The sequence below is a fragment of the Melospiza melodia genome, chromosome 21, assembly GCF_035770615.1.
Source record: "Melospiza melodia melodia isolate bMelMel2 chromosome 21, bMelMel2.pri, whole genome shotgun sequence".
Taxonomy (NCBI): Eukaryota; Metazoa; Chordata; class Aves; order Passeriformes; family Passerellidae; genus Melospiza; species Melospiza melodia.
In genome coordinates this window covers 1,373,764-1,516,834 of record NC_086214.1, presented here as the reverse complement: position 1 = coordinate 1,516,834, position 143,071 = coordinate 1,373,764, and the positions used below count along the sequence as shown (strand labels likewise).

At 51.2% G+C, this 143,071-nt stretch overlaps 2 protein-coding genes across 2 annotated transcripts; both read right to left on the bottom strand.

Annotated features, from left to right (window-relative positions):
• Window positions 1–13,880: 13,880 nt before the first annotated feature.
• On the bottom strand, window positions 13,881–15,385 carry LOC134427804 (zinc finger protein 70-like). The gene is made up of 2 exons (XM_063173910.1): window positions 15,323–15,385; window positions 13,881–15,169 (listed from the first exon to the last, which is right to left on the bottom strand). Exons 1-2 carry the CDS (start codon window positions 15,342–15,344, stop codon window positions 14,679–14,681), a joined length of 513 nt encoding a protein of 170 aa, XP_063029980.1. The 5' UTR covers window positions 15,345–15,385; the 3' UTR covers window positions 13,881–14,678.
• A 25,891-nt stretch (window positions 15,386–41,276) lies between these two features.
• Window positions 41,277–98,709, bottom strand: LOC134427976 (fructose-bisphosphate aldolase A-like). The gene is made up of 7 exons (XM_063174227.1): window positions 98,689–98,709; window positions 51,480–51,534; window positions 47,739–47,899; window positions 45,872–45,955; window positions 44,773–44,947; window positions 42,801–42,997; window positions 41,277–41,385 (listed from the first exon to the last, which is right to left on the bottom strand). Exons 1-7 carry the CDS (start codon window positions 98,707–98,709, stop codon window positions 41,290–41,292), a joined length of 789 nt encoding a protein of 262 aa, XP_063030297.1. The 3' UTR covers window positions 41,277–41,289.
• Between the last annotated feature and the right edge of the window lie 44,362 nt (window positions 98,710–143,071).

The window sequence follows — 143,071 nt, the reverse complement described above, 5'->3', positions numbered from 1 at the left end:
AGTGCTTCCTTTAATTTTAGGAAGGCTTCTTTCTGTGGTTTGTCCCAGGTGAATGGCTGTGTCTTCTGAGCTTCATACAGGGGTTTCGCAATCAGTCCATAGTCCATGATCCACAGGCGACACCATCCTGCCATCCCGAGGAAGACTCGCAGCTCATGTAAATTCTGGGGCTCTGGAATAGCACAAATAGCTTGGATACGGTTAGTACCTAGTTTTCGTTGCCCTTGTGAAATTTCACATCCCAGGTAAATCACAGTCTGTTGTGCAATTTGTGCCTTTCCTCTGGATACTTTATAGCTTCCCATTCCCAGTGAATTTAAAATCTCAATGGTTACCTTTATACAGGTTGCTCTTTCTTCTGTAGCTATTAGTATATCATCAACATACTGAAACAATAAGTATTGGTCTCTTGGTACTTGCCCATTTTCAGTCCAGATCTCCAGTTCCTTTGCCAGTTGGTTTCCGAATAGGGTGGGACTGTTCTTGTATCCTTGTGGTAATCGTGTCCAGGTGAGCTGGGTCTTTCTTCCGTTCCCTGAGTTTTCCCACTCAAAGGCAAATAGTTTCCTACTTTCTTTGTCAAGGGGGATGCAGAAAAAGGCATCTTTTAAATCAATTACGGTAGACCATTTATGTATCTCCTTTACGGATGTTAGCAATGTATAAGGATTTGTTACCACTGGATAAATGTCCTTTGTTATTTTATTTATTGCTCTCAAATCCTGCACTAATCTATATTCACCATTTAGCTTCTTTACTGGAAATATTGGTGTATTAAATTCTGATTCACATTCTTCTAAAATTTGGTATTTCAAGAATTTCTCAATAATCTACTATTCCTTGCTGTGCTTCTGGTTTTATGGGATATTGTTTGACTTGTACAGCCCTTGCCCCTTCTTTTAACTCTACATGCACTGGTTGTGCCAATTTAGATTTCCCTGTTATATCTGTCTCCCATACAGAGGGAATCACTGCATCTTCTACCTCCCTAGGGATAGAGGGGACAGGTTTTTCTTGGATCATTAATATCTGTCCCGTCTTTGATTCAGGTATTTTCATTATAAGCTCTCCATTTTCAAAGGTTATTACTGCATCAAGTTTAGCTAGCAAATCTCTCCCTAAAAGCGGAATTGGACACTCAGATACATATAAAAATTTGTGTGTTATAATCTTGTTTCCAAAACACAAATCTAGGGGTTGCAGGAAAGGCCGTTTTTCCTCTTTCCCTGTAGCGCCGACTATTGTCGTTTCCTTGTCCCCAATTTGTCCTTCCAAATCATTCAATACAGAAAAACTAGCTCCCGTATCTACTAGAAATCTGACCTCTTTATGCCCTAACTGTATATTTACAACAGGTTCCTTAACTTGTTCTACCGGTTCTACGTCTAGTCAGCTGGTATACTCCCCCAGGACCATCTCCTTGGTAGCCTGCTGGAACTGATTGCCCTGGTCAAACTGGTTATTCAAACTTGGGCAATTTCGCTTCCAATGTCCCACCCCCTTGCAATATGCACATTGATTCGGGCTTAATCCCTGGGTAACTGGTCTCCTACCCCGACCATTCTTGTTACACCCCCTGAAATTTGGGTTCCCTCTCCCCTGTATTACTGCCAAAAGATTCTGCTGCTGCCTTTTACTAGCTTCTTTTTCCCGATTGTTGTATACCTTCCAAGCGACCTCGAGTAACTTATCCAAATTCCTTAATTCTTCCCCTTCTAATTTTTGCAATTTTCTACGAATGTCATCCTTTGATTGGCCCAAGAATATGAGAGTGAGCTGAACCTTTGCTTGCTCTATATCCATTTGGAGGTCTGTATATTTCCTTGCTACCTCCTTAAGCCTCTCCAAAAACGCAATGGGAGATTCCTTCTTTTCCTGTCGAACCTCATATAGTTTGGACCAATTTATAGTTTTGGGCACAGCATTCTGAACTCCTATTTGGATCCACTCTTGGTATTTCCGTAATCTCCTCATATCGCACAATAAATCAGGGTCCTAATTTGGATCCTCAATTGGGAAATTCACATCTAAATTCCCTGTTACCAGCCCATTTCTAATATCTTCTCTTGCCCTCTATTTGGCTGCCTTAAGTACCATTTCTTTTTCAGTAGAATCCATCAGAGTATCTAATATTACTTGTATGTCATCCCAGTCAGGATTTTGCATTTTCATAACCATTTTTACTACACGTGCCACTTTATCAGGATTTTCTCTATAAGTTCCGGCTGACTGTTTCCAAATAACTAAGTCTGCTGGGGAAAAAGGCACTTTTACAAATACTGGCCCTTCCACTCCGACACCTTGTCGCAAGGGGGCAATCACAGTCCGTTTTTGTTTCCTTATGCCATCTCTATGCACAACTGGAGCAAGCTTTGCCCGAGCCCGGGTTCTATGGGCTATTGGGGTCACTGATTCATTACCATTGCTATCTTTTTCACTCGCATACCTCTTTCCCCATTCTATCACAGTTAGGTTTTGCTCATCTTCCGAGGAAGAGGGATCAGGTGATGATGGGAGAGGAGGATAAAGAGGGAAAGGTGTATTAGATGAGACAGGTTCAGGGGTAGGTGGGTGAGGAGCAGGTAGTGGGATAGGGACACATGAAACAGGTGGGATAGGGTTAGGTTCTCTTGTTCCTATTGGAGCTACTTGTAAATCAATATCTGTATAATTTTCCCTGCTCAAGCTTTCTCTTAACGCCAAGTGTTCTAAACAACGTTCCTCACAAACCCCACACTTTGCAGATGTTTTAACCATTAATAATCCACATTCATTCTGCCATTCTGGCTTTCCCTGTAAGTAGAAAAACAGATCAACATATGGGACTTCATCCCATTTTCCTTCTTGTTTACAAAACGACATTAACTGCCAAATAGTGTTATATTGCAGAGTACCGTATTTTGGCCATTTTTCACCGTTCTCCAAGGCATATTCTGGCCACCATGAATTACAATAATCAATCAACTTAGTTTTACGTAATCCTTCCCCAAAGTTACCTTGTTTCCAATGTGCTAATAAACACCCCAAAGGAGAATTTTGCAGGATAGGAGTGTTACTGCCCAAAATCCCTTTTAAGTTTCACCATTTCAAAAATACCACAAATGCCAAACCCGCAACGCTTTCGCGATTGTCTTATGGAACGGTGCCTAGGCTTGCACCAACAGGAATTCCTTTAGCCCAACCAAGCGTAGCTTTCGCTGCATCTTTTTGGCAGGCATCCAAACCAAAGTAAAACCCACCTTACCTTTCTCCCTGGGATGTTTGTGAGCGGCGGAAGCGGTCGCAGCTGATGGGCTCCCCGAGAATCCCTCGGTGCCGGCTGGAGCGTGATCGAGTCGCGAACTCGCTCAGCAGCACTCACAAGGGTCCCTTCTGGGTTCGCCAAAATGTTAGCATTCAAAAACACATAATCACGTGGGATTATATGCGGTGCTTTTTATTAAGAGCTCTGGGAATCGGGGTATATTCAACCCAAATCTGACTCTGACCATACATCCGAAATGATCATGTTTTATACTCTATTGTTACATAACTTTCATGTTAATTATTAAACTTATATTGTTCTATTGTATACATAAATTTAGCCCCTCTCTGAATTTCCAACATAGTTTCTCACTATTCTTCTTATGGTTATATAATAATTACATTTAATTACTAAACAATCATCACATCTAACAATTATATAATTTATCATACTGCTTATGCAGGTGCAGTTGATCTGGGAAAGCACAAAGCCTAACATTTTAGATTCTATCTTTAACTTTTTCCAGGGTTCCGCTATCAGTTTTATTGTTGCTTTGTTTCCTTGCTGTGCCTGAAGTGTCCACTCAGGAGCAAAGTGACTCTTGCCAATGAACTTTGTGGTGCTATCCCTTAATATTAAATCTGGTTTTTGCTGCTCCCTTGCTGGGGATTTTTTCAGTGCTCTCAAGGCCTCGCTGGTAGCAAGGTGAAGGAGCCCTGGCCCAGGCTCTGGCCCTGGGGAATACGGGGATACTGCCGGAGTGTCCCTGTCCCCCTGTGCCACCCCCAGGGCCGTGGCCCCCGTCCCCGTGTCAGGCTCTGGGGTCGATCTCATGGAACATCCTCTGGGGGAGGCTGAGGGGCCAGGGGCAGGGGGACCCAGGAGGACCGGGGACCCCGCTGTGCACGAGCAGGGTTGGACTGCTCTGGGGGGAACTGTGAGGGGGGCTGGGGCAGAGTGACCTCCCCAGTGACCTCACACAGCCCCTGTGATGTCACACTGCCCCTGTGATGTCACACAGTCAGCTGTGATGTCACACAGCCAGCTGTGATGTCACACAGCCATCTCTGGGATGTCACCCAGCCCCTGTGACATCACACAGCCATCTGTGATGTCACACAGCTCCTGTGATATAACACGGGCATCTGTGATGTCACACAGCCCCTGTGACATCACAGCACATGCTGGGATGTCACGAATCCCCCTTGTGATGTCACAGAGCCAATGCTGGCATATCACTCTGTGATGTCATACAGCTGCTTCCTGGGATGTCTCAGAAGACACTGTGATGTCACAAACTCACCCAGTGATGTCACTGCACATTCTCTGATGTCACAGACTGTTCTGTGATGTTACTCAGACACCCAGTGATACCACAACCCACTCTCTGATGCCACAACGCCACCCTCCATGCTGGCAGAGTCTGCTCTATGGCGTCACATCCTACCCTATCATGTCCACGCCACCTCTGTGATGTCACAATCCCCTCAGTGATGTCACACAATCCTCTCTGTGATGTCATTCTGCCACTCTGTAATGTCACCGCACACATTTTGACCGCACAGCCTGCTATATGATGTCATACAGGCATGCCATGATGTCACAGCCTGCTCTGTGATGTCACACAGTCCCCTCTATGATGGTGTAGCTGCTCGGTGACCTCACACAACAAACTCTGTGATGTCATAGCCCAATCTGTGACCTCACACAGCCCCCTCTGTGCTGTCACACAGCCCCTTGCTGACATCCCAGCTGCTCTGTGCCTCTACGACACAGCCTCAGAGGTGCTGCTGTGACACAGCCCCCTCGGGGACATCCCACAGCCCCTGCCAGTGCTGAGCCCCAGTGAGCTCTGTCTGTGCCCTGCTGGTGTCCCTGAGGGGCCCTGGCAGTGCCCCAGCCCTGCTGGGCTGTGCACAGGAGCTGCTCCTGGCCAGAGCTGTCTCTCTGCAGCGCTGCCCTTGCCAGGAGCTGCCTCTGGGCAAGGAGCCCGGCCCAGCTCAGCAGCACAGACACAGCACAGGGACTTTAATCACCCTCTGGGGCTTTGGTGCTCTTTGCATCAGACCCAGTCCCTCAGAGTGTACTCAAAGAACTTCTCAAGAGCTCAAAGTGAGATTGAAACACTGAAGTTTCTTGTACTTTAAAGAGATCCCTGTGAGGGACAGGACTGAGAAAGTGTCCCTGGGTTCCAGGGAGAGCAGAACACTGGAGGCAGTGATGGCAGCTGGGGACAAACAAGGCAAATGTGTTTCTAGTGCTTAGCACACCTGGATATGTTTGAGGAATGCAAAGGGCCCAGGCCTGAGCCCCAGCCCCTGGCCAGGCAGATCCTGTCTTTCCCTCTTTGCTCAGGGCTCTTCACGGGATGGGCACTGGCATGTGGGGATGTGCAATGCCAAGGGCAGGAGCATGGGGCGGCCCCTGCCAGGCTGCTGAGCAGGGACAAGGAGGCAATGAGGCCCCAGGCCTGCAAGGGTCACTTGTCCCCTCGTGGCCTCAGGCCCAGGCCCAGCAGCCATGGCCAAAGTGCTGCCCAAGGTGGCTCTGGCAGGGCTGTCTTGCAGCTGCTGCCCATCCCTGTGCCCTGTGCAGCCCAGACTGTCCCACGGTGTCCCTGCCCTGCGCCTCTGGCCCTGCAGGCTGTCGGCATCCCCCGGCTGCCCCACCTGGCTGGGCCCTTCCTTTGCTGACAGCTCTGCCTCCTGCCTGCCCCTGCCTGCCCACACAGAGCCTGGGGCTGCTCCAGGCTCCTGCTGGGGACGTGCTGCACCACAGCCCTGCCCTGGCAGGGAAATTCCTTTCTCCTGGTGCCAGTCTGAGCCTCCCAAGCTGAACTTGGCATTAATTTTTTCTCTCTCTGGCTGTTTTCCACTATGTCAAAAGAAACCACCATCACTGAAATCGCTCTTTAAACACTCTCCTGGCTCTGCTCCACTGTCCTCAGCCTCCACCCCACTGAGCACAGAGCTCCTTTGTCCCTATACAGTGCTCATGTGCCCAAGGCCTCCAAACCCCTCCTTGGGACACCTCTGGGCCCTCTCCAAGGTGTTTCCAAATGAAAACATTCAGCTCATAGTCTAAGAAAAGCACCAGAGGACAGGGCCAGCCTGACCTGTCTGTCCTGGCTCCTTTTGTCTGGGAGCAATCCTTGGATATACAGAATTTGGGAGGCCAAATTCAAATTTTGGCCATGGTCCGTGGACAAGAAGGCTGGTTCTTTTCCACAGGATAGAAGGAGCAGAGCCCCAGTGTTTCCAGGACAGATGAGAGGTCACCATCAGAGGCCAAGGCCAGCCAGAGCTGGCAGGTTTTATTTTGTGAGATACCCTTGCAAATAGGAATTTTTTAGGGAGAGTACCAATTTTGGCAATAGGCATCTGCAAAGGGGGACAGTTCTTTTCCATAGCAAGGAAAGCATGGAGCCCCAGTGTTCCAGGAGCTGATGAGAGGCAGCCCTTGACATCCCAAGATCAGCCACAGCTGTCAGGTGGCCCCTGGGAGGCCAAGCAAGCCAGAGCTGTTCCATGTTCCCTGGGTTCAATGGGGACCCACAGTGTCCCAATGGTCCCTTGCTTACAGGTGGCCCTGAGGTGCCATACTGCCCCCTTGGTGACACGAGGCCCTGAAGAGTCACAATGGTCTCCAAGGTTCCATCAGGCCCCACAGAGCCATAATGGCCTCTGGGTCCATGAAGCCCCACTGTGTCACCAAGGCCCCTTGGTTCCAAGGGCTCCAGTGGTGCCACAATGATCCCCTTGGTTCCAAGGGCTCCAGTGGTGCCACAATGATCCCCTTGGTTCCAAGGGCTCCAGTGGTGCCACAATGATCCCCTTGGTTCCAAGGGCTCCAGTGGTGCCACAATGATCCCCTTGGTTCCAAGGGCTCCAGTGGTGCCACAATGATCCCCTTGGTTCCATGGGCTCCAGTGATGCCACAATGATCCCCTTGGTTCCATGGGCTCCAGTCGGGCCACAATGATCCCCTTGGTTCCATGGGCTCCAGTGGTGCCACAATGATCCCCTTGGTTCCATGAAGTCCCCACAGTGTCCCAGGGATCTCCATGGAAAGGAAAGAACCCAGCCCCAGTGTTGCAGGGGCAGCCACCAGAGGCCAAGGCCAGCCAGACTTGACGGTACAGGCAGATTTTGCCTGGGAGCAACCCTTGGATATTAAGAACTTTAGAGGTGGAATCTCAATTTCAGCCATTTCTGCATGGATAAGAAGGACGGTTCTTTTCCATAGGAAGGAAAGCACTGAGCCCCAGTGTTTGGACAGCAGGGGAGAGGCACCCTCAGGAGCCCAAGGGCAGCCAGACCTCTCTGTCCTGGCAGCTTTCACTTGGGAGCAATCCTTGGATGTACTGAGCTTTGGAGGTGGAATCCCAATTTTGGCCATGGTCAAGACTGGTGGTTTTTTTCCCCATAGGAAAGTAAAGCATAAAGTCCAAGTGTTTTGGAAGCAGATGAGAGGTGGCCACCCTCAGGCCAAGCCAGCCACACCTGTCTTTCCTGGCACCTTTAGTTTAGGGGCTTTCCTTGGATATTGGGCATTTTGGAGGTGGAATCTCAGTTTTGGCTGTGGGTGCCTGGACAGGAAGAAAAGTTCTTTTCATTAGGAAGGAAAGCACAGAGCCCCAGTGTTTCAGAGGCAGATGAGGGCCAGCCCTCAGGAAGTCAAGGCCAGCCAGACTTGTCAGTCCTGGCAGCTTTTGTCTGGGAGCTATCCTTGGATATAAGGAATTCCAGAGGCAGTTGCCCAATTTTGGCCATGAGTGCCTGGTCGAGATGGATGGTTTTTTCCTATAGGAAAGAAAAGCATATGGTCCCAGGGTTTCAAAGGCAGATGAGAGGTGGCCCCAGGTAGCCAAGGCAGCCAGATCTGTCTCTCCTGGCAGATTTCATCTGGGAACAATCTGTGCATGTAAGGGAATTTGGAGAAGGAATCCCAGTTTTGGCCATAGGGCCAAAGGTCCTGGAGAAGGACCAGGAAAGTTCTCTCCCATAGGAAGGAGAGCCCAGAGCCCCAGTGCTTCAGGGGCAGGTGAGTAGCAGCCCTCGACATGCCAAGGTCAGCCAGACCTGTCCAGCAGCCCCCGGGAGGCCAAACCAGCCACACCTGCTCCCTGTCTCGTTGGTTCCATGGGACCCCACAGTGTCCCAAGGGTCTCCTTGATTCCAGGAGTCCCTGCAGTGTCACAGTGTTCTCCTTTCTTCTGCAGTGTCACAATGGCCTCTTGGCTTCCCTGAGCCCTTCAATGTCCCCATGGCCCCTCGGCTCCCTGTGGCCCCGCTGTGTCACAACGGCTCCTTGGTTCCATGGGCCCCACAGCTTCATCCTTGGCCCTTGGTTCCATAGGGGGCCTGAGTTTCACAATGGTCCCCCTGATTCCGTGAGGCACCAGAGTGTCACAACTGTCTCTTTGCTCCCATGAGGTTCCATAGTGCCGCCATGGTGTCCTTGGATCTGCATGGTCACAATGGCCCCTTGGTTCCATGAGTTTCTGTTCTGTCAGCAATGGTTTCTTTGCTCCAGAGGGGCCTTGATGTGTCACAAGGGTTCCATGGCTGGGGTTTGTGTCTCACCCACACTGAAACCCCAGCAGTTGGTAGCCATGTGCATTTCTTTCTATAGAGCTTCTGTCCTCATGTCTTTCTCCTTATAATGCTCTTGATATGGAACATTTTTTGGTACCTCAACAACTGAAGTGGTTAAACGTTTCCAGGTGCAACGAGCTGAGTTAAGGAAGTTACTGCTATGGTGTTTTATGTTGAATCAGATGTTTTATTAAATCTTTTTCCAAAGTTTCTTGATTTTCTGTACTTTGGCAGTAAAATTTTGTGTCATTTTGACCTCTTGAGAATATATGGTTGGTGTTTCTCCTGTGCACCAAACTCCAGTAAAGGAACCTTTGGTTATTGTGAGAAACGACTGCTGACTTTGAAAATTTTAAAAGGTTTATTCAACCTTAATATAAATGACAAGGACTAAATAAGGAAGAACAGGCATGGGAGCTTCCATCGTGGCTGCCTACCACGCGCCTGGCTCATCCTCAAGATGGACACTCCGCCTTTTATACCCCAAGGATTGCATCAGCCAACCCTGGCCCCTCCCACAGTCTGTCAGTCAACTCTTCTTTGCTGTTTATTGGTGGAGTCTGCTTTCTTGCAGCTTGATTGGAGGGTCAGGTCGTGTCATGCCACGCCCCCTCCCCGAGGAACAAGCTTTTGTATTCGCCGTCTTTCCACTTGTCCTGGATGGCTCAGGCTGTCTGATGGTAACAACAGGGGGGAAAGGGGACTGTGGGGAGAACAGAGGACATCTAAACAACAGCCTGCAATAACGTAATCACACATCAATAAAGCTTCTCTTAATATTGACACAGTATTCATCCCTTAATTGTGAGAGCCAATCATCTCATTAGCCATCTGTAAGACAAAGGGACTAAAATCACCGTTAAAAGGCTTGGTTCAACCTAAAATTACCCAAAGAGGCCTAAAATCCAACCATACAGGCCTAAAATCATCCAAAGTGATCTAAAATCCACCTAAAAATGCCCAGTTTATCCTAAAACCACTCAAACAGACCCAAATCCCACCCAAATTGGTTTATATCATCCAAAGGGATCTAAAATCCACCCTCAACCCTGCAGATTTGGCATAAAATCAGCCAAAGGGGCATAAGATCCACCCCAAAAGGTATGAAATCACTGTAAGGGATCTGAAACCCACCCTAAACCTGCCCAGTTTGGCCTAAAATCACCCAATTGGACCTAAATTCTCCGGGACCAAGACCAAACACAGCAGCAGAACTGGCACCAGCAGCAAGACTGAGACCAACACGGGAACTGGGATTGGCAGCGCTACAGGACCGGCACTGGGACTAGGACCGAGACCCAGACCAGAACCAGCACCAGAACTGCCACTGGGACAAAGCCTGACACTGGGACCGGCAACAGGAGTGCTTTGGAACTGGGACTGGCACTGGCAGCGCTCCAGGACTGGGATCAGGAACAAGACTGGAACCCGGCACCTGCACCGGGACTGCTCTGGGACCAGGACCAGGACCGAGACCGGGAGCCCACCAGGACTGAGACCGAGACTGTCACCAGAACCAGCACCGAGACCGGCAGCGCTCTGGGACCAGGACCGAGACTGAGATTGGCAGTGGGAGCACTCCAGGACCAAGACTGGCACCAGCAGCAGCACTGGGTCCAGAACTGCTCTGAGACCGAGACAGAGACCAGGACCGGCACCACTGTGCGATTGAGATTGACACAAGAACCAGAATCAGCACTGGGAGTGCTCCAGGACTGAGACAGAGACCGAGGCTGGCACCGGGACCAGGATCAGCGCCAGGATGACTCTGAGTTTGGCAAAAGGATTGGAAATGGGATTAGAAATGGGATTGGAATTGGGATCCCTCCTGAAACTTTGCATTTGTTCCAGGGAGCTTTGGCTGCACCCCCAGGCAGGGCGGGACCTCCTTGGTTTACATCGATCTGGTGCAGCATCCTGGTCCATATGGTCCAGTTTGTATGATCCCAGTCTCTGCTCCTAATCCCTATGGTCCCAGCCTGTGAAATCCTGGTCCACGTGATCCCAGTCTGTATGGTCCTGCACAGCACACACTCCAAGGAACTGGAATTCCATTTCCCAGCCAGGAAAAGATATTCCTGCCCGTGAAGGCAAAGCTCTTATGAAGGGGCCAAAAGCCAAGTGGAGCAAGATCCTACAGTGACATTTCACTGCCAGCCTTCAGAACTTCACCAATGGCTGTTGTGGCTCCTGCACTGGGAACTGAATCAGGGCAGGGTCTTTGGTGGCAGCTGCCCTGGCTCAAGGGAGGCACTGAGAGAGAAAAAGAGCAGGCAAAGGGAGGCAGGAGAGAAAGGAGGACACAAACACAATCAGCTGAGAAGGTGGCACTCTGCCAATAGAACTGCAACTGACAAAAATTGAAAGGGACAGAAATCAGTAACTCTGAAAGTTTTATTTGCTATCAAATACATCCCAACCAGCCAGCCCCACACAATCCCCATCCCACCGCTCCAAATTGGGATCCCACTTCTCCCAATCTCCTTCCCACCCCATCTCACCATGCCATCGGTGGAATCAAGTGAGTTTGGCATAGGATTGAGTTTATTTTAAGGTGGGAACAAGCTATTTTGATGTGGGATTGAGCCCATATGAATTAAAATTCAGTTGTTTAACACTACTATAAAAGTGTGTAAGCTGGATCAATAAATCGGAGTTCGATTTATTGATCCAGCTTACACACTTTTATAGTAGTGTTAATTAAGTTCATACATATTGCAAAACCCGAGCTCATTATTGGCTACAGATTACACACCAACCCCTCCTTTTGTTGTCAAGATCTGTGGTTTCTTGTTGAGACTAACATTTGTTTTTCTCATCCTGTTGTTGACTTGTTATTGACTGTTCTCAAGGCCTCCATGTTTTCCATCATGTTTTTTCTCATCACTTTACTCAAGGACGTGGTGTTTATTGTTTAAGGAAAAAGCCTGAGAACTTGCTGCTTACAGCTGCCTTTTACTTTTAAACCAGCTGTATATTTTCATAGCCCCTCTATAAGCCATGTCTGAACAAAATTCTGCAACATATGGTTCCTCAGCCACAGTCCAAGCAGTGGCTTCTACCCCAAAGGGTTAAAACCACCCCCAACTGAGCCACAATGTCCTGCCTTATCAGACATTGCACGGTAGGTGGTAAGAAAGCTGTTAGCTGTTTTTCATTCATGCAAACCCGGAGAGGAGGCGAACGGCTAGGGCTAATAATGCTGGAATCTGCTCTAGTATTGAGCAAGCCCGAAAATGATCCTTTCTGTCCCTGAAATTCCACTTCCACCCTTTTCTTGGGTCTCTCAGAAAGGTTCAGAGTCAGTAAGGTAAGTCCTCCGGTGGATTCAACACCATTTTCCCCCCTCTCTTGTCCTTTCATAGTCTGTAATCCCTTAGTCATTTGGCTCAAGTGGCACCTGCTGAGCAATTCTCAGTCCTTTGTTAATTTGGAGTGGTGGGAAAGGGGTATGCACCATAACATATAGTCCACACCACTGATGCCAGGCAAAACAAATAATCCCAATGCGGATGATCTTCTGAACAGCAGAGCACCCAGCTTGACCCTGTATAACAATGGGTCCATGAATCCCTGTCAGAATTTTTCGTGGGTGCGGGGTCATCAGTGTAACTCCTATGGTGGCTGCCAGTTCCAAACCGAGGCTCCCTGTGGTGTCGGGTTGGAGACAGGAGGGGGTGCTGATGCTGCAGCGATGACTTGTGTCGGTGCGTGGTCACTGCGGTTCGTGCTTCCCGGTGTCCGAATGGCATTTTTGGCCCCAATTAGCTGTCGGAGGCAGTGCTGCTGACATTAGAAGTAGTGCAAGAGCAGCTAACACCTGATTCTGAGAGGTCCCTGCTTGTTCTTGTAAGCCTAGCCCTAATTGTGCTACGCATTCATTTAGAAGCCCTTGCCAATGAGCATTGAATAACAATTGCTGAGGCTGAGTAAAGATCAATTTAGCTATCTCATTACAATCATTCACCAAAAGAAGAAGACTGGTATCAAAAATACAATCTAACATCTGTTTGGCTGGCTCACTTTTCACTCCAAACTGACTAACAGTAGACACCTCAGTTGAGACAGCAATTTCCAATCAAGGGCTGTAATGGTAGCCTGCATGCCTCCTCCCTCCTGCGGATGGAATACAACAGGACAAGCCAGCTCGGTAGCAGCACTGATAACTTCCTTATCCCCTTTTTTCATAGCGTCTCTGGCAAGGTTAGCCCAAGCCAACCTCCGCTCCCTTGCAATAGCCTCCGCTAGGTCGTTTTCCGCCCCAGGGATCGGCTCATTGATTTGCGGGAGATTATTGGGTGGTCTTGGCCATAGTTCATGTTGTTCAGGGGGTGTGGAAGACTCAGAAGCACTCTGTGTAGCCTGGCTTGAAGCGGAAGAGGGTGGCGAAGCAGGTAATAAGACCATCCTCATTGCAGGGGCTAATGGTAATCCCTTGTCCTGATCGTATTGCCTGTCCTGATCGTAATCTTTATTACGCCCATGAGAGGCGTTAGCCTGCTGGGCAGCCTCTTTCTTGGCCTGAAGCTTTAACATCTCATTGTGAACCACCCTCCATAATTTACCTAACTTCTTGGCAGTTTTATCGCCCTCTAAAGTAGCCTCCCATAATAAATCACCGAATTTACGCCACACCGTTAACTCGTGAACCGTATGGGGGTTAATAAAAACTCCCCTATCGTAGCCATAAGCCAAAAGCCCTGGTAAATCCTTTTGCAAATCTACCCCCTTAACCTGCCTTTTTTGTAAAAAGGCAGTAAATAAATCATATGCTGCTTGCCTTTCCATACCTAAATCGTCAGCGCTGTTGCAGCCTCTTCAAGGTCCGTGCATCACGTATCAGTCGGGCTCGCCTGTACGACACCCGAGGCACGACGTGTCTCAGCTTCTTTTTTATCCCTTTTTTTTCTTTTCTCCACATTTTCTACCATCCCGGCTGCTTCTCAGGACCCAAGCCGTATCTTCACTCCTCCGTGGTGTGTTGCCATATCACAATCGGGTGTCACCATTTGAGGAAGCGAAGGGAGTCGACCACATCCTTATTGATCAGCATCGAAATCCGATTTATTGATCCAGCTTACACACTTTTATAGTAGTGTTAAATAAGTTCATACATATTGCAAAACCCGAGCTCATTGTTGGCTACAGATTACACACCAACCCCTCTTTTTGTTGTCAAGATCTGTGGTTTCTTGTTGAGACTAACATTTGTTTTTCTCATCCTGTTGTTGATTTGTTATTGACTGTTCTCAAGGCCTCCATGTTTTCCATCATGTTTTTTCTCATCACTTTACTCAAGGACATGGTGTTTATTGTTTAAGGAAAAAGCCTGAGAACTTGCTGCTTACAGCTGCCTTTTACTTTTAAACTAGCTGTATATTTTCATGGTCCCTCTATAAGCCATGTCTGAACAAAATTATGCAACAGTTGTTTTCAGAGGGATTCAGTTGTTTTGAGGTAACCCTCTTGGCTTTTGGAGCGCAAAGAGATGGAAAACACTGCCCAAAATCCCCCCGGAGAACCCACAAATCCTCCAAAATATTGTCCCTAAACCATCAATTCTCCCTTAAAAACCTCTGAAATTGTGGAACTTTAGACATCTTTGATCAATTTATTTCATTTAATAGCAGCCTGTTTTGGCTGTTTTTAAGGGATGAAGATGAAGGAAAAGAAAATTGAGGCCAAACCAAAAGGAGAGAAGCAGCCAGGTGTGTTCCCAGCATGGATCACAAGGAACGTAAGTGACATGGGCGGTGCCCAAAGTGCCTCCTCCAGTGCGGGGTGAAGCAGAAGCAGCGCACGAAGCTCTCGCACTCGGGGCACTCACAGGGCTTCCCTTAGCGGTGCCTCCGTTGGTGTTGGGGCAAGTGAGAGCTGCTGGAGAAGCTCTTCCCACACTGGGGACACCCGTAGGGCCTCTCCCCTGTGTGACTCTGATAGTGTCGGAGGAGATGGGAGCTGGTCTGAAACCCCTTCCCACACTCGGAACACTCGTAGGGCCTCTCCCCAGTGTGGATCCTCTGGTGCTGGATCAGCTCAGAGCTCCACCTGAAGCTCTTCCCGCACTTCATGCACGTGTGGGGCTTCTCCCCATCATGGAGCACCAGCTCCGAGCTCTGGCTCCATCTCCAGCCGCCTTCCCGGCCCAGGCTGGCTCTTTCCCCCTCAGATCCCCGCCAGCTGCATTTGCAGCCCCTCCTTGTGCAGCATCTCCAGGGCTTTTCCTCCCCGTTGGCTTCCTGCACCATGGAGCCGCTCAAAACAGCCTCTGCCACCAGGTTCTGCCGCGGGCATTTGTCCTCCCTGCTCTCCATGCTCAGCTCCTGCTCTGGGGGAGGAAGGACAAGGACAGGATGGGATTTGCCTCCGTGCCACAGGCAAGGGCAAGGAGATTCCCCCAGGGCTGAGCTGCAGCCGGGTCCGCGCTGGGCTGGGAGATGGAGCAGCACAGAAGGGAAAGGGGCACTGACTTCCTCCTCACCTGCCTCAGTGTCTGTGGGCATCTTCCTCTTCCTCTCACCCTGCCAAGGGTTGGCAATGGGAAATCCTGGTTTGGGGAAAACAAGGGATGAGCAAAGTGAGTTTGAAGGTCCCTCTGCACCAGTCCATCTCTGCAAGTAACATCTGGACATCTGGGCTCCAGAAAACCTCCCAAACACCAAGATTCAGCCCTGAAAAAGTCTCCCAGGTCCCTCACCTCTGGTGTTACAGTGGTCCCCCCTGTCCCAGCTGCTGGGATCACGCTTGGATTGGGGGTCCCCCGTCTCCTCGGTGCCCGCCCTGCCCAGGCTGCTGGCAGTCCCGCAATGCCAAAAGCTCCCCCCCCTTGGCTCTCCCCATTTCGGGATGCTGGGGCTGTTTGGGCTCCCGGGCTCCCTTCTCCCCTCGTTCTCTGCTCGGGGCTGCAGCGGCTCCAAGGAGCCCCCCCTGCCCCTCTCCAGGCTCTTGAGGCTCCCGCCAATGGCGCCACTCCCCCGCTCTGGGCTCCCCACTTTGGGCTCCTGGGGCACACAGGGCTCTGCTCCTCCAGGCTGCCTCTGCTGGCAGCCGCCACCGGCACCCCCCGATGTCCCCCCGAGGGGCCTTTTCCGCTCAGCCTTGGACTGCTTCATTCTCCAAACATCCCCCCAAAAACCCAACCCAGGGACCCCCTGGGATATCTGGGCTGCGTCCCCCTCCCCACTAACCGGCACGACGGGGGGGGGGGGGGGGGGGGGGCGCGATGATCCCAGGGGTGGGGGCTGCGAATTCAGGCAGGGCTGCAACGCGGCTCCATCTGCTCAGCCTTGATCAGCCTTTGTCCCACCTCTTCCTCCCGCTCCTCCTCTGTCTTATCCCCACCTCCTTCTCCTCCTCCATCCCTCCTCCCTCTCCTCCTCCCCTGTAACCCCGCCTCCTTCCCTCCTCTTTCTCCTCCCTCTTCTCCTCTTCCATCCCTCCTCGAGCTCCTCTGTGTTATACCCACCTCCTTCTCTTCCATTCTGCCCCTTCCATTCCTTCTCCTCCTCCTCCTCCCTTACCCCTCCTCCTCCTCCCCCTTCATCCCTGCCTTTCCCTCCCTCCTCCTCCTCCCCCAGCAGCAGCCACACCCTCAGTGCCCCGTTCCCGCAGCCCTCACAGCCCGTGGCAGGAGCGGGGATGGAGCTGGGATAGGTCGGGATGGGCAGCGCGGGGCTCTCGGCTGCTCCCAGCCGCTGCGGGCGGGGGGAGCCCGGCCCGGGCCAAAGGAGAGGCAAACTGGGCAAACTGGGGGCTGCACATCCCAACTGGGCCTTGCTGGGGACCCTGCCTGGCCACTGCCAGCCCTTGGGGCTCCTCTCGGCACATCCGCCGGGGGGCAACGCACACAGGGCCGGGGGATCCCAGCAGTGGCAGCACTGCCAGGGACTGGGCTGCACTGGGATCGTACTGGGAGTGACTGGGGCTGTACTGGCTTTGTACTGACATCATACTGGGATCGTACTGGGAGTGACTGGGACTGTACTGGCTTTGTACTGACATCATGCTGGGATCATAGTGCCATGTCAGGCCAGACTGTGATCGCACTGATGGAGACTGGGATCATACTGGGAGTGAGTAGGAGCCTGCAGGGAGCAATTGTGACCCTGTTAGGGAGAAATGGGATAAACTGGGAGTGACAGGGATGGTGCTGAGTGTGACTGGGAATAGCTGTGAGTAACTGGGAACACACTAGGAGCAACTGGGAGGAACTGGGAGTGACTGGGTGCATGCTGGTGGTGACTGGAAACTGCTGGACTTCAACTGGGATGAACTGGGATCATGCTGGATGTGACTGGGATAATACTGGCAGTGAGTGCCACTACACTGAGGCTGACTGGGAGTGCTGGTGAGCAAATGGGATCATACTGGAAGGAACTGGAAAGAGGGTGGAGGAAACTGGGGTACACTGGGAGATACTGGGAGTGACTGGAACAAAAGTGAGGGTGAAAGAGAGGAACTGGAACCATGTGGAGCACAACTGGTTCATACTGGCAGGGACTGGGAGCACACTGGGCTCATCTTTGGATCATACTGGGAGGGACTGGACTAATACTGGGAGTGTCTGAGAGCGACTGGGAACACACCCTGCACATCATCCCCCATGCTGGGCCTGACTGGGAGCAACTGGGAGCACACTGGGAGCAAATGGCATCATACTGGGAATGACTGGGCTGATCTAGGAAGCAACTGGAACCATGCTGGAGGCAGCTGGGACCATACTGGGAGAGACTGGAAGCAACTGGGATTATACTGGGACCACACTGGGAGAGCAGGCATGTGACTGGATGAAACTGGAGCTTACTGGGATCATATTGGGGTTGAAAGGGAGTGACTGGGATCACACTTTGGGCTACTGGGAGCAAGTGAGGGAAACTGGGATGATGCTGCAAGCAAACTGGAGGAACTGGGAAGGACTGGATGCATGCTGGAGGCAACTGGGATATACTGGGCATGACTGGGGGATCATACTGGGAGAACTGACACCTTACTGGGGCCACTGGCAGTGTCTGGAAATGACTACAGACATGCTGGGGGCAACTGGGATATACTGGGAGTGACTGTCACCATACTGGGGGGACTGGAACCACACTGGGAACAACTGGGACCATGCTGGGGAGAACGGGGCCCACACTGGGGGCAACTGGGAGTGAGTGGGTATAGTAGGAGTCCTAGTAAAATCTATGTATTGTATAAGTGGCCGTGCCCCGATCCTAATTGTAAATGGGCTGCAGCTGTGATGTCCTTAATTGGGTGGCTGCAGTGGCTAATGAAGATAACTGGGATAAAAGGGAGTGGAGTGGCCGTGCAGGGAGAGTCTTGGAGGAGCCCTGACCAAGAAGTAGGAGCAACACTGCTGTGCAGAGCTGTGTGTGAGAAGAGCACCCTGAAGGTATGGGACTCTAGAAATATAACAACAGCAATAGAAGATAGGACGGCCAAGAGCTGTGGCAGCCTGAGAGCTGGGACTCCAGAAATATAATAACAACAACTGGGACCATGCTGGGAGGGACTGGGATCATCTCGGGAGGGACTGGGACTAGAGCAGGGACAACTGGGTTCAACTGGGACCATACTGGGAATGTCTGTAACCACAGTGGAGTGATGGCACCACACTGGGAACAGCTGGGCACATGCAGGGAGCAACTGGGATCACAGTGGGGGCACTGGCATCAGACTGGCAGTGACTGGGAGCAACTGGGATTAGACTGCAAGTGACTGGGATCATACTGGGAGTAGACGGCAATCATACTGGGATTACACTGGGAGTGAATGGAACCTGACTGGGGGTAACTGGGAGCTACTGGGCCCATGTTGGGAGGAAAATGTGACACACTGGGAGCAACTGGGATCGGCTGGAAGGTTATGGAACGATGCTGAGAGGACTGAGACTATAACTGGGGCAACTGGGATCATACTGGGAGCAACTGGGGCCACCCTTTGAGCAACAGATGGAAACTGGGATTGTGCTAGAGGAAACTGGGAGCAACTGGGAAAGACTGGGATCATTCTGAGGTACCTAAAACCCACTGGGAGTGTCTCTAACCATACTGGGGGGACTGGAACCACACTGGGAACAGCTGGCATCATGCTGGGAGCAACTGGGACGATGCTGGAGGAAACTGAATCTACCCTGGAGGCAACTGGGCACCACTGGGACCCTGCTGGGAGGGACTGGGACTGTTATTGGGGCAACTGGGATCATAATGGGAGGAACTTGGCACATCTGGAATTATGCTGGGAGCAACTGGGATCACACTGGGATCACAGTGAGAGCAGCTGAGTCCATACTGTGTTACACTGGGACCGCATTGAGAGCGACTGGAATCATACTGGGAGTGACTGGGAGTGGCTGGTTTTGTGGATTTTGGCGGGGTTTGGATTTTGGGGATTTTACTGGCATGTTGAGGGGGAATTTTTCTGGGGGTGTTTGGGGGTTTATTGAATTTTTTGTGGCTTCTTTTGAATTTTGTTTGTTTTACTGAGATTTTGTTGGCATTTTTTGGGATTCTCAATGATTCTGGGGGTTTTATTGGGATTTTTAGGAGATTTTGGGGCATTTTATTGGCATTGTGGAGCCATTTAGTGGGGTTCATTGGGGTTTTGGGTTTTTTTGGGATTTTTGGTGGGATTTCAGGGGTTTTGTGGGGTTTTTTTTGTGTGTCGCCAGAATTTCTTTGGATCTTGGGGGAGATTTTGTGGGACTTTTTATGGTTTTGTGGACATTTTTGGGGGACTTGAGGAGTTTAGTCAGGATTATTGGGATTTCAAAGGATTTTGTGGGCTTTTATTGGGATTCTAGGGTGTTCTAATGAGATTCTGAGAGATTTAATTGGGATTTAGTGGGTTTTATTTGGACTTTTGGAGTTTTAAGGACATTTTGGTGCCTCTCAGCTCTTCTCCACACCAAGGAATGCCCCAAAAGCCCCCCAAAATTCCATGAAAATCCCACAAAATCCCCCCTAATTACAAGAAAACCCTCGAAAACCCCAGAGAATCTCTGAAAATCCCAGTGGAACTCACCAAGATTAAAAAATACTCCAAATAATTTCAATAAATCCTTTCTCAAGAAACCCCTCACAACCCCAATAAAATCCCCCAAAATACAAAAGCCTGAAAATCATGCAATTCTTGCCCAGTAATTACATCCCAAAACCTCCAATAATTCCTTCGAAACTGACAATAAAATCCCCCAAAGCCCAAAAAAGTCACCCCGAAATCCCCAAAACCCTCGCAAAATCCCCACAAATCCCCCCAGACTCAGTGGGCCCGTCCTGGATCAGGGGGGTGAGAGGCAAAGCTGTGTTTCGTGTCAGGCACAAACAGGTGACGTGTGTACTTGTGAATGCGAAATGTGTGGACACCGACAATGGGATAGTTGTGAATTCTAAAAATAACTGAGGAAAATAAAGCATGGAAAAAGGCCTTTGAACCTATCTTTTGTTTGCAATTAACCCTAGTTGATTTAGGAGCATTGGAATTAAGGTGTTAAGGATGTTCTTTTTTGCTTGCATTTAATCCATAAAGAGCTCTGCAATAATAAGCTTCTGAAGTATAATTTTAGAATATTACTTGTATCCTTGAGCCTATAGCTTTGGAATATATATAAAGACAATATGCTTATCTCACGACTTATTGAAGCAGAGAAAAGCAGCTTGAGAAAAGAAGATGAACATCACCTCAAGGATTTATGGTTTCGACCAAAGGGAAGCTGGATATCACTGTTATGAGATTTTTAGTCTCTGCAATTAAAAGGTGGACACACATCTGGGGAGCTGGACCCCACCAGATGGGATTCGTCTTTCTTCTTTTGGAAACTGGACCATCACCATCTGGGGATACTCCTTTGAGATACATCCTGAGAAATTAAAATCACAATAGTGTATAGAATTGTGATCCAATAATTTGGAATAAAAATTGCTGATGAGTAAAAGATTAGAAAGAGAAACTACTGAAAAAAGCTGATGACTACCCCTATAAATACCTGTAACCATCAATTATGGGCGTACAGTTAGAGAGAAAACTTCCTCCTCTGTACCCAGTGCTGTATTGCTCGTACTTTACCATATTAAATAATAAATTGATTGCTGCTTGAATATTGGCCTAGTCAAGCTACTTATTCATAACAGGGGGCACCGGCCGGTGGAACAGGAGCCACTTCAGGGGGCCCTCGGAGCTTTTTGGGGAGGGGGCACCATGGGAGACCCCAAAAACCGGGGGGGGGGAATCCCTGCTGTGCCCCCTCCCCCCGAAACCCCCAGACCCCGGTTCAGGGTGGGCCTGGGACCCCCGGGACCCCCAAATCTCCCCCGGGACGCCTCCAGGAACCCCAAACCGCCCAGAGGCCCCCCAGGGTTGGCCCAGGATCACCCTGGACACCAAAACCTCCCCAGGACTCTCAGACCCCCCCCATTTCCCCCCAAAATTCACCCCAGACCCATCTGAGACCCCCCCGCAAATCCATCAGACTGCCCCAAATCCCCCTCAGACTCCTCAATTCCCCCCAAAACCCTATGAAATCCCCTCAGACTCCCCCAAATTTCTCCCCGGACCAACCTCGCAACCTCCCAGTTCCTCTCACAATCCCCCAAAATCCCCTCAGACCCTCCCACTTCCCCTCAGATCCCCCTAAACCCACCTGAGCACAATCCAGACTCGCTCAAGCTTCACCCCGCCTCCGCCACGTGTGCCGGCTCCCCCAGCGTCCCGCCGAACTAATCAATCACCGCGCTGCACGTCCCTGAACCAACGAATCACGGCGCAGCTTCCCTCAGCAAGGCCCGCCTCCTCGGCGCCGCCCCAGCCAATCCGAGGCGAGCCGGGAGCGGCGCCCCGTTCCCCGCCGCCGCCGGGACCCGCCGGGCTCGGGACAGGAGCGGGAGGGGCCTGAGAGGGGATCGGGGGGGCGGGGAAGGGTCCGGAGGGGCTTTGGGGAGGGGCTCTGGGGCATTGTGGGGAGACCTGGGGGGTCCTAAGAGGAATCACGAAGCGGGGTGGGTCCTAAGAGGTCTGGGAGGGTTTTGGGGAGGGGTCGTAGGAAGGTCTTGGGAGGGTCTGGGGGTGTTGGGATGGTCCTGCGGGAGTTTGGGGGGGGTCTCTGGGGGGTGCTGAGGGTGTCCTAGGAGGGTTTTGGAGGTTTTGGGGAGGGGCTCTGGGGGCTCTGGCAGTGTGATAAACAGGGCCATTGCAGCAGCTCCTTTCAAAAGGCCTTTATTAAAGACAGCTCTGGGTGCGGAACCTGAGGGGTCGCGCACAGCGCCGCTGCTCCCACAGGACCGCGCTGAGCAGGAGGAGGAGGAGGAGCAGCAGCAGCAGCAGCGCAGCTTTGTCTCTCGGCACAGCCAGGGCTTCCGTCCTCACCAGAGTCCTTAGGAAGGCAACGTTGGCTCGGAGCATAGGGGGATCCTCCAAGCTGAGCACTATTAAAATTATGATGGCAGGACGGAATCCGGCTCTGGTCAAGGGTGGGTGATTTAGTGCGGTTCTGCTGGGTTAAAGTCATTGTTTATGTGCTGGTTTGTTGTTCTGAGAGGGTTCATGGAGTTCCCACGGCCTCTCATTTAAATTCAGTCTGGGACGGGAAGGGATACAAATCTGGGCTGAGGCGGAAAGGGGCACAAATACAGAGTATGCCGGGGAGAGATACAAATACAGGGTAAAATGGTAACACTGGATAGCGGCAACTAAAGGCAAGTCCTAGAACTGTAACGTTCAATGTTTAACAACAGACCAACACTTCAAATTCAGACCCTATCAACTTCATTAACATCAACTAGCAATTACTGCTCTGAAAAAGAGCTCTCATCCCCAGGGTTTCATTTCTCAAATCTATTGGAGCAAAAATGAGCAATGTGCCCTGCTGGTGTTTAGATGTTCTGAATCCCTCAGCTGAGTGTTGGGTTCCTGTGCTGTCCTGCCTGGTGCTTGCTGGATGTGCTGCAACAAAGAGCTTGGGCCCTTGATGAAAACGACCACAAATGAGTTCATTGGGATTTACTGGGCTCAGAGTAAAAGGGACGAAGCTCAGGTTTGATCTAGAAAATGCTTCTTCCCTGTCAGGATGGTGAAGTCCTGGCTTCACAGATTGCTCAGAGAAGCCAAGTAAATAAAATTTCAGAATTCTTCATTTCTGTCCCATTCTTATTCCATAAGCCCAGGTTTGGTTTTCAGAGTGCCACCTTGTCAGCTGGTTGCCATTTGTGTCCTGCCTTCTTTCCTGCCTTCCTTGGTCTGCTCCTTTTCCCTTCCAGGGTCTCTCTTTACCTGTGGCAGCTTCCAGCCAAAGACTCTCCCCTGATTTTTTTTTTTCCTTCCCCATCCAGGTGCTCAAACAGCCCTGGATGAAGTTATAGAGGCTGGCAGTGAAATGTCTGTGTAAGATCTTGCTGCACTTGTGTCTTGGCCCCTTCAGAATTTGGCCTTGAAGGGCAGGAGCATCTTTTCCTTGCTGGCAGCTGGAATTGCAGCCCATGGCAGTGTGTGCCAGAGCTGTCAGAGGGCGATTGCTGAGGCTGCCGGGGCGCTGCTCCTGCCGTGCCTGCCAGGGGAGCTGTGCAGGGCAGAGTCAGGCTGCAGCAGCTGGCTGGGCTCCCTGAGCAGACAGCAAAGGTGGCTTTGCTGCACATTCTGCAGCTGGGGGCAGAGGGAAGAAGGGCAGGGAGTCCCTGACAGAATGCTGGAATGCCCGTGCCTGGAAGGAACCTGCCCCCAGACCCCAATCGGGCCCAGCCCTGGATGTCCCCTGAGACCCCCCCAGATCCTCTCCCCAAACCCTTCCACAGCCCCCAAAGCCCCTCCCCAAAACCTCCACAACCCTCCCAGGATGTTGCAATGTGTTGTAAACTCCCTTGCCCAGGTGTGCCAATACCTCTCTTCCCCTTCCCCCTCGCCCCCTGCTGTGCTGTCAGTCAGGCTTAACATTCCCGCAAGGCGTCGTGTGGTTGGTCAAGTTCAAAGGATGCCCCTCAGGCCCGGGGGCCCTTGGCCTGTCTGGGTGTCATCCCCCCCTGAGACCCTGCCCCTCTCACCTGGTTGGTGGCTCACCTGTTCCCTCCCCTTCCACTGTCCCTGAGCTTAAAAAGGTGATCAGACGTTTAGGCCGGTATTCTGCTGGAGCAGTTGCCTATGTTCTGACATCTGTAACCTTGCAATATACCTCTGGATATAAACTCTCCAGCAGAATCCATCTCTTTTTCTCTTCACCATCGCCTGAAGCTCTCCTCCTGAGGTAAACTGAGTTCCTAACAAGCCTGGACTTGTTCAGTGCCCAGCTGCAACCACCAGCAAGCCAGGGTATCTCTGGGGTGACACACCACAGTTGCTGCCTTTGGCCCACCAGCAAGGGTCAGACTGGCCCAGGCACTATCTAACTGGTAATATTGGGATTCTTATTCCAATACCAGGACACCCTCAGAAGCCCCCAGAACCCTCCCCAAACTCCCCCCAGGACCATCCCAGCACCCCCAGACCCTCCCAAGACCTTCCTACGACCCCACCCCAAAACCCCCCCAGGCCCTCCAAGAACCCGCCCCCCCCAATCCCCTCTCAGGCCCCTCCCGCTCCTGTCCCGAGCCCGGCGGGTCCCAGGAGCGGCGGGAAGGGGGGGGCCGCTTCCGGCTCGCCTCGGATTGGCTGGGGCGGCGCCGGGCCGGCGGGCCTTGCTGAGGGGACCGGCACCGTGATTGGTTGTTTCGCTGATGTACCGCGCGGTGATTGTTTGGTTCGGCGGGGTGCGCCGCCATTGTTGGGGGCCCGTGCGCGCGGTGGTGGCGGGAGATTGTGAGGGGAGAGCGGAGCTGAGGTGGGGACGGTGGGAGGAAAATGGGGGGGTTTGGGGCGAGTCTGACGGGAAGTCGGGGATTTTTGGGGGCATCGACGGAAAATAGGGGGGTGTACATGGGTTTGGGGAGAATGAGGGGTTCTGAGGGGGCTTTGGGGAGCTTGGGGGAAACTTGAGAGGGTCTGGAGCATTCTCAGGTGGGTTAAGAGGGATCTGAGGGGAATTTGGAGGGTCTGAGGGGATTTTGGGGGATTTCGAGAGAAACTGGGGCGTTGTGAGTGGATCTGGGGGGTTTGAGGTGGCTCTGGAGAAATGTGGGGGATTCTGAGGGGATTTCATAGGGTTTGGTGGGGATTGAGGGGTCTGAGGGGGATTTGGGGCAGTCTGATGGATTCGCGGGGGGGGTCTCAGGTGGGTCTGGGGTAAATTTTCGGAGGAAATGGGGGGGGGGTCTGAGGGTCCTGGGGAGGTTTTGGTGTCCAGGGTGGTCCTGGGCCAACCCTGGGGAGCTCTGGGCAGTTTGGGGTTCCTGGAGGGGTCCCGGGGGAAGATTTGGGGGTCCCGGGGGTCCAGGGCCCACCCTGAACCGAGGTCTGGGGGTTTCGGGGGGGGAGGGGGCACAGCAGGGGTTCCCCCCCCCCCCCGGTTTTTGGGCATCTCCCATGGTGCCCCCTCCCCAAAGAGCTCCGAGGGCCCCCTGAAGTGGCTCCTGTTCCACCGGCCGGTGCCCCCTGATCCAGGATGGCCCCACTGAGTCTGGGGAGTTTGGGGGGATTTGTGGGGATTTTGGGGTTTTGGGAATTTCGGGATGGCTTTTTTGGGCTTTGTGGGAATTTTTGGGGAGAATTATTGGGTTTTGGGAGGGTTACATGATTTTGGGGTGTTTTGTTGATTGGAGGGTTCTGGATTTTAGGTGTTTTGTTTGGGTTGCAGGGGGGTTTTTGAGGGGGGGGATTTATTGAAATTTTTAGCATTTATTTTGAATTTTGGTGAGTTCCACTGGGATTTCTGGAGATTCTCTGGGGGTTTTGAGGACTTTCATGTAATTTTTGGGGTTTTTTTGGGGTTTTTGTGAAATTTTAGGGGGGCTTTGGAGCATTCCTTGGGTGTGGGGAAGAGCTGACAGGCACCAAAATCTCCTTAAAACCCCCAAAAGTCCCAATAAAACCCACAAAATCCCAATTAAATCACTCAAAATCCCATTAGAACTCCCTAGAATCCCAATAACAGCCCACAAAATCCTTTGAAATCCCAATAACACCAAAAATCCTGATTAAAATCTGCAAATCCCCAAAAAATGTCCCCAAAACCATAAAAGGTCCCACAAAATCCCCCAAGATCCAAAGAAATCCTGGCAACACACAAAAAACTCCACAAAACCCCCCAAATCCCAAAAAACCCCAAATTCCTTATGAATCCTACTGAATGTTACCACAATTCCAATAAAATGCCCCAACATCTAAAAATCCCAATAAAACCCCCAGAATTTCTGAGAGTCCCCAAAAAATCGCAACAAAATCTCAGTAAAACAAACAAAATTTAAAAAAAAGACACAGAAAAATTTCAATAAACACCAAACTTCCCCAGAAAAACTCCCCCTCAAAATGCCAATAAAATCCCCCAAAATTCAAACCCCCCAAAATCCACAAAACCAGCCACTCCCAGTCAATCCCAGTATGATTCCAGTCGCTCTCAATGAGATCCCAGTGTAACCCAGTATGGACTCAGCTGCTCTCACTGTGATCCCAGTTGCTCCCAGCATAATTCCAGATGTGCCAAGTTCCTCCCATTATGATCCCAGTTGCCCCAATAACAGTCCCAGTCCCTCCCAGCAGGGTCCCAGTGGTGCCCAGTTGCCTCCAGGGTAGATTCAGTTTCCTCCAGCATCGTCCCAGTTGTTCCCAGCATGATGCCAGCTGTTCCCAGTGTGGTTCCAGTCCCCCCAGTATGGTTAGAGACACTCCCAGTGGGTTTTAGGTACCTCAGAATGATCCCAGTCTTTCCCAGTTGCTCCCAGTTTCCTCTAGCACAATCCCAGTTTCCATCTGTTGCTCAAAGGGTGGCCCCAGTTGCTCCCAGTATGATGCCAGTTGCCCCAGTTATAGTCTCAGTCCTCTCAGCATCGTTCCAGAACCTTCCAGCCGATCCCAGTAGCTCCCGGTAACCCCCAGTCAGGTTCCATTCACACCCAGTGTAATCCCAGTATGAGTGTAGCAACTCCCAGTATGATCCCAGTCACCTGCAGTCTAACCCCAGTTGCTCCCACTCACTCCCAGTCTGATGCCAGTGCCCCCGGTGTGGGCCCAGTTCTCCCCAGCATGGGCCCAGCTGTTCCCAGTGTGGTTCCAGTCCCCCCAGTATGGTGACAGTCACTCCCAGTATATCCCAGTTGCCCCCAGCATGTCTGTAGTCATTTCCAGGCACTGCCAGTGGCCCCAGTAAGGTGTCAGTTCTCCCAGTATGATCCCCCAGTCATGCCCAGTATATCCCAGTTGCCTCCAGCATGCATCCAGTCCTTCCCAGTTTCTCCAGTTTGCTTGCAGCATCATCCCAGTTTCCCTCACTTGCTCCCAGTAGCCCAAAGTGTGATCCCAGTCACTCCCTTTCAACCCCAATATGGTCCCAGTAAGCTCCAGTCCCAGTCACATGCCAGCCCTCCTAGTGTGGTCTCCGCATAATCCCAGTTGCTTCCAGTCTCTCCCAGTATGGTCCCAGCTGCCTCCAGCATGGTTCCAGTTGCTTCCTAGATCAGCCCAGTCATTCCCAGTATGATGCCATTTGCTCCCAGTGTGCTCCCAGTTGCTCCCAGTCAAGCCCAGCATGGGGGATGATGTGCAGGGTGTGTTCCCAGTCGCTCTCAGACACTCCCAGTATTAGTCCAGTCCCTCCCAGTATGATCTAAAGGTGAGCCCAGTGTGCTCCCAGTCCCTGCCAGTATGAACCAGTTGTGCTCCACATGGTTCCAGTTGCTCTCTTTCACCCTCACTTTCCTTCCAGTTACTCCCAGTATCCCTCAGCGTAGCCCAGTTCCCTGCAGCATGTTCCCAGTCACTCCCAGTCACTCCCAGTTGGGTTTTTGGGGGGATGTTTGGAGAATGAAGCAGTCCAAGGCTGAGTGGAAAAGGCCCCTCGGGGGGATATCGGGGGGTGCCGGTGGCGGCTGCCGGCAGAGGCAGCCTGGAGGAGCAGAGCCCTGTGTGCCCCAGGAGCCCAAAGTGGGGAGCCCAGAGAGGGGGGAGCGCCGCCATGGGCGGGAGCCTCAAGAGCCTGGAGAGGGGCAGGGGGGACTCCTTGGAGCCACTGCAGCCCCGAGCAGAGAATGAGGGGAGAAGGGAGCCCGGGAGCCTAAACAGCCCCGGCATCCCGAAATGGGGAGAGCCAAGAGTGGGGGGAGCTTTTGGGATCGCTGGGTCTCCCAGCAGCCTGGGCTGGGCGGGCACCGAGGAGAAGGGGGACCCCCAATCCAAGCGTGACCCCAGCAGCTGGGACAGGGGGCAACCCCCGAACACCAGAGAGGAGGGACCAGGGACAGGGAACTCCTGAGAGGCTTTTCCGGGGCTGAATCTTTTGGTATTTGGGAGGTTTTTATGGAGCCCACGTGGCCAGTGACTTGTAGAGACGGACTCGGGCAGAGGGACCTTCAAAGTCACTGTGCTCATCCCTTGTTTTCCCCAAACCAGGATTTCCCATTGCCAACCCCTGGGATGCTGTGAGGAAGAGGGAGATGCCCCAGGACACTGAGGCAGGTGAGGAGGAAGTCAGTGCCCCTTTCCCCTCTGTGCTGCTCCATCTCCCAGCCCAGCACGGCCCTGGCTGCAGCTCAGCCCTGGGGGGATCTCCTTGCCCTTGCCTGTGGCACGGAGGCAAATCCCATCCTGTCCTTGTCCTTCCCCGCCCAGAGCAGGAGCTGAGCATGGAGAGCAGGGAGGACAAATGCCCGCGGCAGAACCTGGTGGCAGAGGCTGTTTTGAGCGGCTCCACGGCACAGGAAGCCAACGGGGAGGAAATGCCCCGGAGATGCCGCACGAGGAGGGGCTGCAAATGCAGCTGGCGGGGATCTGAGGGGGAAAGAGCCAGCCTGGGCTGGGAAGGTGGCCAGAGATGGAGCCAGAGCTCGGAGCTGGTGCTCCATGAGCAGCTCCATGATGGGGAGAAGCCTCACACATGTGGGGAGTGTGGGAAGAGCTTCAGGCAGAGCTCCAGCCTGATGAAGCACCAGAGGATCCACACTGGAGAACGGCCCTTCGAGTGTGGGGAGTGTGGGAGGAGCTTCAGCCTGAGCTCCAACCTGATCAAGCACCAGAGAACCCACACTGGAGAGAGGCCCTACGAGTGTGGGGAGTGTGGGAAACGCTTCAGGTGGAGGGGCGACCTGATCAAGCACAAGAGGATCCACACTGGGGAGCAGCCCTTCGAGTGTGGGGAGTGTGGGAAGAGCTTCTCACAGAGCTCCCACCTGTCCTCGCACCAGAGGACCCACACTGGGGAGAGGCCCTATGAGTGTTCCAAGTGTGGGAAGGGGTTTCAGATCAGCTCCCGTCTCATCAGGCACTATCAGAGTCACACAGAGGAGAGGCCCTTCCAATGCCCCGAGTGCGGGAAGGGATTCAGGCAGAACTTCCACCTCGTCAGGCACCGGCGCATCCACACTGGGGAGAGGCCCTACGAGTGTTCCCAGTGTGGGAAGAGTTTCTCCAGGAGCTCTCACTTGACCCGACACCAACGGAGGCACCGGTAAGGGAAGCCCTGTGAGTGCCCGAGCGCGGGCAGAGCTTTGTGCGCTGCTCCAGCTCCATCCCCCACTGGAGGAGGCACTTTGGGCACAGCCCTGGTCACTCACATTCCCTGTGATCCATGTTGGCAACACACCTGGCTGCTTCTCCTTTTGGTTTCGCATTAAGTTTTTTTTCTTTTCCCCCTCTCTGCTGTCTAAAAGCCAAGAGGGATGGATCTGTCACCTCAAATCCCAGTGAAAACAGCTCAGCCTTAGACTCAGAGAACTCAGGCCCACATCAAATGGGCTTTTTCCCACCTCAAAAAAGCTCTACCTCTTCACAAACCTACTCGATTCCACAGCCACCAGGGTGAGATGGGGTTTGGAGGTGATTTGGAGTAGTAGGATCTCAGTTAGGTTGGTGGGATGGAGATTCTGTGGGTCAGGGTTTGTGGGATGTATTTGATAGCAAATAAAACTCTCAGACTTACTGATTTCTTTCCCGTTCATTTTCAGTCCATTGCAGTTCCGTTTGCAGTGTGCCTCCCTCTCAGATCATTATGCTTGCATCCTCCTTTCTCTCCTGCCTCTCTTTGCCTGCTCTGTTTCTCTCTCAGTGTCTCCCTTAACCCAGAAACCACCAGAGACCCTCCTTTGATTTAATTGCCCCAGTGACCGCCAAAGACCCTCCCTTGATTTAATTGACCCCTGCCCTGTTTTAATTGACCCCTCTGTCACCCTGGTTTTTTAAGATTTTCTAAGTCTTCTGATGTTGACATTCTTGTAGCGAACTTTCTCACACACTTTCTGTAAATAACTCATTGTTTTGCATTCCTTAATAGAGGAGGAGAAATTGATGGACTGTTGGTTTGTCCAGTGTCGTTGGAGAGGTGGCGCTGTCACCTTCCAATGCGCTGTCACTTTTGGAAAACTGTAAATGTTGGAGTCAGAAAATAAACTTCCCTTTTTTCCTTCACCCTGAGAACAGCAGTGTGCGCTTCTGTTCTTCTGTGTCCTATAGTGTCCTGATCCTCAGCTGTTTTTGATGGCCTGGAAAGGCTCGGGATGGTCTTGGGCAGCCCGCGCTCCAAAGGACAAAAGGAGTCTTCAGGTTTTTCAGTCTTCAGTGTTGTTTATTAATTCTTACCTACAATATTTTCTCCTGGCCCAACAGAGGTCCACACAGCAAGTCAGCCATGAGCACACTGAGAGCCCCCGGGGCGGTCACTTATCTTTATACCCAAAACTACATATAAGATATTTACCTTTTCTCCCCAATACCTTTCACCCTTATTGACAAGTGCACATTCAGTAAGAACTAATCCCAAAGTGCCACCACCACCACAGAAGATGGACGACAAGAAGAAGAAGGACAGGACACGCCCTAATTCCTCCATCTTGTCCCCCTAGAACCCCCCTGTACTGAGATTCTAAAACCTGTGTTTCACACTATAATTAACCTATCCCTTCACCATTTATCCCTGTGTGATCCTCCCATCCTCATACAGGTGTTGTTTCCCGTGCAGGATCGAAGTCCAGCCACCAAACACTTCTGGCAACGTTCCAGGACCTCCGAGCACCCCAAGGGTGGTCTCGGTGACTCTGCACATCAGGACTGCTGTGCTGAGATCCCACACTCTAGTGACATTGGGTGACTGCCAGAGTGTAGGCTGAGACACAGAGTCCGGATTGCTGATGAGGTTGTGTTGTCCCCCCTCTTTGGTGCTTTGCCTGCTCTTCTGGTGGTGATGGCAACCTCTGCGAGTTTCGAGGAGGATTCCCTCATTTTGGACCTCTGGAGGGGGGTCCTGGAGTGGAAACAGGTTTCTGTTTCCTGGGATGATTTTGAGCGATTGTTTCTGTGCGCCCGAGAGCGAGGGCTCTTTTCGGACTCTGCGAAAGCGTTCTCCAGGGGGGCGCGATCTCTCGTGGGGGTCCGCCACATGGACGCCCTCTTTGATGATTGCACCGCAGATGTGGGATCGCTGCTGGTGCAGTGGAAAAAGTGTGAGGAGCTTTGGCGGGGGTCTGGTTCTTGTACCCCCGGGAGTTCCCAGTGGAGCCCTTCTGTCTCCGACGTGGACCAGGGGGAGTTTGAGTTTCTGTGTGATGTGGAGCTCTCTCCCCCGCCCCAGGACGATGTGCTGGGGGACAGATCCAACTGGGGGATTGTGGAGAGTTTTGTCAAAGAGTGGCTTGAGGAGAAAGGACACAGCCGAATTAATTTGGTAAAGATGTCCTAACTAGGGCAGAGGCCTTTTTGCAGGCAGGGTGTCTGTTGGGAATGTAGCTGACTAGAGAATGGAAAAGTACAAGACAGTGGTTAATTCCAAATCTTGCACCTGCAAAGATAACGTGTCCTTGGGCCTAGTGGAGGATGATAAAGAAATGGACAGCGAGGTGTGAGAAGTAGAGAATGTAGGCCCAAAGGAATGAGGAAGAGTTAATGGTGTAGTTTAACCAATAGATTGCTTGGCTTACAGAATATTCATGAGCTTATTATTTGCTGTATAAGTGTTTGATGCTTTCTTTAATAAACTGGACCTGTGATGAACCAGCTGGTGTCCTGGTGTCCTTCCTACGACAGGGGATGGCGATGGTTCCCCCGGGGTGGATTTGGCTGTGCCAGGCTCCCTTGTGCCGCTCTGCAGTGATGCAGCTCCCCGGGCTGCACCTCTCTGGGCATCCCTCCCCTCCTCTGTGTCAGGGATAGGGGCCCCTTGCCGGTCTCGTCCTGTCGCAGACATCTTTTCATTAAAATCCTTTCATGAGGATTTTTCCTGCTGAAGCTGAGAAGTTTCAGCACCAAAGTGTAAACAATGGTTATCTGCTGCTGTGGAATGCAGCAGGTGGATCCTTGATTGGTCTCCTGTGGGTGTTTGGATGTACTGACCACTCACGGCAGAGCTGCTCTTGCTGTCTGCCGGGACACAGATCTTTGTTATTCATTCTTTTCAATTTTATTCTTAGCCTAGCCTTCTGAGAAACCTTTTCCTTTCTATTTCTTTTTAGTATAGTTATAATGTAGTATATATATATATAATAAAATAATAAATCAAGCCTTCTGATCATGGAGTCAACATTCTCATCTCTCTCTCATCCTGAAAGCCCCTGTGACCACGGTCACATCGTCCCAGCCCACACCGGGTTTGCGGGCCGTGCTGGCACCTGTGCCAACCAAGGCTCCCCTGCCGGGGCTGCGGCACGACAGGGTGCTGAGGTATGTCGCAGACATTTTTTCATAGAAATCCTTTCTTTGGGACTTGTGCATCTTCTGGGAAGCTGAGGCCCCAGAAAGAGAATGTAAACAATGATTATCAGCTGCTGTGAATTGCAATAGGATGCACCTGTGATTGGTTCGTGTTCCGTGTGTACAATTAAGGGCCAATCACAGGGCAAGCTCTCTGGAACACAGTGACAGAGAACTCTCTTGTTTTTAGATTCTTTTCTATTCTATTCTTAGCTTAGCAGCCTCTGCAACTTCTCTCCTTATTCTTTTTAGTATAGTTATAATGTATTATATATCATATATCAATAAATCCAGCCTTCTGATCATCAAACAAGATTCTCATCCTTCTCTCACCCTGGAGACCTCATCAGGGTGCTGTAATAGAGGTATTTACCTTTAGCGCGAATGCCGACACGGCCGGCGGGAGGCCGGTGGGCTCCCGGGGCTGTGGTGCTTCCTCGTCGAATTTGTGGACACTTCCCTCGTGCCAGGTGACCGTGTGTCTGAGGAACCCCGTGCGTTTCTGGTGAGAAGCCAAAACCAAGACCAACGAGATGAATGAGCCTGCCTGTTCATGGTATCTGCTGGGTTGCAGAGTGGGCTCCTCTGGCTCTGCCGTGTGGAGAGTTTTGTCAAAGAGTGGCTTGAGGAGAAAGGACACAGCCGAATTAATTTGGTAAAGATGTCCTAACTAGGGCAGAGGCCTTTTTGCAGGCAGGGTGTCTGTTGGGAATGTAGCTGACTAGAGAATGGAAAAGTACAAGACAGTGGTTAATTCCAAATCTTGCACCTGCAAAGATAACGTGTCCTTGGGCCTAGTGGAGGATGATAAAGAAATGGACAGCGAGGTGTGAGAAGTAGAGAATGTAGGCCCAAAGGAATGAGGAAGAGTTAATGGTATAGTTTAACCAATAGATTGCTTGGCTTACAGAATATTCATGAGCTTATTATTTGCTGTATAAGTGTTTGATGCTTTCTTTAATAAACTGGACCTGTGATGAACCAGCTGGTGTCCTGGTCTCCTTCCTTTGACACTGCCGGTGCTGCAGGGGGTGCAGGGGCGAGTGGTGTTGACCTGGCTCCCATCAATCATCTCCTCTTGTCCCTGTGGGGCCCAAGGACCGGGACACAGCAGGTGCGGTGGCTTTGCCAGGGGGTTCCCAGGCTTTCCCTGTGCTCAGGGGTGTCACTCACAACACCCATGAAACCCTTTCATATAAGCTGGAGAGAGAAGTCTGTGATGTGGTTGCTCAGCATTGTTACGAATAAGAAGCTTGACTCAGCCAATATTCAAGCAGCAATCAATTTATTATTTAATATGTAGGCTCATGGACTGCAGGTGGCTCCAGAAAAGGTTCAACAACAACCGCCTTGGAAGAACTTGGGGGTCAAAACTCTGGAATGGATGATCCGTCACCAGGAGGTGCAATTTGTGCATTCTGTGAAGACACTGAATGATGCTCAAAAATTGGTGGGTGTCATCACTTGATTACATCCGTTCTTGGGACTAAGCGACGCACAGCTGTCTCCTCTGTATGATTTGTTGAAAGGAGACTCTGATCTTGATAGTGGGGCCCTGGGAAAAGTTAAAGATAGAATCTAAAATGTTGGGGTTTGACTTTTCCCAGATCAACTGCACTTGCGTAAGCAGAATGATAAATTATATAATTGTTAGATGTGATGATTGTTTAGAAATTAAATATAATTATTATATAACCATAAGAAGAATAATGAGAAATTATGTTGGAAATTCAGAGGGGGGCCAAGCTTACTGAAATCTATGTATACAATAGAACAATATAAGTTTATTAATTAACATGAAAGTTATATAACGATAGAGTATAAAAACATGATCATCTCGGATGTATGGTTGGGATCAGATTTGGGTAATACCCCGATTCCCAGAGCTCTTTAGTAAAAAGCACCGCATATAATCGCTCTGTGATTATGTGTTTCTGAACACTAACAATCTAAAGTCGCCTCGCACACTGACCCCTGAGGCGCGTAAGGCGTTGGAGGTGGCTCAGCAAGCTGTTTCAGCTTGTCAGGTTTATCGCATTGATCCCTCCGTTGATGTCACTCTGTTCATCACCACTCCAGATTCGTATCCCATGGGCATCATTGGCCAAAGGAGTGACAAATGGTCTGATTCCTTGCACGTTCTGGAATGGGTTTTCCTGCCCCATCAGCCACAGAAGACGGCAACTACATTGTTTGAGCTGACTGCTCGCTTGGTAATCAAATGCCAGAAACGGTGTTTGCAATTGATGGGTGTGGATCCCGCAAAGATCACACTCCCGGTGCAACGGGAGGATTTTGACTGGAGCTTTGCAAACAGTGTGTCCCTGCAGAGTGCTCTGGAAAACTTTTCAGGGCAGATCACTTATCATCTGCCCTGCCATAGGCTACTGCAATGACAAAATTCACACAAATCTCTTTGCGGCCCAAGAATAGTCAGGAACCCGTGCAAGGACCCACTGTCTTCACCGACGGTTCAGGGAGAACAGGAAAGGCCATTGTTACCTGGAGGGACGGATCTGGGTGGCAGGTTCTGGAAGCTCATGAGGATGGGTCAGCCCAATTGGTTGAACTGAGGGCTGCTGTCATGGCATTTGAGAAATTTTCCCAGGAACCTTTCAACTTGGTCACGGATTCCGCCTATGTGGCTGATACCGCACAGCGGTTGGGTCATTCGGTTTTGAAGGAGGTCAGCAATCACAGAATCACACACAGAATCACAGAATTTCTAGGTTGGAAGAGACCTTTAAGGTCATCAAGTCCAACCCATGTTCTAATACCTCAAATAGATCATGGCACCAGGTGCCACATCCAGTCTTCCCTTAAACACATTGAGGGATGGTGACTCCACCACCTTCCTGGGTGGATGATTCCAGTATTTGACCACTCTTTCTGTGAAAAACTTCCTCCTTAATTCTAGCCTCTATCTCTCTTGGCGCAACTTGAGACTGTGTCCTCTTGTTGTTGCCTGGAGTAAGAGACCGACCCCCAGCTCACCACAGCCGCCCTTCAGGAAGTTGAAGATCCTGCCTTGTTTCATTTACTGAAGACCTTGTCGTGTGCCATCCAGGCCCGGGTTCATCCATTCTATGTTCTGCATGTGAGGAGTCACACCGATTTGCCAGGTTTTATAGTGGAAGGTAACACAAGGGCTGACAAGTTGGCTAACCCAGCGTGGGTAGCGCCTCAGCCTGATGCACTCACGCAGGCCGAGGCATCGCATGGGTTTTTCCACCAGAACACACAGACTCGGCAGAAGCAGTTTCAGCTGACGCCAACTGAGGCTCGTGACATTGTCGAGTCGTGTGATGACTGCCATGCACTTGCTCCGCCTCTACCAGCAGGGGTAAACCCCAGAGGCCTTAGGGCCTTGGAGCTTTGGCAGAGCGATGTCACCCAGATTGACGAGTTTGGCCGGCTCAAGTATGTGCATGTCACTGTGGACACGTTCTCCTCTGCGATGTGGGCTTCGGCTCGCACTGGGGAGAAGGCCCGTGATGTCCTTGCCCACTGGAGGCAGGCCTTTGCCGTTCTGGGCATACCTTCTGCAGTAGGAGTAGTAGTAAAATCTATGTGTTGTACAAGTGGCCGTGCCCCGATCCTGGTTGTTCTAAATGGGCTGCAGCTGTGATGTCCTTAATTGGGCGGCAGCTGTGGCCAATGAAGATAACTGGGATAAAAGGGGGTGGGTCGGCCCATCAGGGAGAGCCTTGGAGGACCCCTGAAGAAGAAGCAGGAACAACACTGCTGTGAAGAACTGCTTGTGAGAAAACCACTGAGAAGGTATGGGACTCTAGAAATATGAAAACAACAATACGAATACAACTATTGGTGACCCCAATGTGATAGAAGATAGGACAGCTGAGAGCTGTGGCAGCCTGAGAGCTGGGACTCTAGAAATAAGATAACAACCATATGAATACAACAATTGGTGACCCCGACATGATAGAAGATATGACAGCCGAGGGGTGTGGCAGCCTGAGAGCTGGGACTCTAGAAATGTGATAACGACAATTGGTGACCCCAACACGATAGAAGATAGGACAGCTGAGAGCTGTGGCAGCCTGAGAGCTGGGACTCTCAGGGATTTGCGAGCAAACCACCCCAAACCACCCCAAAATCCCCGAATTTTGTTGTCAAATCACCCCCAAGCCACTCTAGAAATGTGATAACAACACCTTCTGCTGTGAAAACCAAAAATGGTCCTGCCTGCACATCGCAGAAGGTGCGGCAGTTGTTGCAGTTGTGGGGTGTCTCGCACAAGTTTGGTGTCCCTCGTTCTCCGACTGTTAGTGTTCAGAAACACAGAATCACGGGGGATTATATGTGGTGCTTTTTATTAAGAGCTCTGGGAATCGGGGTGTATTCAACCCAAATCTGACTCCGACCATACATCCGAAATGATCATGGTATATACTCTATCGTTACATAACTTTCATGTTAATTATTAAACTTATATTGTTCTATTGTATACATAAATTTAGCCCCCCTCTGAATTTCCAACATAGTTTCTCACTATTCTTCCTATGGTTATATAATAATTGCATTTAATGACTGAACAATCATCACATCTAAGAATTATATAATTTATCATACTGCTTACGCAGGTGCAGTTGATCTGGGAAAACACAAAGCCTAACATTTTAGATTCTATCTTTAACTTTTTCCAGGGCTGCACTATCACAACTGGTCAAACTCTTGTAGAACGCGCTCGTGGTGCTCGGAAGCGGCTCCTTCAGAAACCAAAACGGGGAATGCAGGGTGAAACCCCGCACGGCCGGTGGGCAAAGGCTTTGTGCACAGTCAGTCATCTCACTGTGCCGCAGAATAATAAAATAAAAATCATAATATATTCTTTTTGATAAAAATCATCAAAAAATCAAATTTTTTTAGTTTTTGAATTTGTATTTGTTACATTTATATTTATATTTATATTTATATTTATATTTATATTTATATTTATATTTATATTTATATTTATATTTATATTTATATTTATATTTATATTTATATTTATATTTATAATTATATACTTGTATTTGTATTATTATATTGTTATTATAATTATAATAATAATTATTATTTTTTGAATATTTATTTGTATTATTATGTTTTGAAATTTTTGTATTATTTTTTCATAATGATAACTCTCAAATCATCCTGTGATTCTGAATCCCCATCTCTCGTTTCAGGCTGCGGACGAGGCACAAGGTTTCTTTTTCATATTGTTAATTTTCTCTTTTTTTTCTTTTTTAAAGGAAAAGGGTGGGATGTCGCCCTGGTTTTTAAGATATTCTAAGCCTTCTGATGTTGACATTCTTGTGGTGAACTTTCTCACACACTTTCTGTGAATAACTCATTGTTTTGCCTTCCTTTATGGAGGAGGAGAGAGTTGAAGGACTGTTGGTTTGAGCAGGGTCATTGGAGAGGTGGCACTGCCACCTTCCAGTGCACTGTCACTTTTGGAAAACTATAAATTATAAATGTGGGGGTCAGAAAATAAACTTCAAATTTTGTCACTTTTGGAAATCTATAAATTATAAATGTGGGAGTCAGAAAAAAAACTTCACATTTTTTCACTTTTGGAAATCTATAAATGTGGGAGTCAGAAAATAAAGTTCACATTTTTTCACTTTTGGAAATCTATAAATGTGGGAGTCAGAAAATAAAGTTCACATTTTTTCACTTTTGGAAAATTATAAATTATAAATTTTGGAGTCAGAAAATAAGCTTCACATTTTTTCACTTTCGGAAAATTATAAATGTTGGAGTCAGAAAATAAAATTCACATTTTTTCAGTTTTGGATATCTATAAATTATAAATGTTGGATTCAGAAAATAAACTTCACGTTTTTTCACTTTTGGAAAATTATAAACTATAAATGTTGGAGTCAGAAAATAAACTTCACATTTTTTCACTTTTGCAAAATTATAAATTATAAATGTTGGAGTCAGAAAATAAACTTCACATTTTTTCAGTTTTGGATATCTATAAATTATAAATGTTGGATTCAGAAAATAAACTTCACGTTTTTTCACTTTTGCAAAATTATAAATTATAAATGTTGGAGTCAGAAAATAAACTTCACATTTTTTCACTTTCGGAAAATTATAAATGTTGGAGTCAGAAAATAAACTTCACATTTTTTCAGTTTTGGATATCTATAAATTATAAATGTTGAATTCAGAAAATAAACTTCACATTTTGTCGCTTTTGGAAAATTATAAATTATAAATGTTGGATTCAGAAAATAAACTTCACGTTTTTTCACTTTTGGAAAATTATAAACTATAAATGTTGGAGTCAGAAAATAAACTTCACATTTTTTCACTTTTGCAAAATTATAAATTATAAATGTTGGAGTCAGAAAATAAACTTCACATTTTTTCACTTTCGGAAAATTATAAATGTTGGAGTCAGAAAATAAACTTCACATTTTGTCGCTTTTGGAAAATTATAAATTATAAATGTTGAATTCAGAAAATAAACTTCACATTTTGTCGCTTTTGGAAAATTATAAATTATAAATGTTGGATTCAGAAAATAAACTTCACATTTTGTCACTTTTGGAAAATTATAAACTATAAATGTTGGAGTAGAAAATAAACTTTGTCCATGTGAGACCGCGTGGGCCAGGGTCCAGAGCCGGGCCGAGACACTCAGAATTCTTACCCCAAACCAGCCCAAAATCCCCAAATTTGGGGTCAAACCACCCCAAAATCCCCAAATTTGGGGTCAAGCCACCACAAATCCACAAATTTAGGATCAAACCACCCCGAACCACACCAAATCCCCAAATTTTTTGTCAAATCACCCCCATACCACTCCAGAACCCCCAAATTTGGGGTCAGACCGCCCCAAAATCCCCAAATTTGGGGTCAGACCACCTCAAGAGCCCCAAATTTGGCTGAAATCCTGTCCCAAATTACCCCCAAAGCCCCAAATTTGGGGTCACACCACCCTAAACCCCCCAGATTTGGGATTAAACCACCCCAAAACCCCCAAATCCCCAAAATTTTTTGCCAAATCACCCCATAAGCCCCAAATTTGGGGTCAAACCACCCAAAACGCCCAAATTTGGGGCCAAGCCACCCCAAAACCACAAAATTTAGGATCAAACCACCCCTAGAACACCCAAATTTGGGGTTACACCATGCCAAACCCCCAAATTTGCGAGCAAACCACCCCAAAATCCCCAAATTTTGTTGTCAAATCACCCCCAAAAATACCCCCAAACCCCCAAATTTGGGGTCAAACCAACCCAAAATCCCCAAATTTGGGGTCAAGCCACCCCAAAACCCCCAAAATTTGGGGTCAAACCACCCCAAAACCCCCAAAATTTGGGGCCAAGCCACCCCAAAACCCCCAAAATTTGGGGTCAAATCACCCCAAAATCCCCCAAATTTGGGATTAAAACACCCCAAAACCTCCAAATTTTGTTGTTGTCAAACAACCCCCAAATCCCCAAATTTGGGATCAAAGCACCCCAAGGCACCCCAAAACACCAAATTTGGGGTAAAAATTTCCCCCAAAACCTCCAAATGTTTTTGTCAAACCACCCCAAAATCACCCCAAAATCCCAAATCTGGGGTCAAACCAGCCCAAAATCCCAAATTTTGGGGTCCAATAAAAATTCCTGGAGCATTTTGGGTTCATCCGAGACCTTTTATTGCTCTGGGGGAGACAGCGAGGGACAGAGTGACCACTGAGTGACCACAGAGTGACCACAGGGTGACCACAGGGTGACCACTGAGTGACCACAGGGTGACCACAGAGTGACCACAGAGTGACCGCTGAGTGACCAATGAGTGACCACAGGGTGACCACAGAGTGACCACAGGGTGACCACAGGGTGACCACTGAGTGACCACAGAGTGACCACAGGGTGACCACTGAGTGACCACAGGGTGACCACTAAGTGACCACAGAGTGACAAATGAGTGACCACAGTGGCCACAGGGTGGTCAGTGGTCAGCAGATGGTCAGCAGATGGTCAGCAGGAGGTCAGCTTGTGGTCAGCAGTCCATGGGTGGTCAGCAGGAGGTCCATGGGTGGTCAGCAGCTGGTCAGTGGATGGTCAGCAGGTGGTCAGCTTGTGGTCAGTGGTCAGTGGATGGTCAGCAGGAGGTCAGCAGGTGGTCAGCGGTCCATGGGTGGTCAGCAGCAGGTCAGTGGCCAGAAGGTGGTCAGCAGATGGTCAGCAGGAGGTCCATGGACGGTCAGCAGGTGGCCAGAGGGTGGTCAGCAGTGTCCAGCAGATGTCCAGCAGGTGTCCATGGATGGTCAGTGATGTCCATGGATGTCCATGGGTGGTCAGGAGGAGTGGTTGGATGGGGTGTCCAGCAGATGTCCATGATGTCCAGCAGGTGGTCAGTGGGTGTCCAGCAGGTGTCCATGGTGGTCAGCGATGTCCACGGGCGGTCAGTGGGTGTGGTTGGTTGGGGTGTCCAGGGGGTGTCCAGGGGATGGTCAGTGATGTCCATGGGTGTCCATGGACGGTCAGTGATGTCCAGCAGATGTCCATGGATGGTCAGGGATGTCCATGGATGGTCAGTGATGTCCATGGGTGGTCAGTGATGTCCATTGGTGTCCATGGGTGGTCAGGGATGTCCATGGGTGGTCAGGGATGTCCAGCAGATGTCCATGGATGGTCAGCAGAAGGTCAGGGGTGTCCATGGATGGTCAGGAGATGTCCAGATGTCCACCTCTCAGTAGGCGTGGTTGGACACGAACAGGGACTCGCTGGCTGCCGCCCCCGCGGTGCCACTGGGGGTGTACTTACCCTGGCATGCCAGGGAGTTGGCCTGGGGACACAGGGGACACGTTGGGGACATCAGGGACAGCTGGGGACACTGGGAACACTGCGGACATTGGGGACACTGTGGACATTGGGGACACCAAGGGTGTTTAGGACACTGAGAGTGTTGGGGACACTGGGGACATTCAAGATGTTGGGGACATTGGGGGTGTTTATGACATTGGGGACATTGGGGACATGAGGGACAGCAGGGGACAGAAAGGGACACTGGGGACATCAGGGACATTGGGGACATTCAGGATGTTGGGGACATTGGGGATGTTTGGGACATTGGGGACACCAGGAGTGTTGGGGACACTGGGGACATTTGGGGACACTCAGGGTGTTGGGGACATTGGGGACACTGGGGGCGCTGCTGTCCCCCAGTGACCTCCTGGGCCACCCTGTCCCTGTCCCTGTCCCTGTCCCTGTCCCTGTCCCTGTGTCCCCACGAGGTGTCACCCCCAAATCTCCTCCTGCCAGCCCCACCACTCCCACACCCTGAACCCCTCAATGCCCCCAAGGTGTCCCCAAGGTGTCCCCAAGGTGTCCCCAGTGTCCCCAAACATCTCCACCTCACCCTCTGAAGCCACCTCAGATGTGGCTCCTCTGCTCCCACCTCTCCCTGGTTGACCCAACCCCAGGAACACCCAACATCTCAAAATCTTGAAGTCCCAATGGTGACCCCAATGTCCCCAAGGTGTCCCTAAAGCCCTCAAGGTGTCCCCAAAACCCCAAAGTGTCCCCACCTCAGCCTCTGAACCCTCCTTAGATGTGGCTCCCACGTCTCCATGGTCAACCCAACTCAAGGAACACCCAACACCCCTCATGTCCCCTAGACCCCCATGGTGTCCCCAATGTCCCCAAGGTGTCCCCAAGGTGTCCCCAGGTGTCCCCAAGACCCTAAACATCCCCACCTCATTCTCCGAACCCTCCTGAGATGTGGCTCCTCTGCTCCCACCTCTCCATGGTTGACCCAACTCAAAGAACACCCAATGTCCCCAAGACCCCTCAATGTCCCTGAGGTGTCCTCAAGGTTCTCGAGGTGTCCCCAATGTCCTCAAGGTGTCCCCAATGTCCTAAAGACCCCAAATGTCCCTGAATTATCCCCACCTCAATCTCCGAACCCACCTCAGATGTGGCTCCCACCTCTCCACAGCCAACCCAAGGAACACCCAACGTCCCCAAGACTCCTCAATGTCCCCAAGGTCCCCAAGTCCCTGAGGTGTTCTCAAGGTCCCCAAGGTGTCCCCAATGTCCCCGAGACCCCAGACATCCCCACCTCACCCTCTGAACCCACCTCAGATTTGGCTCCTCAGCTCCCGTCTCTCCACGGTCAACCCAACCCAACAAACACCCCCAAGTCCCCAAGACCCCAACGGTGTCTCCAACGCCACCAAGGTGTCCCCGGGTGCCACCTACCAGGGCTCTCTTGACGTACTCCTCCTGGGCCGCCTTGGTGTTGTCCTTCTTGCCGCCCCAGGCCTTGAGGGCCGAGGCCTGCAGGGCGCGGCCGTACGAGGTCAGCGCCCAGGGATGCAGCAGCGGGCAGCGGTTGATGGTGTTGAGGTTGATGGAGGCCTCCTCCACACTCTGACCGCCCGAAAGGAATGTGATCCCTGTGGGGACATCGAGGGGACACTGTGACATCACTGTGACATCACTGTGACATCACTGTGACAGCATGGAAACATTGGGATAAAGCAGGAATGGCACAGAAACACCCCAGGAACACTGGGGACATTGGGGACAGCGGCTGATGGCGTTGAGGTTGATGGAGGCCTCTTCTTCACTCTGCCACCCGACAGGAATGTGATCCCTGGGGGGACATTGGGGACAGCACTGTGACACCAGCCTGGGGACAGTGACACAGCTCAGACACAGCTCAGGGACACTGGGGACATTGGGGACAGCGGTTGGAGCGTTGAGGTTGATGGAGGCTCCTCCTCACTCTGACCCCCCGACAGGAACGTGATCCCTGCGGGGACACCAAAGGGACATAGGGACATCAGCCTGGGGACAGTGACACAGCCTGGGGACACTCAGATAGGCCAGACACAGCTCAAGGACACCATGGGGACATTGGGGACAGCGGTTGGTGGCGTTGAGGTTGAGGCGTTGAGGCCTCTTCTTCACTCTGGCCACCCAACAGGAACGTGATCCCTGCGGGGACATTGAGGGGACACTGTGACATCACTGTGACATCACTGTGACAGCATGGAAACATTGGGATAAAGCAGGAATGGCACAGAAACACCCCAGGAACACTGGGGACATTGGGGAGAGCAGCTGATGGCGTTGAGGTTGATGGAGGCCTCTTCTTCACTCTGGCCACCCAACAGGAACGTGATCCCTGGGGGGACATTGGGGACAGCACTGTGACACCAGCCTGGGGACAGTGACACAGCTCAGACACAGCTCAGGGACATTGGGGACATTGGGGACAGCAGTTGATGGTGTTGAGGTTGATGGAGGCTCCTCTTCACTCTGGCCACCCGACAGGAACGTGATCCCTGGGGGGACATTGAGGGGAAATCATCAGGACAGTCGGGGGACATGGGGATGGCTCAGACACAGCCCGGGGACATTGGGGACATTGGGGACAGCGGTTGGTGGCGGTGAGGTTCAGAGAGGCTCCTCCTCACTCTGACCCTCCAACAGGAATGTGATCCCTGTGGGGACGCTGAGGTGACACTGAGGTGACGCTGACCTGGCATGGCGGGTGGCACCGTCCTCCTCAGGGCGGTGACCGTGGCCATGGCACAGTGACAGTGACACAGTGACAATGGCACAATAACAATGACACAGAGGTGACAATGACACACAGGTGACAGTGACACACAGGTGACAGTGACACTGACCTGGCACGGCGGGTGGCACTGTCCTGTGCAGGGCGGTGGCTGTGGCCATGGCACAGTGACAGTGACACAGTGACAATAACAGTAACAGTAAACAATAACAATGACGCAATGGCAATGACAATCACAATGACAATGACACACAGGTGACACACGGGTGACAGTGACACTGACCTGGCACGGCGGGTGGCAAGGTCCGTCGCAGCGCGGTGACCGTTGCCATGGCACACAGTGACAGTGACAGTGACAATGACAATAACAGTAACAATAACACAATAACAATGACACAATGACAGTGACAATAACAATAACAATGACACAGGTGACACACAGGTGACACAGAGGTGACACTGACCTGGCACGGCGGGTGGCACGGTCCGTCTCAGCGCGGTGACCGTGGCCATGGCACACAGTGACAGTGACAGTGACAATGACAATGACACAATGACAATGACACAATGACACAGAGGTGACAATGACAATGACAATGACAATGACACAGGTGACAATGACACACAGGTGACAGTGACACTGACCTGGCACGGCGGGTGGCACGGTCCATCGCAGCATGGTGACCGTTGCCATGGCGATTTCCTCGGGGCTGTACTTGGTGGCACAGGCGTGTCCCGCTGTCACCATGTTGGGCTTCAGCAGCGTCCCCTCGAGGTACACGTGGTGGTCACTGAGCGCCTTGTACACGGCTGCCAGCACCTGGGGACATTGGGGACATTGGGGACATTGGTCACTGAGCGCCTTGTACATGGCTGCCAGCACCTGGGGACATTGGGGACATTGGGGACATTGGGGACATTGGTCACTGAGCGCCTTGTACACGGCTGCCAGCACCTGGGGACATTGGGGACACATGGTGACACACGCTGACACATGGTGACACATGGTGACATCCCTGGTGTCCCCTCGAGGTACACGTGGTGGTCACTGAGCGCCTTGTACATGGCTGCCAGCACCTGGGGACATCACAGGGACATGGTGACACTGGAGACATTGGGGACATTGGGGACATTGGTCACTGAGAGCCTTGTACACGGCTGCCAGCACCTGGGGACATCACAGGGACATGGTGACACTGGGGACATTGGGGACATTGGGGACATTGGGGACATTGGGGACATCGGTCACTGAGCGCCTTGTACACGGCTGCCAGCACCTGGGGACATTGGGGACATTGGGGACATTGGGGACATTGGGGACATCACTGGGGACATCGGTCACTGAGGGCCCTGTACACGGCTGCCAGCACCTGGGGGTGACACTGGGGACATCACTGGGGACAATCCAGGGACATTGGGGACAGCACTGGGGACACAGCAGGTGCCACCAAACCCCCTCAGGTGTCACCAAACCCCCCAGGTGCCACCATCCCCTGTCCAGGTGCCACCTCCTGGTGTCACCAACCACCACAGGACACCAGGAGGTGACACCGGGACAGTTTGGGGACACCTGGAGGGGACTCAAAGCCACCCAGGTGCCACCAAACCCCCTCAGATGTCACCTCCAGATGCCACCAAACCCTCTGGAGACGCCACCAAACTCCCTCAGATGCCACCTCCCGGTGTCACCCCGCCCCTGGGGACACTTGGGGACACTTGGGGACACTCTGGGGGTGGCACTGACCTTCTTGGTGACATACTGGCACGTCTTGAGGTCGTGGTCACCGTCCGGGAGGATCTCGGGCTCCACGATGGGGACAATGCCGTTCTGGGGACACCGAGGGGAGAATGGGGATATGTGAGACAGGGGGGACATTGGGGGCAATGGGGACACTGGGGACATGATGGGGACACTGGGGACACAATGGGGACACGATGGGAACACGATGGGGACACTGGGGACATTGGGGACACGATGGGGACAATGGTCTTCTGGGGACATCAAGGGGACATTGGGGACATTGGGGACACAATGGGGACACGGTGGGGACAACAGGAGGGGAGCCCAGGGCACTGAGGTGCCACCAAACCCTGTCTAGATGCCACCAAAGCCTCTCCAGATGAACCAAACCCAGCCTAGATGTCACCAAACCCGTCTAGATGTCACCAAACCATCCCTAAGTGTCACCAAACCCTCTCCAGGTGTCACCAATCCCTCTCTAGATCCATTAAAACCTCTCTAGATGCCACCAAACCCTCTCTAGATGCCACCAAACCTGGTCCAAATGCCACCAAACCCCCTCTAGATGCCACCAAACCTGGTCCAGATGCCACCAAACCCCTCTAAATGGACCAAACCCAGCCTGGATGTCAGCAAACCCTCTCCAAGTGCCACCAAACCCTCTCTAGATGCCACCAAACCAAGCTTAGATGCCACTAAATGCTGTCCAGGTATCAACAAACCTGGTCTAGATGCCATCAACCCCTGCCCAGGTGCCACCAAATCTTCTCTAAATGAACCAAACCCTGTCTAGATGCCACCAAACCCATTCCAGGTGCCACCAAACCAAGCCTAGATGCCACTAAATGCTGTCCAGGTGCCACCAAACCCTCTCTGGTGCCACCAAACCGGGTCTAGATGCCACCAAACCATCCCTAAGTGTCACCAAACCCTCTCCAGATGCATTAAGCCCCCTCTAGATGCCACCAAACCTGGTCTAGATGCCACCAAACCTGGTCGAGATGCCACCAAACCCTGTCTAGATGCCACCAAACCCCCTCTAGATGCCACCAAACCTGGTCTAGATGCCACCAAACCCCCTCTAGATGCCACCAAACCCCCTCTAGATGCCAGCCACCATCCTTCGATGCCCCCATTCCCAAGCCCAGGCCCCTTGGGGACCCTTGGGGACAGTTGGGGACAGTGTGTGACCTGCTGGCACATGCTGGCATAGCGCGCCAGCATGTTGGCGTTCTCCATGGACCTGAGTCACCTCCTTGTGTCCCCAAACCCAGCCTAGATGGCACTAAACTCTCTCCAGAAGCCACCAAACCTGGTCTAGATGCCACCAAACCATCCTTAAGTGACGCCAAACCTCCTCCAAGTGCCACCAAACCCTTCCTAGATGCCACCAAACCCCCTCCAGATGGACCAAACTCTCCAGATGCCACCAAACCCCCACTAGATCCATTAAAACCTCTCTAGATGCCACCAAACCCTCTCCAAGTGCCACCAAACCCTCTCTAGATGTCACCAAACCTTCTCCAGATGCCACCAAACCCTCTACAAGTGACACCAAACCCAGCCTAGATGCCACCAAACCCCCTCCAGATGGACCAAACTCTCCAGATGCCACCAAACCCCCTCTAGATCCATTAAAACCTCTCTAGATGCCACCAAACCCTCTCCAATTGCCACCAAACCCTCTCTAGATGTCACCAAACCTTCTCCAGATGCCACCAAACCCTCTACAAGTGACACCAAACCCAGCCTAGATGTCACCAAACCCCCTCTAGATGCCACCAAACCCCCTCCAGATGCCACCTCTTCGTGTCACCTGCCCTGCAGCTCCCTCCCCGCCCCCTGGGGACAGTTGGGGACAGGGTGTGACCTGCTGGCAGATGCTGGCGTAGCGCGCCAGCACGTTGGTGTTCTCCATGACGGCGAGGCGCGTGGGCGTGTGCGCCGTGATCTTGAGCACGCAGCGCCACTTGGCAAAGCCAGCGCCGTCCTTCTTGTACTGGGCACAGTGCTCCATGAGGCCATCGAGACCTGGGGACAGACAGGGGACATCATCGGGGACATTGGGGACATTGGGGACATTGAGAAAAAATTTGGAAAAAAATCAGAGAAAAAACAGTGAAAAAGCGAGAAAAAATGATGAAAAAATGAGGAAAATCTTTGGAAATTTGAGAAAACAATGGGATTGGGGATATTGGGGACATTGAGAACATCGTGGAAAAACGAGGAAAAACAGTGAAAAACTGAGGAAAATTGGTGGAAAATTGGGAAAAAATGGGATTGGGGACATTGGGGACACTGGGGTCATTGGGGACGTTGGGGACATTGAGGATGTTGGGGACATTGAGAAAAAATTTGGAAAAAAATTGGAGAAAATTTGAGAAAAATCGGTGAAAAAATGAGAAAAAACGGTGAAAAAATAAGGAAAATCGGTGGAAATTTGAGAAAAAATGATGGAAAATTGGGAAATAAATGGGATTGGGGACATTGGGGACATTGAGGACACTGGGGACATTGGGGACATTGAGAAAAAATTGGAGAAAATTTGAGAAAAATGGTGAAAAAATGAGAAAAATTGGCAGAAATTTGGGGAAAAAATGGTGGAAAATTGGGAAAAATGGGATTGGGGACATTGGGGACATTGGGGACATTGGGGTGAATGGGGACACAGGGGATATTGGGGACATTGGGGCCAATGGAGTCAATGAGGACATTGAGGTCATGGAGGACCTGGAGAGCGTTGGGGACACTGGGGACACTGGGGACATTGGAGGTGTTGGGGGCACTGGGGACATTGGGGACACTGGGGACACTGGGGACACTGGGGGCATTGGGGACATTGGGGACACTGGGGACACTGAGGACGTTGGGGACGTCGGGGATATTGAGAAAAAATTTGGAAAAAAATTGGAGAAAAATCTGAGAAAAAACGGTGAAAAAAGAGGAAAATTGGTGGAAAATTGGGAAAAAATGGGATTGGGGACATTGGGGACACTGGGGGCATTGGGACATTGGGGACCTTGGGGACACTGGGGACACAGGGCACTGAGGGAGCTCCAAGAGCCTGTCCAGCCTTGGGGACATCGGGGACATCATCAGGGGTTGGGGACATTGGGGACATTGAGAAAAAATGGGGGAAAATTTGAGAAAAAACGGTGAAAAAATGAGGAAAATCGGTGGAAAATTGGGGAAAAATGGATTGGGGACATTGGTATAAAATGGGTGGGGAAAGGGAAAAGTTGGAACTGGGGACATTGGGGACATTGGGGACACGGGACACTGGGGACATTCTGGGACATTTTGGGACATTGGGGACATTTGGGGACATTGGGGGCATCGTTGGGGACATCGTTGGGGACATCATTGGGGACATTGGGGGACATTGGGGACACTGGGGACACTGGGGACATTGGGACATTGGGGACACTGGGGACATTGGGGACACTGGGGACACTGGGGACATTGGGGCATTGGGGACACTGGGGACATTGGGGACACTGGGGACATTGGGGGTGTTGGTGACATTGGGGACATTGGGGACATTGGGGACACTGGGGACACTGGGGACATTGGGGACATCGGGGACATCAGGGACATTGGGGACACTGGGGACACTGGGGACACTTGGGACATTGGGGACATCAGCGACACGGGACCCTGTGGTGGCACGGGCTGGGCTGGGAGAGTGACACAGCAATGGGGACACCGGGGTGGCACTGGGGACACAGCTGTGACACAGCAATGGGGACACCGGGGTGCCATTGGGGACACAGCTGTGACAGGGACGGGGACACAGCGGTGGCATTGGGGACAGGGCTGTGACAGGGATGGGGACACAGCTGTGACAGGGATGGGGACACAGTGGTGGCATAGGAGACACAGCTGTGACAGGGACAGGGACACAGTGGTGACACGGGGATGGGGACACCATGGTGGCACTGGGGACACAGCTGTGACAGGGACAGGGACACAGCGGTGACACAGGGATGGGGACACCATGGTGGCACTGGGGACACAGCTGTGACAGGGACGGGGACACAGCGGTGACACGGGGATGGGGACACGATAGTGGCACTGGGGACGCCATGGTGGCATTGGGGACACAGCTGTGGCAGGGACAGGGACACTGTGGTGGCATCAGGGACACGACAGTGACACGGGGATGGGGACACAGTGGTGGCATCAGGAATACATTGGGGACACCGGGGTGACAAAGGAACAGGGACACTGTGGTGGCCTTGGGGACACAGGTGTGACACAGGGATGGGGACACAGTGGTGGCACTGGGGACACAGGTATGACACAGGAATAGGGACACTGTGGTGGCCTTGGGGACACATCGGGGACATTGCTGTGACAGGGACAGGGACACTGTGGTGGCATCAGGGACAGGGCTGTGACAGGGACACAGTGGTGGCACTGAGGACACGGTGGTGACATGGGGATGGGGACACCATGGTGACACAGGGATGGGGACACTGGGGTGACACAGTGGTGGCACTCAGGACACAGCAGTGACAGGGACACAGCGGTGACAGGGACATGGTGGTGGCACTGGGGACACCTTGGTGGCCTTGGGGACAGGGCTGGGACTGGGACAGGGACAGGAACAGGGACACCACAATGGCACTGGGGACACAGCTGGGACAGGGACACAGCGGTGACAGAGACACGGCAATGGCATTGGGGACACCATGGTGGCCTTGGGGACACAGCAGTGACAGGGATGGGGACAGGGCTGGGACAGGGACAGAACGGTGGCATTAGGGACACAGCTGTGACAGGGATGGGGACACGGTGGTGATAGGGACAGGGACACGATGGTGGCACTGGAGACACCATGGTGGCCTTGGGGACAGGGCTGTGACAGGGACAGAATCGTGGCAATGGGGACACAGTGGTGGCACTCAGGACAGAACGGTGACAGGGACACAGCGGTGATGGGGACACAGCGGTGGCATTGGGGACACCATGGTGGCCTTGGGAACACGGCTGTGACAGGGATGGGGACAAGGATGGGACAGGGACACAGCGGTGGCCTTGGGGACAGGGCTGGGACAGGGATGGGGACACAGCAGTGACAGGGACACAGTGGTGGCCTTGGGGACACCATGGTGGCCTTGGGGACAGGGCTGGGACAGGGACAAGGACATCACGATGGCCTTGGGGACAGGACTGTGACAGGGATGGGGACACAGTGGTGACAGGGACAGGGACACAGTGGTGGCACTGGGGACACCATGGTGTCCTTGGGGACAGGGACAGGGACAGGGACACCATGATGGCCTTGGGGACAGGACTGTGACAAGGATGGTGGCACTGGGGACAGGGCTGTGACACGGACAAGGACACCATGGTAGCCCTGGGGACACAGTGGTGGCCTTGGGGACAGGACTGTCACAGGGACAGTGACACAGTGGTGGCCTTGGGGACATGGTGGTGGCCTTGGGGACAGGGTGGTGACAGGGACAGTGACACCATGGTGGCCTTGGGGACAGGGCAGTGGCCTTGGGGACATGGCGGTGGCCTTGGGGACACCATGGTGGTCTTGGGGACAGGACGGTGGCCTTGGGGACACCATGGTGGCCTTGGGGACAGGGCTGTCACTCACCCTGAGTCATGGTCTCGCCGTTGGTGCCAGCCAGGGGCACCACGCCCTTGTCCACCTGGGGGACAGTGACAGCATCACAGGGACACCGGGGACACCGGCACGGCGCCGATGGCCCCGAGTGTCCCTGGTGTCCCCAAACTGTCCCTGATGTCCCCAAGTGTCCCTGGTGTCCCCAGAGCATCCTTGATGTCCCCAAATGTCCCTGATGTCCCCAAACTGTCCCTGATGTCCCCAAGTGTCCCTGATGTCCCCTCAATGTCCCTGATGTCCCCAAATGTCCCCTGATGTCCCCAAACTGTCCCTGATGTCCCCTCAATGTCCCTGGTGTCCCCAAGTGTCCCTGATGTCCCCAAAGTGTCCCTGATGTCCCCAAATGTCCCCACATCACTCCCTAAACCCACTTCAGATGTGCTGGTCTTATGTGTGATGATGTGTCGGATAAAAATGCTGGACTTTATTTCAGGAATGTATGGATTGCTGTTATGGCTTTGTACTCAGTTTGTTTGGGGAGAAGAAGGGGAAGGGGCTTTTCAGCCTTTGTCTTCCTTCTTCTCCTCCAAATTGTTGACATCTCTATTAGAAAATACTGAATTTCCCCCGAGTTTAAAAGAAACCATCTTTCTGGCATTTAATTTATTAAGCCTTTTCTATACTGTCTGGAGTGTATATAAAATGAAAGCTGAGATTTTCAGAGGGGTTAGAGAGACTCCTGATTCAGGAGTAAAACAAAGCAGGAAAAATCTTGACTGGAGTGGGAAATGGGAGGATATGGGCCAGACTCTAAAGGAATTTTCTGATCCTATAGACTGGGACTTTCCATCTGATCAAATTCAGAACCCAGTCGAGGTGGCAAAGTATTTGAGGGAGAAGTGCCATGGTAATACTAAGGAGGAAAGGGTTACTGCAGTGAGCTGTGCCTTGGCGTTTGTTTACCGTACTCTGCTAGATACTGTGGAGCAGCAGATAGCAGAAAGGGAACAGGGAGATAAGTTAGTTACTATCCCAGTGACCCAGGCTGCAGCTAACATCCCAGGCTCCAGGCTAGCAGCTGAATCAGACAATAGGCCCCAACCCATGGCTGTTGCAGCTAATACAAGAGGTGGAAAGTGTAAAGGCAAGAACGATCGAAAGGTGGAGGATGATGAGGATGATGCGAATGATCGAAAGGTGGAGGATGATGATGATGATGCAGGAGAAGGACCCTCACCAAAATCAGAGGCCACATCAAGGGGCACAGAATCTGGAGCTAATACTGACTCCTTTTCTCTGAAGGACCTCAGAGGCCTAAGAAAGGATTACAGACGACAACCTAACGAATCTATAATTAGTTGGTTAGTCCGCCTTTGGGATGCTGCAAGGGAGGTTACGATTTTGGATGGTACTGAAGCGAGGCATTTGGGATCCCTGTCACATGATCCTGTCATCGATCAAGGTATGATGAGGGGGGCTAACTCTCACAGCCTCTGGGAACGGGTCCTAAGAAGCGTAGCAGAACGATACCTGTGTAAGGATGATCTCTATATGCAGCAGACACCGTGGAAGACCATAGAACAGGGGATCCAACGCCTGAGAGAGATGGTGGTGGCAGAGCTCATTTTCTCAGATGATGCAACAACTAGGAATCCGGACCTGGTACCATGCACACCTGTAATGTGGAGGAAACTTGTGCGACTTGGGCCACCTGAATACACTTCTGCCCTAGCAATAATGAAGCGGGATGATACATATGAGACTGTGCTCGATATGGCAAAGAAGCTTTGAGCGTATGCAGATGCTGTGCATGGCCCAACTCATGCCAGAATTGCAGCAGTGGAAACCCAACTGCAGAAACTAGAGGACAAAATAGAGGAGAATCATAAGAAACTCCGGGAAGAGATTAAGGAGGACCTTATTCAAATCTCAGCTGTACAAATTAGAGGCCCTGGTGTCCAACGCTGGCGCTCCTTTGATGGGGAGAGAAGGTACATCCCATGGGCTGAGTTATGGGTTTTTCTGCGTGAGTCTGGAGAAGACATGAGGAGATGGAATGGAAAACCCACCGCTGCTTTGGCACAACGGGTGCGTGATTTGAAGAAAAGAGAAAGTATCACCAAAAGGATAGCAGCTCCGGTCGCTCGTAGCCGAGATGTTAAGTATGCTGATGACGATGACATGTCCGATCCCCTTGAAGGAACTTCTAAGGCATATGCCCAAGGAAAGAAGGACAATCGGGCTTAGAGGGGCCCTGCCTCCAGCCAGGAAGAGGCACGGGAGAAGCGGGTTTTTTGGAAGGTGTGGATCAGATGGCCTGGCACATCAGAGCCACAAGACTATGAAGCATTGGTTGACACTGGATCACAGTGTACCTTAATGCCATTGGAACACGTGGGGACAGAACCTGTTTCCATTGCTGGAGTGATGGGGGGATCACAACAGTTGACTTTGTTGGAAGCTGAGGTGAGCTTGACTGGGAAGGAGTGGCAGGAACATCCGATTGTGACTGGTCCAGAGGCTCCGTGTATTTTGGGCATAGACTTCCTCCGGAATGGCTACTACAAAGATCCTAAGGGATTCAGGTGGGCTTTTGGAATAGCTGCAGTGGAGATAGAGGGTATTAAACAATTGAATACCTTGTCTGGACTATCAGAGAACCCATCTGCAGTAGGACTCTTGAAGGTAGAGGAACAACGAGTGCCAATTGCCCCCTCAACAGTGCACCGCAGGCAGTACCGGACGAATCGAGATGCCGTGATCCCCATCCACAAGATGATCCAAGAGCTGGAGAGCCAAGGGGTGGTCAGTAAAACCCACTCACCCTTCAACAGCCCTATCTGGCCTGTGCGAAAATCTGACGGAGAATGGAGACTGACTGTGGACTATCGTGCCTTGAATGAAGTGACTCCACCACTGAGTGCGGCTGTACCGGACATACTGGAACTGCAGTACGAGCTGGAGTCCAAGGCAGCAAAGTGGTACGCGACCATCGATATTGCTAACGCGTTTTTCTCCATCCCTCTGGCAGCAGAATGCAGGCCCCAGTTTGCTTTTACATGGAGGGGAGTGCAGTATACCTGGAACCGACTGCCCCAGGGGTGGAAACACAGTCCTACCATCTGTCATGGACTGATCCAGGCTGCACTAGAAGAGGGTGAGGCTCCAGAACATTTACAATATATTGATGATATCATTGTTTGGGGGAGCACGGCAATAGAAGTGTTCGAGAAAGGAGAGAAGATAATTCATATTCTCTTGGAAGCCGGATTTGCCATTAAGAAGAGCAAAGTCAAGGGACCTGCCCGAGAAATTCAGTTTTTGGGGGTGAAGTGGCAAGATGGACAGCGTCAGATTCCTGCTGATGTTATTAACAAAATCACTGCTATGTCCCCACTAACTGATAAGAAGGAAACACAAGCTTTCTTAGGTGCTATAGGTTTCTGGAGGATGCACATCCCTGAGTATAGTCAGATTGTGCGACCTCTTTATCTGGTTACCCACAAGAAGAACAACTTCCATTGGGGCCCTGAGCAGCAGCAAGCTTTCATCCAGATCAAGCAGGAGATCGCTCATGACAGGACCAGATCTGAAGAACGTGCTCTACTCTGCAGCCGAGAGCCATGGTCTGTCCTGGAGCCTTTGGCAGAAGGTGCCTGGCGAGACCCGAGGCCGACCATTGGGATTTTGGAGTCGGAGCTACAGGGGGTCTGAAGATAACTATACCCCAACAGAAAAGGAAATCTTGGCCACCTATGAAGGAGTCCAAGCCGCCTCGGAGGTGATTGGTACAGAGGCACAACTCCTTCTGGCACCCCGACTACCGGTGCTGGGATGGATGTTCAGAGGAAAGGTTCCCTCTACCCACCATGCCACCAGTGCTACTTGGAGTAAGTGGATTGCCCTCATTACGCAGCGCGCTCGAATTGAGAAGTTAAATCGCCCTGGGATCCTGGAAATAATTACAAATTGGCCCGAAGGTGAAAGCTTTAGTGTCGCGGATGAGGAACAAGAGCCAGTGACCCGGGTTGAGGAAGTTCCGCCATACCATCAGTTACCAGCAGAAGAAACACCTTATGCTCTATTCACCGATGGTTCTTGTCGCGTCATAGGGATGAAACGGAGGTGGAAAGCAGCTGTATGGAGTCCCACTCGACGAGTTGCCGAGGCTACTGAAGGAAAAGGCGAATCCAGTCAATTTGCTGAAATCAAAGCTATTCAACTGGCCTTAGGTATTGCAGAGAGAGAGAAGTGGCCAAGGCTCTATTTGTATACCAATTCTTGGATGGTAGCCAACGCTCTATGGGGATGGCTGAAGAGATGGAAAGAGGCCAACTGGCAGCGAAGAGGAAAACCAATTTGGGCTGCGGAAGAGTGGAAAGATATCGCTACTCGGTTAGAGAAGTTACCTGTGAAGGTTCGCCATGTAGATGCCCATGTCCCCAGAAGTAGAGCTAATGAAGAGCAGCAAAACAACCAGCAAGTACATCAGGATGCAAAGATAGGGGAGTTGAAGATAGATCTCGACTGGGAGCATAAGGGAGAGTTATTCTTAGCACGATGGGCCCATGATGCCTCAGGCCACCAGGGTAGAGATGCCACCTATAAGTGGGCACGAGACCGAGGGGTGGATCTAACCATGGACAGTATCTCTCAGGTTATTCGTGACTATGAGACATGCCCTGCCATTAAGCAGGCCGAGCGGGTGAAGCCCCTCTGGTATGGGGGGCGGTGGTCTAAGTACAAATACGGGGAGGCCTGGCAGATTGACTACATCACACTGCCTCAAACCCGCCAGGGCAAGCGCTATGTACTAACCATGGTAGAAGCCACCACGGGATGGTTGGAAACCTACCCTGTGTCTCATGCTACAGCCCGTAACACTATCTTGGGCCTTGAAAAGCAGGTCCTTTGGAGGCACGGTACTCCCGAGAGAATTGAGTCGGATAATGGGACTCATTTTAAAAACAATCTTATTAATACTTGGGCTAGGGAACATGGCATCAAGTGGATATACCATATCCCCTATCATGCACCAGCTGCAGGGAAAGTGGAAAGGTATAATGGATTGTTAAAAACCACCTTAAAAGCATTGGGTGGGGGGTCTTTAAAAAACTGGGAGCAGCATTTGGCAAAGGCTACCTGGTTAGTTAACACTCGAGGTTCCACCAACCGAGCGGGTCCTGCTCAGTCTGAGCTCCTTAATATAGTAGATGGGGATAAAGCCCTAGTGGTCCATGTCAGAGGTTTGTTGGGAAAGACAGTATGGATCAACCCTGCCTCGAGTACAGACAAACCCATCCGTGGGATTGTCTTTGCTCAAGGACCAGGTTATACATGGTGGATAATGCAGAAAGATGGAACAACACGGTGTGTACCTCAGGGAGACCTGATTGTGGGATGAGACTCATATATGAATGTCATTGTTTGTTGAATGTGAGACAGAAGGAAACTGTAAGTGTCAAAGGTCTGAGCAAGTAAGATGAGAGGAATGTGTAAGTGTCAAAGGTGTGAGTAAGTGAAATGAAAGTTTTTATTGTATATTCACGATACGGGATAAGGGGTGGAGTGTCGTGGGTTGACAGCCTTTATCCCAATATCGTGTGTTGTGTCTGGCAGCTGTGCCTTTTCTCTCTTCCCCCCCCCCCAGCCGTCTTGCTGCGGCGGGGCGGGGAAGAGAGGGGGGGAGTGTTTGACCAGGGCCTTTTTGCTTTGGGCTTTTTGCTGCTTGGCTTGGCTAGCCGCTTTGCTTGCTTGCTTTCTGCTTTTTGCGCTGTTTTTTTCTTTTCTTTTGTTCCCTCTTTCTTACCTTCCCCTGAAGATACTGGACCGGCTCCGGACCTGACCTGAGACGTCCAGGACACCTGGAGCTTGCAAGAGAAGCCTGGCGCCCTCACAACACAGTCCGTTTTCTTTTCTTTTCTTGTGTTGGGGAGTGTTCTTTTGTTACTTGTAAATAAATAGGTTTTGTTTTCCACTTTGCTCCTCCAAGAAATTCCTTCCCGAACCCGGTGTTGGGAGAGGGGGGGTTGGAGGTTTGTTTTGTTTGGGGGGCTCCCTTTTGGAGATTTCCCCTAATTTGTCCTAAACCAGGACAACCCAGACACCCCAGAAGGTCAAATGCTGCTAAAAGTCCAATTTGTTACCAAATCTTGGCCTGATATACGGAGAAAACTGGAAAAGATGGAAGATTGGCAAGAGAAGGACATTAATGAGTTATTAAGAGAGGCATTGAAGGTGTATTTAAGGAGGGAGGAAGAAAAAGCAAAGGCCAAGGCTAGGATCATGGTTGCTGTAGCTAGAGAAAGTGCAGGGTGGGCGGGTCCACCACCAGGAGGAGGCAAGGATAGGTCAGTACTGTCAGGTACAAGAGGGATGGAGAGACCTCAAGGCCCTTTGAGAGAGCGACATTGCTATTAGTGTGGAGAGCGAGGACACGTCAGGAGGTTTTGTAGAAAGCTCAGACTCAATGCGGCAATAGCCAGGGAACAAGATAATTTAGGGAAGATCCTTAAAGGTGACGATTAGAGGGTCAGGTGCTTTACACTATAGGGGACCCAATGTAACATCTAGAAGAGTCCTTGGTAAACTTTGAAGTGGGACCTTTAAATGAAGAATTAGAATAGAGACAGGAGCAGATAAGTCCTGTCTCAACAAAGTACTAAAAAGTATAGTATAGTATAGTATAGTATAGTATAGTATAGTATAGTATAGTATAGTATAGTATAGTGAAAAACATCTGAAGTTAGAAAAAACAGCTAGGTAGAAAGGATATCCAATAGCACCAAAACTGGCCAGTAATACTTAACTTGTAATAAGTGATGTGGAAGTAAAAGGTACCTTTTTGTTGTCTTATTGTGTGTATGAGAGAGTGAGTCACAAAGCCTCAGCTTCCTGGGCAGGTGGGAAGGGGGCTGTGGCCAAAGTGTGTGTGTGACCTGCAAACGAGACTAGTGCTCCTCAGGTGTGTGAGGGAGCTGTAGCTGTAAGAGCGTGAGTGACACGCAGACAGCCTCACAGGTGAATGTGCACCAGAGGCAAGAAGAGTCAGGGCCCTTCCAAGACGCCCAGAGATACTGAGACCTGTGGGCCAACCCCAAGGTGAGGGGAGCCACAGTGATTTTCTAGCAATAATGATCCAGTTTGTGTCTTGAGGGTGTGAAGGAATGTGTGAGGGTGAATATAGACAAAGAATAGAGGTAATGTAGATTGTGCAGTACAAGTTTTACCACATCTCCTTAGAGGGAAGTGTACTGTGTAGAAGAATGGTGTAAAAAAATATTTAAGTGTAAGGGGTTGAAAGAAATATTTAAGCTGTAAGTGAAAGTAAGAAACAGAAGCAAGAGATAAATAGATAACATCTTGAAAAATAGAACAGAAAAACCAGTGAATTAAATACACAGAAAAAATAGGTGAATAAAAATACTTTGGGAGTTAAGTTAGCTGAGAAATACAACTCCTTGCAAAATACAGAGTATGTAGAAGTTGATGAGAGAAACATGCAAGCTATGGAAAAAAGAGAAATTAACCAATAATATTTAACAGAGAAACTGAGTTTTGATAAAATCATTAAATTGCAGACCATTAATGCCTGTGTTTGAAAGTCCATTTCACGTACTCTTCATTACTAACTCGACGGTGCAGACCAAAAGGTAAAGGTTGGACTCACATCACTCTCACCCCCTGGCATTGGACCAGGATTCAACACCAGTTTTTTTTCCCTCTGGCATTCTGGAAATGGACCGGACTGCACCCCATTCTCCCTCTGGCATTGGGCCAGACTCTCAGTTTTTCCCTCTGGCATTGGACCAGAGTCCACATCACTCTCACCCCCCAGCACTCGACAAGATTCATCTGCTTCACAAGTTAATTCACCTGAGTAGACTGTGATTTAAAGTTGACTCTCAGAAGGAAGAGTCAAAAAGACTGAACTGTGTGGGAAAAAAAAATTGGTATCAGAGTTCTAATATTGCTTAAAATGTTTTAGACTGTTCTGTGTAAACTATGTTGGTAAAAAGTTTAAGACTGTAAATAAGTAATTCTGGTTAAGTTCCCCAATTTATTTCTAAAGACTCCAGGTTAATCCTCTACAGAACACTCCCCTGGGGGAAGACAAAATTGGTAGGGAACAGACCAAGAGAGGTTTAACCAGAGAAACGGGTAGAAGGGACTCTAAAGAGCTTGGAAGCTTTTCCTCAGTAAAATTCCCCAAGAGGCAAGGCCGGGTGGGCAGGCTGTGCACGATGACCCATACCGGACTCTTGGGAAGGGTAGTACTGATGGCTCTGATTGCTGGTGGTGCTCAGGGGAGCCCAGCTGAGCCGTGCAATGAATGCTACCAACCCCTCTGTGAGGAGGAAGTGAGCTCCTGTCGAGAGTCCACATCAGTTCTAACCCTGATTGTGTTAACCTCTCCCGTTTGGTCCTTAATCAGAAAAATAAGAGAGTGTATTGGATAGCATACAATACTGCCACTTTTAGACAGCCACTTCTAGGTGCCCTATAGGGAAAGCCTGGTTGTGCTTTGAATGGGATGCTGCTGAAACAAGGTCAGCAGATCTAGTAAAAAGCAAAGAAATTGTGTAAATGGCATGAAAAATTGTTTGTTACAAGTATCTATATGAGTATACTGGAAAAGAGATAAACTCCTTTTGGAACACATTTCAGGGGAACCTTAAACCCCTAGATTTGATCTCGTCTGGCAGCTGCGCCGCTAGAGTGATAAAACCAATTTTCTTATTACCCAAAGAAACTGGATCAAGTTTGGGAGTTCCTATATATAATGATTTGGGAGAAATTAAACAGAACAGGCAAAGTGGAATAGAAATAGAGAAAATCCAAAATTGTAAAAGCCATATTCGGATTCCAATATCTATGTTAAACAAAATTATCCGGCTCCAGGCAGTACTAAAAATAAAGAATTCGATTATTAGGAACATTTCAAACGAAATAAAAAGATTAGCATGTGTAAATAATCAAGATCAAACTCCTACACTTGATCCCAGTGAGTGGGAGAACCTGAAGATTTTCAAAAAGGATGTATGGGAAAAGGTAGTTTTTCTCAGTATGTGTGTATTTGGAAGATTGCTCTTTTTACTATGCTTATTTATCTGTTTTAGTAGAATAGTACTTGCCGTGCAGACCAACCTGAAGAAACCAAGGAAAGTAACAAGGTTAAGTAACCATGATTACCAAAGTGCACAAAAGATTTATAGTAGATTCAAAACAAAAAAATTGTGAGTTGATGCGAGCTAAGAATTTAAGCTCGATCAAAGAAAAAAAGGGGGGACTGTTATGAACAAAAATTCGGTTAATGTTTTTTTTATGAGAAAAAGTTTCAAAAAGGCAGCCAGATCACTGGCCCTGCCCAAGTTCTGTGTGTTTTGTTATTGTAATCACGGGTTGTTGAGGCTAATTGCTCCTTTTGTATCAGCAGAGCCTTGCCCGAGGCTAAGTTGTACCTTTCTCATAGTGAAGACACCTGAGAAGGTGGGGGGTTTATGCAAAGTGACTCCAAGACCACAATGCAGCATGGGTCCCCCACTGTACTGAGAAGACCCCAAAAACAACGAGCCAAATAAGAGTTGAGAGACTGGAGTGATGTCTGGATGTGAGGAGCAGAGCGCTGGGCCTGCAAGAGATGCTGGAAACCTTCATCGTTCCTCACCCTGTCTTCGAGATCCCTCGGGCCAGGTCTGGGAGGGGAGCGAGACTCACACCGAACGAACATCTGAAGGGCTCAGCAGGCCCTAAAGGCTCCCATGAGGTTCTGATCCCCAGCTCTGCCCCTGGTAGACAGAGCTGTGCATTTCCTCCTCTGAGTCACTCTGGGAGAGACGACGGGACGCTGCAGACCTGCCGAGCCGCCCAATCCTGAGCTGATCACTTTTAATAAAGGCAATGAAAAAGGAGAAGAAGTCTCCTGGCCCTGTTTATTTCAATAGATGAGTCATGTGATGATTGACTCTCACAATTAATAGAAAAATATCATGTATATAAGTTAAGAAAAGTTTTATAGATTTATAGTTATGCTGCACCCCATCCCGTGGTTATCAAGGGACAGCTGGGAGGGGTGGCTTGTCACTATGACTCCCAGATGTCCCCAAGGGGTTGGGACATCTGGGAGGGCTGGCTTGGCACTATGGCCACACTTGACCCTCAATCAGGATTTGAGGAAGAGATCTCCACCACTGGACAGCAAAGAGGGGGTTGATGGACAAAACTTTGGGAGGAGTCAAAGGGTTAAAAAGGGAAAGTCTCCAGTGTGAGGGGGCTGAGCACATGGCGAGGAAAATCTTTTGCTCCTGGTGCTGTAACTTTTTTTCTTTATTCAGTCTTCTGTTGTATTTTTGATGAGGTTTAATAAACCTTCCTGAACTATGAAGAGTAGCTATATCTCACACTGTGGTCTGCAACCCTCACTCTTTATTACAATAAAATGCCTCTTTTTATTAGGTTTAAATCAGTTCCATATGAGCTTTTATGAGCTTTTATGCCTTTTTATCAATATATGTTTAATACCACTTTCTGCTTATTGCAACATTCCAGGAATCCCTTTTGACTCTTCTCTCCATATTCCTGCAGAAGGTCAGGTCACTGTGGATTTTACACCAATAAAAATCCAGGTTGTTCAGATCCTAGGTGTGATGGGCAGGCACAATTTCCCTGGTGACACAGGGACTGAAGACAAACCCCTCTGTTGTCACTGAAAACAAAACAAAGGAGGAAGTTTCTGCCCATTGGAAAGTCCCCGTTTGCCCTGAGGGACTCTGCCTCTTCTTTCTCAGCAGCAGCTCAGCAGCTGGACGCCAAGAAGGACAAGAGAGGGAGGGGTGGTTGCTTTGTGTGACAATTTAACAGCCCTTGAAAACAAGAGCTGAGTCTGTCAGTAACATCTCTGCAGAGGCAAGTCCTTGCTGAGGATGCAGAGCTGAGTCACTTGTGTTTAGTTTGCATCGAGTTAGTGGCACGGTGGGTTTTCATGCTGCAGGTGTGGCCCCTGTGACAGCAGCCTGTTTATCCTTCAGGGGGTTTGCACCCACAGGGACAGTGCTGCTCCTGCCAGCACACCACAGCTTGTCCTCATGCCAAAAAGTCTGGGCAGAACTTCTTAAAGGAACATTTTCCTTTTGCTCTCAAACCAAAGATTTAGATGCAATGGTATAATAGAAACAAATCTTTTCCCCTGTTGTCTGTTGGGACAGGAGGAAAATCCTATCACATCCAGATAGCAAGGCACTGATTTCACGTCTGCTCTGGAAATGACTTGCAGGAGCAAGTAAATAAAATTCTCTGCTAGAACAGTGAAGTCCTGCCACTCTAAAACAGTGTGGTGCCTGAAAGGTGTTGTAGCAGGGTTGCACCTAAGTTGATGCTCAAGAAGTTTATAAGGTCCAACACAGATGTAAGGTTTGCACAGCAGAGTTTAGGCTAACAGCTAAGGGAGCATAAATTAAATGGTCTTTCCAACCCAGAAGGCTGATGAGAATTGTTGGTATTTGTGATCTCCTTCCTTGTTTAAAGGATAGCAACATATTTGATGAGACTTTGGAATTGCAGCTAAAAGTCATGGCCAGATTAAGTCACCTAAGTGGTTGTTGTGCATTTCTAATTGTGGAGGTCAATATCAATGTAGCTGCTTCTGGTAATACAAAAAGCTCTTTCAAGACACTTCTTAAGAGAAATGTCTTTTTTCTTTTCACTCTTAACTGCAAAGCACCTCCAGGATGAACAGCAAACAGGTTATCTAAATTGTCCTTTCACAATAACAGAAAACTTCCCCTTTCATCAGCCTGAATTGCACAATTCTCATCTGTATGAAGGAATTTCATTTACTCTCTGCTGTAAACAAGTGATTTCTATGCAACAGGGTTGATAAAGGGAGGACCCAAATTAACAAGAGTGGTATTTTTTAACGCTGCCATTACTCATCACACACTTTAAACAAACCACACCACCCAGCCCAAAGCTAATATGGCTCTGTGTTAAACATTTCTGAGGGATTACACATCCTTGTGTGAAGATGGAATTAGGATTTAAAGCCAGTATTTCTGCATATAAAAGCATTGTGCAAGAACATTTCATCTTCAAAATGGAAACCAAATATCACCTGTACAGGGTAAATGCTGCAATAACATGAATACACTTCTTCCATCAGGTTCACAGGCAGCTTAACCAATTCTGTGCTTGCAGATAATCTGTTCTGGCATCTTTTGGGGCCCTGAACCAGGAAGGTCACACTGAAATACTTTGGGACCATGAAAATTTCTCCAGATCCAAACCAGTCTCCAGGTGACACAAGTGACTGCAGCAACCACCAGCAATGCAGCAGAGGCCAGGTTTGCTCTGTTCTCTTTGTCATTGTGGGTTTGTAATTCAGAATCACAGAGGGGCTTGAGTTGGAAGGGGCCTTAAAGACCCTCTAGATCTGCCGTGGGCAGAGACACCTTCCACTAGACCAGGTGGCTCAGAGCCCCTGCGAGGTTTGGCAAATACCCAAAGACACCTTTTCCTCTGTTTTGCAAGGTCAGATTTCCATGCTCACTTTCACAGATGGCTCCAGTCTCACACAGAGCATTGCTGATTGGTCACTCTTATCTCCACAGCCCAGCAGAGATCCTGTTTTGGATGGCTCTCACTGCTCCTAAGGCCCCAGCGATCAGCCACTGCCTTTCCTCCTTCTGCTTTCCCTTCCAGGATCAGAGATTTCCTGCTGCTTCCTCCACGTCTGAGACAACTGGAGGAGATGAGGGGCTGAGGATGTGGCTTCTGACAGAGTTGATAACGCTCAGCTAAGTATTTTATTCTCCTGCCACTAAGCAATCAGGCTGCTGCTGAAATTCCTCCTGCTCGGAAAGGGCTGGTGTGAGCAGCAGGAATTGTTGCTGGCTGGAACTTTTCCAAGAGCTGGACAAAAGAAGCATTTTGTGGAAGGCCACCAGCTGCCCTTGGTCAGCAGCACAAGGTATGAGGTCCCCTTTGAAGGCCATCCCTGCACAAGGACAGCCTGGCCTTCTCCAGTGCCCAGAGCACCTTCCAGGCTTTTGGGCTGGCCTCGTCCCTCACCCTGGAGAAGCAGGTTGCTGTTGGAACTCTCATATCCACAGTTTCTGGCTGGATTGCCGTGTCTTACCACAGACAGCCCTGAACACACTAGTACAGACTCCATCTGCAATAAAAGGGGACTTTGTTCCAGCTTTTCCCTTGGACCAGCGTGCAGCAAGCCCACCTGGGCCTCATTCAGGTCTTTGTGGGCTGGTAGTCAGCTACTGCTGGGAATTTAAAGCTTTTGCCCTACTTTCCACAGCAAATAGTGGAGCGAACCCAGCTGCACCACCCCCCGAATTTCACTCTAAAAACCACAATTTTTATTTTCCTCTATTCAAACCTTGAAGAAAACAAACTTTTCTTGTGTGAGCTGGAGGCACAGTGTCCTCCAAGATCATTCTTGAATAGGACAATATTGCAGGGGAAGACTGGCAAACCCAGAGTTTACTGGGGCTTAGGAAGCTTTGCTAAACCTTCCCACGTGCGGTGCTCTTGCACCCTCCTGAGCTCCTGGAGCCCTCACTCAGCTCAGGCACAGTTTGGACAGAAGGGGATGGTTCCGTCTGTCACACGTGGAGACAGGAGGTGGGAAGACTTTGCAAACACTGCCACGAGGGCAGGGCTGTTTTCATTGATGGTGCCAAGGTAGTACATCATCATTGATTAAATGTGAGGTGCTGAAGGGCAAAAATTCTTAGTGATAAGGAGAGTGTGTCTCCACTCACACAGCGAGGTAAGTGAAGGGGAAAGAGCAATCTGTATTTTATGGGAGGTGTTCAGTTTTTAACAAAACCTTTTTGCAGAAGACGTGCCTAGGCAGGGGTGATTCAGAGCATTTTATCAGCCTCACAGAGTACCCCCACATCTGCTTTGCCACATTTTCTCTCTTTTTTTCATTGTGAATGATTTTTCCTGCCAGGGTTGCTCCTGCTTGGAGTTCTACTTTCAGTGGAGCCCCGGAGTTTTCTCAGCTGCCTCTGCAGCGAGTTCTGAGCCAACGTGGGGCTCTGCTGCCAGCCCAAATCTGCGCTTCCCCTGCCCAGCCTGAGTGCAGGTGGGGCATGCGCTGGGCATGGCCGGAGACTTGCGTGGCCAAACTCCTCCAGCATTTACACCTGCTCATGGCTTTGGGTAGTACAAATGTCAGAACACCCATCACAGCTAACAAATGGCATTTCTTGCAGATTGCTACAGCCACTCTGCTGATCCACAAATACACGAGAATCAATTTCAGTTGAAAAAATGTCATTTATTACCCACACTGACAATACAGAACTATACTATACAAATCTCAATTTAGGTTAAAAACTGGAATTTATTCGATTATTACAACTTGTGTATGTAATAATATACAAATACCAACCTCAGTTAATTTCTTGCCAACCTCTACAAAAACTCACTATGCACAAAGAAAAATTAGGCGTTTAACAACTTAATTTATTACATATTACTACAAGGATTAAGCCCATCTAGGAATACAAACATACATCCATATATATGAAAATAGAATTACATACATAAACAGATAAATATACCTATACAAATAGACTTATATACCTATACAAATACCAATATTCCTATTTTAAAAGCCATATAACAAAAATCATGTCAAAGGAGATACCTACACCACTGTACCCATAAGAAATAGAAATTAACACAGATATAACAATATCCATGTATACAGAGATAAACTGATACACATATATGTAATTTCAAACATATATATATATATACAAATAGCATGCATTCATAACAAAATAAATATACATAAATACAAGAATATACACATGGAAATAAATCCATACAAATAGCAACCCACATACAGAAATACAGATGTAATAATCCCTGTCTATGTTCAAGTCCATGTATCTGTAAAGAACACTAAAAGCAGAGGGATCCCAGCTGCCCCATCTTCAAAGCCTCTCGCTTGGTCTCCTCCTCCTGTGCAGAGCAGCTCTCCTGGACAGGGACAGGGACAGCAGATGGGACATCTGGGAAGCAAAGGGAACACTGAGTGAGTGTGGGGACGTTTCCCTTGGCAGCAGCTGCACTTCCATTAGGGCAGAGGAAATGTCAGAGCCTCCCCAGGGGGTCAGAAAGAGAAAGTAGCCGGGCGGGCCGGGCTGTGGTGAGCGCAGCCGCGGCGGGACTGTCCCGCAGCCCCGGCAGCCCGGCAGAGCCGGCACAGCTCCCGGGCCCTGCCGGCACAGCTGCCTTGCCCAAGGACAGCCCCTGTGCCAGCCAGGGCAGCTGCGCTGAGCAGCCCCAGCACGGGCAGGGCCCGCTCCTGCCCCGCCAGGCAGTGCCCACAGCCACAGCCCACGGCAGCCTCAGCCCCACCTGCCTCCCCGGGCCTGTGGCCTCAGCCGGGCTCTCTCCAGGCTGGCAGCAGCAGGTCCCCGTTCACTTCTCTCGCTGCTGGCCTTCAGCTCCTCCCTGCTGGCTCCCGTCAGTCTCCAGCTGTCCTCAAGGTCTTCATGGCAGCTGTGGCAAAAGTAGAGGCTCTGGAATTGCTTCCAAGGCCTGGCAGAGCTGCAGTCCCGGAGCCTTCTGTGCTCCCTGCTGGCCCCCTCCATCCCCTCATCCCCGCCATGCTCTCGGTGAAGCCCCAGCCGCCTTCAGTTTCTTCAGCCCCTCACAGTCCTCTCACCCCCCTCAGTCCCTTCTGAGCCATCCCGTCCCCTGAGACCTGCCAGCCTGTGCCACTTCCCTGTCACCTCAGTGCCACCAAGGCCCTCGGCTGCCCCACAGCCCTCAGCCCCAGCAGCAGCTCAGGGTCACCGTCCCTTCAGCGCCACGGCCCCCTCAGCCCCCTCAGTCTCACCGTCCTTCAGCAGCTCCTCAGGGACAGTGCCTGGGGCCAGCGGCAGCTCCCACCGCTCCAGGGACAGCCGGGGCTGGAAGTGCTGCTCCGCCCGGCCCGGCCGCCAGCTCGGACCCAGCACAGGGACAGGGGACACAGCGGGCACCGGGGGAAAAGCAAGAGGTGAAAAAGGCAGCTGAGGGGGGAAAGAGGTACAAATGCAGCCTAGGCCTACACAAACAGCAATCCTTCCATCTGTCTCTCCATCTATACATTCCTCTTACTATATAACTATACACATTCATAAATGTAACTTCATATATATACATAAATATTTTACTCTACACATAGAAAAATCTAACTCTGAAAATCTACAAATGTAAATATATTATAAAATATAATTATATCATATCTATACCTATATACATATCCACATTTAACTACACAGATCTATCAATAAATGTCTATATAAATAGAACACTATCATCTATAAATGGAACTATAACCACTAATAAATAACCATAGAAATCTATAAACATATCTACAAGCAGAGGAGTTCTACCTGTCTGATGGTCACAGGCTCTCCCCTGTCTCTTCCAGCCCTCCTGGAGATGTTGGTCAGATGGCATCTGGGAAGCAAAGGGAACGCTCAGTCAATATTGGCCCTTGTGCACCTTTCCTTTGAGCAGCAATTGTCCTTCTACCAGGGGCTGTCAAAGATGGCCTGAAAGGCAGACGCTCACTTGGCACTTTGAAGCAATGTGCCCTTAAAAGAACAGGGACCATTCCAAGGGTTCAAAAGTGTGCTTCAAAACATTGAAGTATCTCAATGAAGTCTCAGCCCCTGCAGTGCAAAGGGCACCCAGGAGAGCTTGAAACACAGACAGTCCCAGCGGCCACAAGGAAGCCCAGCCTTGTTCTTTCTCTGAGCTGATAGAGAGACCTCAGTCCTCACTGAAATGGCTGAAGCTGAAGGTGCTGGGAGCTGAGTCATGAACCAGCTCCATTACCTGCCATCTACAAACTGCCCTCTGCAGTGAGCAGCAGCTGCTCCAACTAGACCATCAGCTCTGGCAGGAAGGGCTGGGAGGGACAGAGCTCCCTACAAGGCCTGCAGGCTGCACCAGCTGGGCTAAGGAATGGATCCACAGTGCTCCTTCTGTCCTCTTAGGCCTCCCTAATCAGGGGTCATTCAAGCTTTTCCTTCTGATACTGGAGTTACCGTGATTTTTCAATTGGTTGGCCTCTGATGTTGTGCTCCTTGTTTTTCTTGTGGGCCAGGACCAATACCAGCAGACTGGTACTACATTTAGTCAGTGATCTGGACTTCTACCCTGACTTTTTGCTCTTTTTTTCCCCTGCTCCTTCAAGTGTCGCTCAGCCTGGCCTTCCCTGGCGCCCTGCAGTAAATTTATCCACCAACTTCAGCACAAAATTGGGACACACGGCTTGGTGACACAACTCGCACAAGGTCAGGTTTATTCCCTGCTCTCTGCCCCAGCAGAGGACTCCGTGTCAGAGCCTCTGGAGAAGCCTGGAGGGCAGGGCTCAGGGAGGTTGTGCCAGCACAGGATTTGAACTCAAGGCACCAGGAAGCACCAACCCTGCTCAGAGCAGCCATCTCACAGCTCTCTAAACCAGTGGGGGCTCTGTCCTTACCAGGCTCCTCGGGCTCCTGGGAACTGTTCCTGCAGCTCTCAGTGCCAGATGAAGCTTCCTCTGCTGCAGCTCTGTTCACAGGCTCCCCTCCTGAAGAATCAGGGGCAACACCAACATTGTCCTGAGCAGAAAAACAGAAAGAAAGGAACCTTGCAAAGATCACTCACTATTTTGCTGGAATCATATCAGGGATACAATAACTGTCCTTCTCCACTCCCAAAGGACATGGAGCACAGAGGAGGGAACACTGCCCACATAGTTCACATGACAAGCCTTTTAAACTCAGGATTCAGGGGGCCAAGGTGATGCCTGGAGGACACCCATGGGGAAGTAGTAGAAGGCTCCAGGAAGCAGCAGCTGCAGCCCAGCCCTTGCTTTGCCTTGGCCTTCCCACCCAAAAAAGGCACAGCCCACATCTACTGCAGCTGCAACAGAGGCACCTCTGGCATGCCCCTCCCTGCAGGGGACACTTGGCCTTCAGTGCCACTTCTCCAAACACTCTTCTCCTCTTTCCCAGCAAGTAAAACCTCTTCTTCATTTCTTTTTCATCCCCTCTTTTAGAAATCCAAGAAGAATTCAATACCAAGAATAATTCAATAGCTAAATAATAATGAAGTAATTTCAATTAAAGAAGCCTTTGCTTCTCAACCGTGTAACAACATTCAAAAGCTCTCAGTCCAGCCCTTTTATCCCCATCCAATGGAATTACCTGCACAGAGGGAGATCTTTCAGACAGGGACCTCCTGATCTCCCAAATCATTTTCTCTACGGCAAGGCCTAGATCTGCTGGTGGCCATTCCTCCTCCCCAAGTGCGTTCTGTGCTGAGCTGGAGGCCATCCATGCTGCACAGGCTGCACTGCCGAGTGGAGTGCTGGGCCCTGAAGTGCCCGGGGTGGCTGCAAAAATCCAAACACATTGGTCAGGCTCCACAACGTGGCTGTGGGACACAGAGCTCTAGTGCTGCTGTGGACCAAACATCACGGGAAGCACACAGCAAAACCAGGCAGAGAATCTTTTGGCCTCCTAGGTGCCCCTTCCTAGTAGGCTTGACAACTTCTGGCCGAGAATGGCAGAGCCTTGCGGCAAAATACTTCAAACGGTCACTTTTCAGGACCTTTTGGAAAAACAAGGCCACAACACTTTTCCTACCTCGTGCGTCGTCAGCTGGGGGCTGCTGCTCCCTGTGGAGCTGCTGGAAGCTGCAGGGCTGGATGGCGAGCACCTCCCGCTCGGCCGGAGGCAGCTGCTCCCCGTAGAGCTCCTGCGAGCGGCTGCGGGGCCCCTCCCGCCCGAGCGGCTGCGGCTCCCCGTGGAGCCCGAGCAAGTGGCAGGGCGGGATGCCGAGCACCGCCCGCTCGGCGGGCGGCGGCCGCTCCCCGTAGAGCTCCTGGAAGCGGCTCGGCCCCTCCCGCCGGGCCGGCAGCGGCCGCTCCCTGTGCAGCAGGTGGAAGCCGCAGGGCGGGCGCCGGGCGAGCAGCAACCGCTCCCCGGGGTGCTGCTGGAGGCGGCCGGGCCGGGGGCTGCGCAGCTCCCGCCGGGCCGGCAGCGGCCGCTCCCTGTGCAGCAGGAGGAAGCCGCTGGGCGGGCGCCCGGCCGGCAGCGGCGGCCGCTCCCTGGGCAGCGGCGTGAAGCGACCGCGCCCGTGCCGCCTGACCGGCAGCGGCCGCGCTCCGGGGAGCTGCTGGGAGCAGCGGGGCGGGCGCCTGCGGCCATCCCGGCCCCCCGCCGGCCGCTGCCTGTTGGCCGCGCTCTGGCGCTTGATGCGGAGCAGGAGGTCGGGGCGGTCGCGGCGAAAGGAGGGGTTGCTGTAGTGGAGCCAGGCCCCGGCATCGCCCGGCGCAGCCGAGCCGAGCCAGCCCGGCACCTTGTGGAAGCCGTAGCGGTAGAGCTGCCGCACGAAGCTGCGAAACTGCGTGGCCCTGAAGGTGTGCGGGACCGGGGCCGGCCCATGGCCACGGCCCCTGTGGGCGCGGCCCGAGCTGAGCAGCTCTCGCTCCAAGAGGGAGCGGTCGATGAGCAGCCCCTGGGCGCGGCTGTCCCAGCGCACGGAGCGGACGCGGGGGCTGTTCACCAGGCGCCAGAGCTTGGCGGGGAAGGTGCGGGCGCTGAGCCCGGCGGGCAGCGGCAGCTCCGCCATGGCATCGATCGCCGACTGTGGCCACAACGCTCGCAGCGCAACGGCCGCGGCTGCGCCGGCGGCGCGCGGCCTGAGGGGAGCACTGCGCTCGGGCCCGCGGGGCCGCGCGCGGCAGAGCCGGGGCTGCGGGCACAGCGCGGGCGGGGCGGCTCCGGGGCTGGCCGGGCTCGGCTCGGCTCGGCTCGGCTCGGCTCGGCTCGGCTCGGCTCTGCACAGCACAGCACGGCACGGCAGGTTATCCCCACTCTGCATCCCGTGCCTGGGTCACCATCGGTGACAGAGAGGAAGGACATTGCTCTGTTTTGGCTGGGAAAAGGATGAAAAGGGGTGATTAGAAAACATTCATTTGGTCTCCTTTTCCACAGACTAGCTGGTTTTATTTCACTATGTCTGCCTGTCTTTGGCAGAGTTGGCACATTTCTCGTGATTTGGAGTCAGCTACAGCAGCAGGAATGGGAAGCAACTTTGTTAGCATTGATATCAAAGCCAAAGTGCTGCCCCATGGATGGATGTTGCTTTCTTCAAAGGATTTTTGGCCTAGAGCTGTAGCAAACTCACATTGGTGTCTTCCCAAGCAGCGTTGCCTTTGTATTTCCACAGGAATCACCTCTTCCTTTTTTTCCCCCCATTTGGGGAAAGCTCCAATGTAAATGCCTCCTGCAGCCAACTCTTGTCACTGTAGACTGACAAAGGAGATCTGGCATTGGGGAGAGACTCCCTAGAGCTGCTGTGGAGAGCTGAAGGGGGAAGCTTTGTCCCTTAGTCTTGAAGTCTTGTTGGGGAGCTGCTCGTGCTCTGGGGGACGGACACCAGTGATGTTTATCCAAGTCTTGCAAGTTCATTCCTGTAAAGAAAGAAAGTATACGGACGCCAGATAGAGAAACAAGGTGTATGGGAGAGAGACGGGGGAAAGGAGAGGGATAATAGAGAAAGGAGCCCTCCGCAGGCAGAGATCAATCTTCATGGAGGTAATGATCGATGCTCAGTTTATTGCAAATCTCAGGGTACATTTATATGCTAATGCAGGGTTCAGCAACGGGAGAATACTTATAAGTGGTTACAAAGTGTTACGTGTAGGACAAAGAGCTAACATATCTTTGGTCAGGTACATAGATTGGCAAAAGTTTCAGCAGAACATTCTGCCCCATATCTTCTCTTCACATCCCTAGAACATCTTGCTTCACATCTCTTTTCCTGGGGTACATCTTGGCAAACTTCTTTATATTGTTTGCCCAAGGGCAGCATGCTTCTGGTCTAAGGCAACCTATGCAGTGTTGTGCACCTTGCTTTTATCCAGTGTCTGCTCAAAATGCTCTCTACATTCCTGAGCTTCCTGACACACCACAGAGACTTTGGGGTTGGTGTATTGGCAAACAAATTTCAGTCTGGGAACTTTTTGAAGTTCCCCGTTCTTTTTTTTTTTTTTTTCCTCCAGAAATACTGTCATAATCTAATGCTTTCAGAGAATCTTTTCCTACTTTTTGGGGAATTCCTTTTGCTGTCCTCCCAGACCAGGCCAATTCCCAGGGCTCCTTCCCAAAGTGAGGTGCAGCCCATGGCCTCCACTCTCCAGCTGGAACAGAAGGAAGCACAGAGTTTGCTGTTGTGGGAGAGGAGCTTCTCTTTCCTGCCTGCTTTCCCTTTGGGACAGGTTGGTGTGTGCACATTTGATAAAGGCAGGTTTAAACTCTGAAGCAGCTGTGTTTCAAACTGCTCCCTTCTCCAGCTCTTCTGTGGGTATCCTTGGACAAAAGGCCTTTTGGTGGGAGCTCTCTGTGGCAGGTTAAGGAAGGAGGTTGATACTTCAGGGTTGTGACTGCTGAAAGCAGCTGGTTTCTGGAGGTGTCCAGAACTGGGAGTAGCTCCTTTTCTCACCTGCCTGCAGAAAAAGAAGATGCAAAGTGGGTATTTCATTTGTGGAGATGGCCACCAGGGGTGTTTGCCAAGAGATGGGCTGGCAGAGAGGCAGGTCTCGTGTTAAACTGGCTGTGTGTTTGTTTTGATGGTGGAGAGGGTCAGAGATGCAGACACAGACACCAGCTGAAGGAATAATGTGATTTACTGTAATGCAAAAGTGCAAAAAAGAGTCAGGAAAGGATAAGCTAAGCAATGCACCTCAGCATTATTACAATAGGGTCCTTCTGGTGATTAAGGAAGATCCATCACCAGGTAGCCCAATGGTTTCCCCTTCATCCAGAGCTGCACATCAGCTGGGGGAAGCTGTCCCAGCCCAGCCCTGCAGAGCCATGGCTGGGAACCGAGAAATCCTGCGGTGCCTCCACCTTTGGTGGCCACGAGGCTCCCGAGTGCGCTGTGAGAGTAGCTCGGCTCTGACAGTGCTGGACGAGCAATGTGCCAGAGCTTCTGCTGGGGCACAGCTGGTGTCATTCTCCTCTTGGTTTTCTCCCCGAGCCTGCCCAGGGCTCAAGGAGGAACCAAGGCCAGGTGTGGCCTTGTCCATTTTCCTCATGCAGAAAGGTGAAGACGTGTTTCACCAGTGAATGGATGCAACATTCCTTTTGATAATAACACTTGGTTAAGGAGCAGATACATGGAACATTGGTTGTGGAAGGTCACCTAGAGGGCAGCTTTGGCTCAGGTCCTGTTGTTGAGGCTTCAGTCAAGGTCTGTTGTTCAGGCCTTAGTCCTTCAGTATTTTGTGGTGCAAATCACACCTGTGCAGAGCTGGAAACAAACAAGTCTGTCTTAAGCACATTTGAGACAGGGAACAGGATCAGCCCTGCAAGGCCAGGCTGGGGCCAAGAGCAGAAGGCCAGCACCCTGCTTTGCCCCCAGGCAGCCCTGCAGAGCAAGCAGCCCCTCCTGCCCAGGGGCTGAGGTGCCCGAAGCTGCCTCCCCGCTGTGCAGCTCTGCAGAGCCCGCGGGGCGCAGGGTCCTGGGCAGCCAGGGCAGCCCGGCTGCCTTGGGGCACAAGGAGTGGCCCAGAGAGAAGCTGCTGCCCTTTGCTCTGGAACTGTTCCTCAGAGTCTTGTCAATAATCCACAGTGTCTGATGTGTTTTCCTTTCCTCTCCCAAGTTTAACACAGCTTTTTGAGAAAACTGACTGATGTAGCTTCTGGTGGTGGTGGTGGTGCTTTTGTCTGCAGGTGAGGGCAGGTGATTTGGACCAAGGACGGAGTCCATTGTTAACACCCCAGCTTTGCCAAGTCAAGAAAACCATTCACAATTGGGCTACAAGTGCTGAGCAGTTTTCCTAGGTTTTGGAAAGCTACCACCTGAAGAAACCCAACAGATTTTCCTCCAGGAGGACACCAGCAGTAGCATGATGCCAATGTTTTCCACCCCTTTTCTGTGTCTTTTAAGAGTTCCACAGTGGACAGCAGGAATGAAATGACCTGTGATAATGTGATTTGAGAGCTCTGTGTTGTTCATTGCCCCATGAGTGTTCATGACAAGCTGGACACCCCACTCGTGGCTCTGTTGAGTTAAATTCATCCCAATTCTGTGCAAACAGCAGCCCCGAGATGCTGAGAAGAGCAAGCACAGTGGGTGGGTGTGCATGCAACGCACCCGGGGGCTGACTGCTGTGTGTGCAGATGGTTTTGCACTGTTGTAAATCTTCACTCTCCCAAGCTTAAAGACTATTTCAAATATATATGTTAAATGAAAATATATATCAAAAAATAAAATTGTCCAAAAATACATGTGCATTAAATTTCATGCATATTATATAGTATATATTTTGACTAACATAACATAACATAACATAACATAACATAACATAACATAACATAACATAACATAACATAACATAACATAACATAACATAATTAATAATATATAATAATATAATATAATAACATATTATAAATATTATAATATATTGAATATATGAGATCATTTTTGAAGCCATTGCTTGTGGGCGTATTAGACGATCTCCTAGTGTTTGTACATTTTTGCTTTCTGCTACTGCTGATCCTAGCAGCAACTCCCTGTCAGTTCTTCCAGGTCACTTCACACAAAGGGATTCCATCATTTCAGTGCCTGTGAGAGCTTGGCACTGAAATGCCAAGTTGATTCCCAACTCTCCAGCCTCCCTCTGGATTTTGGGGCATCTCAGCACTTGTGTCCATGGCCCTTCCTTCATCCCCAGCCTGCAGCAGTCACAGTCGCTGCTGCCTCCCCCTTGCTGCAGCTCATTTGCCAAAGTGCTGCCAAAGGCAGCAGAGCTGGCTCAGGATCCCTGCTGGCTTCTGGTCTCTGGGATGAGCTTCAGGGGGACACTTGGAGCACTTTCCTAAAGAGCTGCCCGTGGGATGAGGGATTTGTCCTCCCTGGGTGGCTCCTGCTTGGATTCTGTGCTCATGGAGCCCCGGAGTTTTCTCAGCTGCCTCTGCAGCGAGTTCTGAGCCAACGTGGGGCTCTACTGCCAGCCCAAATCTGCGCTTCCCCTGCCCAGCCTGAGTGCAGGTGGGGCATGTGCTGGGCATGGCCGGAGATTGGCGTGGCCAAAATCCTCCAGCATTCACATCCGCCCATGGCTTTGGGTAGCACAAATCTATACTTACTTCACTTGAAACATTGCATTTATTGCAGATAGTTACACCCGCACTACTAATGTACAAATACACAAACTTTAACTTATGTTTAAAAATGAAATTTATTTTAAATTACAACACCTGTGCTACCAATATAGAAACACAGAAATATCAATTTATTATTAAAATCTAATTTACTGTGAGAATCGTGCTATGTAAATATATACAGATATCAACTTCAGTAAAAAAAAAATTACTTCATTGCAACCCTCTGCAACAACTCACTGTACACAAAGATTGAAGTTACTGAATTGAAGTTTCAAAATCAAATTTATTACATATTACTAGAAACGTACAGCCCATATACAAACACAGAAACATCAATATCCCTCTCTAAAGAATCTCAGATCCAGAACTAAATAAATAGAATTTTAGAACTATACAACACCATACATAATAAATAGAAGTTAATACATATATAAGCATAACAATTTAGAGATGTAAACATGCATTACATATTTCATGACATATAACATGACAATATAATACAAACATAACAAACCTCTCTATAAGTACACAAATATCAATGGACCAATAAAAAAATCCATAAAACCCCAGCAATAGAAATGCACAGCTACAGAGCTGTACAAGTATGTAAACAGATGAATATACACGGATCAATATAACAATATACACACATAATATCCCTATACAAATATCAGTCAGTGTATGTAAATATCCCTATACTTGTAACCATCCAAATCCAACTACACATCCATAAACAGCGCTAGATCAGGAGGGATTGCAGCCGCCGATGTTCCCAGGCTCTCGCTCGGCTCCTCCTCCCATGCAGAGCAGCTCTCCTGGACAGCGACAGCAGATGGGACATCTGGCAAGCAAAGGGAACACTGAGTGAGTGTGGGGACGTTTCCCTTGGCAGCAGCTGCGCTTCCATCAGGGAAGAGGAAATGTCAGAGCCTCCCCAGGAGGGTCAGAAGGAAAAGCAGCCGAGCGGGCCAGGCTGTGGTGAGCTGTTCACTTCTTTCTGGCATCCCAGTTGCTCTGAGGGAACTCCCTCATGTCAGGTTATTGAACCACCTCTGCACTTATCAGCACTGTGGCCCCCAAATCAATCAGCATTTATGTCTCCAGCTGCTTGCACCAATGACAGGGATTGTCCTCTAACAGTGCTGGGGCACAAAGTTACCTTGCACAGGTCATCTGACAGGGCCTTGTTCTTTCTGTGCTTCCTGTCTTTCTCCCTACCTTCTACTTGGAATTTCTACAGCATTTCTTTTTCTTTCCCCTTGATCAGTGCTGAAATGCGTGTTTCTCCTCCAGGTTTCAGTTTGTTCAGTGATCCTGTCAAGCCTTTTCTCAGAAGCTTTCACTGTGGAATTGAGAGTTAATTTCAGCAATTTTGGTGATTTTCTGTGAGATTTATGCAAGTGTCCTGTTCATTTGGCACCATTTAGGAAGGTACAAAAGAGAAAAAGGATGTTCTGTATGTCAGTTCACTAGTGGAATATTCATGCATAGAGAGAGTGATTAGCTGAATTTTACATCTACTCCTAACCTGAAAGTGCAACAGGTAATTTGGAGAGAAATTAAAGCCCAATTTCTCCTTCTACCAGCCTGTATTCAAATGTAAAGTAAATAGAGCAGGGTGAGAATGTCAGTGTTCAGTTCCTGAAGTGCCTTATTAAGGCATTCTTAAAGTAAGGGAGATAAAATCTGGGTGGGCATTCCTAATTTCCAGACACTCATTGTCAATTTCATTGACTCTGAAAACACCAGAAATGTGCACATCATACCTTATCAGTCCATTTGGGGATGTTTTAGGTTCAGATTCTCTGAGGCTTTAGATTTTTGGATTTCTAGACAATTGCTTCCAGCAATCTAAACAGCTTTCAGAAATTGAACTTTTTTCCTTTTCTCCTCAGTCTTTGCACTCATGTGCACCAGAGACCTTCAGTGAATGCTCTAATCCATCTCCAAGCTGAATCTCCCAGCTGTGTTCACACTGGTGGTTCGTGTGTCTCTTCTACACAGTGCAATTTTAAAATCTTCGTTCCTTATTATCTCTGCCCTTCTTTTTCTGTTTTAGCTTGCAAATGCATGCAGATGTATCAGAAATTATACACCTAATTTCTGATGCATCAGTTCCTGACTAGCAATTTCATTTTGTCCTGTTCTGTATTGTATATTGAATATCTGTATATAGGCCTTGCCCTGATAAGCCCTGGTTGTTTTTGATGGGCTGCAGCTGCAATGTCCTTAATTGGGCTGCATCTGTAGCTTGTGAAGATAACTGGGATAAAAGGGACTGGGCTTGGCCAGTCAAGCTAAGCTGACAAGGAGCCCTGATGAAGAAGGAGCAACAAGCAGGAGAAGAAGTCAGAGCTGTGAAGAACTGCCCCCAAGAAGTATCACGGAGAAGGTACGAGACTTTAGAAATATGATTGCGACAGTATGGGACTTTAGAAATGCAACAACAAGATAACAACATCCACCTACCTTGCAGCTCTGCAACCTTGGTCATTACTGGATACTTCCATAAACCCAGCTGATTCTGTGCAAAGCCATGGGCTGAAATGAGCTGCTTATAGTTTGTGGACCATAGGATAGAAGAGACCTGCAAAGAGGCAGTAACACAGGTGAGGCGAGGTGCATGTGCTGATGCTCACCACTCAGAGGCGAGCATGGTCCCCCTCCCTCCCTGTGCCTCTGGGCCTGAGGAGCCAGCAGCTCTGTGGAGGTGTGCTGCCAGAAGGTGTTTGTCTCCAAGCTGATGTTCAGCTCTCACCTGGGAACGGGTATCAACAGCACTGAGGCGGGCGCCAGAACACACGTTCCGGATGCGGATATGTCTGTCTCTAGTACCACCTGCAGTGGCTGGAACATTCATCTGCCATGGGCACCATGCCACAGCCTGAGAGAGGAGAGCTCATTTTAAAACATACAAGAGACAACCTGCACCCAGCCAGTGCTGCATGCCTGCCTTGCACACACATATCCGCCCGTGGCAGCTCTGTGCTCACCTTGACAGCACCCTGGTGCTGAGTGAAGGTCTGTAGAGGAGCAAAGTCGCCACCCCCACCCTGGGTGCATGGCCAGATGTTCGCCAGATTGTCATTGCCACCACTGGCCAGGTAGCAGCCATCTAGAGACCATTTGAGTCCGCACACCTCGTGTGTGTGGCCAGCAAGGGTGGCCACGTGATGCTCAGCCACTCAGACATCGTGGTGATGGATGTGCCCAGTCTGTGCACCACTGCAGAGAGAAGAGAAGGCTTGCAGGGTCAGGCTGCACATTTTCACCCAAATCCATTTTTGTTGTTGCAAGACTGCTATACCTGCCACTGGGTTTCAACCAGTGTTACCAGCAACACAGGTCTGTTGGTGTGAGTGAAACACCCACACAAGCTCTTTACAACTTCAGCACAAATTGCAATACAGGAAAGAGGCCTTCTCCTCACAGCCCCAACAGATAAGGCTGAGTAAGGATCCCAAGCCAGGACAAACTTCTCTCTGCCCCCCCTAACCCATGCCACACATAGATTGATGAATAGGAGTTTTCAACCACTGGAAACTGCCCTTGACCCACTGCTTTACCTGGAGAGGAGGCAGCTGTTCCAGCTGAGGGTTCCCACACAGCCACAATGGCTGATCATGGTTCGGAGACGTTTCTGCTGCTCAATGTCCCGTAGCTTATAGGGGCCTGAGTAAATATATGTATTGCAGTAAGAGATCTCTGTATTGTATAAGTGATCCTGCCCTGATTCTAGTTATTGTAAATGGGCTGCAGTTGCAATGTCCTTGATTGGGCAGCAGCTGCAGCCCGTGGAGGTGGCTGGGATAAAAGGGGGTGAGGCATTCAGGGAGAGCTGGAGAGGAGCCCTGGCTGAGAAGCAACAACAACACTGCTGTGAAGAGCTGCTATGAGAAAACCACCCAGAAGGTATGAGACCCTAGAAATATGATATACAACAATATAAATGCAATAATAGCTGGAAAGGCAAAGCAAAAATTTCTTCAGAAGAAACCCAATCCTGTTTCTATGCCCTAGGAACCTCACTGCACAGGCTCTGGCATTCAGATTTCTCAGTAAGGGAACCGAGAAAGTGTGTATCTCATGACTATAGCACAGAAGGTAACGCTGCTTATCAGAAAACCCCCAAACCAAACCCTGCCTTGCACACTGGGCAGTTCCACCCCACACCAGGGAAGACAAGTCAGGTGCATGGCATCCTTCCTCTGCCAACCAAGGTTTTGTCCCCAGGCCCCACAGTTCTGTCAATCCCTTGAAAATGTCTCTAGTTTTACTCCTGCATTCACCTGAACCTCAGCACTACTTGTGCCAACAGCAAGGTAGTCTCCTTCTTTAATCCGTGACACAGAGGAAATATAAACATCTGGATGCTCCATCTGCAGCAGGGGGATAATCTCCCTAGTAGCGTGATTCCACAGATAAACAGTGTCATCCAGAGCCACTGCCAGGAAGTTCTGGGAGCTCCAGTCTATGAGATTCAGATCTACACTTTGAAAGAGAAATGCAGGCCACACCATGCTTGGCTAGAGAGCCCTGCCCTTCACCCGTGCTGCTGCAGCAGGTGTGGGTGCACATGTGCACACACACACGTGCAGGTGAGGGGCAGCCTTCTGAGTGTCACTATGCCCAGCTGCTGGGGCCAGGTACCCTGCTCCAAGGCACCTACACAGTGCCCTAGACCACTGTCCCTGTAAGGCCACACAGGGACACTCCAGAAGTGGTCTGTGCTAGCCTGGGTACACCAAATAATACAGACAGCCCAGTTACACTGTCCTAGGAACAGCAATCCAGTGCAGAATGTTCTGGATGCCCAGCACTCAACCCTGTAGCCTACTTACAGTAGTCGTTGAACATCTCTGGTGCATCCAAGAGCCGTTCTGGCTTTGAGGGAATATTTCTGCTATTCTTCCTGCTGAATCCAGGTGCCATTTTCTGACTGTAGAGCACTTTCAGGTTATTCTGATAGCCTGTGTGCAGGGGAACAGGTTTGTTAACCTGAGTTAGTTTCCTCCCAGCTGAGTGCTGCTCACCCAACTAGGAATCCCTTGGAGTGAAAATGAGGTCCTAAGAGAAACACTCACAAGCCTGCAGTGCACTAAAATCACTGGCAGTATGAACTGCTGAACAGGGGTGAGCTACAATTTCCTCATTCATGGAAACAAATTTGACAAACACTTGGGTTTTTGAATCCCATTATATTTAGTTGCAGTTTAAGCTAGAAAATGCACAGCAGAGAGTTTGATGCTCTTACAGACTTCATGAAGGTTTGGAACCTGCAGTACAGGTGACTGTCACCGACATCTTTTGATAAAATCCTTTCTTTAGGATTTTTCCCCCTTCTGAGAAGCTGTGGCCTCAGCAACAAAATGTAAACAATGGTTATCTGCTGCTGTGGAATGCAACAGGTGGATGTGTGATTGGTCTTGGGTGAATGTTTGGATTTACTGACCACTCATGGCAGAGCTGGGTCTCACCCTCTGCTGAGACACAGCCCTTTGTTTATTCATTCTTTTTCTATTCTTAGCTTAGCTAGCTTCTGAGAACTTTCCTTCTATTTCATTTAGTATAGTAACAATGTAATATATATCATAAAATAATAAATCAAGCCTTCTGAACATGAGGTCAAGATTCTCATCTCTCTCTTCACCCTGAAGACCCTTGCAAGCCCTGTAACAGGTGACCAGCTGGCAGTCATAGCAACTTTCCTAAATAAATTCACTGTAACTGTTATGCCCTCCCTCGACCTCAGGAACCTTAAGAAAGGAGACTCCAGCCTGTACAGCTCTCAGAAACCAGTTGATTTCTCCTGTGACCACACACAGAGCCTCTGTGTTGCTGTTCCCCTGACCTGATCTCTCCTGCTGATTCAGCTCACACAGAGCCTGTATCATACCTTCTGGAGCATTCTCTGATTTTCCACTGAGGTGGAGGATTTTTGCCTCTTCTACATCAAAACCATTCAGATGCACTGCCCAGGCTTTCTGTTGCTCCTACAGAGACAAATCACCCTCAGTACAATGCATTTAAAACAATTCCCACACTGCAATTTAAACAGACACCTAAGCCTCCTTCTCTCAGAATCTGAAGATGTTTGCCTGTGCTGCAAGGGTCAGTCACACAGAGGCAGGTCAAAGCAATTTTTCCTCAGACTTTCATACATCATCCTGCTCACATTTTCACACAATGGCAAATTCAGTGTTATTGCCAGTGGGAAAAGCCACAGCCACAAAGCGACCAAATGCTTCACAAACAGATTTCAGAAGACAGTGTAAAACATTCCAGAAGTGTTCCCGGTGGAGACATTGTCCTAGAATAGCTACCACCAGCAGTTTCACTTCGCATAGGCTTACAGCTTTGTGTTTTTGTTGCCTGCTACATTTTAAAGCCTCATTAGTCAAAAGCTAAATTTTGCTACCAGAAGCAGCATAGGCTTAGAGTGCATGGCAGTCTCTACAGCTTCAATCTCATCCTAAGCTCCTGAAGCCCAGAGCTGCAAGTAGTGACGGCTGGGACTTGTCAGTCCCGTGTGCCCACTTGATAGAACCTATAGTTTACTGCTCTGTAAAGGGGCAGGAAGGAGTAGCGGTTGCTGAAGCAATTGTAACTTAGCAACATGCTCACCTTCTTGGTAGGGGAATCCTCAGCAGGGTCATCCTCTTTAGTTAGGAGGAAATTTGCCATCTCCATCTGCATAGTGCTGCGGTTGGGAATGTAGCGTTCCCCCCCCAGCCTTTGTGGGGGTGCTTTGAATTTTGGATCCAGATTTACCTGCATTCACATATGAAAATATTGTCTTACAGCTATTTAACAGCCTGTATTAGAGCATTCACGGGAGCAAACCAAACACTCTTCCACATCACACCCACCAGACAAGTAGGACTCTGAGGTCTCATGCCACCCAGTCCCAACTAACTTATATTTTCCTCCCTGCCACCAAGTTGGTTAGGGACTGTGTGGAACAACTCCTTGGGTCTAGTGCAACAATTCCAGAGCCCAGAGATAAGGGGAAGATACAAAAACACTCACAGGATGTAAAGCTGTCAGCTGACAGTCCTGCCCCCAGTCGTCCTAGCATACAGCTGTGTGCCAGCAAGGCTCAGCTGGGCGAACAGCAGCTTGCCAGCCCCAGTGCTCAGAGCTCTGCCCCTCATGCTGGCAAGGAGGTGGGTGGCTGTCAGAAGCACAGCCCACCTCCTCCTGCCTGAGCAGCAGCCGGTAGGGCAGCGTGGCAGGGAGCCCAGAGCCCCATGGCTACGGACAGGCAGCCTGGGCCAGGCTCCCGCACTCAACCTCTGCCGCTGGTGGCCGGCGCTCACCGGCTGTCGTGGACGGCGTCTTGCTGGGGCTGTGGGAGCGATTGGCCGGCTTCACGGGCAACACGCCGACGGGGCTGGGCCCGGGGCCGCTCTCCTTGGCCTTGCGCTGCCATTGCGCAGGCGGCACGTTCGGGATCAGCGTGTCCAGCTTCAGCAGCCCCGTTCAGGTCCGCCTCCAACAGGAACTGCGCCGTGGTCCTGCGGGAGGGCGGGTTTAGCCGTGCCCACTGGCCGGGCTGAGCCTACTCCGACAGGCCCCGCCGGCCTCCCCACCACCGGACTGTGCAAGCGCTCCGGCCACTCCTCCCCGCCAACGCACACCCCCACTCTGCCCAGCCGCTCCTCGGGACACTCCGTCAGCCGATACACCCTCCCTCTCCTCCTCGGGGGTCCTTGATCAGCTGGCACCTCTTCCAGCCGCTATTTGGGGCTCTCTCGGATAAGCGACATTCTCCCTTCCCCTGCCTTTCAAGGCCAATCTCGTCCCTGCTCTTTCTCTTCCCCACTGTGCTTTCCTCTGCCCTGTGCCCCAGGGGCTGCTCTTGGCCAGGCAGCCTCAGTGGGAGCCAGCACTGGCTGCAGCCCCAGCAGGCCCCCCAGGACAAGGCTCAGCAATTAGGAGGCCAATGAAAGCTCTGGGCAGCAGCAGAACCCTCAGCAGAGTTCTTCAAACAATCATGGACTGGCCACACATACACTGCAGCCTCACTGGGAATGTTTCCTATGTAGAGTAGACTTTCAAAAGAAGCTGTTTGAGGGAAAGGTGAACAAAACACTCACTGTCTTCTCTTCAAGTAAGTCCAAATTTGGACAGAGCATAAGATGAAGATCAGCTCCAAAACAAGCAGGCCTGCTAGGAAGCCCAGCCAGCAGCCTGTTCCCTTACAGAAACCCCTTCCAAGGCCCTTCTGGGCATCAGGAACATGTGCTGTGGTTCCAGCTGCACCTGTGGGAGCAATGGGGAATGTCAGCCCGTGCTGTGCTGCACTACTGAGCTGGCAGCACGGTGGATGCAGGCAGGACGTTCTCCATTTCCCCCAGAGCTGGGGCCTGCAGGCACCTTGCCACCCCTTGGCACAGGCTGTGCCACCCAACAAAGCCCAGCAGGCCGGGAGGAGAGCCCGGGGCCAGCAGGAAACTGAGAGAAGGCCCTGCTCTAGAACTGAGGGAGTTCCACCAGAAGCAAACAAAGATGGTAAGTTGAAGAGATGCCTACAGTGCTCAAAGTTTGTCTGAGAAAACTAAGACGTGAGCTTGTCAAAAATCCCAGGAAATATCTGGGAAAAGGTTTTATGTATGTTGGTTGTGACTAGGTACAAAGCTCCTGTGGGAAAAGAGCCTCTGCAGCAGTCTGGCTGGCTGAAGGGGTCTTACTTCTTTCTAGAATAAAGATTACTAGTCAAATGAAATTTTATTTTTTATTGTATGAGGGGAAAATATTTTCCAGAACTCTAAAACCAGTTTCAAAAATACAGATGTGTTGTGGAAAAAGGAATGAAACATATGGGGATTTCTCTCTACAAGAGATATTTCTAAATATTTCTAAAAATGAAAAGTGAAGACAAAATGACGTCATTTTTTTGGATTCTAAAGCTACTTAGAAAAATCTTTAACTACTATAGGAATTGGGAAGAAATATTTGGAGGTGTCTCTCTACAGAAAACGATTTTGAAATACTTCTACAAATTTCTAATATCTAAAAGTGAAAAATTAAGAAAATGGGGTTGCTTTTACTCAGGAGCCCCATGCTGCTGCCTGCCCAATGGGCTCCCCCAGCCCTGGGGACCCCGCCTCTGGTCACAGCAGCACCTGCCTGGCTCCTGCCTGCCCACACCGTGGGCATCCACAGCTGCTCCTGGCCATGGAACTCAGCCAGTGCTGCTGCCGGCTGGGCTTTGCTGCTGCTGCCACCCAAACACTGGGATGATGGCACCTTCCCTGTAGTGCAACAAAAGAAAGGGCCGTCACCCAGACTGGCAGAGAGCAGGGATAACTTCAGTGTTGCTTAGAGGGCATGGCCAGGGGGTTCAGGGGCAGAGGAAGGGACATGCTGGGCTCAGGAGAGGCTGGATGGTGCTGGGCTGCTCCTGGGGTCTATAGAAGTAGTCGAGACGGCACAGAGGAGGATCAAAAAAGAAATGAAAGTAGCTTGGGGATATACATGAGGAGAGGAGGTGGCAGTGGGATCTCCAGGAGAATAGGAGATTTCCTTGTCGATGGCTGTTCTGGAGTCTTCTTCTCAGAACTCTTGACAGGGCTGCCCAGGCCCTTCTAACTGCTGGAGGAGCTGCTCCTGCTGTTTGGGTGTGAGGTGCAGCCACCGTCTTACAACTCTTCTCCAGAGGTGGAACTGTGGAAAGAGGAGGTGGCTGAGGCCCCAGCTGCCAGTGGCACACAGGGACCCTCCTGCACAGCTGGCCCAGAGCTGGCAAGGCTCCCCAGCACGGCTGGAGCTGCTGGCTCAGCTTGGCCCAGCTGCACAGCTGTCCCTCAAGGCCCCGGCCAGCAGGGCACGGCTCTGGGCAGGCTCCCTGGCCAGGAGCAGGCCCCAGAGCACCTCTGCCTTTCAAGGGCAATCTCGTCCCTGCTCTTTCTCCTCCCCACTGTGCTTTGCCTCCACCTTGTGCCCCTGGGGCTGCTCTTGGCCAGGCAGCCTCAGTGGGAGCCAGCACTGGCTGCAGCCCCAGCAGGCCCCCCAGGACAAGGCCCAGCAATTAGGAGGCCAATGAAAGCTCTGGGCAGCAGCAGAATCCTCAGCAGAGTTCTTTGGACAATCATGGACTGGCCACACCTACACTGCAGCCTCACTGGCAATGTTTTCTGTCTGAAGTACAATTTCAAAAGAAGCTGTTTGAGGGAAAGGTGAACTAAACACTCACCCTTTTCTCTTCCAGCAAGTCCATATTCGGACACAGCATAAGATGAAGATCAGCTCCAAAACAAGCAGGCCTGCCAGTAACCCTAACCAGAAGCCTGTTCCCTGACAGAAACCCCTTCCAAGGCTCTTCTGGGCATCAGGAACATGTGCTGTGGTTCCAGCTGCACCTGTGGGAGCAATGGGGAGCGTCAGCCCGTGCTGTGCTGCACTGCTGAGCTGGCAGCACGGTGGATGCGGGCAGGATGTTCTCCGTTTCCCCCCAGAGCTGGAGCCTGCAGGCACCTTGCAGCCCCTTGGCACAGGCTGTGCCACCCAACAAAGCCCAGCAGGCTGGGAGGAGAGCCCGGGGGCAGCGCAGCTTCGTGGGCACAAGTCTCCTTTACCCGGGGCTGTGAACAAGCTCCAAAGGCACCTCCAGCTTTGGCTGCTGCTGGGCCATGCAAGGGCAGGCCCCAGTGGAAGAGCTGCAGCCACCCAGCCCTGCCAAGGGCTGAGCCCTTCTGAGCCTGGCACAGCAATTACCTTCTGAGCCTGTGCCTGTGCCTGTGTTTGGCTTGGCCTTCCTTCCTGCAGCAGGGGCTGCCAATCAGCCTATGCTTCTTTGGGGAAACAACTCCTTCTGTCCTGCCTTTTGGCCTATCACTTGAGAAACAAAAAGTACACCTTAAAAGACGGAACTGTTCTCCATTGCTTTGATGGCATGTTCAGGATGTCGTGCTTATGCACAATCTGGTAAAATCAACAAATCATCTAGGCTTTTTCAGCTGGGCCAGGGCCCAACTTCCTCCAAACAGCTGCCAGTGCTGAGCAGAAGTTGTGAGTGGATCGTGCAGGGCGAGGGCACACACGGCCATGGCTCTCTCCTGGCACCTGCAGCAATGCCCCCCTGGCCAAGCTTTGGGCTCTCAGCTGGCAGCTCTCCCAGGGAAAAGGCCTTGACCTACCCTCACCATCTCCCCGAGGCTCAATCCTGAATGTGGGCTGGGAAGACAGATCACCTTTAGCAACAGGCTCAGCTGCAACGAAAGGCAGGACAGAACAGCTCCCATGGCACTGCTGAAGATTCTCCTTCAGGCCCAAGTGGAAGTGAGGGCACCTGGGTGATGGGTGCCCTCCAAGGCACTCCCTTGTCTCTGCGTTCCACTCAGGAGCGGGACCTCGTGCCTGCAGTAGCCCCACACTGGGATGGAAGGAGCCCCTTGCGGGGCAGTCGGGGGCAGAAAGGACTCCCTGGAGCTGCCAGCAGCTCCAAACCCAGCCCCAGGCAGGGCCAGGGCTCAGCAGTGGCCACAGAAGCAGCTCGGGCTCCCTGGGGATGGCAAAGGAGCTGAGAAAGGCTCAGCCCCGGGGCACAGCCCTGGGCCCAGCCCCTTCCCTCTCTGCTCTTCTCTGTGGCTGCACAGAGCACACAGAAGGACACAGTGGCATTGGACACAGGAGGAGGATGGACAGCCAAATGCCCCTTCTTCCCACTGACAGTGATCCTGTGGGATCTCTCAGGGCTCCAGAAGGGAGCAGGGCAAGGTTTCCAGAACTGATCAACCTTCAGAGGAACTTAAGGGAACTGGCTCATGAGTAAGCTCGTGCCACACTGACATGGATTATTCTGTCAGGAAAGGTACATTCATAACATGCCTCCAACATCTGGCAAGGTCTTCAAAGCACCATTCACCACCATTTCCAACTAATCCAAGTCATGATCCCAGTCGAGAAGGGACCACAGATGTTACAGAACAATTTCCATGGTGTGCTGGGATCCCTTTCTGCCTTGGGGAATTGGGCAATGCAAGGGGGTGGGGTAAGGCTGTGGGAGCCTGTGGCTCCTGGTCACTCTCCACGCTCTTTGCCAGTGCTGTGCAACATGCCTGGAGGGGCAGCTGGAGCAGCCCAGGGCCCTGGGGCCCTCTCCCTCCCACACAGGAAACCCTCACTAAATGTTTGGGGAAATCTGCAGTGCCACTGCTGTCGCTCCCAACCTCCCTCCCTCCCTCCTGCTTGCTCACCTGCCCATGGAACAGCTCCCACAGCCCATGGGCACATAGCCAGGCCCTCTCAGGACACACTGGAGCCTTGCTCTCCCCCTCTGCCCGTTCCCCACCATGGGCACCCCGTGCAGCCGCTCCCAGGTTTCGGGACGTGTCTCCCATGGAGGGAGCCAGCAGGACAGCTCAGTACCCGAGTGCCCTGAGCCTGCTCGGGATAATTCCTCTGGGCTGTGCCCGTCTTGTCTGGGCTGTGCCCGCAGTGCCAAGCAGCAGAGAGGGCAGCTCAAGCCTCCGCAGGGCTGAGGCCCAGAGGCACAGCAATTACCTCCTGTGGCTGTGCCTGGCATCGCCTCCCTTCCTGCAGGAAATGCCACCTTCCATAGAGCCCCTCTGTCCATCCCTTGAGAAAGGAGGAGGCACAGCTGGATCAGATGGAATCATTGCACATCCACGAGGTGGCCTCTTCAGGAGGCAATACTTGTCCAAGACATGGGTAAGGATCAGGAAAATCCTGATCCCCCCAGGCCTTTGGGGCTGGCTATGACCCTCCCTTCTCGATGCAGCCACACCTCAGGATGTGACTGGGGACCGGGAAAATGCAGGGGATCCCTGGTGAGTTTGGGCTGCCTGCCAGCTGATGCCCAATGCCTTCCTGCAGAGGCTGGGGAGAAGCTGCAGCCAGGCCAGGCTGGGAAACAGCCCTGCAGGGCATGGAAGCAGCAGTGGGGCAGCGAGGCTGCCATGGATCCCTTCCCACTGTTCCGGGCATGGTGTGTCCAGACGTGCAGCCAGAGCCCTCGGCTGCTGAGCCCCAGGACAAGGCTTGGGGAAATGCTCTCACCATTCCCTTTGAGCAGTTCTGTCACTATTCGTTTCAAGATGTTGTTTGGATCATGGGGTTTCTTGTGTCCTGGGGCTTTGTTCTTCCCTCTCAGAGGACCTTAACAGAAAGTAGTTCCATTTCCTAGGAATGGATGCCACAGAAGCAGGGCTCAGCCTGTGGGGTCAGCAGGGACAACACTACTCACCCCAGCGATGGGAGCCAGGCCTCTGTGTAGGAATCATCACAGGGGCAGGAAAAGTCCTCCCGGCAGACACATCTGTAACGCAACAGTCACAGTAGCTTGTATAACCTGGTTGCTGTGAAGTTGTCAACAATTATTACTGTGTAGGACAGTGAGAACATACCTGAAGGAGGCTCCAAAGGCTTCAACACTTCTCTCAACCAATCTAATGGGGAAGCCTTTCGAGCAACCTCATCTAGAACAGAGCACAGATGAGAACATTTTTCAGGGTGTGTTGGGATCCCCTTCTGCCTTTGGGAATTGGGCACTGCAAGGGGGTTGGGTACGGCCGTGGGACCCAGATGTAAATGGGTAAGGTCAAACTGCACAGGGGCCTCGGGAGCTGTGGGCAGGCTCCTGGTCACTCTGCACCCTCTTTCCATGCCCTGTGCAACATCCATGGTGGGGCGGCTGAAGCAAGCCAGGGCCCTGGGAGCTCTCACTTCCACAGCTGCAACTCTTGCTAAATCCCTGGGGAAAACTGCAGCAGGCAGTGCCACAGCTATCACCCTGTCCCCCTCCATCCCTCCTGCCCTTTCTCCATCCCTTTCTACCTACTTCTGTCTCTCCAACCATCTTTCCCCTGGGACAAATCCCCCAGCACGCTGGCACATGGCCAGGCCCTCTCAGGACACACTGGAGCCTTGCTTTCCCCCTCTGCCCGTTCCCCACCACGGGCACCCCGTGCAGCCGCTCCCAGGTTTGGGGACGTGTCTCCCACGGAGGGAGCCCAGCAGGACAGCTCAGTACCCGAGTGCCCTGAGCCTGCTCGGGACAATTCCTCTGGGCTGTGCTGATCTTGTCTGGGCTGTGCCCGCAGTGCCAAGCAGCAGAGAGGGCAGCTCAAGCCTCAGCAGGGCTCAGGCCCAGAGGCACAGCAATTACCTCCTGTGCCTGTGCCTGGCATCGCCTCCCTTCCTGCAGAAGAGGCTGTCCATGAGCCACTGCTTCCTCCAGGAAAAGCTTCTTTCTGCACAGCCTCTCCATCTGCTTTTGGAGAAAAGAAAAGAGAGAGCTGGATCAGATTGGGCTCTTCCCCATTGGAGAGGTGGCATCTTCAGGAGGCAATGCCTCTCAAAGACATGGTTAAGATTCAAGAAATCCCTTTCAACTTTTTGGGTAGGCCAGGGCTCTCCCTTCTCCATATAGGTGCCCCTTCTGATTTGCCTGGAGATGGGAAATTGCAGGGCATCTCATGCCTGTGTTGCGGTTTGGTCTGCCTGTCAGCTGATGCCCAATGCCTTCCTGCAGAGGCTGGGGAGAAGCTGCAGCCAGGCCAGACTGGAAGTAGGGCATGGAAGCAGCAGCGGGGCAGTGAGGCTGCCATGGATCCCTTCCTGCTGTGCCGGGCTCGGCATGTCCAGATGTGCAGCCAGAACCCTCAGCTACTCAGCCCCAGGTGAAGGCTGAGGGAATGCACCCACCTTGTCCTGCCTGCTGCATTTCCTTCAGCATTTCCCTCATTTGTTCAGATGGCTCATGGGGTTTCTTCTGTCCTGTAGGTTTGTTCTTTCCCCTTGGAGGACCTTAGAGCAACACGGTTCCATTTCTCATGAATGGATGCTACAAAAGCAGGGCTCAGCCTGTGGGGTCAGCAGGGACACACTACTCACCCCTGCGACGGGAGCCTGGCTTCTGTGTAGGAATCATCACAGGGACAGGAAAAGTCCTCCCTGCAGACACATCTGTAACACATCAGCCACAGAAGCTTCTGCCATCTCTGCTCAGCTGCACGGGCACCACTGAGCCGCAGGAGCAGTGAGGGGATCGCACAGGGCGAGGGCACACACGTGCATGGCTCTGTCCTGGCACCTGCAGCGATGCCCCCCTGGCCAAGCTTTGGGCTCTGAGCTGGCAGCTCTCCCAGGGGAAAGGCCTTGACCTGCCCTCACCATCTCCCAGAGGCTCAATCGTGGATGCGGTTTGGGAAGCCAGATCACCTTCACCAACAGGTTCAGCTGCAAAGAAAGGCAGGACAGAACATCACCCGTGGCACTGTAGGAGATCCTCAGGCTGCAGGCAAGGCTCAGCCCTGCGGTACAGCCCTGGGCCTGGCCCCTGCCCGTTCTACTCTTCTCTGTGACTGCACAGAGCATACGGAAGGACACAGTGGCATTGCACACGGGAGGAGGATGGACAGCTAAATGCTCCTTCCTCCCACTGACAGCGATCCTGTGGGATCCCTCAGTGCTCCAGAAAGAAGCAGGCAAGGTTTACAGAATTCTTCAGCCCTGACTTAACGTTAACAAAAATGGCCGATGGGTGAGCTCTTGCCACATGGACACTGATTATTTTGCCAGTAAAAAGGGAAATTCAGAACTTGCCTCTGGCATTCGCCAAGACATTCAAAGTGTCATTCACCTGGACTTCCAAATCTTCCAAGGCGTGATCCAAATCTAGAATGGAGCAACGACCCGAACCATTTCCTTTGTGTGCTGGGATCCCCTTCTGCCTTTGGGAACAGGGCACTGCAAGGGGGTTGGTTAAGGCTACGGGAGCCAGGTGTGAATGGACAAGGCCAAACTGCACAGGGGCCTGGGGAGTTCTGGCCTGGCTCCTGGTCACTCTGCACTCGCTTTGCAGGCCCTGTGACGCATCCCTGGCGAGGAAACTGGGGATTCCCAGGGCCATGGGGGCTCTCTCCCTCCCCCAGAGGAAACCCTCCCTAAAGGCCTGGGGAAAACCATCCCCAGCGCTTCCCGGGGAGCAGGGAGCACTGTCCCGGGAAAGGGGAGCCAGGCTGCTGGCTCACGTGCTCGCCACGCTTGCAGCGGAGCAGCCTGGGCAGCCCTGGCAGGCAGGGCCACGGCCAGGAGGAGCAGGAGGAAGAGGCGCAGAGCAAGGGCCATGCTGCCTTGCCCTCTGCCAGTCCTGCAGCTCTTGCTGCCACCGCTGTCCTGACAGTGCTGTCCCAATGTCAGCACCACTGCTGGCACCGCCGCTGCTGCCGCAACAGTTGTGCTCAAGGACTGACTGCTCGCTTCTTGTGCTGCTGTGCAACCACTGGGTCAGGCACCTCTGTGACCTCAGAGCTAACTGTGACCTCATCCTGCTGTGAGCCCTGAGCCTGCTGTGACCTCATGGCCTCAGCTGTACCCCCAGAGTGTGCCCGCATCTGTACAAATGGACTGCCTTGATTGTTTTTGTGTATCCCAGGTCCATTGCTCAGCAAAACCTTAATTGTCACCTGCTGACATTGTGGGTCAGACTGTGTCCATGGAGATGCTCTTGATGGCTTCCCTCTTTTCCTGGGCTTGCCACTGGAGGAGGTCCAGGCCCAGATGATGCCAGGGAAGGAAATGTGCCCTCAGCCCAGGGACGCTCAGCATGGGCTCCCCCAGCCCTGGGGACCCCGTCGCTGGTCACAGCAGCCCCTGCCTGGCTCCTGCCTGCCCACACCATGGGCATCCATGGCTGCTACTGGAGCTGAGCCAGTGCGGCTGCCAGGTGGGCTTTGCTGCTGCTGCCACCCGGACATTGGGGTGACAGCTCCATCTCTTTATTGCAACAGAAATGCTGGGCCGAGCTCTGCCCATCTTCAGTAGGGGCCAGAGATCAGGGTCAGTGCCTTCAGGAGGAGAGGACCTTGTTTGGGTGGTGGCAGCACCTGCACAGCAACAAGTTGGTAAAGCAACTGTGACAGGCGCATCGGGCATGGGCATGGCGATGGGGAATGTCTGGTACAGGTGTCCCAGACTGAGGCGTTTGGCCGCTCCTGTGAAGCTGCAGACGGACGCCTGTTGAGACAGGAGGTTGCTGAGCTCCCAGTTGCAGCTGGCACACAGAGACCCTCCTGCCCAGCAGGAGATTCCCACTGTGCTCAAAGTTTGCCTCTGAAGACTGAGAGGTGAGCTTCTCAGAAATCCCAAAAAATATCAGGGAAAAGGTTGGTTGTTGTCGCTCAGTAAGAATGTCCAGTGGGAAAAGAGCCTCTCCAGTATGCTGGGTGCCTTGTGATGACTTAGTTCTTCTTAGAGTAAAGATCACCAATTAAATACAGTTTTAGTTTTTATTCTGCAAGTAGTAAAGTGTTCTACCTTTTTCAGAATTCTACAACTACTTTGAAAAATCCTGAACTCCTGTGGGAAAAGGGAAGAAATATATAGGGATTTTTTTCTACAAAAACTGTTTCTGAATATTTTGAACATTTTCTGCTATGTAAAAATCCTGAACAATTTCTGCTATGTAAAATGAAGACAAAATGGGGTTGCTTTTTCTCAGGAGCCCCGTGCCCAGCAGCTGTCTTCCCAGCCCTGGCTGTGCCCAGACAAGCAGCTCTGCCAGCGCTGGTGGTAGCACACAGACACCTGAGCTGAAGGCCAAAGATGTTGATGGACTCAGGCCCTTCCCTGGCAGGAGGGCTGCACCTCCTGGCCTGGCTGGATACCAGGGCAGGCACCTTTGGGGACAGAGGGTCCTCTTCTGGGTGGTGGAGGCAACAGCATGTCACCAGCAATAAGCTGTTAATGCAGCTGTGGGGAAGGGAAAATGGACATTGGCACAGAGATGCAAGATGACAAGTCCAGTTGATTCTAGAAGTGCAAAAATGTTCAAAGTTATTCTGAATTCTAAAACTACTTTGAAAAATCCTTACCGACTATGGAAAAGGGGGGCAAATTTTTGACGATTTCTTTATTAGGAAAAAAATAAACCCTACCTATTTCTAAAAGTTTCTAATTAATAAAATGAAGAACTAAGCTAAAATATGGTGTCTCAGGAGCCCCATGCTTGGCCACTGCCTGCCCACCTATAGCTGTGCCTAGACAAGCAGCTCAGCCTGTGCTGGTGGTAGCTCACGGACACATGAGCTGAAGTCCAAAGACGTTGCTGTACTCAGGCCCGTCCCAGTCTGGAGGGCTGCACCTACTGGCCTGGCTCTAGAGCAGAGCCAGCCCCACTAGGGACAGAGGGTCCTGTTCTGGGTGGTGGTGGCAACAGCATGACCCCAGCAACAAACTGGTTGCAGCCATGGCAGGGACAATGGACACCGGCACAGGAATGAGAGATGACAGGTCCAGTTCTCCCTGGCTGAGTTATTTGGCTGGTCTTGTGAAGCTGCAGAGGCACTCCTGTGAAGAGAGGAGGTGGCTGAGGCCCCAGCCGCCAGTGGCACACAGGGAGCCTCCTGCACAGCAGGGCCCAGAACTGGCAAGGCTCCCCAGCATGGCTGGAGCTGCTGGCACAACTTGGCCCAGCTGCACAGCTGTCCCTCAAGGCCCCGGCCAGCAGGGCACGGCTCTGGGCAGGCTCCCTGGCCAGGAGCGGGCCCCAGAGCGCCTCTGCCTTTCAAGGGCAATCTCGTCCCTGCTCTTGCTCCTCCCCACCAAGCTTTGCCTCTGCCCTGTGCCCCTGGGGCTGCTCTTGGCCAGCCAGTCTCAGTGGGAGCCAGCACTGGTTGCAGCCCCAGCGGGCCCCCCAGGCCAAGGCCCAGCAATTAGGAGGCCAGTGAAAGCTCTGGGCAGCAGCAGAACCCTCAGCAGAGGTCTTTAAACAATCACGGACTGGCCACACCTTGTCGTGGCTTGACCGGAAATGGGACATCTGGGATATGTTGTTTTTGCTGTGGTTACCAATGGGTGTTCGGATTTTAAGATGAGCACCTAGTTTGACCAGTGGGGTATTGTATCCGCCTCTTGAGACTACAAACCCAAGGAGTTAAAAGCAGGGCTCTTGTCTTTCAGAGCCCTCTTGGGATTTCCGGCGTGAAGGGTTGGGCCTCCCTCCCCCGGCCCAGTTGCTGGCTGGGCTGGGGGAGGGGAAAGCCACGTGGCCCATCTGCGGTAGGCCCGGATTCGGTGGAAGGGTGGGGGAGCATCGAGCGACCTGTTTACCCCCCCCCCCCTTTTTTTTGGAGAGGAAGAGAATGCAGCCTGTGCTGGAACTTTTACTGTACGGCTGGGAGAAGAAGGGGAGGAGGGCTGTGAGCAGCCCAGCTGCCTGGGAGAGCTTTTAACTCTTGTGGATAGTGAGAACTTCACGGAACATTACCTTTCCTAGGAAAGGGAAAAGAGTGGAAGATGAAGGAAGAAACAGGCCAGTAAGGGGGTCTGGCAAAGAGAAAGAGAGATGTTGAAGGAATGGGGGAAGATGGAGTGGCAACTTTGCTGGACTCTTTTGTTGTAGATCCATGGACGGTTTCCTGGTGATACAGAGGCTGCATTGCAGGGGGAAGCAGAGGCTCGGAGCCAGGAGAGTTTGGTGTTGAGACCCCTCGGCCCCAGGGGGTATAGAAGAAATGGGGGGGACAAAGGTCCCAGAGATGAGACTGTGCTCTGCTTGGAACGAGACGAGGCATTCTTAAAACGGTCCACCCTGAAAGCAGGCCTCTGCCTTATCCCGTGCCTGGTGGTGAGAGCACCTTGGCATGGAAAGGAGATGTCACAAGATAGCAGGACTCCGGGCGGTGCTAATTGTGATAAGAAGTCCGTGGAATAAGGAAGGACTCCGTCTACTCTTCATAAGCTGAAGATTTGGTTTTCTAAAGCGTGGTACCAGACCGAGTGTGGATAATTTTGGGAAATGAATTGTACTGGGATCTGGAGGAGCAGGGGGAAGTGTTTCTGTGTAGTTTTCATTCTCCTTGTGTTTTTTTTTTTTTTTTTTGTGTGTGTGTAGTTTAGTAATTGTGTGTAGTTTAGTTAATAAACTTTTCTTTATGTTCAAGCAGGAGCCTGCTTTGCTTATTCCTGCTCACATCTCACAGCGGATATCAGGTAGAAGGTATACTCATGGGGGCTCTGGCTTTGCCAGGCCTAAACCATAACACACCTACACTGCAGCCTCACTGGGAATGTTTCCTATGTAGAGTAGACTTTCAAAAAAAGCTGTTTGAGGGAAAGGTGAACTAAACACTCACTGTCTTCTCGTAAGTCCAAATTTGGACAGAGCATAAGATGAAGATCAGCTCCAAAACAAGCAGGCCTGCCAGGAAGCCCAGCCAGCAGCCTGTTCCCTGACAGAAACCCCTTCCAAGGCCCTTCTGGGCATCAGGAACATGTGCTGTGGTTCCAGCTGCACCTTTGGGAGCAATGGGGAGCGTCAGCCCGTGCTGTGCTGCACTGCTGAGCTGGCAGCACGGTGGATGCGGGCAGGACGTTCTCCATTTCCCCCAGAGCTGGGGCCTGCAGGCACCTTGCCGCCCCTTGTCACAGGCTGTGCCACCCAACAAAGCCCAGCAGGCCGGGAGGAGAGCCCGGGGGCAGCAGGAAGCTGAGAGAAGGCCCTGCTCTAGAACTGAGGGAGTTCCACCAGAAGCATACAAAGATGGTAACCTGAAGAGATGCCCACTGTGCTTATAGTTTTTCTGAGAACACTAAGACGTGAGCTTGTCAAAAATCTTAAGTAACAGGGAAAAGGTTTTATGTATGTTGGTTGTGACTAGGTACAAAGCTCCTGTGGGAAAAGAGCCCCTGCAGCAGTCTGGCTGGCTGAAGGGGTCTTACTTCTTCCTAGAATAAAGATTACCACTGAAATGCAATTTTATTTTTTATTGTATGTGGAGAGTTTAGTTCAAGCATGGTTTAAAGAAAAAGGCCATGAAGGCATACAATTGAGAGAAAAGTAAAAGGTAGTTGCAAAGCAGTTCCAAAAGCAGTTCCCAGCCTGATTTCTATAAACAATTAGACTCTCTCAGGCATCACTTTATAAACAATAAGGTTCTGAGGCAGTCTTCCCATAACAAGCAAACACCCTCTCTGGGAAAAGATGGCACCCTGAGAACAGATGTGGAAATTTTGGGAACCTTTCATATCACAGTGGGAACACTGGGTTTGTTTTGTGTAAACAATTAACGGTATTGTAAAACAAAAGGAGTGGTTAGAGTTTTCTCTGTTAGCCTATCACAAACCTGGATTTTGGAATGTTCATGAAGTTCGTTAACACTGTTATTTAAAGTGACTGATCGATCAATAAAGTTGAGTTTGATGCATTAACGGATGGTCGTTCTCCCTTCATATCAACAAATGGTGACACCCGACCATGATAGCGAACACCTCGGGGATTGTGAACACCACAGGAGGTGAGGACTGGTTCGGGTTCTGAAGCAGCCGGAATGGCAATAAGCGCGAATAAACAAAGCGGAGGAAAACCTGCTGAGACGCGCCGTGCCCTAGGCGACCGTATAAACGGGCCTGGCTGATATGTGCGGCTGGAAGCCTTGAGGAGCTGCAAAGTGCGCACTTATATAGGTATGGAAAGGAAAGCCGCATATGAACTTTTTATTATTTTCTTGCAAAAAAGGCAAATTAAGGGAATAGACTTACAGAAAGAACTACCGGGTCTTTTGGCTTATGGTTTGGAACGGGGAATTTTTGTGAATCCCCACACAGTTCATGAATTGTCGGAATGGCATAAATTTGGTGATATATTATGGGAGGTTACGTTAGACGATGATAAAACTGCTAAAAAGTGGGGTAAATTATGGCGGGTCGTTAATACCGAACTGTTGCAGTTTCAGGCTGAAAAAAGGGCTGCCCACCAGGCTACTGCCGCTCATGATCGTAACAAAGAGTACGATCAAGACAGGGAGTTTGATACGGAGTTGGGAACTCCTCTTGGCCCCGCTACAAGGACGGTTTTATTACCAGCCTCACCAACTCCCTCTGCGAGCCAGGCTGCGAGCCAGGCTGTGAGCCAGGCTATAAGCCAGGCGCCGCAGAGCGCTGCATTACCCGCTTCGCCGCCTCCCTTACAGGGCCAGTCCCCCTTAACGAGCCAAGCTCCGCAGGGTGCTTTATTGCCCGCTTTGCCACAAGCTACATGGAGCACGTCTGAGTCTCCCGTATCTACTGTATCGCAGCAGCCGGGGCCAAAACCGCATACTCCGTTCCCGAAAAGCAGTCAGTCGGTCCCTGGCTCGGAAAACGATCTAGCGGAGACGATTGCAAGGGAAAGACGAGATGCGTGGGCTGCCCTGGCCAAGGATGCAATGGAAAAGGGAGACCAAGAGCTGATAAGCATGGCGAGCGAACTGGCTTGTCCGGTTATTTTTACCCCTCAGGCCAGAGGCAGTATACAGGCGACAATCAGTGCTTTAGACTGGAAAATGTTATCTCAATTGTGAGCTACTGTTAGTCAGTTTGGATTTAAAAGCGAACCAGCCAAGCAAATGCTCGATTATATTTTTGACACCAGCATCCTTCTCGTTAATGATTGCCATGGCATAGTTAAACTAATCTTTACCCAACATCAACAATTGCTGTTTAATGCTCACTGGCAAGCGCTCGTTAACGAGTGCGTGGCAGTTCAAAGGCAGCAGGGTGACCCCCTCCATGGGGTCACTGTTAATGAACTTATGGGTCTGGGACCTTTCCTTCGCACTGAGGCACAAGCCTTAATAGGTCAGGAGAAGTGCCGGGAGGCAAAGAGGTTAGTCAGACTCGCAATAAAAAGGGTAAAGGAACCAGGAGGGATACCAGTATATATGGGAATTAAGTAAGGCAGAGAGGAATCATTTGGCGCTTTTATTGATAGAGCTGCGGCTGCAATTGAGAGAGCTGGAGTAGCAGAATATATGCGCGGGGCCCTCCTCAAACAGTGTGCGATTCAAAATTGTAATTCCACTACTAGAAACATACTTAATACCTTAGGTGCAAATTGGACTATAGAGGAGGCATTAGAGAGGATGGCTCTCATACCAACCGGGCAGCAGGCTTTAGTGGTAGACGCAATTAAACAGTTAGGAATAGGCTTGCAAGAACAGGCAAAGTCCTCTCAGAGTCAGGTGTTAGCCGCTGTTGCACCTCTCCAAGCGTCAGCCGCATTTGCAGCATCAAATAAAAGGGGCCGGGTGAAATGTTACCGATGCGGAGGCATGGGCCATGTACGCCAGGAATGCCAGGCTGTCGGAATCTGGTGCGAAATGCCGTATGGACAACCATAATACGAGCGCTTGTAGAAGGAGGTCGGGAAACTTCTCCAGGAGCGCGTATTCTCTCAGCAGCCGTGCCCAGACACAAATTGCCGCTGCAGCAACAACACCCCCCCATGCCTCCAACCCTCCACAGCAGGGAGCCTCCAACCCTCTGCAGCAGGCAGCCTCCAACCCATTGCAGCTGGGAGTCTCCAGCCCGCCACAGCAGGGAGCCTCGGCATGGACCTGGCAGCCGCAGTAGACGAAACGTTGATGACTCCGCACCTGCAAAAAATCCCTACGGGGGTCCAAGGACCTATTATTATACAGAAGAAAGCGGTGGGTGCACTACTATTTGGGAGATCTTCTGCATCTATGTTAGGACTGTTTGTTTTGCCTGGCGTTATTGACGCAGATTACATGGGAGAGATTATGGTAATGGCTTACACCCCTTTTCCTCCTCTTCAAATAAACAAGGGACAAAGGATTGCTCAGCTGGTACTGCTTGAGCAAATGACAAAAGGAATACAACCCATAAAAACTCAAGAGAGGAGAGACAGTGCTTTTGGTTCCACAGGAGGACTTACCTTGTTAACTTTAAATCTTGCAGAGAGACCCAAGAAAAAAGTAGAAGTAGAATTTAACAGACAGAAAAGGTCATTTTCAGGTCTGCTGGATACTGGAGCAGATTCCAGCATCATTAGTCCTAACTGCTGGCCTCATCACTGGCCTTTGCAGCCGGCAGCCACTGCAGTATCCGGGGTAGGAGAATTTACCCTGGCTAGCCGCTCACGCCCCCTTCAAGTTTATATCAATGGGAAGCAGCTGACGGCGACTTTTTCGGTGGTGCAGTTACCACCTACTGTTCAATGCCTTATAGGTCGGGACATTATGGTTCAGCTAGGGGTTGTTTTAACAAATGAACACTCTTTGGAGTAAAAGCCATTGCTTGGGCTTTCCCAATTCCCATTACCTGGATCATTGACACTCTGGTATGGGTTAAGCAATGGCTTTTGAAAGGGGAAAGTCTGCAACACGCACATCAGCTTGTCTCAGAACAGTTCCAACAGGGACACTTGCGTTTGTCTACCAGCCCCTGGAATACTCCAATTTTTGTAATTAAAACAAAGTCAGGAAAATACAGACTGCTCCATGATTTGCGTGCTGTTAATGATCAGATGGAACCTATGGGCTCATTGCAACCTGGATTACCTAACCCAGCCATGATCCCGATGGATTGGCCTTTGCTGATTATTGATCTCAAGGACTGCTTTTTTACTATCGCACTCCACCCGCAGGATATGCAACGGTTTGCTTTCACATTACCTGCGATTAATAAAGAAGCACCTGATCAGAGGTTTGAATGGACGGTTCTTCCGCAGGGCATGTGCAACAGCCCCACCTTGTGTCAGCTTTATGTCAGTGCAGCTTTGCAATCTCTTAGGAAGCAATGGCCTAATACAGTGATATATCATTACATGGATGATGTATTGTTTGCTCAGCTGATGCCTTTCACACAACAACAAGTCCAGTAAATAAGAATCACACTGGCATAATACTCTCTAGTAGTAGCTCCTGAGAAGATCCAAACAACTACTCCCTGGAAATACCTGGGATGGTCTATGACAGAACAAATTGTTAAACCTCAAAAGCTGCAATTAAAAACAAAAATAACCACCTTAAATGATGCTCAGAAATTCTTGGGTGATTTACAGTGGTTAAAACCGATGGTGCGAATACCTAATGAACTGCTTGATGAGTTGCGTCCACTGCTGAAAGGAACTGACCCAACTCATCCAGTGTGTATTACTAACAAACAACAGCGGGTCATTCAACAAATTATGGACTGTGTTATGCATGGACATGTTCATCGAAGGGATCCAGATGTACCCATAGATCTTACCATCTGGAAGGGCCCACAATATCTTTTGGGAGCACTTACGCAATGCAAACAAGAAGCGGGGGAAACACGGATATTAGAATGGATCTCCCCCCCACTACAGCAAAGTAAGACTCTTTTTCAAAAAATTGAAATGTTAGCGGATCTGATAAAGAAGGGCAGAGAAAGGATGTTGCAGATGGCTGGGGCAGAACCAGCTGCCATCAAGATACCAATGAAAAAGGACTGCTTGGACCTTGGACTGCTCTCTGACTAATTCAGAGGAACTGCAGGAAGCTCTCTTAGGTGCATGTTGCCCTATTGAAACACACCAGCTTCGACCAGCTTTGATTCAATGGATAGGGGACTGGGACTGGATAACTCGTCCAAAGCAAGAGAATTCTCCTATCTCAGGTGCCATTACTGCATTTACAGACGCTGGCAGGAAATCAAGAACTGCTGCAATAACCTGGCAAGAAAAGGGAGTATGGAAGCATCATATTCTGCAAGCAGAAGCAGTGGACAGCCTACAAACCATGGAACTGTTAGCAGTGGTATGGGCAATGGCACAATTTAAGGAACCTTTGAATGTTTTTACAGACTCTCTGTATGTAGCAGGAGTTGTAGCAAGAATTGAAGACGCTTCCATAAAAGAGGTGCAAAATCAAAGACTATATGAACTACTATTGCAGTTAAAGAGAGCTACAAGATCCAGGGAACATGCTTATGCTGTAATTCATATTAGAAGTCATAAATGGAAGGTTGGTTTAGGTGAAGGGAATGATAGGGCAGATAGATTGGTTACCATTACCCAAAGTACACCTCTGTCAAGTCAGGGAAGTGGTTTAGGCCAAGGAGTAAATCCACGAGGCCTGCAAACAAATGAATTATGGCAAATGGACGTTACACATGTCCCTAGTTTTGGCAGACTAAAGTATGTACATGTGTCCGTTGATACTTATAGCAAATATATATGGGCAACAGCTCAGAAAGAGCTATACATGTGGAAAGACATCTGTACAGTTGCTTTGCAGTGATGGGTACACCAAAAAGGATTAAAACAGATAATGGCTCTGCCTATACCAGTCAAAGGATAGGGAAATTCTTAGGAAATTGGGGGATTGAACATGTTACAGGTATTCCAAATTCCCCAACAGGGCAGGCCATCATTGAAAGGGCACATGGTACCTTAAAGAAGTATTTAGCCAAGCATGAGGAAGTAACTGACCCCCACGCCAGATTATTAAAAAGCCTATTTGTGATCAATCATTTGTGTGTGTTTGGAGATGTAGGGCAACCCCCAGCAGAACTACATTATAAGCCACAAGAAATTGGTGAACAGGAAAAAGAAGTGTGGGTAAAATACCGAGATCCCAAGACAGGGCTATGGAAGGATCCTTCTAAGGTCCTGTTCTGGGGAAGGGGATATCTTTGTATTTCCACCCCTACGGGAGCATTGTGGGTACCTGCCAAGTGGACTAAACCTGTTCTTGATGCAGCGACTGGTGGATCAACTCACGGAAGAGGACAAGGACCGTCTGGAGAAGAAGCTACTCCTGATCCTGAGACCACTACTACTTCAACTGAAGGGACACTCGAAGGCAATCGACAGGGCCATAACACACCGTTGCCGGACGACCAGGGAACTGATTGATATTATTGAATCATTGTCATCCTTTCATATAAGAGGACCGGCAAAAGAGAACTGCCTTGAAAGTCACAGCCCAAATTGTGCTGCTTGGGTTGCACTGTGTTGCGGGGGTTGTGACAAGACCTTTTGGGTGAGTCAGTTGTCACTTTTTCATTTATGGTGTAACACCTGTAATTATAGACGTACCTGGGAACATAATTGGGAGTGGGCACTACGGAATGAAACAGGGCTAAACACTGCCTCAGCTTTAGATCTTTATGAATCGCATGAGCAGAAAATCTTGGCTTATTATCGGTGGGAGGTACAGTGTCTTTTGAAAAGGGTTAAAGCTCAAAGTGCATCATATATAGCCTCTGTAAGGTGTAGAAAACTGGTGCCTTTAACACAACATTCTGTTGTAGGGCCTATAAGAGGAGATCCCAATCAGGCATTAGATAACTGCATTAGAAGGTTACAAAGGTGTGGTCTTCAGGTATCGGGAACAGCAAGGTTAAAAACTGATTAGAAAAAGAAGGTCAAAGTAAAAACAGAAAAATGAGGTTCATTTTTGTTATATTGCTAGTTGTAGTAGTAGCTGAAGAATTAAGGGTAATACAGTTTAATCAACCTAGAGATAATGTATGGATAACACTTGCTAGGCAGATTAATCAGTCATCGCTTTGTCTCAGCATTGGAGGAGTTACTAACCCTTTTCGAACATGTTTGGTAGGGCTTCCAGTATGGTCTCCTCAAGAATTCTGCAGTTTTATTAATAACCGTGCCTTATGTGTGCACAATATGGTAGATATCAAATTGCCTACACAAAAAGGGTATACTGCCAGTCAGAGTGACGGCTACCGCCAATGCCTGCTAATTCAATCACTTAATACTCCTTTGCATTCCCCACCTGAGGAGTTGGAGCTTTTCAGAAGTGCAAATGCTAGCATGACTAGCACTTCCAATGGTAGGTGGTTCAGCTTTGATTATTCTAATCCTCAAAAGATGAATCCACATACACAAACGTGGGCTACCCTGGATTCAGCTCTAAAGCCAAACATAGTGTCTAAACAACTCTACAATCATTGTAAAGGCTCTAGCATCATGACACCTAAGAAATTACCTACAGGAATATTTCTAATTTGTGGAGATAGAGCCTGGAATAGTATACCTGCCCAACCTCAGGGTGGACCTTGTTATTTAGGCAAGTTATCATTATTCCACACTAATATATCTGTATTAATGCAACTAAGTCATAAGACAAGCAGGCAAAGGCACAGCTTACATAACTTAGACTGTAGTCAAATAGGAGATCCGTTGTTCTGGAGTAGATTTAAACAAGTGATGGTTTCAGCTCTCCTACCACGGGGTGCTGCAAGCAAAGCAATGACTTTAGCAAAAGATAGGGTGTTGGGCTAAGGGTGAATTGAATAAGACCTCACAGATATTAGATATGTTGACTGTAGATGTACAGAGTGTTAATCACGCTGTTTTACAAAATAGAGCTGCCATAGATTTTTTACTGTTAGCACAAGGCTATGGGTGTAAAGAGTTTGAAGGGATGTGTTGCATGAATTTATCTGATCATTCTGTATCTATTCATGCTAAGTTAAAAGAGCTACGGCTAGGGCTTAACAGCCTTAAGGAAGAAGAAGGATTGGGAATTCATGAGTGGCTTAAAAGCTTAGGATTGGGACCATGGTTAAGAAACCTTGTAATATATGCTATAGTGATATTAGGTGTACTCTTATTGCTTTTACTTATTTTACCTTGTTTCTGTAGCTGCATCCAAAAAATGGTTAGTAGGATGACAGAGAAAACCTGGCAAACTAACCTCTTTTCTCTCAAAGGAAAAAGCAGGGGAAGTATGGAGAGTTTAGTTCAAGCATGGCTTAAAGTAAAAGGCCATGAAGGCATACAATTGAGAGAAAAGTAAAAGGTAGTTGCAAAGCAGTTCCAAAAGCAGTTCCCAGCCTGATTTCTATAAACAATTAGACTCTCTCAGGCATCACTTTATAAACAATAAGGTTCTGAGGCAGTCTTCCCATTACAAGCAAAACACCCTCTCTGGGAAAAGATGGCACCCTGAGAACAGATGTGGAAATTTTGGGAACCTTTCATATCACAGTGGGAACACTGGGTTTGTTTTGTGTAAACAATTAACGGTATTGTAAAACAAAAAGGAGTGGTTAGAGTTTTCTCTGTTCGCCTATCATGAACCTGGATTTTGAAATGTGCATGAAGTTTGTTAACACTGTTATTTAAAGTGACTGATGGATCAATAAACTTGAGTTCGATGCATTAAAGGATGGTCGTTCTCCCTTCATCTCAACAACTATATAAGGGGAAAATATTTTCCAGAACAATAATACTAGTTTCAAAAATACAGATGTGTTGTGTAAACAGGAGTGAAACATTTGGGGATTGCTCTCTACAAAAGATATTTTTAAATATTTTTAAAAATGAAAAAATGGGGTCACTCGTTCTCTTGATTCTAAAACTACTTACAAAAATCTTTAAACACTATAGCAATTGGGAAGATATATTTGGGGGTGTCTCTCTACAGAAAAAATGTTTTTAAATATTTCAACAAATTTCTAAAATCTAAAATGGAAAAACTAAGCAAATAGGGCTTCTTTTTCTCTTGAGCCCCATACTGCTGCCTGACCTCTGGGCTCCCCCAGCCCTCGGGACCCCGCCACTGGTCACAGCAGCCCCTGCCTGGCTCCTGCCTGCCCACACCGTGGGCATATACGGCTGCTCCTGGCCATGGAACTCAGCCAGTGCTGCTGCCAGCTGGTCTTTGCTGCTGCTGCCACCCAAACACTGGGATGACGGCACCTTCCCTGTAGTGCAACAACAGAAGGGGCCATCACCCAGACTGGCAGAGAGCAGGGATAACTTCAGTGTTGTTTAGAGGTCATGGCCAGGGGGTTCAGGGGCAGAGGAAGGGACATGTTGGGCTCAGGAGGGGCTGGATGGTGCTGGGCTGCTCCTGGGGTCTACAGAAGAAGTCGGGATGGGACAGAGGAGGATCAAAAAAGAGATGGAAGTAGCTTGGGGATATACATGAGGAGAGGAGGTGGCAGTGGGATCTCCAGGAGAATAGGAGATTTCCTTGTCGATGGCTGTTCTGGAGTCTTCTTCTCAGAACTCTGGACAGGGCTACCCAGGCTCTTCTAACTGCTGGAGGAGCTGCTCCTGCTGTTTGGGTGTGAGGTGCAGCCACCATCTTACAACCCTTCTGCAGTGGTGGAACTGTGGAAAGAGGAGGTGGCTGAGGCCCCAGCTGCCAGTAGCACACAGGGAGCCGTCTGCACAGCTGGGCCCAGAGCTGGCAAGGCTCCCCAGCATGGCTGGAGGTGCAGGCACAGCTTGGCCCAGCTGCACAGCTGTCCCTCAAGGCCCTGGCCAGCAGGGCACGGCTCTGGGCAGACTCCCTGGCCAGGAGCAGGCCCCAGAGCGCCTCTGCCTTTCAAGGGCAATCTCGTCCCTGCTCTTTCTCCTCCCCACCGAGCTTTGCCTCTGCCCTGTGCCCCTGGGGCTGCTCTTGGCCAGGCAGCCTCAGTGGGAGCCAGCACTGGCTGCAGCCCCAGCAGGCCCCCCAGGCCAAGGCCCAGCAATTAGGAGGCCAATGAAAGCTCTGGGCAGCAGCAGAACCCTCAGCAGAGTTCTTTGGACAATCAAGGACTGGCCACACCTACACTGCAGCCTCATTGGGAATGTTTCCTATGTAGAGTAGACTTTCAAAAGTAGCTGTTTGAGGGCAAGGTGAACAAAACACTCACCCTTTTCTCTTCCAGCAAGTCCAAATTCAGACACAGCATAAGATGAAGATCAGCTCCAAAACAAGCAGGCCTGCCAGTAACCCTAGCCAGAAGCCTGTTTCCTGACAGAAACCCCTTCCAAAGCCCTTCTGGGCATCAGGAACATGTGCTGTGGTTCCAGCTGCACCTGTGGGAGCAATGGGGAGCGTCAGCCCGTGCTGTGCTGCACTGCTGAGCTGGCAGAACAGTGGATGTGGGCAGGACCTTCTCCGTTTCCCACAGAGCTGGGGCCTGCAGGCAATTTGCTGCCCCTTGGCACAGGCTGTGCCACCCAACAAAGCCCAGCTGCAGTGGGAGGGACGTTGGTGCATGAGTCCCCTTTCCCCGGGGCTGTGAATGAGCTCCAGAGGCCTTAAGGCTTCCAGAGGCGCCTCCAGGTTTGGCTGCTGCTGGGCCGTGCATGGGCGAGCCCTGGGGGAAGAGCTGCTGTCACACAGCCCTGGCAAGGGCTGACCCTGCTGAGCCTGGCACAGCAATTACCTTCTGAGCCTGTGCCCGTGCCCATGGCTGTGTTTGGCTTGGCCTTCCGTCCTGCAGCAGGGGCTGCCAATCGGCCTCTGCTTCGTTGGGTAAACACCTCCTTCTGTCCTGCCTTTTGGCCCACCACTGGAGAAACAAAAAGTACAGCTTAACAAATGGAACGATGCTCCATTACTTTAAAGCATGTTCAGGACATCATGCTTATGCAAAATCAGTAAAATCAACAAATCATCTGGTCTTTTTCAGCTGGGCCAGGGCCCACCCTCCTTCAAACAGCTGCCAGTGCTGAGCAGAAGTTGTGAGTGGATCATGTAGGGCGAGGGCACACAGGTGCATGGCTCTATCCTGGCACCTGCAGCGATGCCCCCCTGGCCGAGCTTTGGGCTCTCAGCTGGCAGCTCTCCCAGGGGAAAGGTCTTGACCTACCCTCACCATCTCCCAGAGGCTCAATCCTGAACTTGGGCTGGGAAGCCAGATCATCTTTAGAAACAGGCTCAGCTACAAAGAAAGGCAGGACAGAACAGCTCCAATGGCACTGCTGAAAATTCTCCTTCAGGCCTGAGTGGCAGTGAGGGCACCTGGGTGATGGGTGCCCTCCAAGGCTCTGCTACTCCCATGGCTCTGCCTTTCGCTCAGGAGCAGGGCCTGGGGGATCTTGTGCCTGCAGTGGCCCCACACTGGGATGGAAGGAGCCCCTTGCAGGGCAGTCGAGGGCAGAAAGGACTCCCTGGAGCTGCCAGCAGCTCCAAACCCAGCCCCAGGCAGGGCCAGGGCTCGGCAGTCGCAGCAGGAGCAGCTCAGGCTCCCTGGGGGTGGCAAAGGAGCTGAGAAAGGCTCAGCCCCGGGGCACAGCCCTGGGCCCAGCCCCTTCCCTCTCTGCTCTTCTCTGTGGCTGCACAGAGCACACGGAAGGACACAGTGGCATTGGACACAGGAGGAGGATGGACAGCTAAACTCTCCTTCCTCCCACTGACAGTGATCCTGTGGGATCTCTCAGGGCTCCAGAAGGGAGCAGGGCAAGGTTTCCAGAACTGATCAACCTTCAGAGGAACTTAAGGGAACTGGCTCATGAGTAAGCTCGTGCCACACTGACACGGATTATTCTGTCAGGAAAGGTACATTCATAACATGCCTCCAACATCTGGCAAGGTCTTCAAAGCACCATTCACCACCATTTCCAAGTAATCCAAGTCATGATCCCAGTCGAGAAGGGAGCACAGATCCTACAGAACCATTGCCATGGTGTGCTGGGATCCCCTTCTCCCTTGGGGAATTGGGGACTGCAAGGGAGTGGGGAAAGGCTGTGGGAGCCTGTGGCTCCTGGTCACTCTCCACGCTCTTTGCCAGTGCTGTGCAACATGCCTGGAGGGGCAGCTGGAGCAGCCCAGGGCCCTGGGGCTCTTTCCCTCCCACACAGGAAACCCTCACTAAATGTTTGGGGAAATCTGCAGTGCCACTGCTGTCGCTCCCAACCTCCCTCCCTCCCTCCTGCTTGCTCACCTGCCCATGGAACAGCTCCCACATCACATGGGCACATAGCCAGGCCCTCTCAGGAGGCTCCTCTTGGAGCCTTGCTCTCCCCCTCTGCCCGTTCCCCACCATGGGCACCCCGTGCAGCCGCTTCCAGGTTTCGGGACGTGTCTCCCACAGAAGGAGCCAGCAGGACAGCTCAGTACCCGAGTGCCCTGAGCCTGCTCGGGACAATTCCTCTGGGCTGTGCTGATCTTGTCTGGGCTGTGCCCGCAGTGCCAAGCAGCAGAGAGGGCAGCTCAAGCCTCAGCAGGGCTCAGGCCCAGAGGCACAGCAATTACCTCCTGTGCCTGTGCCTGGCATCGCCTCCCTTCCTGCAGGAAATGCCACCTTCCCTAGAGCCCTTCTGTCCATCCCTTGAGAAAGGAGGAGGCACAGCTGGATCAGATGGAATCATTGCACATCCACGAGGTGGCCTCTTCAGGAGGCAATACTTGTCCAAGACATGGGTAAGGATCAGGAAAATCCTGATCCCCCCAGGCCTTTGGGGCTGGCTATGACCCTCCCTTCTCGATGCAGCCACACCTCAGGATGTGCCTGGGGACCGGGAAAATGCAGGGGATCCCTGGTGAGTTTGGGCTGTGTGGCAGCTGATGCCTAATGCCTTCCTGCAGAGGCTGGGGAGAAGCTGCAGCCAGGCCAGACTGGGAAACAGCCCTGCAGGGCATGGAAGCAGTAGCAGGGCAGCGAGGCTGCCATGGATCCCTTCCCGCTGTTCCGGGCATGGTGTGTCCAGACGTGCAGCCAGAGCCTTCGGTTGCTGAGCCCCAGGACAAGGCTGAGGGAAATGCACCCACCATTCCCTTTGAGCAGTTCTCACAATGTGCTTCAGGATGTTGTTTGGCCCATGGTGGGGAAAGGGCAGAGGGGGAGCGAGGCTGCCATGGATCCCTTCCCGCTGTTCCGGGCTTTGCTCTGACATGGGGGACCCTGGCTCACTCTAGGATCTCTCCCAGGTCTCCCTCCAGAGCTTCATCCCACAGCTCAGCCCCAAGGGCCAGACAGGTATAAGGAATTTCACAGCCTACCATTAGTGACTCATAGTCAGAATGCACAGGAAAACTCTAGCTGTGTTTCAAAATCCCAGAAGCTGTGTTGTTTCCTTCCCACTGCAGATTTTCCATTGCCCCAGCCTCAGCCCCTGGCAGCCTGCCTGGATGTTCTCCCCGCGCCGCTTCTGCAATCCCACTCGTCCAGGTCCTCCTGGTTCTGTGGGCAGCTCTTCGGGCCACTGAGGCCCTGTTCCTCCTTTGTTTGTGAGCATGTCCGAGTGAGAGATGACTCAGGGGCTCAGCACCAAGGCCTCCAGCAGCAGTGGTCAGTTCCTGAGCGCGCTCGGGGGCCACAGGCAGCTGCCCATGGCTCTGGCAGGGTTGTGAAGGGGAGGCCGTGCAGGGGAGCAGCCCCCACGCCCCAGCCCTGCCCATGGGGGCCTGCAGCCCGTGGGGATGGAGCAGCAGTTTCTGGGGTGACAGAGCCAGCAGCTGGGCACTGCAGCACACACTGCACACATCTACTGCAGGGATATGTTAGCAATATTGTGTATACATACACTCCAAACTGAAAAAATTCAGGCTAAGTGTAGCTTAATTTCAGAGGCATTAGGGAAGAATTATTACTGCTGCTTTCCTGGCTGAGATTTGTAACATTATACTTTTTTTTTTAATACTTTATAAAAACAATCTCTGAGTCTGGAAAGGGAGTTTTTTAATCACAAGGGTTCTTGCTTCACTCCAGGAGAAGTGTAATTCAGAGTACCAGGGAGATTTTCTCTTAACATATTGCTCAGTTCTCATGCTGCCACTCATTAGTAGAGATGAAATAATTTCTCACTGTTTATGTTTGATATTTGTTTGGAAACAGTAGGGAAAAAATTTACCCACTGTCAAGATCTGGTTCATGTGGAGCAGTTATTATTTCAGCTGCCTAAGTTGAGGGAGGAATTCACAGAGGTTATCCCAGGCAGAATCTGGTGCTGATGCTTGTGCCATTGGAGTCTGGAGTGGGCCCTTTCCTAGCACAACTCACCACACTGAGCTGCTGGGCATATCTCCTTTGTTTTCTGGTTTTTACTACTAAGAGCAGCCAGCATCATTTAACAGTACCTAAAACAGATTTGTTGGTTCCTCTGAATCAACTCAAACTGTGAGTTTGAGTTTCTCCAGGTTTCTGCCTGGAGAAAAGGAGGCTTAGGGGGAGCCTCGTGGCTCTCCACAAGTCCCTGACAGGAGGGTGGAGCCAGGTGGGGCTCTGCTCCCATGGGAGCAGGGACAGGACAAAAGGAAAATGCCTCAACTTGCACCAGGAGAGGTTTATATTGGAAATTAGGGAACATTTCTTCTTGGAAAAGGTTGTAAAGCATTGGAACAGGTTGCCCAGGGCACTGGTAGAATCATCATCCCTGAAAGAGCTCAAAAGACATGTTGATGTGGGACTTGGGATGTGGTTTAGTGGTGAACATAGTGATGGTGGTGCTTGATGGTTGGAATTGATTATTGTGAAGATCTTTCCCAACCTTAAGGATTCTCTGATTTTATGATTCTAAACAACCCAGTGATAACATAATCTAATCTCTCTTGGTGTAAATGACTTGGTTCACTCTCTGATGTTTTCTCCACATCCATCTGCCAGCACATGGAAGGAACAAACCAGGTGTGAAGACTGAAGAAGGAAAATGAGCCCACATCACTTCCCTGGGAAGAGAAGAGAAGATCCGACAACTTCCAGAGGGGAGGAGAAACAGAAAAAAAGGTTTGAGAAGCTGAAGTAGTGGCAGAGGTACCAGGGAGAAGAAGTAAGAGGTGAGAGAAATATTGGTTATGAATTGCAGGGCAGGCAGAGGACACCAGTGACCCAAACAGTTTGGCACCTCCTGGCCATTAGGCAGCTGACCCCAAAAGTTCATCTCTGCTCAAAGGGCATGCACAGCCTCGCCCACCCAGTACAGGTGAAAGAACAGCATGAGGAAATGGGAGGTGAATGTCATAAACAATCTAAATACTGTCATGCATTTCCAGCAAGTTTTGCAGCCTGTACTGAGCATCTCAGTCCTGGCTGCACTGTTCCCAGACACCAACACCATTAGATCAGAGGGAGCTGATTTAATCAGTTGTTATAATTTCAATTTGAAGTCAAGTCATTTGAATTATAAGGACCATTTAAATTTTGCTGCTCAGAAGGCAGAAGACTGGGCTGAAGCCAGAGCTTTGAGGAGCAGCCAGATAGGGACAGGTAGAGCAAGGGAATGATAACATGGCACCCACCTCAGTTTGGGAAGAATCATTTGCCCAGCAGGAGCCCAGCTCCACAGCAACATCCCTGGAAACTCAGCATCATAAATAGCAGGCAGTTCATTCATACAGCAAAAGATTTCCTGGCCTTATTTACCCTTCCACATTTGCTGCAGCTCTTCATTTCAAAAGCCATGGGAGTACCCTGTGCTGGAAGGCTTGTCCTTCCCCTGCTCCTGGCTCTGCACCAAGATGTTCTCTGTTCTGCTGCTGACCAATGCATCTCCTGGCTCCCTACCACTGAAGGAAAAGAAATCTATTTACAAGACACAAACAGCTTTGTGTAAATCACAGCCATGGGCTGCCAATTGTGTGCTCTCCCAGCCCAGCAGTGCCTCCTTCCCCCAGCACAGAATGCTGCACTAGTGCAGCTCCAGGGGCGTGTTGCTATTAGGTCATGTCACCAGGGACTGGAAAAGACTGTGTCTTAAAAATCCAGATGTGTGATGATTATCTCACGATAGCCATCATAGATCCTGTGGTAATGCTATTTCTAATAATTTAGCCTTCAGTAGTTCTTAGGCTGGGATGAGCCCATGCTCCGAGCTGGAGCAAACTGTGTGCTCAGGTCTACTGTGTGAAACAATCACTGTGGTCCTAGTGCTGCCTCCTCCCTGAAAAGATGGAGCTGTTACATTCTCCTGAGTCCACATGGTGGAACCAGGTAATTTTTAGTTGGGAGGATGCACAGCAATGCTCAAACCACTAATATCAGTAAATATAGTTGCATGAAATTAAAGAATATCCTTACTTTCAATTACACTCCTCTTTTTTACCACCTGATTACATGATAATACGTTGTTACAGTTCTTTCCCTACATCTCTTCTTTCTATATGTGGACCATCTCAGGGCTGCAGCAGGAGTGGAAGCACCCAGGCAAATGACTCATCTCCCTCAGGCCAGACATGGATTTTGACTCAGCAAACCAGATCAACACTGACATAAAGGTGGAGTTTTGTGTTATTCAGGGAACAAAACATCACAGCAAATGACTGCCTGGAGTTTGGTGTGTTTCCTAGAAGACTTGCAAAGTAAGTAGGAAGGAAATGTCCTTATTGTTTATCACAAAAGGTCAAGTGTACAAACACCTGCAGCTGCAGACATCACAAAGATGCTGTGTTTACAGCAGGCACTGCCCCATTCTGCTTCTGGGAGTCTCTAGCCCCAAAGAGAGCTTGTTCAGGCTGGGGCAGATTTCAAGAGACAGTAGGAGGCTCCCTTTTTCTCTATGCTCACCTTTTCTTTATGCTTCTTAAAAATCCCTCCCCTCTTCCCACTAACTGTGCAGGCACTGTTGGATGCAGCTTCCTGCAGCAGATTTCTTCTTGCTGTGATAGTGCCAAGCTCGCAGGGCCCTGCAGGAGGGACCTCTGTGAGCAGTGGGATTTACACTCTTTAACAGCAGCCATGTCCCAGTAAAGCGGTCAAGCTGGGCAAGGATTGTCCTTCTCGGACGGCCCGGCCAGCTATCCAGCACGGCTCGCAGCAGGGCAGCACTGTCCCGATCTCCGTGGCTGGGGAGAGCACCTGAGGCAAACGCCCTGTGCTGTGACAGCAGCCACACCTTGCGGTGGGACGTGGCACGGCTTATGGCTGCAGCCAGCAGAAAAAAGAGAGCGCTCTCCATCTGCGGGGTATCCAGGTTCACTGGGTCCCAGGGGAATCGACAGCCGGACAGGGAAAGGGAGAGACACTTGCAACAGCTTCTAAGGAGGGAGGGAGACAGGGGAGGAGTCGACCCTTTGGCGAATAGAGTTTCAGAGGGGAGCGGGATACAAAAGATTGACTTAGGGAGAAGCCCAATGGGGATAACTTGAGGGTGGGGCCCTGGTCTCTGAACCAATCACTCAACGCTCTGGCTGGAAGTTTCTAGAGAGAAGGGTGGGAGCGCCGAGTGACGGACAGGGCACCGGGGAGGGATTTGAGAAAGGATACGTTAGTGTCCAAGGCAACTGGGAAGGAGTTGGGATAACTGGCATCACAAGGGAAGGAGAAGATAACCAGCGCAGAACCATTACATGATAGGGGGAACAGAAAGTCCAGCTTCTACAGAAACAACACAACATCCCAGGACAGTCCTGGCACTGCAAACATGTTTTCCCTCTGCAGTTTGCAGGAACAGTCAAGGAGCATCCAAACTCTTGCAAAGCAAAGCTTGTTTAAAGGATGGGTTTAGTGCCGGTGAGCTTCCAAGGACTCCTCCTTTGAAGCAGCCTATGCAGGGGGACTCTGAAGTGTCCCTGTACCCTCCGAGTTTCAGACAGAGCTGGGAAAACATGTGACCCTCCGCTCAGCGTCCCCAAGAGCAGACAAGATGCCGTCCCCCTTGCCCAGAGCTGGGCGATGGAAAGGAGGCTGGAATGGCAGTGATGGGTGGGTTTGTGGCCGTCCCATTTCCAGCAGTCTCTGCCTTCCCCCACTGGCCTCGCGGGTGCTCTGCAGCTTCTCCCCGTGAGAATACCCTCTGTCCCTGTGCAGAATTCAAGAGTAATGCACAGTCTCTCCCCTTCCCAGAAATCAGGCTGTGTGAGTCTGTTTGCATATGGGGACATGCCAAGTTTTAGCCCAAAGAGAGTTTTATAGCTGACTTACAACCCACTGAAATAATTTTATTATGGAAGCAGTGACATACCTTGATAGTAATGCACACGCACCACTCCAGTGCCGGGGGTTTATGGGGCGTTTACGAGGTGCGTGTGCAGGAGGTGACATCCCCAGCACGCGCAGAGCTGGCAGTACCTGGCTGGAACCCTTCCAGCGAGGGGCTGGTGGCCCCAGGGTGTCTGGCAGCACTGTGGAGGTGGCTCCTCACACAGCAGACCTGGGAAAGGGACAAGGACAAGAGTTCAAATAGCTCACGGCAATGGTTGGCCGGAGCTCCTGAGAAATTCTTCTCCTTAGTTCTGATGGGCAACAACAAAACAAATTTGGTGGTGCAGCTATTGATCATCTTGAGGTGAGCTCAAAGCAGAACTCTTCCTCCAACCCCTGCTGGAGATTATCTGCTCTGTAGTGTGGCCCACTGGCCTCAGATCCTTGTTGCAGTGTGTTTCTGCTGCCACGGGCCATGAAATGAGATGTCCTGGCTAGTGCAGTTGTGTTTGGGGGAGCTGGGACACCTCTGAACAGCCAGGACACTCAGGAGCATCACTGGGGACCAAGTATTAATTAGAATGTAAAATTTCATCTGCAGTCATCTTGCATTACTGCTGTTAAGAGGACAAATCTTCCATTGCCCTGTGATTTCTGAGTGTGCAGAGTCTTGGCTAAAGCTGGGCTGGAGACAAGAAAGAGAAGTTTTGGCCAATTGGCCACTGATTCATGTGTGAGTGGTATTCAGCACCCAATTGGCTTTGCAGAACCAGTAAAGGTGAGAGGCTATTGTAAACCTTAAAAAACATGTTTGCGCTACAGCACTTGATTCCAAAATTGTCCTAGAAAAGAACAAATACACCTTTGTGAAAAACATTGTGTGGTTTCTATTGCCCATCCCTCTACTGTGTCAGAAGCTGCCTGGAGAGCAATACTTGTTCAGCTGATGTTCTGAAGGGATTGATTCAGAAGCTATGACAAAAATGCAGAATGAGCAAAAGACCAGCTTCAGTTTATAGAGTCAGGCATCACAAAAGCTGGAAAGAATCTCCAAGGTAAGTGAGTCCAGTCTTTGACCTGATATCTGCACTTAGCTGATCCGCAGGGACCATTTTTAGTGAGTTCACCTATGGAGTTTATGGGGTGAGCACAGGAAACAGAGCCCAGATTTGACACGTGAACAAAATATGTGGGATTTCAAACTCCCCACAGACCTCGGGTCACCTGTGCAGCTGCTCACCTCTTGCCTGGCACCAGCTGCTGTGAGCACCACAGAGACACAGGATTTTAGCCTCCAAAGGCCTCTGTGGGTTGACTGCCTCATCTGTGTGTCACAGGGCCCAGAAGATCAGCTCTCTGCTGCAGGGAGCTGGCAATTCCTCTATTTAGCACTTTCCTGGCAGTGCAAGAGGTAATGGGAGAGGTGGACAGCAAAGTACAGCTTGATCATTTCTGGTAAGATCAGATGAAAATACTGAGGAGTCATTTTAACGTGAGAATAGGGCATAGTCTTAATATTCAATATGATTAATTTACAACAAAATCTAAGTAGATTAGCTGTACATACACCATGTTTCTATCCCCGGATGATCATTTATCCACATGACATTGCAAAAAAACAATTAGAGCAGCATTCCCTGTGCTCTGATAATACTCTCTGGTGTTCCCAGGCTCAGGCTGCTCAAGTGAACGATGCATGGGCTGTGCAGCAGCTGAGCGTGGCTGTAACAGCATCGTGGAGTCACGAAGCATCATGCAGGAAAGCCTGGGGCTCCTGTGCCAATAGAGTTTCAGGGCAAAACTTGTAGTAAGCTGGTGTTTTCTTGTTACAGTCTTTTCCTCCTGGCTCTTAAATAGTGGCCAGAGGATGAGGTTGGTTGTGGCCTGGCTTATCTGCAGTTCCAAAGCAATGCATCACTCTGCAGTCCTGTGAGGGAAGCCTTTGGTATCTTTCCAGTCTTTAGTTTTCCTCAATTATTCATCTGAGGGTTGCTTAATTGCTAAGTCTCCTACTTTTAGATAATATGGGGAGGCGTGAAGGAATGCTGTTCAGACACAAACTGTTCCCTTCTCAGCTTCAAAGGGCAAATAGAAATTCTCTCCCTGTTCTGTCTCTCAGGCTGCGGTGACACCGATGGCTCTTGCTGAGCTCTTGCCAAGGCTGTAGCCAGGGCACAGCCCTTTCCCATCTCCTCCTGGGCAGCAGGAGCACTCTGGGACTGGTTTGGAGAGCTGTGTCCTGAGAGGAGTGCAGGCAATGCATGCAGGCGGAACCTGGGGTGGATTCTGTGCATCATATTTCAGCAGACATTCACTGCAGCCTGCTGCAGAGTGAGATAGTTCCTGGTGTCTGTGTAACCAGGTACTTGGTCAGATGTTAAGAAGAAATTCCTCCCTGTGAGGGTGAGCAGGCCCTGGCACAGGGTGCCCAGAGCAGCTGTGGCTGCCCCTGGAACCCTGGCAGTGCCCAAGGCCAGGCTGGACCCTGGGGCTTGGAGCAGCCTGGGACAGTGGGAGGTGTCCCTGCCATGGCAGGGGTGGCACTGGGTGGGCTTTGAGGTCCCTCCAGCCCAAACCAGTCTGGGATTCTGTGATTCTTCTGTCTTTATTTTCACTTGTGAATTGATTCCAAGTTTACAGTGGTTTCAATGCCTGAAACCACTCACTGGGGCTGCTCCGTCCCTGTGTGCACCTGGAGGAGGAGACGGTGAGCACGCAGCTTACAGTCCTGCTGCCCTTTCTCCCAAAACTATAAACACCAGGCTTTTCTCAAGTTTTCTATTTTCATTCCACTCTCACCCCTCAAAGTCTTGCCTATTTGTCAGTCCTTGAATAAGTCCCATTTCTCTCTGGCATGCTGGGAATGTGCAGGATTTCTGCTGGGTGCCTTGATGCCTATAGGTTTTGGGGTCAATGAGCTTCTGCAGAGCTGTGCTCATGCTGGAAGGTAAACCTTGTCTTTAAAGAGTCTGGAAGAGCAGTAAGGAGGATTTTAAGTTCCTCACAGCAGAAGCTGTGTCCACTTGGCACCTACAGCCATTCCAAGGCAGACTGTGAAGTCTCCAGAACAGTTTGATGATGCAGTGTTAAAACAACTTTCTGCCAGTGCTGGTAAACTGCCATGGCTTGGTTGAACTACCTATAGCTAAAGAAGCACATATGAATTTGCATTTTCAGAGGGAATTTTCCGTGAAGTTTGAATGCGCTTTTTTAGTGACAGCAGCCTATTCAACACTGCCTTGGCTCACCTGAAGCACTCTTGGCTTTCACTGAGTGTCCATGTTCACATTGTGGCTGTTGAATTATCAGAGAAGCTGTTCCTTGTTCTCCAAGAAACTGTTCTGAATTCTCCACTAAATGCTAAGCAGAGCTCTCTTGTGCTGCCATTTTTGGTGAGGTTTCAAATGGTTTATTTTTGTGCTATGATGAATTTTGATAATTGCTATAAGTATGCTATTAGTCAAAATGAGGGAGAAAGAAATCCAATTATTAAACTAGACTGCTGTGACTGGAATCTACAGCTGATACATTAAAGCCCAACTGTCATGCTTAATAAATAACTCAACCCGCGGGCAATACTGGAAGAGAAAATTAACATTAATAATGAGATAACTGATCATTATTTCTTTTTCCTCCTACCATTCGAAAAATATGTTGCAGTATATCAATAAAACAATAATTTTACATCATATCCACTGCATGCTTTCAGCAGTGCTTTGCTATCTCCTGCTTTCCCAACACCACTTTTATGGAATTAATGCTTTTTTCCAAGTTTCCTTTGCTGCCTCGGGCTGTGTAAGGCCTGAGGGAGCCAGTACAGGTTGCAAATGTTACTCAAAATGCCCTGTTTGCATCTGAACATGTTGGGAGTTTAGTTCAAGCATGGCTTAAAGAAAAAGGCCATTAAGGCATACAATTGAGAGAAAAGTAAAAGGTAGTTGCAAAGCAGTTCCAAAGCAGTTCCCAGCCTGACTTCTATAAACAATTAAAACAATTAGACTCTTTCAGGCATCATTGTATAAACAATAAAGTTCTCAGGCAGTCTTCTCATAACAAGTGTAACACTCTCTCTGGGAAAAGATGGCACCCTGAGAACAGATGTGGAAGTTTTGGGAACCGTTCGTATCACAGTGAGAACACTGGTTTTGTTTTGTGTAAACAATCAACGGTGTAGTAAAACAAAAGGTGTGGTTAGAGTTTTCTCTGTTAGCCTATCATAAACCTGTATTTTGGAATATGCATGAAGTTCGTTAACACTATTATTTAAGCTGACTGATCGATCAATAAATCGAGTTCGATGCATCACAGGATGGTCGCTCTCCCCTCACTTCAACAAATGGTGACCCCGACGTGATAGCGGACACGACGATCGCGACCACCACGGGGATTGCAAACACCACGAGAAGTGAGGACTGGTTCAGGCTCTGAAGCAGCGGGAGCGGCAAATAAGCGCGAAACCAAAGCGGAGGAAAAAAAGCCGCCGATACGCGCCGTGCCCTGGCGACCATATTAGATGGGTCCAGCTGATACGTGTGGCCGATGCCTGGAAATCGCTGCCAGGTAAAAGTGCGCACTTAAAAGAGATATGGAAAGGCAAGCCACATATGAACTTTTTATTATGTTTTTGCAAAAAAGGCAAATTAAGGGAATAGACTTACGGAAGGAATTGCAAGTTCTTTTGGCTTATGGTCTGGAATGGGGAGTCTTCGTAAATCCCTACACAGTTTACGAGTTAACGGAATTGCGTGAATTCGGTGATTTATTGTCAGAGGCTGCTTTAGAGAGTGGTAAAACTGCCAAGAAGCTAGGCAAGCCATGGCGAGTGATATATGGTGCACTGTTTTACTATGTCTCTGAGTGCAAGACAGCGGCCGCAGCCCGTGGAGCTTGCGAGTCTGTGCTACTCCGAACTCGGCACGGGCGCTCCGCCATGGCGAGCAGCCGCGGCGAGCGACGCGGGAGCGGAGGCAGCGGCGGGGAGAGCGGAGCCGCCGCCGCGGGAGCCGAGGCGCGCCGCCCCGGGAGAGAGCGAAGCCGCCGCGGGGGGAGCCGCCACAGGTGCAGCGGTGCCTGCAGCGGAGTCAGCCTGCCGGCGAGTAAACTAAGAGCCGAGCGCAGCGGGGGGGTTTTCGCCCACTCCGACACACGCGCCACGGGACTGGAGCGCTTTTTGCAGCGGGAGCGTTTCTCCCTCCCCCCACAGCCGGCAAAAACTTCAGTTTAAGACCTAACAGCCTAATGGATGCCTCGGTCTAGGACCTAACAGCCTAATGGATGTAACTTTTGTCAACAAAAGGAAAAGATCCCTGTTGAAATTAAAAAACAAGTGATGGTAAACAAGGAAAGTTAAAGGCACTTTTGTTCTTCCTGGCAGAGACTATGAGACAGGAATCAGCGTACTGTATGCATAGGTCAAATTTCGGCCGATTTGGCTCGGCATTGGTTATGCTGTCTTGAAATCACCTGCATTAACAAAAACTTTAACATCAGAAGCCCGGATGGTTCAGTCAGTGGAACATCAGACTCTAAAATTATATTTTGAAAAGTTTAAAAATGTTAAGATGTATTGGATTGATTGTATGAGTGAGATTGTATGAGTGTGCTTTTTGGTATAAATGCTGCAGCAGAAACGTGAGAAAGGTTGTTTTGATTTAGTGTTTTGGAGTCAGGCCTGTGGGTGAGTGATAGTGGATGCTATATTTTATGTTTATAGTAAGTTATCTGTTATTAAGTAGTTTAAGTTAAATTATTTATTAAGTGCCATTCTATTAAGGTTAAGTTTGTTAAGTTTATTTTCTGTTAAGTTCGAGGTCTGTTAAGTTTAAATTGTATATTAGGTTAAGTTAGATTCTGTTAAGTTTGATTTTACATTATTTACAAATAAGTCTGTTATTTAAAGTCAGTTAAGTTTTGTTATAGTTAAGTTTTATTAGAATTAAGAGATTTTACATGTAAGTTCTGCTGATTTAAAAATCTATTAAGTTTAAGTAAAGATAAGCTTAAGTAATGTTAAGATCTATTAAGTTTAAATATTTTAAGTTTAAGTGCTATTAAGTTTAAGTGATGTTAGATAGATTTATGCTTTTACGATAGACGTTTATTTTATGGCTTGTGTGCAAAGTGTTGTTGTGAACTTCAGAGAAACCTTGCTAGCTGAAAATACTATTTAATTATTAGAATTGCCTATTCTTATGTTGCAAAGAGTGTAACACAGCTAGCCCATAGAATTTTGAAGCCAGTTAAGTTCTGTTAATTTACAAATAAGTCTGCTAAGTTAAATATTTTAAGTGCTTTAAGTGTATACTATTTTCTCACCACTCCAAATCAACAAAGGATTGAGAATCGCCCAGCTGATGCCATTTCAGCCAAATGACTAAAGGATTACAGACTGTAAAACAGATTTTGAACTTTTCTGAGAGGCCCGGGGAAGGGGTGGATGTGAAAATCTCAAGGACAAAAAGGATTGTTTTCAGACTTGCCGTTCACCTCCTCTCCAGGTTCACATGAATGAAAACAGCTAGCAGCTGTCTTTTCTTAGTCCAATTACCACCTATCTTGCAATGCCTGATAAGGCAGGACATTGTGGCTCAGCTGAGGGTGGGTTTAACCCTTTGGGATAAAACGCCGTTGCCGGAGGACCAGAGAACTGATTGACATTATTGAATCATTATCATCTTTCCATATAAAAGGACCGGCAAGAGAGAATTGTCTTGAATGTCACAGCCCAAATTGTGCCGCTTGGGTTGCACTGTGTTGTGGGGGTTGTGACAGGACTTTTTGGGTGGACCAGTTGTCACTTTTTCATTTATGGTGTAATACCTGTAATTATAGACATAACTGGGAACATAATTGGGAGTGGGCACTACGGAATGAAACAGGACTAAACACTGCCTCAGCTTTAGATCTTTATGAATCGCATGAGCAGAAAATCTTGGCTTATTATCGGTGGGAGGTACAGTGTATTTTGAAAAGGATTAAAGCTCAAAGTGCATCATATATTACCTCTGTAAGGTGTAGAAAACTGGTGCCTTTAACACAACATTGCGTTGTAGGGCCTATAAAAGGAGATCCCAATCAGGCATTAGACAACTGCATTAGAAGGTTACAAAGGTGTGGTCTTCGGGTCTCGGGAACAGTAAGGTAAAAATCTGATAAGAAGAAAGTCAAAGTAAAACCAGGAAAATGAGGTTTCCTTTTATTATATTACTTGGTGTAGTGGTAGCTGAAGAATTAAAGGTAACACATTTTAGTCAACCTAGAGATAATGTATGGCTAACACTTGCTAGGCAGATTAATCAGTCGTCGCTTTGTCTCAGCATTGGAGGAGTTACTAACCCTTTTCGAACATGTTTGGTAGGACTTCCAGTATGGTCTCCTCAAGAATTCTGCAGTTTTATTAATAACCGTGCCTTATGTATGCGCAGTATGGTAAATATCAAATTGCCTGCACAAAAAGGGTATACTGCCAGTCAGAGTGACGGCTACCGCCAATGCCTGTTAATTCAATCACTTAATATTCCTTTGCATTCTCCACCTGAGGAATTGGAGCTTTTCGGGAGTGCAAATGCTAGCATGACCAGCACTTCTGACGGTGGGTGGTTTAGCTTTGATTATTCTAATCCTCAAAAGATGAATCCACATACACAAACGTGGGCTACCCTGGATTCAGCTCTAAAGCCAAACATAGTGTCTAAACAACTCTACAATCATTGTAAAGGCTCTAGCATCATGACACCTAAGAAATTACCTACAGGCATATTTCTAATTTGCGGAGATAGAGCCTGGAATGGTTTACCTGCCCAGCCTCAGTGTGGACCTTGTTATTTAGGCAAGTTATCTCTATTCCACCCTAATATATCTGTGCTAATGCAATTAAGCCATAAGATAAGCAGGCAAAAGCGTAGCTTACATAATTTAGACTGTAGTCAAATAGGAGATCCGTGGAGCAAATTTAAGCAAGTGATGGTTTCAGCTTTCCTACCATGGGGTGCTGCAAGCAAAGCATTGACTCTAGCAAAACAAATAGGGTGTTGGGCTAAGGGTGAACTGAGTAAAACTTCACAGATATTAGATATGTTAACTTCAGATGTACAGAGTGTTAATCATGCTGTTCTGTAAAATAGAGCTGCTATAGATTTCTTATTATTAGCACAAGGCCATGGGTGTGAAGAGTTTGAAAAGATGTGTTGCATGAACTTATCTGATCATTCTGTATCTATTCATGCTAAGTTAAAAGAGCTACGACTAAGATTTAACAAACTTAAAGAAGAAGAAAGATTAAGTATTGATGAGTAGCTGAAAAGTTTCAGATTGGGACCCTGGCTAAGAAACCTTATAACATATGCTATAGGGATATTAGGAGTACTCTTATTGCTTTTACTTATATTACCTTGTTTCTGTAGCTGTATTCAAAAGATGGTTAATAGGATGATAGAGAAAACCTGGCAAACTAAACTCCTTTCTCTCAAAGAAAAAAGCGGGGGAAATGTCGGGAGTTTAGTTCAAGCATGGCTTAAAGTAAAAGGCCATGAAGGCATACAACTGAGAGAAAAGTAAAAGGTAGTTGCAAAGCAGTTCCAAAGCAGTTCCCAGCCTGACTTCTATAAACAATTAAAACAATTAGACTCTTTCAGGCATCATTGTATAAACAATAAAGTTCTCAGGCAGTCTTCTCATAACAAGTGTAACACTCTCTCTGGGAAAAGATGGCACCCTGAGAACAGATGTGGAAGTTTTGGGAACCGTTCGTATCACAGTGAGAACACTGGTTTTGTTTTGTGTAAACAATCAACGGTGTAGTAAAACAAAAGGTGTGGTTAGAGTTTTCTCTGTTAGCCTATCATAAACCTGTATTTTGGAATATGCATGAAGTTCGTTAACACTATTATTTAAGCTGACTGATCGATCAATAAATCGAGTTCGATGCATCACAGGATGGTCGCTCTCCCCTCACTTCAACATGAACCCAAGAGGAATGATCCACATCCCCACTGACAGGTACGTATTTGTGAGGACTTTCTGAGCACTCTGAAGCTTCTGATTCAGCTTCTCACTCAGCACAGCTCCTCCTCCTGCTGCAGCCGAAATCTTGGCATTGTGGTAGAGTAAATGCCCCTCAGGCCCAGTGGGTTGGGAGACAGTTCTCTGCGCAGTAAGGCACCTGCCCACCCTGAAAGGTGTGCGGATATCACCTGGAAAGCCCCACCTTTGGTGGAGAAGCTTCATGACCAAGCTTTTCCCCAAATTATTTCAGAAAATGGTGTCTTTCAGTGATAAATGTTTTTGCAGAGGATGGATAGGTTCTGCTTAAGCAGTGCCCTCAGTCACATGTGGGAGCAATGTCACAGGCTGTGCCACCCAACCAAGCCCAGCAGGCCGGGAGGAGAGCCCGGGGACAGCAGGAAGCTGAGAGAAGGCCCTGCTGTAGAACTGAGGGAGTTCCACCAGAAGCAAACAAAGACGGTAACTTGAAGAGATTCCCACTGTGCTCATAGTTTGTCTGAGAAGACTAAGACGTGAGCTTGTCAAAAATCCCAGGAAATATCTGGGAAAGGGATTTATGTATGTTGGTTGTGACTAGGTACAAAGCTCCTGCGGGAAAAGAGCCTCTGCAGCAGGCTGGCTGGCTGAAGGGGTCTTACTTCTTCCTAGAATAAAGATTACCACTAAAATGCAATTTTATTTTTTATTGTAAAAGAGGGAAATATTTTCCAGAACTCTAAAACTAGTTTCAAAAATAGAGATGTGCTGTGGAGACATAAACGAAACATTTGGGGATTTCTCTCTACAAAAGATACTTCTAAATATTTCTAAGAATGAGAAGTGAAGACAAAATGTGGTCACTTGTTCTCTCGATTCTAAAACTACTTACAAAAATCGTTAAACACTATAGCAATTGGGAAGATATATTTGGGGATGTCTCTCTACAGAAAATATATTTTGAAATATTTCTACAAATTTCTAATTTCTAAAACTGAAAAACTAAGCAAATGGGGTTTCTTTGTCTTGGGGGCCCCATGCTGCTGCCTGCCCCCTGGGCTCCCCCAGCCCTCGGGACCCCGCCTCTGGTCACAGCAGCCCCTGCCTGGCTCCTGCCTGCCCACACCGTGGGCATCCACAGCTGCTCCTGGCCATGGAGCTCAGTCAGTGCTGCTGCCAGCTGGGCTTTGCTGCTGCTGCCACCCAAACACTGGGGTGATGGCACCTTCCCTGTAGTGCAACTAAAGAAAGGGCCATCACCTAGCCTGGCAGAGAGCAGGGTTAACTTCAGTGTTTTTTAGAGGGCAGGACCAGGGGGCTCAGGGGAAGATGAAACAACATGTTAGTCTCAGAAGGGGCTGTAGGGTGCTGGGCTGCTCCTGGGGTCTATAGAAGAAGTTGGGACGGGACAGAACAGGATTAAAAAGGAGATGGAAGTAGCTTGGGGATATACATGGAGAGAGGAGGTGTCAGTGGGATCTCCAGGAGAACAGGAGATTTCCTTGTCGATGGCTGTTCTGCAGTCTTCTTCTCAGAAGTCTTGACAGGGATGCCCAGGCCCTTCTAACTGCTGGAGGAGCTGCTCCTGCTGTTTGGGTGTGAGGTGCAGCCACTGTCTTACAACTCTTCTCCAGAGGTGGAACTGTGGAAAGAGGAGGTGGCTGAGGCCCCAGCCGCCAGTGGCACACAGGGAGCCACCTGCACAGCAGGCCCCAGAGCTGGCAAGGCTCCCCAGCACAGCTGGAGCTGCTGGCACAGCTTGGCCCAGCTGCACAGCTGTCCCTCAAGGCCCCGGCCAGCAGGGCACGGCTCTGGGCAGGCTCCCGGGCCAGGAGTGGGCCCCAGAGCACCTCTGCCTTTCAAGGGCAATCTCGTCCCTGCTCTTTCTCCTCCCCACCATGCTTTGCCTCTGCCCTGTGCCCCTGGGGCTGCTCTTGGCCAGGCAGCCTCAGTGGGGGCCAGCACTGGCTGCAGGCCCAGCGGGCCCCCAGGACAAGGCCCAGCAATTAGGAGGCCAATGAAAGCTTTGAGCAGCAGCAGAACCCTCAGCAGAGTTCTTTGGACAATCATGGACTGGCCACACCTACGCTGCAGCCTCACTGGGAATGTTTTCTGTCTGAAGTACAATTTCAAAAGAAGTTGTTTGAGGGAAAGGTGAACTAAGCACTCACCCATTTCTCTTCCAGCAAGTCCATATTTGGACACAGCATAAGATGAAGATCAGCTCCAAAACAAGCAGGCCTGCCAGTAACCCTAACCAGAAGCCTGTTCCCTTACAGAAACCCTTTCCAAGGCTCTTCTGGGCATCAGGAACATGTGCTGTGGTTCCAGCTGCACCTGTGGGAGCAATGGGGAATGTCAGCCCGTGCTGTGCTGCACTGCTGAGCTGGCAGCACGGTGGATGCGGGCAGGACGTTCTCCGTTTCCCCCAGAGCTGGGACCTGCAGGCAACTTGCCGCCCCTTGGCACAGGCTGTGCCACCCAACAAAGCCCCGCAGCCTGGGAGGAGAGCCCGGGGGCAGCAGAGCTTCTTGGGCAGTCTCTGCTTGGAGGGACACAGGCCAAACCCATCCCTGGGCAGCCACTGCCAGCCCTGGCCCTCCCTGCCCCATGACAGCTCCCCCAGCCCCAGGGCACAGAGTCAGGCCCTGTCAGGACCCAGTGCAGCCCCTGCCCAGCCGGGAGCCAAGGCTGGCTCTGGCCCTGGGCTTGCGGCAGGGCTCCCGCTCGGGGCTGATCCTGTGCCTTGGGCCTCTGGGCACTCAGGGCCAGCTCCGGAGCAGCTGCAGTGGGAGGGACGTTGGTGCACGAGTCCCCTTTCCCCGGGGCTGTGAACGAGCTCCAGAGGTGCCCATAGCTTTGGCTGCTGCCGGGCCGTGCAAGGGCAGGCCCTGGGGGAAGAGCTGCTGTCACACAGCCCTGCCAAGGGCTGAGCCCTGCTGAGCCCTGCACAGCAATTACCTTCTGAGCCTGTGCCCATGCCCATGTCTGTGTTTAGTGTTGTGGTGTGTTGTTCAGTTTCCCCAGTTATTCCCTTATTCTATGTATTCTCCCCCTAGTTGCCGCAAAATGGTTCCTCCCTCCCCTGGTTTTCCCGCCACTGCCTTCCCTTACAGTTGATTTCCATGGTAACCCCCTTCCCCCTCAACTGCCAATCTCCCTTTGTTGTATAATTTCCCCTCCCCTGTACACCTTATATGTAAGTTTTTCCTCCTCCCTGGGCCCAGTCAATCACCCCCCACTCCTCCTAGCTTTCTGGAATCTTCTCCTTTCTGGGGGTTGTGGTTGGCTGTGGTCCCGGGGCTCCTCCTTTATGTTGTATTGGTTGGTTGATCACCCATGTCAGTTATGTCTGTATCCTTCCCTGATTGGCTAGTTGGGCTCCCCTCCTCTCTCCACCCCTTCGTTTTAAAACTGTACCTCTCCCTCCACTCCCTGCCACAAGCTGGTTGGCGTCCTCCCGTCCTGTTCTCGCCATCAGACTGTCAATAAACCGGAGTTAGCCCCCAGCCTGTGGTCACCTCGTCTTTCGTTCCTCCGCGCTTTCGTCCGCTCCGCGCATCCAGCCCAGCCTGAGGCCTGAGACGCCAAAGGGGGCTGGCTTTGCATGCGCCGGGGGTGTCGGCCACCTCCATCCACAGCTTCAGCTAGCCGGACACTTGGGCCGAATACGCCCTCGCGCAGGTTGGCGCCCAACATGGGGCCCGAAGGTGGACATCTGGACATCGGACCACTGACCGGACCCCGCGGAGTGGAACTTACAGTTTCTTTTGGCCGTCAACCTACCTCGGGTGGTAGCAGACCCCGTTTTAGGGGTAGCGCTCCCCGAGGATTGGAGTCCCAACCCTCAGCACCGCCGGAGGAGGACTCCAGGAACGAAAGCCCCCTCGCCCGATTTTTGGTTGCCGCATCGACGAGATTGGTAAGTCCGGGCCCCTTCTCTCCGGGGACTCTCCGGGCTTCCCCTCCGCCTTTTTAAACATTCCCCTAGGGGTACGGGCCCTGCTCTGGGGACCTGCCCCCCACCCTCTTCCCTAAAACCCCAATTTTATTGTTTTAATATTCCTGTGGGAGCCGGACTCTCCCCGGACGCGGGGGCCGGACCCACCACCCTACTTTCTTGTCCCTCGCACCTTTTCCCGGACTTCGGGGCGGTGGGAGGGCGGAGGCTCGTCGTTAGCGGTTTGGTGTTTTCGTTTGCGTTTTTCCCCGGGCGAGAGGGGAGTGTCATCGGTTTCCTTTCCCCCTTTCTAGTGGTGAAATCTTTTGCTACTAGAAAGGTGCCATGGGTGCGGGCTTGGGAAAGGAACGGAAAGAGGTATATTATTATGTTAGAGGGTTGTTGTTCACTGGTGGGCACAAGCCGCCCAAACCAGAGTTAAAGTTATTAGTTAAGTGGGTCTGTTCGAAGTTCCCCAACGTCTCCCCAGAAGTTGTAAAACAGCCACGTTTTTGGACAGCCGTTGTGGCCAAATTAAACGAAGCCGTGAAGTCTGGGGAGACGAATCTGGCTAACGTGGCGTACTGGGCGGGTGTTGTGCTTGCCACTCTCCGCCCAGTAGGGGAGCCGAAGAAAGGGCCCGCAAGTTCTGGTTTGTCCCCGCGTTCCCCTCGTTCGCTTGCCCTTGTCCCTCATTCCGCCCCCCCATCCCACAGGCAGGAGCCCTCGAGGGGGATTTTAAAGGCCGACAAGAAGCAGGGGGTTCCACCTGCCCCTGCTCCCCCTCGACCTGCTCGGCCTCCCCCTTCGAGGAGCCCTGGCCAGGCTTCTCTCCGTCCCGACCCCCCTGTCCCTCCCCCCAAGTCCCCGGTTGTTAGACCTAAAGTTCGGTTTATTGAAGAGTTAGAAGATGGCTCCCAGGGTGCCCAAAATGGCGCCGGCCACATGGCCGTTCCCGCCAGGGCCCCTTCTCTTCCCCAGAATCCCTTTCTCCCGAATCCCAACCCCTTTCTCCCCCCTGACCCAACCCCTTCATCGGTTACCCCTCCCTCGTACCCCTCCTTGGTCCCGCCTACCGCTCCTCCTTCAATCCCGCCCGTTGCTCCGCCCCCGGTCCAGCCTCCTATTGACCCCGCCTCTGCTCCTCCCTCGTACTCAGCTCCTCCCTCGACTCCTCCCGTTTCTCCGCCTCCTGTACCGCCTCCGGTACAGCCCTCCACTGACCCATCCCAGATTCCTCCCCCTCAGTCGGCTCCTCCTTCGGCTCCTCCCCCGGTTCAGCCCCCCGTGGATCCCTCTCCTGTTGCTTCTTCCTATTCGGCTCCGCCCCCATGCTCCACCCAGGGGGCAGAGAGGGGTGGTGTGCCGTGCCCACCCCCTCTCCCTGCCTCGCTACCAGGCCCCGCCTCGACCTCTTCCACTTCCGGTTCCCACGCCTCCCCTTCCGGTTCCCACGCTTCGTGTTCCGGGGGGGGGGGGGTGGATGACCGGAGGCCGGGGCCGGTGCCCCTGTTGGAAGCCGCCCCGGTTTCTTACACCCTGACTGGAGAGGGGAGTTCTCTGGCGCAGTGGGTGCCTTTAGCACCGGCCCGGATCAAGGAACTGTGCAAGGCGCAGAAGGACTACTCCCGGGAGTCTGAATACTTCCGGGGGCTGCTCCGTAATGCCCTTGCGCAGGGAGATCTGGTGCCCGCTGACCTGAGGGCTCTTTTCTCCAGTCTAACCGGCCCTATGGAGTTTCGCATATGGGTGAAGGAGTGGAAGAGTGAGATTGTGGAGGCTCTCCCAGATCTTTGGGGGAGTCCTGCCACTTCTCACGATGCAGACGGCCTGTTAGTGCAGGAGGAACAGCTGTTGGGCGAGGGGCAATGGGCAAATGGGGCAGCACAGGCTCGGGCTCTCTTTTCTCAACACCTGACGGTAACGGCTCAGGCTGCGGAGCGAGCCTTTTTCAAACTGGCAACCGTCACCTCCCAATGGGAGGAGGACGAGGTGCGGCAGGGCGCGCAAGAGCCCTACTTAGCCTTCATCGAACGCCTCTACCGTTTCGTGGAGGCACAGGTGTCAGGGGACCGGGAGAGAGAGTACATGCTAAAAAAGATGGCATATTATAATGCCAATGCCGAATGCCGGAAGGCTATTCGGACTCTCCCCCGAACTCCCCGGCCCACGGTGGAGGCAATGATGGAGGCGGTAGTGGCTCATGTTCCACTCCCTGTGCGCCCGCGCCGTAACTCCGTAGCCTTTGCCGACCTCCCCGAGCCCGAGCCATTCGATCTTGAGGCTGCCCCCGCTGCTGGGCCACCGACACCAGGGCCCAGCAGAAGAACGTCGGACACCCACCCCTGCCACCTATGTGGCGAGATTGGGCATTGGATGCCCCAGTGTCCAATGAGATTGGACTATCTGAACTATAGGAGACAGAGGGAGAGGGAGAAAAAGTTGGCAAAAAACTAGACCAAGAGCGCAGCCCCTCCCTGCGCCAAGACAAAAATGCGGCGGGCACAAAATCACAACGCGGGGAGGAAGGAGATGAGGGAATGCCGCCGCCAAATTTCACTTTGCCGGACTTGACTCACTTCACGGACTTGACTAATACCTGTGGTGCAGTTCCTGCGCTTAACACCTTGTCCTCTACTTCCCCTTACAGGCTGCAGCTAACTAGGGATTTTTATATCCCTAGCAGTAACATCCAGCTGGTGTCTGTCGACCTCCAACATCCGGGTCGCTGGAGGAAACTGGGACGTTGCAGGTGGACTGTCATCGGTGACACTAAGCACACGCCGCGAGACGTGCATATCATCCCCGGTCTGGTCACTACCGACCGGGATCGTTTCGCGGTAGGGCTGTACTGTGTCCGACCCCCACTTCTCCTTCCCAAGGGACAGGTTATCGCCCAGGCCATCCCCGTGCCCGATCAAGACCACTGGAGCAGCGGAGCGGAGAAGACATCGCCTCCGTCGGTGGCCTGGGCGCAGCTCGTGGGGAGGGAGAAGCCCCGCCTGACATGCCAGCTTTCGTTGGGCGGGGATCGAAAGGTCATCAGGGGTCTTTTGGACACGGGTGCAGATGTGACGATCATTCCCTCTCGGGAGTGGCCGTCGCATTGGGACTTGCAAAGTGCAGCGGGCACGATTTCTGGTGTCGGGGGTTTACAATTGGCCAAACAATCGAAGAGCGTTGTCCAAATTAAGGGGCCCGACGGGCAATTGGCTTCAGTGCGCCCGTTCGTTTTAGATTACAGCGAGCCTCTCTGGGGGAGAGATCTGCTAGCCCAGTGGGGAGCCAGAATTGACCTGCCAAAGGCTCCCCAGGTTTTTCGGGCAGTGGCCACTGATGAGCGCCGGACTTGGAAGCTGGATTGGCTTTCTGATAGACCAGTACAAGTCCAACAGTGGCCACTTAACAAACAGAAATTGAAGGCGCTCAACGAGCTCGTGCAGGAGCAGCTACTTAAGGGCAACATCGAGGAGTCCATGTCTCCATGGAACTCCCCTGTTTTTGTCATCAAGAAGCCCAATAAAGATAAGTGGCGGCTCCTGACCGACCTCCGCCAAATTAACGATTTAATTGTCGACATGGGATCTCTCCAACCAGGGATGCCCTCCCCAGCAATGCTCCCCCAAAATTGGAATTTGGCAGTAATTGACATAAAAGACTGTTTCTTCCAAATTCCCCTTCACCCGGACGATGCTCCGCGCTTTGCTTTCACGGTTCCGTCTATCAACCGTGAGTCCCCGGCCAAGCGCTATCATTGGCGAGTATTACCACAGGGCATGAAGAACAGCCCTGTGATCTGCCAATGGTACGTCGCTTCGCTGCTGTCACCTTTACGTACAGCCCTCGGGGATGCCGTCATCATTTATCACTATATGGACGACATCCTCGTGTGTGCGGCCGACCACAGTCTACTTGCCCATGCGCTTGACCTGACAACCAATGCGTTGGTTGCTGCAGGGTTTGAGCTCCAGCAGGATAAGATTCAGCGGATGCCACCTTGGAAGTACCTGGGCCTCCAAATCACAAAGCGGACCATTGTTCCGCAAAAATTGGCTATTCGGACGAAAGTCCAGACCCTAGCAGATGTCCATCAACTGTGTGGGTCTTTAAATTGGGTGAGACCCTGGCTGGGCATTCCCACCGAAGACCTAGCCCCCCTTTTCAATTTGTTGAAAGGGGGAGAGGGGCTTAGTTCCCCTAGGACTCTCACCCCAGAGGCGGAGGTGGCTCTGGAGAGGGTGCAAAAAATCATTTCGGCCAGGCAGGCCCATCGGTACCATCCGGGCCTGCCATTCAAATTTATTATACTGGGAAAGCTGCCACACCTCCATGGCATGATCCATCAGTGGGACCAAGATCTGAAGGACCAGGGTCTGGGTGACCCCCTCTTAATCATAGAGTGGGTGTTCCTCAGCCACCACAGGTCCAAAAGGATGACACGGCCACAAGAGTTGGTAGCCGAACTGATCCTCAAGGCAAGATCGAGGATCAGGGAGTTGGCAGGATGTGACTTCGCATGCATTCACATTCCAATTAAATTGGAAGCGGGCCAATTAAAATTAAAGACTTTTGAAGAACTGTTGCAGACTAATGAATATCTACAGTTTGCGTTGGACAGCTACACTGGGCGCGTCGCAGTTGATCGGCCGGCCCACAAATTATTTAATTCGGAATTCAAATTATCTCTAACTAAGGTCCAAAGTAGGGAACCACTGGATGCCGTGACTGTATTTACTGACGCGTCTGGAGCATCCCACAAGTCGGTTATGACTTGGAGGGATCCTCAGACTCAGCAGTGGGAGACCGATGTTGTCACTGTGGAGGGTTCTCCACAGGTTGCTGAGTTAGATGCTGTCGTCAGGGCCTTCCAGAGATTTCCTGGACCTTTCAATCTGGTGACAGATTCTGCGTACGTTGCCGGTGTAGTGTCTCGAGCGGAGCAGGCAGTTCTTCAAGAGGTCACTAACAAAAGGTTGTTCGAATTATTAAACAGGCTCGTCGAGTTGGTCTCCCACCGCGAGCACCCATTTTATGTGATGCATGTGAGGTCACACACTGACCTGCCCGGGTTCATTGCGGAGGGCAACCGCCGTGCCGACTCTTTGGCTGCGGCTGCCGTTACGCAGGGCCCGCTCCCAGATGTGTTCGGCCAGGCTAAGATCAGCCACCAGCTTTTCCACCAAAATGCGCCCGGCCTGGTTCGGCAGTTCAATCTGACTCAGGACCAGGCCAAGGCGATTGTGGCCACATGTCCCCAATGCCAGCAACATCAGATGCCCACCGTGGTCTCGGGAGCTAATCCCCGAGGCCTGGCGAGCTGTGAGGTGTGGCAGACGGACGTAACACATGTTCCATCTTTTGGCCGGCTGTGTTACGTCCACGTCTCGGTAGACACCTTCTCCGGTGCCATCTACGCTTCTGCCCACACAGGGGAAAAGGCAGCGGATGTTCAGAAGCATCTGCTTCAGGCATTCGCTGTCTTGGGCATCCCTAGGGCCCTAAAAACTGATAATGGCCCTGCGTATGTTTCCAAGGAGCTGCGGAGCTTCCTGCAGCAATGGGGAATAGTCCATAAGACCGGCATCCCCTATTCCCCGACAGGCCAAGCCATGGTGGAGAGGGCCCACCAGAGCCTTAAGAAGACCCTGTCCCGCCAACAACCGGCGATGAAGGTGGAGACCCCCCACGTCCGGCTGTCGAGAGCTTTGTATACCCTCAACTTCCTTAATTGCTCTTTCGACAGCCAAAATCCTCCAGTGGTCCGGCACTTCGGCAGCCACCAGCAGCTGCAGCCTAAAGTCAGGCCTCCGGTTCTGGTTAAGGATCCGGAGACCTGGCGGACGGAGGGCCCCTTCGACTTGGTGACCTGGGGGAGGGGATACGCTTGCGTGTCTACCCCCTCAGGTCCCAAGTGGGTTCCATCTAAGTGGGTAAGGCCCTTCGTCCCGAAGCAGGGGACAAAAGCAGGGACTGTGCCACAAGTCCGGCAGGCGTGTTGGCGGCGGCGGAGGAGGCAAGACCATCCACTACCATCTGCTCCTCCAGACCTTCCCTCCGTGGAGGAAGAGCCTTCCCCTCCAGCCTCTCCTCCACCAATGGACCTCCTCCTTCATGTTTCCTCTTGTTCTCCCCCACTCCCGGATATGTCACCCCGCATGTTTTATTTAAATTGGCTTTTCGGGGAGGAACCATTCCTATGAGTTCGATGTACTTTTACTGTTTTGTATCATTTCAGTTTCATCTCCCCAATGGCCCCCGCTGCAACACCGCTGGCCCCAAACCCCGGAGCGTTGATCATCCTTGTGACCACCTTCTGGCTCCTGATGTCACCTGCGGAGCCATGGGTTGTCCCCCAGCCCAAGGTCAACGTCTGGCGTGCCTTGGCTCAATCCCTCGGACAGGACAGTATCTGTCTAGACACCGGCGCAGCAGAGGACCCGATGTCGTCTTGCCTTGTGGGGATCCCATTCTCTCCAGGCGAGTTCCCTCCCACCTTCCAACGTTCCTTCTACCCTGTTCTGGCCCGGAGCCTTACTATCCTCCCCAGTTTTGACTCCTCAAATGCCTGGAGAGACGGAGTGTTCAGGCTGGCTCCTGCAACCTCCGAGCCCACAGAATTACATCTACTCGGCTCCGCCAATGCCTCTATCTGTTTTCAATTCGACTACACTATCACCCCCGTAGAGAGGGGCAGTGAGGTGGTCCTTCAGACCAAAAAAGAATATCAGGCCAGACAGTGGTGTCAGGCTGTCCTGAAGATCCTCGGCCCCACCACTACTGGCCGGACCCCTTACTCCCTTCCTCGGGGTGTGTTTTTAATTTGCGGAGACCGAGCGTGGGCAGGCATCCCCTCTGGCCTGGTGGGAGGGCCGTGCACTTTTGGCCGGCTGACGCTGTTCACACCCAACATGTCCCAAATTATTGATTGGAAAAGATCCAACATCACATCCGAATTGGGCAGGTCTAAAAGAGATCTTAAGGATCTCACCGAGGATTGTGATGCCGAAATTACTCATTGGTCACACTCAAAGTCCGTCGCCTTTACCATTTTGTTGCCGTGGGTATCGGTGGCGAAGGCTCTAGGAGAATTGGGCCGCCTAGAGTGTTGGGTGGCGAAGCAAGCCAATTTTACATCAGCCGCGCTATACGACCTCCTGTCAGACGAGGAGATTACAAGGAAGGCGACACTCCAAAACAGGGCAGCAATAGATTTTCTATTGCTGCTCCACCACCATCATTGTGAGGAGTTTGAGGGCCTCTGCTGCTTGAACCTGTCCACCCGAGCCGAGGACGCCAGACAATCCATACGCAAGTTGCAAGACCTCGTCCATAAAGTCCAACGAGAGACTTCGGACTGGCTGGGGGACCTCTTCAAGGGTTGGGGCCTGAGCGGGTGGGCCACTTCCATTATTGAAAGTGTTATAAAAATCGTTTTGAGTTTGATTGTCCTTTCAGTTTTCGTTATGGTGATTCGCGGTCTGGTCCAGAGACTGATATCCAGGGCCACTTCTCCCAGCGTTAACCATGCGACAGTGCCCAAAGAAGAGCACATCGAGCTGGGGGACCTCTCCTCGGAGGCCGAAGAAGCTGCAGATGAGGAGGGGTCGATCGTGCCGCCCGTCGAACATCTATGGGCGGACGAGCCCCAGCTCGAAGAAGACGAAGACTGGCCGGACCAGCCGCGGGTCCCTGAAGTTTAAGTTTATATGGACTTTTGCGTTCTTTCATTTTATTTGTTAAGAAACGGGGAGATGTTGTGGTGTGTTGTTCAGTTTCCCCAGTTATTCCCTTATTCTATGTATTCTCCCCCTAGTTGCCGCAAAATGGTTCCTCCCTCCCCTGGTTTTCCCGCCACTGCCTTCCCTTACAGTTGATTTCCATGGTAACCCCCTTCCCCCTCAACTGCCAATCTCCCTTTGTTGTATAATTTCCCCTCCCCTGTACACCTTATATGTAAGTTTTTCCTCCTCCCTGGGCCCAGTCAATCACCCCCCACTCCTCCTAGCTTTCTGGAATCTTCTCCTTTCTGGGGGTTGTGGTTGGCTGTGGTCCCGGGGCTCCTCCTTTATGTTGTATTGGTTGGTTGATCACCCATGTCAGTTATGTCTGTATCCTTCCCTGATTGGCTAGTTGGGCTCCCCTCCTCTCTCCACCCCTTCGTTTTAAAACTGTACCTCTCCCTCCACTCCCTGCCACAAGCTGGTTGGCGTCCTCCCGTCCTGTTCTCGCCATCAGACTGTCAATAAACCGGAGTTAGCCCCCAGCCTGTGGTCACCTCGTCTTTCGTTCCTCCGCGCTTTCGTCCGCTCCGCGCATCCAGCCCAGCCTGAGGCCTGAGACGCCAAAGGGGGCTGGCTTTGCATGCGCCGGGGGTGTCGGCCACCTCCATCCACAGCTTCAGCTAGCCGGACACTTGGGCCGAATACGCCCTCGCGCAGTTTAGCTTGGCCTTCTGTCCTGCAGAAGGGGCTGCCAATCGGCCTCTGCTTCGTTGGGAAAACACCTCCTTCTGTCCTGCCTTTTGGCCCATCACTTGAGAAACAAAAAGTACACCTTAAAAGATGGAAGTGTTCTCCATTACTTTGATGGCATGTTCAGGACGTCATGCGTATGCAAAATCTTGTAAAATCAACAAATCATCTAGGCTTTTTCAGCTGGGCCAGGGCCCAACTTCCTCCAAACAGCTGCCAGTGCTGAGCAGAAGTTGTGAGTGGATCGTGCAGGACGAGGGCACACACAGCCATGGCTCTGTCCTGGCACCTGCAGCGATGCCCCCCTGGCCGAGCTTTGGGCTCTCAGCTGGCAGCTCTCCCAGGGGAAAGGCCTTGACCTACCCTCACCATCTCCCAGAGGCTCAATCCTGAACGTGGGCTGGGAAGCCAGATCATCTTTAGCAACAGGCTCAGCTGCAAAGAAAGGCAGGACAGAACAGCTCCAATGGCACTGCTGAAGATTCTCCTTCAGGCCCGAGTGGCAGTGAGGGCACCTGGGTGATTGGTGCCCTCCAAGGCATTCCCTTGTCTCTGCCTTCCACTCAGGAGCAGGGCCAGGGGGACCTCCTGCCTGAAGTGGCCCCACACTGGGATGGAAGGAGCCCCTTGCGGGGCAGAAAGGACTCCCTGGAGCAGCCAGCAGCTTGAAACCCAGCCCCAGGCAGGGTCAGGGCTTAGCAGTGGCAGCAGAAGCAGCTCGGGCTCCCTGGGGGCTGCAAAGGAGCTGAGAAAGGCTCAGCCCCCAGGCACAGCCCTGGGCCCAGCCCCTTCCCTCTCTGCTCTTCTCTGTGGCTGCACAGAGCACACGGAAGGACACAGTGGCATTGCACACGGGAGGAGGATGGACAGCTAAACGCTCCTTCCTCCCACTGACAGTGATCCTGTGGGATCCCTCAAGGCTCCAGAAGGGAGCAGGGTAAGGTTTCCAGAACTGATCTACCTTCAGTGAAATTTAAGGGAACTGGCTCATGGTAAGCTCTTGGCATACTGACACAGATTATTCTGTCAGGAAAGGTACATTCAGAACATGCCTCCAACATCTGACAAGGTCTTCAAAGCACCATTCACCAGCATTTCCAAGTAATCCAAGTCATGATCCCAGTCGAGAAGGGAGCACAGATCCTACAGATCTTTTCCATGGTCTTTTCCTACACATTTCCATGGTGTGTTGGGATCCCCTTCTCCCTTGGGGAATTGGGGACTGCAAGGGGGTGGGGTAAGGCTGTGGAAGCCTGTGGCTCCTGGTCACTCTGCACGCTCTTTGCAGGTCCTGTGCAACATGCCTGGAGGGGCAGCTGGAGCAGCCCAGGGCCCTGGGGCTCTTTCCCTCCCACACAGGAAACCCTCACTAAATGCTTGGGGAAATCTGCAGTGCCACAGCTGTCACTCCCAACCTCCGTCCCTCCCTCCTGCTTGCCCACCTGCCCATGGAACAGCTCCCACAGCCCATGGGAACATAGCCAGGCCCTCTCAGGACACACTGGAGCCTTGCTCTCCCCCTCTGCCCTTTCCCCACCACGGGCACCCCGTGCAGCCGCTCCCAGGTTTTGGGACATGTCTCCCACGGAGGGAGCCCAGCAGGACAGCTCAGTACCCGAGTGCCCTGAGCCTGCTCGGGACAATTCCTCTGGGCTGTGCCCATCTTATCCGGGCTGTGCCCGCAGTGCCAAGCAGCAGAGAGGGCAGCTCAAGCCTCAGCAGGGCTCAGGCCCAGAGGCACAGCAATTACCTCCTGTGGCTGTGTCTGGCATCGCCTCCCTTCCTGCAGGAAATGCCACCTTCAATAGAGCCCCTCTGTCCATCCCTTGAGAAAGGAAGAGGCACAGCTGGATCAGATGGAATCATTGCACATCCAGGAGGTGGCCTGTTCAGGAGGCAATACTTGTCCAAAACATGGATAAGGATCAGGAAAATTGATCTTGGAAGGGCATTAAACCAAGAAACAAGTACTTCAAAACCCCTGGAGGTGGCTGCCATGGTGAGTTCCCTGAGGGGTCAAAGGCCAAGCCACACCCATGGCTGCTTTCCCTGAGGTGTCACAGCCGCAGCCCCAGCCCCATGGCCGGGTTTCCTTAGGGCTGGCAGTCCCAGTCTCGCTCCATGGCCGGTTTCCTGAGGTGTCACAGCCCCAGTCCCACTCCATGGCCGGTTTCCCTGAGGGCTGACAGCCCCAGTCCCGCTCCATGGCCAGTTTCCCTGAGGTGTCACAGTCCCAGTCCCGCTCCATGGCCGGTTTCCTGAGGTGTCACAGCCCCAGCCCCGCTCCATGGCCGCTTTCCCTGAGGTGTCACAGCCCCAGCCCCACTCCATGGCCTGTTTCCCTGAGGTGTCTCAGCCCCAGCCCCACTCCATGGCCCATTTCCCTGAGGTGTCTCAGCCCCAGCCCCACTCCATTGCCAGTTTCCCTGAGGGCTGACAGCCCCAGTCCCGCTCCGTGTCCGGTTTCCCTGAGGTGTCACAGCCCCAGCCTCGCTCCATGGCCGGGTTTCCTGGTCGTTTTGAGGTGCTGTTCCTCTCTCTCTGTGGAGAAAGTAGAGGCCAAGGAGCTTGCAGAGCAAGCCCAGAGCCACGAGGGCTCTACCGCCTGCTCAGCCCTGTGTGAGCTCTGCTCCTTCATGCCTTCTCCTCCCGTTGTCAGGTCACACTGACACTCGGCCTGAGCCCAGTGTTCCCTTTTGGGGTCAAGGGAAATCTCTGCTCCTGCCTCTGGCACAGGGTGCTCTGCCAGCAGGTCAGGGAAGGAGACAGCCCTGGAGAGAGGCATGAGCAGTGGAGGAAAGCCAACATCACTTTGCAGTCTTGCTAAAGGGCACCAAGAAAGAGCCAGGAAACTGCAGGGCCATCAGCCTCAGCTCCATCCCCAGAAAGGTGACAGAACAGCTCCTCTTGGATGCCATCTCTAAGCCTGTGGAATAACAGGAATGGAAACCATGCTTGACCAATCCCATAGCCACCTGTGCTGCAGTGACTGGCTGGGCTTGTGAGGGGAGAGCAGTGGTTGTTGCCAGCTGGGACTTCAGCAAGTCTTTGTCCCTGCCTCCCATAACAGGCCCCTGAGGCAGCTCAGGGACAGTGGGGCAGAGAAGTGGACAGGGGAGCTCCAAACTCAAGTAGCTGCGAGCTCAGGGCGCCGTGCTGGGCCCAGCCTCGTTTGCCTTATTCCCCAGGGTCCTGGCAGAAGGGACAGTGTTCCCTCAGTGTTTGCTGATGGGACAGAATTGGGAGCAGGGCCTGAGGCACCACAAGGCTCTGCTGCCCTTCAGTGAGACCTGGAGAGGCTCGAGAGTTGGGCAGAGAGGAACCTAATTGAAGTTGCACTGGGAAAAGCCTCTAGAAGAGCTCCAGGCTTTGTAATTACCAGGCAACAGAAGTGTTTTAGTATAGTGGAGTCTATAACGTTGTCTTGTAATGTCCAGTCAGGGAAACCACTGCGTCTCTGTATGTCATAGGACCAGTCACTTGTATGTATGTCAAGAAAGTCTTTGGGAGAAACATGAATGAATTCAGAAACTTCCCCTGATATTATTTTGGATTTTCACGATTTTCTGGAATGCTGGGTGAAGTGTAAGGATGCCAAAAGGAAAGTGAAAGCAAACCAATAAATCTTTAAAAACTCAGAAGCCTCTCCTGTCTGTTCCTTGAAGAAGTTGCCAAACAATGTCACTTTTGCAATCCTTTGAAAGATCTTATAGGAAAAAGCATTGGCCAAAAGTGCTGCCCTGTGTTTCTGAACAGCAACATGCATTTTGTGTTGATGCAAGGTTTGTACCAGGGTTTGGGGTTTTTGTGTGTGCTTTGAATGTGAGTCTTTGCAGGACTATTAATAATTAGACCATGTACTGAAGAGAACATGTTACTGTGTTGTGCTGTTCAGTGCTGAAGAGGGTTGAGACAGAGCAGGTAGCTCTGTGTCTGTGTGTAACTTGCATGAGCAGCACGGGAGCAGTGCCCAGGGCCTGGAGAAGCAAACGGGTTCCCGGTGCTGAGGACAAGGTGTCCAGAGCTCGGGATTGTCCGGCCAAGCTCTTCTGGCTCCTTGTGCTTCGAGACCTAGCCGGGAGCCCTGCAGAGCCCCGGGTGCAGCTTCCTAACTTCCCCCCTCTTCCTCTGCCTCCTCCCTGCCTCCAGGGTAAAGGCACTCCCTGGCATTGCACTGGCTGTGCCTCCCTCCTAGACCAGTGAAGGGATCGTTTCCCAGCCAAGGTGGCTCTCCCATGGAGACAGGAAAATGGGCAAACTCCTGCTGCCCCAGCATCAGGCAGGTGCAGTGTGTCCTTGCCTGTCAGTCCCTGCCCTGCTTCCCAGAGATGCCACTGATTGTTCCAGAAGTCATGGATCTGCATTTCCAGGAGCATGTTTGCAAAGACACGAAAGAGAAAAATTGACAAGAATTGTTTGTGCTTCTCTTCCTAATTTTTTCCAATGTATTTTCTAGTAGGAAAGCATGGACCAAACTGGCAAAGTTCCTATAATGTAGGAAAAGCATCCTCCTGTATTTGAGTTGAGGACAGTTGCAAGCTCTCCTGTCAAATGTACACAGAAAATTCTCAGTGAATTTTCTGTCTTTCTGCTGAGTCAGTATAAAAGATGACGTTTCTCAGAAGCTTAATACTAATTTTTCCATTTATATGGAAAGTCAAAGTTGTTAGTTCATATGATGGCAGGATAACGGAGGCAGCTGTGGTGGTGTCCAGGTTTATCTCCTGTACCCAATGGTGATCAGCAGCAGCATCAAATCAGGTTCATCTTAGTTTTCTGCAGACAGGTCTTGATGAAAACATCAGTTCACCTAGAGCAGGGTTTGAATCCCTGTAGTGCAGTTGACTCCGCACGGGCTCTCTGGGCCACCGCCTGCCAGGGGCAGGAGCAGAAATGTCCCTTGGCCGGGGCCGGAGCCCTAGTGTGGCAGTGCCTGAACAGCACCTCCCTGCCTACAGTGCCACCCTGGATGGCTGCCCCAGGGCCTGGCATTTGACCCTGCACTTGCTGCAGGAGTCCTGGCCCTGCTTCCACCCTGAGCAAACGCTCGGACCATTTTAGAAGCTCGGTGCCCAAGGGGGCCGCCACAAGTGGTTGCCAGGGACCTGGGGCCATGGCTGCCCCGATTTTGGGTACACGGTGCTGATGTCAGAGTGGCCATTGTGACCTGTGCCACCAAGGCCACAAAAGGGAACGCGGGGCTCAAGCCGAGTGTCAGTGCGACCTGACAACGGGAGGAGAAGGTAGGGCGGGGATGTGGTTGCCCAGGGACCAGAGGGGCCCCACACCTCGGGGCTCTGGGCCTGTGCTGCAGGCTCACCTGCCTCTCCCCTCCCAAAATCACAGAATCAGCAGAGGAACAGCCGGAGGACACTGCAGTGTTACTCAAGGCGACGACGGGAGGAGAAACAGACAGGAGCAGGGCTCACGCAGGGCTGAGCAGGGAGTAGAGCCTCGTGGTTCTGGGCCTGTTCTGCAAACTCCCCCCCCCCCACCCCCTTCTTTCTCCCATAGACAGAGAGGAACAGCACCTCGAAGTGACCACGTCCCTCGAGGAGATAGACTCAGCGTAGACAGCCGCCATGTCTGAAAGAAAGCAGGAGGGTCCTGGTGCCAGGGAGCCAAGTGAGGGCAAAGCAGCCCTGTGACAGCCTGGCCCAGGGGCTCTTGTGGTAGCAGGCAGCGTGGGGATCAGAACAGAGGCAGGGGGAGGCAGGAGCTGCTCGGCCATGCCAGGGCTGGGAGCCTCCTTCCTGCCCAAGTGGGGCCCAGCTGGGCCAGGGGGCAGCTCCTGGGACAGCCGTGCCCGCAATGGCCCCTGCTCTGCAAGGCCTCCAGCGCTGCCCATCAGCCAGGCAGGGACAGAGCAGCCTTGGGGCCGATGCTGCTGCAGGCTCAGAGCCCCGCAGAGCTGCTCATGCCCGGTGCCATTGGCTCTGTCCCCTGCAGCCTGCATGCTGTGTCGCCGTGCCGAGGCTGACCCAGACATGTGCGGTGACAAACTGCAGAAGGGTGGGCTCTGTGCCCACGTGTTCTGCATGGTGAGTGGCTCCGGGCGCTCCCTCCACCTTTGCAATGGGCAGCTCCTCCCACCCCCTCCTCATCAGCTTCTCCCCTTGGCTGCAGTTCTTCGCCACTCTACTATTTCAGCAAGAGACGGACCGCGGGGGACTCATGGACTTTCTCCCTCGAGATCTCCTAATTGCAGTGCGGCGGGCGGCACAGAAGGTGAGAGCCTGACAAGAGCAGGGAGATTTGTGCCTGGCGAGGTTTGCCAGAGCTTAGCCCAGACAGCAGGAAAGAAAGGCCGGCCCAACAGTCGGGACAAAGTCTGGCTCCCAGCAGCTCTGGCACAGAGGCCCTGGCACAACAGCCTCCCTCCTCCAGCTGGCGGCTCTGTGGGCTGGGAGCCGGCAGCGGCCACGTCCTGCGCCCTGCCCTTAGCCCTGGGGCTGCCTGGGGAGGCCTCGAGGCTGCTGCTGCTGCTGCTGCTGCTGATGCAGCTGCTTGGCTCTTTCCAGCGCTGCTGCGTCTGCGGCCAGAGCGGGGCAACCATCATGTGCTGCATGGAGAACTGTGACAGATGGTTCCACTTGCCCTGTTCTAAGGAGGGCGGCTGTGTCAATCTATACGTTACTCCGTTCAGGTACCTCATCTGTCTTTATGGCCACCCCTGGGGAATGATCCAGCATTTCTCACTTTCCCCATCCCTTTGCCCCCAGCTCTTTCTGCCCTGAGCACCGTCCAGAGCAGGAGGTGGAGGCGACTCCTGAGCCGGACACCGTTTGCCCCATCTGCATGGAACCTGTGGAGGACAGAAAGACCTTCACAACATTGGTGTGCCCAACGTGCAAAAAGGCCTGGTTCCACAGGGACTGCATCCAGGTAGGAGCCCTCCCCTGAGCCCTGGGGCACAGCAGGTGCTCAGCAGCAGCAGCAGCAGCAGCAGGGCCTCACTCACCCTGCCTGTGTTTGCCCTGCAGGGACAGGCCTTGCGCGCTGGTGCTTTCTATTTCCAGTGCCCCCTGTGCAGAGACAGTGGGGAATTCCCTGTTGAAATGTTCATCTTGGGGATCCGAGTCCCCTTCAGGTTGGTGTCCTTCTGCCTGGCCCACCAGCCAGGAGGGTGCAAGTGCTGTGCTGTGCCAGGCCCTGCCCCAGGAGCCCTGGCCCTGCCCTGTCCTGTGAGTCAGGGCTTCAGCTTCACCCCCAACTTGGAAAAGCGCTGGAGAAAGAGCTGGGGCACCCTGGACCTCCGTGAGGGAGAGCAGCAGAAATTCATCATCTCTTCCTTTCTCCATCAGACAGCCAACGTGGGAGGACAACGATGCCTTCGCAGATCTAGGAGTGAGGCATGGCCAATGCAATGCCAGGGATTGCCTTTACCCTGGGGGCAGGGAGGACGCAGAGGAACAGGGGTAAGTTGGGAAGCTGCACCTGGGGCTCTGCAGGGAACCTGTGTCTCGACAAGGGCTCAATGCAGGAAGAAGCAGAAGCGCTTGGCTAGACAACCACGTGCTGGTACACTTTTTGTTCTCAGTGCTATGAGCTGGTTTGCCTCCTCAGGCCCTGGCAATTGCTCCTGTGCTCCTCCTGTGCTGCTGAGGGCACCCACAGGCGCTGCTCTGGCCTGAGGAACAGCACACAGAGATGGGAGTGTGACAGCTGTGCTGGGCTCGGAACATGTATGAGTCAAAGTCCCCGGTGTCCCTGGGC

What these genes read in the sequence shown, in the direction of transcription:
- LOC134427804 (XM_063173910.1), bottom strand. Translation starts at nt 15,344, where the DNA reads ATGCCCACAGACACTGAGGCAG. An exon ending in GCCCACAGACACTGAGGCAG is followed by an intron (nt 15,170 to 15,322) that starts GTGAGGAGGAAG and finishes TTCCTCCCCCAG; the next exon opens with AGCAGGAGCTGAGCATGGAG.
- LOC134427976 (XM_063174227.1), bottom strand. Translation starts at nt 98,709, where the DNA reads ATGGCCCATGCCTCCGCATCG. An exon ending in CGTGCCACCCGCCGTGCCAG is followed by an intron (nt 42,998 to 44,772) that starts GTCAGTGTCACT and finishes ATGTCCCCACAG; the next exon opens with GGATCACATTCCTTTCGGGC. An exon ending in AGTACGTCAAGAGAGCCCTG is followed by an intron (nt 41,386 to 42,800) that starts GTAGGTGGCACC and finishes CTGTGTCCCCAG; the next exon opens with GCCAACTCCCTGGCATGCCA.